The 144,179-nt window shown below is 46.9% G+C and overlaps 1 protein-coding gene and 1 long non-coding RNA gene across 2 annotated transcripts in view; both read left to right on the forward strand.

Moving 5' to 3' along the window:
* Positions 1-15,467, forward strand: part of LOC140402498 (uncharacterized) — a 15,473-nt gene extending 6 nt beyond the window's left edge. The window contains exons 1-3 of the long non-coding RNA XR_011938145.1: positions 1-126; positions 2,915-3,161; positions 15,341-15,467. The exon at positions 1-126 is cut by the window's left edge and continues 6 nt beyond it. This is a non-coding gene — a long non-coding RNA (uncharacterized lncRNA). The remainder of the gene's footprint in view (positions 127-2,914; positions 3,162-15,340) is intronic.
* A 19,125-nt stretch (positions 15,468-34,592) lies between these two features.
* LOC140402497 (equilibrative nucleobase transporter 1-like) lies at positions 34,593-109,391 on the forward strand. The gene is made up of 10 exons (XM_072490340.1): positions 34,593-34,618; positions 42,420-42,496; positions 45,517-45,609; positions 46,210-46,349; positions 62,636-62,895; positions 81,069-81,230; positions 88,412-88,531; positions 89,248-89,440; positions 105,457-105,580; positions 107,165-109,391. The coding sequence occupies exons 1-10, from the start codon at positions 34,597-34,599 to the stop codon at positions 107,309-107,311; spliced, it is 1,338 nt and encodes a 445-aa protein (XP_072346441.1). The 5' UTR covers positions 34,593-34,596; the 3' UTR covers positions 107,312-109,391.
* The last annotated feature ends 34,788 nt before the right edge of the window (positions 109,392-144,179 follow it).

Below are 144,179 nucleotides of genomic sequence, written 5' to 3' on the forward strand. Positions count from 1 at the left end.
TGTCCGATCTGAGTTCCTGCAGAAAAACGAATGGCCACAAAGTTGGTCGTTCAGCGCTGAGACGATGCTGCCCTGCCTGCTGTCAGTACTGCCTTTTTGCTGAACTGGCGCAATGTGAGACCACAGGTTAGTCCGAGGAATGCATGTTCAGCAGTGTGACTGCGCGGGAAAGGCTGGACATCAGGATGAAGGGAGCGCAGCATCTTTTTGGCCCAGTAGATATGTAGTGCTGAATTGACAGAGCGTCTGAACTGAAGGATTGTATTGTCAGTACTGAGGGAACTGTGCATTTTTGTATGGTCAGACCTGAGATGAGGTTGCACTGTTGGAAGTGCTATCTTTGCAATGCAATTAAACGTAGACTTGCCTAACTGGTAAGTTAGTTTGATGTGGAGATGCCGGCGTTGGACTGGGGTGAGCACAGTAAGAAGTTTTACAACACCAGGTTAAAGTCCAACAGGTTTGTTTCGATGTCACTAGCTTTTGGAGCGCTGCTCCTCCCTCAGGTGAATGAAGAGGTCTGTTCCAGAAACATATATATAGACAGATTCAAAGATGCCAGACAATGCTTGGAATGCGAGCATTAGCAGGTGATTAAATCTTTACAGATCCAGAGATGGGGTAACCCCAGGTTAAAGAGGTGTGAATTGTGTCAAGCCAGGACAATTGGTAGGATTTCGCAGGCCAGATGGTGGGGGATGAATGTAATGCAACATGAATCCCAGGTCCCGGTTGAGGCCGCACTCATGTGTGCGGAACTTGGCTATAGGTTTCTGCTCGGCGATTCTGCGCTGTCGCGCGTCCTGAAGGCCGCCTTGGAGAACGCTTACCCGGGGATCAGAGGCTGAATGCCCTTGACTGCTGAAGTGTTCCCCGACTGGAAGGGAACATTCCTGCCTGGTGATTGTTGCGCGATGTCCGTTCATCCGTTGTCGCAGCGTCTGCATGGTCTCGCCAATGTACCGCGCTTCGGGACATCCTTTCCTGCAGCGTATGAGGTAGACAACGTCGGCCGAGTCGCACGAGTACGTACCGCGTACCTGGTGGGTGGTGTTCTCACGTGTAATAGTGGTATCCATGTCAATGATCTGGCACGTCTTGCAGAGATTGCCATGGCAGGGTTGTGTGGTGTCATGGCCACTGTTCTGAAGGCTGGGTAGTTTGCTGCAAACAATGGTTCGTTTGAGGTTGCGCGGTTGTTTGAAGGCAAGTAGTGGGGGTTTGGGGATGACCTTGGCAAGATGTTCATCTTCATCAATGACGTGTTGAAGGCTGTGAAGAAGATGACGTAGTTTCTCCGCTCCGGGAAAGTACTGGACGACGAAGGGTATTCTGTCGGTTGTGTTCCATGTTTGTCTTCTGAGGAGGTCGGTGCGGTTTTTTGCTGTAGCGCGTTGGAACTGTGGATCGATGAGTCGAGCGCCATACCCCGTTCGTACAAGGGCATCTTTCAACGTCTGTAGATGTCTGTTAAGCTCCTCCTCGTCTGAGCAGATCCTGTGTATACGGAGAGCTTGTCCATAGGGGATGGCTTCTTTAATGTGTTTAGGGTGGATGCTGGAGAAGTGGAGCATCGTGAGGTTATCCGTGGGTTTGCGGTAAAGCGAAGTGCTGAGGTGACCGTCTTTGATGGAGACGAGTGTGTCCAAGAATGCAACTGAATTTGGAGAGTAGTCCATGGTGAGTCTGATGGTTGGATGGAACTTATTGATGTAATCGTGTAGTCGTTTCAGTGATTCTTCGCCGTGGGTCTTGCAATCTCTGCAAGACATGCCAGATCATCGACATGAATACCATCATTACACGTGAGAACACCACCCACCAGGTACGCGGTACATACTCGTGCGACTCGGCCAACGTTGTCTACCTCATACACTGCAGGAAAGGATGTCCCGAAGCGTGGCACATTGGCGAGACCATGCAGACGCTGCGACAACGGATGAACGGACATCGTGCGACAATCACCAGGCAGGAATGTTCCCTTCCAGTCGGGGAACACTTCAGCAGTCAAGGGCATTCAGCCTCTGATCTCCGGGTAAGCGTTCTCCAAGGCGGCCTTCAGGACGCGCGACAACGCAGAATCGCCGAGCAGAAACTTATAGCCAAGTTCCGCACACATGAGTGCGGCCTCAACCGGGACCTGGGATTCATGTCGCATTACATTCATCCCCCACCATCTGGCCTGCGAAATCCTACCAACTGTCCTGGCTTGACACAATTCACACCTCTTTAACCTGGGGTTGCCCCATCTCTGGATCTGTAAAGATTTAATCACCTGCTAATGCTCGCATTCCAAGCATTGTCTGGCATCTTTGAATCTGTCTATATATATGTTTATGGAACATACCTCTTCATTCACCTGAGGAAGGAGCAGCGCTCCGAAAGCTAGTGACATCGAAACAAACCTGTTGGACTTTAACCTGGTGTTGTAAAACTTCTGACTGTGGTAAGTTAGTAGTACGATTCCTCTTCGTCTACTGGAAGATGAACACATGATCACTTTTTGAGAAAAAAAACAATTCGAATACTCAATTATTTGTTTCCCATTAAGGGGCAATTTAGCGTGGCCAATCCACCTATCCTGCACATCTTTTGGGTTTGAGACACGAGGAGAATGTAAAAACTCCAGATGGGCAGCGACCTGGGGCCGCGATCGAACCTGGGTCCTTGGCACGGTGAAGCAGCAATACAAAGCACCGCGCCACCCTGCTGCAATTATGATGCACAGCTGATCACGGGTGCAGTTTCTATCTTCCAGTCACATTTCGGGAAAGCAGACATTCTGCATTATAATAATATTGTGGACCTGGGTGTAGTTGCACTCGGTGTTGGGTCTCTATTGTATAATAATTACGGCACTTTATAAAATTATGGTGAAAAATACTGTACCAACGGAATTTATTATTTATTTCAGCCAACGGAAGAGGAAGTCTGCAAGCTTTTAAATACAGTTTTCAAGTAGGCAGCAAGAATGGGACTTGTTTCCAACAAGTTCAAGTTGTATTTGTCCTTCGTCACGGGGCTATTTGAATGTGTGGGCTTCGCCGGTGTGGTGTTCGGATGGGCCTCACTCGTCCTCGTGTTGAAGAAGGAAGATTATTTCCTGGATATCTGTGTGCCCTTGCACAACTCCAGTGATTTCGGGGAGAGGAATGGAACAGGTTAGTGTTTATTTATGTGGAGATAGTGTAGGGTGTCATGTGAGAGTACCTTTAAGAAATGGATGTTGAAGCAATGTACCTTTAAGAAATGGAGCTCATCATATTACTGAAGTGATGTCAGAGGGTGGGGGGAGCTGAGCTCACTTCTGCTTTTTGGTTTCAGTTTGAGAAGGCAGCTGGGAGTGTCTGTGTGTTTTGCTGAGAGCTGCAGGAAGAAACACAGAGCTGGTCTGTTGATTTCTGCAATCCAAAGACTATAAATATATTGAATGTAACCTCATGTCTATTTTTGAAGGTTTGAAGTCTTTTGTGTGTTTAAAGGAGCAGTTTGAAGGATTATTTAGTGTTGTAGTCTTTTGGGGTTATCTTTGAAGTAATGGGTGTTCAGATATTCAATGTTTGTTTTTAAAAGGGTAACTTGAGTTCATAGAATAAACATTGTTTTGTTTTAAAAACCATTTGTCCATAATTGCTGTATCACACCTGGAGAGTACGCCATGTGCTTCCCACACCACAATCTATTAAAAGTTGTGAGTCGGATGAACTCCATGAAACACTTTGGGGTTCTGTAAACCTGGACCCATAACAATTGGGGGCTCGATGGGATAAAAGTCCATCGATTGGATTGGCTTAACAAACTTAAAGACAGTGAGGGGTGATCATATTGTGGTTGCTTTTCAGGTGTGGTATTTTAGTTTAAGTGGGGAGTATGTTGTGGACAATGGCTCTTTCAGAGGCTAAGAAGTTTTTGGTGGTGGACACGGTAACACAAAATACCTTACAGACAGAGTCTAAAAGCAGACTGTTAGATTTGGCAAACGCATTGCAGTTAACATTGCCTGGCAAAATGCGAAAAGATGAGGTACTTACCGCGGTAGCTGAGCATTTAATTTTGCCTGGGATACATTCTGACTCATTAGAAGTGGCAAAGCTCCAGTTGCAGATTGAGCAATTTGAACATGAAAAAGAATTAAAGCAGCTTGAATATGCAATGAGAGAAAAAGAAAATGAGAGAGAAGAAAAAAACAAAGATAGAGATAGAGAGGAAAGGGAAAAAGAGAGAGAGTTTGAACTTCATAAAATGGTTCTGAAACATGAAAATCAGTTAAAATTGGCAATCGCAAAGGGAAGCATACAGTTGGACAGAGATTGGTGAGGATAGTGAGACAGAGCTTCATAGTCGAAGACCTGGTGGGGATCTATTTAAATATGTCCAAGCATTGCCAAGGTTTGACGGGAAGGAGGTAGAAGCCTTTTTCATTTCATTTGAGAAGGTAGCTAAACAAATGTAATGGCCACAGGACATGTGGGTATTACAGATTCAAACAAAGCTGATAGGTAGGGCTAGTGAAGTGTTTGCCTCACTACCGGAGGAGGTATCTGGAACGTATGAGGAGGTGAAAAAATCCATCTTAGGTGCATATGAGCTAGTGCCTGAAACTTACAGACAAAGGTTTAGAAATTTAAGGAAAGAATTAGGTCAAACATACATGGGATTTGAAAGGCTCAAACAGAGTAATTTTGATAGGTGGATAAGGGCTTTGAAAATAGACCAAACGTATGAAGCTCTCAGAGAAATTATACTTTTGGAGGAATTTAAAAATTCAATTCCTGATGTAGTGAGAACTCATGTGGAAGAGCAGAGGGTTAAAACTGCAAGATTAGCAGCAGAAATGGCAGATGATTATGAATTAGTTCATAAATGTAGGCTTGGTTTCCGACATCAGTTTCAGCCGGTGAGAGATAGAAACTGGGGACATGAGAAATACTCAAGTGGTAAATGTAAAGGTGATCTGATGGGAGATAATAAAGAGAGTGTACCTCAGATTAAAAAATAAATCCAGGAGGGTGGAATAGATATAAAATTTTCAAATGTTTTCACTGTAATAAACTAGGCCATGTAAAGTCACAGTGCTGGTGGTTGAAGGCTGGGAAGGCTGATGTGGTAAAACAGAATAAGACAGTGGAGTTTGTTAGAGTGGGAAAGGAAAGCCCAAGGGAAGCGAAGGAGGTGCAAACGATTGTACAGCCTGTTCAAGAAGTAATTGATAAGAAGGTGCCAGATGTATTTAAAGAAATTACTTGTGTGGGTAAAATTTACTCATGTGTATCAGGAGGAGCAGGTAAAGAGGTCACAAGTTAAAGAGATACGGGAGCTAGTCAATCTTTAATGGTAAGTGATGAGGAATTATGTAGTTTGGAAAGAATGTTGCCAGAAAAGGTGGTAATATGTGGAATTCAGGGTGAGAGGAGTAGTGTTCCTTTATATAAGGTAAGGTTGGAAAGTCAAGTGAAGAGTGGTGAAGTGGTAGTAGGAGTAATAGAGAAACAATCTTGTCCAGGAATACAGTTTATCTTGGGAAATTATATAGCTGGATCGCAGGTGGGAGTGATGCCTACTGTGGTTGATAAGCCAGTGGAAAATCAGACAATTGAAATATTGAAGGACGAATATCCTCGGATTTTTCCGGATTATGTAGTAACAAGGCCGCAAAGTCACAGGTTAAGACAAGAGGAGAAATCAAAGAGTGAAGATGAAGTTGAAGTGCAATTATCAGAAACGATTTTTGATCAGATGTTTGAAAAAGAACAAGAACAAGTGGAGGATGAGGTGCATATTTTTAGTTCAGGAAAATTGGCGGAGTTACAACAGAAAGATGTAGAAATAAAACAGATATATCAGAAAGCATATACAGAAGAGGAATCTGAGAGTATACCAGAGTATTATTACCGTAAAAGTGATGTCTTGATAAGAAAATGGAGACCTGTACATATGCAGGCGGATGAAAAATGGGCAGAAGTTCATTAAGTAGTATTGCCATTAGGGTACAGAAAGGAGGTGTTGCGAGTGACACATGAGGTACCAGCGGGAGGTCATTTGGGGATAAGGAAAACTCAAGCTAATTCCAGAAACATTTTTATTGGCCTGGACTACATAAAGATGTAGTTAAATTTGTCAATCATGTCACACATGTCAAGTGATAGGGAAACCTCAAGCAGTGATAAAGCCAGCGACCTTCACACCCATTCCAGCATTTGAGGAACCTTTTACAAGGGTCCTAATCGATTGTGTAGGACCGCTTCCTAAAACAAAAAGTGGGAATCAATATCTTTGGACTATAATGGATGTGTCTACTAGGTTTCCAGAGGCCATTCCAGTACGTAATATTACAGCTAAAAGATTGTGGAGGAGTTACTTCAATTCTTTACGAGATATGGACTACCGACAGAAACTCAATCAGATCAAGGATCAAATTTTACCTCAAAGGTATTCAAAGAAGTTAGGGATAGTTCAGGAATAAAACAATTTAAATCAACTGCGTACCATCCAGAATCGCAGGGAGCGTTAGAAAGGTGGCATCAGACATTAAAGACAATGTTGAGGGCTTATGGTCAAAATTACCCAGAGGAGTGGGATAAAGGAATTCCATTCGTACTGTTTGCAATTAGGGATGCACCTATTGAGTCAACCAAATTTAGTCCTTTTGAACTAATTTGTGGTCATGAGGTAAGAGGACCACTTAAATTGATTAAAGAAAAATTGATGGGTGAGAAATCGAAAATTACACTATTGGATTACGTGTCAAATTTTTGGGAATCATTAAATAGAGCAGGTGAATTGGCTAGACAACATTTGAAAGTTGCACAAAATGTGATGAAACGGGCAGGGACAAGAAATCCAAAGTTCGTAGTTTTACCAGTGGAGATAAAGTTTTAGTATTGTTACCAGTGTTGGTGAACTTTTAAAAGCTAGGTTTTGTGGACCTTATCAGATTGGAAGGAAATTAAGTGAGGTGAATTATGTGGTAAAAGCACCAGATAGGAGGGAGACTCACCGAGTGTGTCATGTGAAGATGCTTAAAAGGTACTTTGAAAGGGAAGGAGAGAAAAAGGAGGTTTTAATGATTCTGACTCCAAGTGACGAACCAAATCCAGATGACTGTGAATTTGGCATACCTCAAATTAAATTGGAAAATGAGGATGTTCTTAAAAATTGGGATAAATTGTTGAGTTATTTTCCAGAGGAAAAACGAACTGACCTGAAAGAGTTATTGATATCACATGGGCAAGTTTGTAGAGATAAATTGGGAAGTACTAAATTGGCTATACTTGATGTAGATGTGGGAATTGCTGTTCCTATCAAACAACAACCATATAGACTTAATCCTTGAAAATTGGCACAGGTTAACAAAGAGATTGAGAGTATGCTTAAAAATGGCATCATTGAAGTGGATTGCCGCCAATGGAGCTCACCCATAGTGATGGTACCTAAACCAGACGGTACCCAATGGTTGTGTGTGGACGATAGAAAGGTTACAAGACCTTGTTACAAGAACGGACTCTTATCCTATCCCACATTTGGAGGATTGCATTGAGAAAGTGGGCAATCCGCTTTTATTTCCAAATTGGATTTACTTAAAGGTTACTGGCAGGTACCTTTATCCGAAAGGGCGAAGGAGATTTCAGCTTTTGTGACTCCAGGTGGTATATACCAATTCAAAGTTATGCAGTTTGGCATGTAAAATGGCCAAGCCACATTTCAACGGTTAGCTAATACAGTCGTTTCAGGATTACCCAATTGTGCGGTATACATCGAGGATCTGGTAATTTTCAGCCAGACATGGAAAGAACATTTAAAACATCTGATGGAGTTATTCGATCGACTTCAGGATGCGGGTTTGATGTTAAACCTAGCCAAAAGTGAATTTGGAGAAGCCCGAATCACTTTCCTTGAGGAGTTTCCGATACCCTCACGACGAAGGGAAATAATGAGATTTCTTGGCATGAGTGGATTTGATCAAACATTTGTGCAAGAGTTTTGTAGCATGATTGCTCCACTGATGGACTTGCTCAAGAAATGTAACAAATTTAATTGGCAGTGGAATTTCAACCTTCATTTGACTGCCTGAAAGCTGTGGTAACTGATGCACCAGTATTGGAGAAATGCAAGGGTCTCTGTGGTCAGATTGAACTGAAGTATCTAACTTTAAAGAGAAATGCTGAGGCATAGAGGAATGGATGGATCGTGTAGAGACTTTCTTGTTCAAAGAGACTGTCAATCGAGAAGGACTGCGGTTGGAGGAAGAAGAACAAAAAAAAAATGGACTGTATTATTATACCTGTTTGCGTGTGTTGTTTTTTTTGAACTGGTAAAGTGTTTTTACTGTGTGCATTTCTTAATTGATGGGGCAAAGGTGAAAAATGAAACCATCTTGAAGTTGATGGTTTATTTTTTTTTTCTTGGGGGGGAGGTGTCATGTGAGAGTACCTTTGAGAAATGGATGTTTAAGCAATGGACCTTTAAGAAATGGAGCTGATCATACTACTGAAGTGATGTCAGAGGGTGGGGGGAGCTGAGCTCTCTTCTGCTTTTTTGAGTTTCAGTTTGAGAAGGCAGCTGGGAGTGTCTGTGTGTTTTGCTGTGAGCTGCAGGAAGAAACACAGAGCTGGTCTGTTGATTTCTGCAAACCAAAGACTATAAATATATTGAATGTAACCTAATGTCTATTTTTGAAGGTTTGAAGTCTTTTGGATGTTTAAAGGAACAGTTTGAAGGGTTATTTAGTGTTGGAGTCTTTTGGGGTTATCTTTGAAGTAATGGGTGTTAAGATATTCAATGTTTGTTTTTAAAAGGGTAACTTAAGTTCATAGAATAAACATTGTTTTGTTTTAAAAACCATTTGTCCATAATTGCTGTATTACACCTGGAGAGTACGCCGTGTGCTTCCCACACCACAATCTATTAAAAGTTGTGGGTCGGTTGAACTCCATGAAACACTTTGGGGTTCTGTAAACCCGGACCCATAACAAGGGGGAGAGGGGGATGGAAAGTCAAAGCCATTGAGAGAGGAAGAGAGGTCTGGAAGCAGTTAGGTGGAGAGCGGAAAGAGAGAATAAAGCAAGATACATAAATGCTGCATGAGTAATGGCACCAGCGATTGGGAAGCGGATACAAACTAAAATGGGACGAAATCATAGAATTTACAGGCCATTGCCCCCATCGACTCTGCACCAGCCCTTGGAAAAAGCACCCAACTTAATCCCAGGCCTCCACCCTATTCCCATAACCCAGTAATCCCAGCTAACCTTCCAGAAACTAAGGGGCAATAGAATATTACCAACGCACCTAACTTGCACATCTTTAGACTGTGGGAGGAAACCAGAGCACCTGGGGGGAGAAAGTACAAGCTCCACATGGACAGTTACCCGAGGCTGGAATTGAACCCGGATGTGGAGCAGCCGTCCTAACCACTCTGCCTCCGTGCCACCCAAAAGGAAGAGAGTTAATCTGATGATTGAAGGAAACAAAGAGGGAGGGATAGAGAGAGAGGGGGAGGGAGGGAGAGAGCGGGGGAGAGAGGAAGTCAATGGGTGAATACGAATAAAGGAGATACAAAGAGAGCGACTGAGAGAATTGAACAGATAAAATGAGGTGGAAGAGACAGGCGAAGGTAGCGTGGCTGAGAAATCTGCGGAGCAAAAGAGGTGGTTAGTGAGATATTTATACCGGGTCAGATATGTGAATAGTTGGAGATGGGAGTACAGGAGCAGTGAGTGATAAGGACGTTCAGAGAGTACGGCTGCGGAGCGTGATGTCGGCCTGTTGTCATTTCACCCGGCGTTGCAGACAGTCACCACCCCAGTGGCCACCTCCCCATCATAAGTAAAGTGCTGGATTGTGGAGAATCCCTTCCTCACCAATAGCCTGTTCATGGTGGCATAGTGATTACAGCTGCTGCCTCACAGCACTAGGGTCCCCCTTCAATTTCCGTCTTACATAGAACATACAGTGCAGAAGGAGGCCATTCGGCCCATCGAGTCTGCACCGACCCAGTTAAGCCCTCACTTCCCCCCTATCCCCGTAACCCAATAACCCCTCCTAACTTTTTTTTGGACACTAAGGACAATTTAGCGTGGCCAATCCACCTAACCTGCACGTCTTTGGACTGTGGGAGGAAACCGGAGCACCGGGAGGAAACCCACGCACACACGGGGAGAACGTGCAGACCCGCACAGATAGTGACCCAGCGGGGAATCCGCTATCCACTTGTGGCTATCCACTTGTTCTACCGTGCTACCAGTTAACTCTTGTTTGACTGTCTGTCCGGTTTCGGTCCACTATCTAAAAGTGGATTGGCCACACTATCCTTCCCCATAGCGTCCAAAGGTTAGGTGGGGTTACGGGAATAGGGTGGTGGAGTGGGACTGTGATGGGTGTTCTTTCGCAGATTCTGTTCAGACTCGATGGCCACTGCAGCGATTTCATGAAAGAGAGTTAGTGTGAGATGGAGAATCAGTGACGAGAAGGGGAAAATGAAGATGGAGAATTGAGAGACGCAGATAGTTGAAGGTCAAGTTAAATATGGATAGGGAGAAACAACAGTAAAGGTCCAAAAGAGAGTTTGGGATAGAGACAGAAACTGAACAATTGGAAGGCCGTGGAGAAGTGGGCGGAAAGTTTGGGATGGAGATTGAAAAAGAGACAGTGAATGGAGAGACAACAGGAAGGATTGACCCGTCTGCAAAAAGGCAAAGGAGTACGACAGAGAAACATTGTGATAGAATGAGCCAGGATGAGAAAGACAGAAGGATCTATTGAGTCATTGACGTCTACATCACGGAAAAAGCCCTTCGGCCCATTGCGTCTCTGCCAGTCAAAGACAACCACCAAAATATACCGATCCCATTTTCCAAAACTTCACAAATAGTCTTGCATATCTTGCACATTGAAACTGAACATCTAAATACATGTGAACTGTTATGTGCGCCTGTATCTCCAGCACCCTTTCAGTTAGCGAGATCCAGACTCCAAAACCCCTCTGTGTGAACAGGTTGTCCTCCACATCTCCTCACAACTTCCTGCCCCTTACCTTAAACAGCTGTTCACTAAACATTGATCAACCCCTTTGCCCATCAAGGGGAAATGTTTATCCCTGTCTACTCTCTCGATGCTCCTCATAATTTTAACCGTTTCAATCCTGTGCCCCTCAGCCTAGTCTAATCCAAGGAAAACAATCCTTGCCTGTCAAATCTCACTTTATAACTCATCCAGTGAGGAAAACCAAATGAGGGTAAGGAGTGAACAGAGCTTGGAAAAGAGATACGGATGAGACAAAATGGAGTGAAAGTATTGAATAGGAAGAAAAGCGAGCGAGGAATTGAACGAGGCTGTGGCATTGAGATAGAGAGTAATTGGAGATTAAATGAGCTAAATGTGTTAAACAAATAATCTCAGGATTGCTACCAGTGGCACGTGATAGTCAGAGTAAGAATGACAGGATAGCTAGGATGAATACGTGGCTTGAGAGATGGTGCAAGAGGGAGGGTTTCAAATTCCTGGGACATTGGGGCCGGTTCTGGGGGAGGTGGGACCTGTACAAATTGGACGGTCTGCATCTGGGTGGGACCGGAACCAATGTTCTCGGGGGTGTGTTTGCTCGTGCAGTTGGGGAGGGTTTAAACTAATGTGGCAGGGGGATGGGAACCGATGTAGGAAGTCAGTGGGGACGGAAGCAAAAGGCAGGAAGGGAGAGTGGGTAAAGCATGACCAGAGAAAGCAGGGCAGAGAGCAAGGAAAGTTTACATTAAACTGCATTTATTTCAATGCAAGGGGCCTGACGGGCAAAGCGGATGAACTCAGGGCATGGATGGGCACATGGGACTGGGATATTATAGCTATGACTGAAACATGGCTAAGGGAGGGGCAGGACTGGCAGCTCAATGTTCCGGGGCTACAGATGCTATAGAAAGGATAGAACAGGAGGTAAGAGAGGAGGGGGAGTGGCGTTTTTGATTAGGGAGAACATTACAGCAGTACTTAGAGGGGATATATCCGAGGGTTCGCCCACTGAGTCTATATGGGTGGAACTGAAAAATAAGAAGGGAGAGATCACCTTGATAGGACTGTACTACAGGCCCCCAAATAGTCAGCGGGAAATTGAGGAGCAAATATGTAAGGCGATTACAGATAGCTGCAAGAAAAATAGGGTGGTAATAGTAGGGGACTTTAACTTTCCCAACATTGACTGGGACAGCCATAGCATTAGGGGCTTGGATGGAGGGAAATTTGTTGAGTGTATTCAGGAGGAATTTCTCATTCAGTATGTGGATGGACCGACTAGAGAGGGGGCAAAACTTGACCTCGTCTTGGGAAATAAGGAAGGGCAAGTGACAGAAGTGTTAGTGAGGGATCACTTTGGGACAAGTGACCATAACTCCATTAGTTTTAAGATAGCTATGGAGAATGATAGGTCTGGCCCAAGAGTAAAAATTCTTAATTGGGGCAAGGCCAATTTAGATGGTATCAGACAGGAACTTTCAGAGGTAGATTGGGGGAGACTGTTGGCAGGCAAAGGGATGGCTGGTAAATGGGAGGCTTTTAAAAATGTGTTAACCAGGGTGCAGGGTAAGCACATTCCCTTTAGAGTGAAGGGCAAGGCTGGTAGAAGTAGGGAACCCTGGATGACTCGAGATATTGAGACTCTGGTCAAAAAGAAGAAGGAGGCATATGACGTACATAAACAACTGGGATCAAGTGGATCCCTTGAAGAGTATAGAGATTGTCGAAATAGAGTTAAGAGGGAAATCAGGAGGGCAAAAAGGGGACATGAAATTGCTTTGGCAAATAATGCAAAGGAGAATCCAAAGAGATTCTACAGATACATAAAGGGGAAAAGAGTAACTAGGGACAGAGTAGGGCCTCTAAAGGATCAACAAGGACATCTATGTGCAGAGCCACAAGAGTTGGGTGAGATCCTGAATGAATATTTCTCATCGATATTCACGGTGGAGAAAGGCATGGATGTTAGGAAACTAAGGGAAATAAATAGTGATGTCTTGAGAAGTGTGCATATTACAGAGGAGGAGGTGCTAGAAGTCTTAAAGCGTATCAAGGTAGATAAATCCCCGGGACCTGATGAAATGTATCCCAGGATGTTGTGGGAGGCTAGGGAGGAAATTGCGGGTCCTCTAACAGAGATATTTGAATCATCGGCAGCCACAGGTGAGGTGCCTGAAGATTGGAGAGTGGTGAATGTTGTGCCCTTGTTTAAGAAGGGCAGCAGGGAAAAGCCTGGGAACTACAGACCGGTGAGCTTAACGTCTGTAGTAGGTAAGTTGCTAGAAGGTATTCTGAGAGACAGGATCTACAAGCATTTAGAGAGACAAGGACTGATTCGGGGCAGTCAGCATGGCTTTGTGCGTGGAAAATCATGTCTCACAAATTTGATTGAGTTTTTTGAGGGGGTGACCAAGAAGGTAGATGAGGGCAGTGCAGTAGACGTTGTCTACATGGACTTTGACAAGGTACCGCATGGTAGGTTGTTGCAGAAGGTTAAAGCTCACGGGATCCAGGGTGAGGTTGCCAATTGGATTCAAAATTGGCTGGACGACAGAAGACAGAGGGTGGTTGTAGAGGGTTGTTTTTCAAACTGGAGGCCTGTGACCAGTGGTGTGCCCCAGGGATCGGTGCTGGGTCCACTGTTATTTGTGATTTATATTAATGATTTGGATGAGAATTTAGGAGGCATGGTTAGTAAGTTTGCAGATGACACCAAGATTGGTGGCACAGTGGATAGTGAAGAAGGTTATCTAGGATTGCAACGGGATCTTGATCAATTAGGCCAGTGGGTCGACGAATGGCAGATGGAGTTTAATTTAGATAAATGTGAGGTGATGCATTTTGGCAGATCGAATCAGGCCAGGACCTACTCAGTTAATGGTATGGCGTTGGGGAGAGTTATAGAACAAAAGGATCTAGGAGTACAGGTTCATAGCTCCTTGAAGGTGGAGTCGCAGGTGGACAGGGTGGTGAAGAAGGCATTCGGCATGCTTGGTTTCATTGGTCAGAACATTGAATACAGGAGTTGGGACGTCTTGTTGAAGTTGTACAAGACATTGGTACGGCCACACTTGGAATACTGTGTGCAGTTCTGGTCACCCTATTATAGAAAGGATATTATTAAACTAGAAAGAGTGCAGAAAAGATTTACTAGGATGTTGCCGGGACTTGATGGTTTGAGTTATAAGGAGAGGCTGGATAGACTGGGACTTTTTTCCCTGGAGCGTAGGTGGCTTAGGGGTGATCTTATAGAGGTCTATAAAATAATGAGGGGCATAGATAAGGTAGATAGTCAACATCTTTTCCCAAAGGTAGGGGAGTCTAAAACTAGAGGGCATAGGTTTAAGGTGAGAGGGGAGAGATTCAGAAGGGCCCAGAGGGGCAATTTGTTCACTCAGAGGGCAGTGAGTGTCTGGAATGGGCTGCCCGAGGTAGTAGTAGAGGCGGGTACAATTGTGTCTTTTAAAAAGTATTTAGATAGTTACATGGGTAAGATGGGTATAGAGGGTTATGGGCCAAGTGCGGGCAACTGGGACTAGCTTAATGGTAAAAACTGGGCGGCATGGACTGGTTGGGCCGAAGGGCCTGTTTCCATGCTGTAAACTTCTATGATTCTATGTGAACATTTGGGAAACAAATTATACGAGAGCAGAGAATATGGAAACTGAGAGGGAGAAGCAACTTAAAAATATCTTGACTGGAAGTGGAGCAGGAACAAAAATGTGAGTAAATAATGAGTTGAGACAAGTTACTGACTTAGAGAGATCTGGATACTAATTGGGAGCAAGATAGATAGGGGAAAATGAAAAGTAACATGTACCAACAGATCAGAGAACCAGAGGGAGAAAGAGGAGTGGGAGCGTGAGAAAGAAACCGCGAGAAAGTAGGAGGACAGGGAGAAGCATAACGAGTTCAATGGGACAGGGAATAGGAAGACATGTCGTGCAGTGGGAGAGTTTTCCACAGGACATCGAGGAAGTGAGACGATATTGTACAAGGCGGAAGGGGCCAGAAACAATGATTAATACATCGGAACGTCATAAAGCAAGTAATCATGAGGCGGAGGGAAGATAGAGGGAGGGAGAAAGAGAAAGGGATTGGATAAATTTGAACATGGGAGGGTGAAAGAGGGTTCAGACAGGACGATACTGAGTGATGAGAGAGAGAAGGAAGGAGAGGGCTGGAGGTAGTTCCTCATCACCAACGATTCGTGAAAAGTGTTGAATATGATGTAAAACAACTGTGGATTTACTGAAGTTGTGAAATGTGCCGAGTGTTTTATTTCCACATTTCTTACTCCCTTATTATCTCCCCCTTGTTCTTACAATTTCATTGGCAGCAGGATGTGATCCACAGGACCAACGTTTCACTCTGGTATTCACTATCGCCTCTTTCGCCTTCAATATTCTGGCCTTCCCCACTGGTGTTCTGCTTGATCGCTTGGGTACGTGGATCACCCGCCTCGTGGCCATGTACGTCCTCCATTTTATTTCTTGACCATTGCCGGTTCGGGTTCGCGTGAGGGACGGAAGGGTAAAGCAGAATGGACAGGATGTGGAGTGAGAACACCAGGAAGATATACAGGAAAAAAACAAGTGCAAGGTGGTGGAACGGTTGGTCGGGGAAAGAGGTAGGATGGGAAAGAGTTGAAGGAGGATGGTGCGAGAGAGTTAGAGCAACGAAAGGGAAAGTGTTAAGATCCAGAGGCTGGAGCTGAAGTATGGGGTGTGCAGTAGGACGGGAAATGCAGACAGAACATGATGCGAAGGTGTGACAAATAATGGGTGATGTACCTGGAGGTATATGGGAGAGCAACGAGTACCCATGGAGGGCAGAGGGAGGATGTAGGGCCAGTCAAGGACAGGGATGGGAAGTTGTGTGTGGAGTCTGAAGAGATAGGCGAGATACTAAATGATGGTCCTGATGGAATTTATCCTAGGATTCTCTGGGAAGCCAGGGAAGAGATTGCTGGACCTTTGGCTTTGATTTTTATGTCATCATTGGCTACAGGAATAGTGCCAGAGGACTGGAGGATAGCAAATGTGGTCCCTTTGTTCAAGAAGGGGAGTAGAGACAACCCCAGCAACTATAGACCGGTGAGCCTCACGTCTGTTGGGGTAAAGTCTTGGAGGGGATTATAAGAGACAAGATTTATAATCATCTAGATAGGAATAATATGATTAGGGATAGTCAGCATGGCTTTGTGAAGGGTAGGTCATGCCTCACAAACCTTATCGAGTTCTTTGAGAAGGTGACTGAACAGGTAGATGAAGGTAGAGTAGTTGATGTGGTGTATATGGATTTCAGTAAAGCGTTTGATAAGGTTCCCCTCGGTAGGCTATTGCAGAGAATACGGAGGCTGGGGATTGAGGGTGATTTAGAGACGTGGATCAGAAATTGGCTAGCTGAAAGAAGACAGAGGGTGGTGGTTGATGGGAAATGTTCAGAATGGAGTTCAGTTACAAGTGGCGTACCACAAGGATCTGTTCTGGGGCCGTTGCTGTTTGTCATTTTTATCAATGACCGAGAGGAGGGCGCAGAAGGGTGGGTGAGTAAATTTGCAGATGACACTAAAGTCGGTGGTGTTGTCGACAGTGCGGAAGGATGTAGCAGGTTACAGAGGGACATAGATAAGCTGCAGAGCTGGGCTGAGAGGTGGCAAATGGAGTTTAATGTAGAGAAGTGTGAGGTGATTCACTTTGGAAGGAATAACAGGAATGCGGAATATTTGGCTAATGGTAAAGTTCTTGGAAGTGTGGATGAGCAGAGGGATCTAGGTGTCCATGTACATAGATCCCTGAAAGTTGCCACCCAGGTTGATAGGGTTGTGAAGAAGGCCTATGGAGTGTTGGCCTTTATTGGTAGAGGGATTGAGTTCCGGAGTCATGAGGTCATGTTGCAGCTGTACAAAACTCTGGTACGGCCGCATTTGGAGTATTGCGTACAGTTCTGGTCACCGCATTATTGGAAGGACGTGGAAGCTTTGGAACGGGTGCAGAGAAGATTTACCAGGATGTTGCCTGGTATGGAGGGAAAATCTTATGAGGAAAGGCTGATGGACTTGAGGTTGTTTTCGTTGGAGAGAAGAAGGTTAAGAGGAGACTTAATAGAGGCATACAAAATGATCAGGGGGTTAGATAGGGTGGACAGTGAGAGCCTTCTCCTGCGGATGGAAATGGCTAGCACGAGGGGACATAGCCTTAAACTGAGGGGTAATAGATATAGGACAGAGGTCAGAGGTAGGTTCTTTACGCAAAGAGTGGTGAGGCCGTGGAATGCCCTACCTGCAACAGTAGTGATCTCGCCAACATTGAGGGCATTTAAAAGTTTATTGGATAAACATATGGATGATAATGGTATAGTGTAGGTTAGATGGCTTTTGTTTTTTGACTTCCAATGTTGGTGCAACATCGTGGGCCGAAGTACCTGTACTGCGCTGTATCGTTCTATGTTCTATGCTCTATGTTCTATGTTCTATGTGGTAGCACATACATAGAGGAAGAGGGAACAGAGGGAGTCGCGTGTGCTGCTGCGGAAAGGCAGGGCCGATAACAAAGGTATCGCCAGCAGAAACAGATGAGACAGACATGTTTGAGGAAGGAAAAGTTTGTAATTAGTTTTGGAGCCCAGTTTGCATGTGAATATCTGAGATAAACTTTATTAAACCTAATTAAGCCATTCCGTATACAGAAAGTCATGAAATAAAATATAGGCTTTGATGTGGGTCCATTATCCGATCCGTGATAGAGGGCTCATGGTAGACAATGAAGATGTGTTGAAAAATGATTTTAGGCGCATTTAATCGAGATATAAATTGCAGATAAGCAGTAGAAAACTTCAGACTGGGAATAACTACAAAGAACTCAGTATGGTAGTGTTGCTCTCTTTGGTATTGTCTCTTAATTTGGCTCTGTTTAATTACGTTTGCTCAAGAGTCACCAGGTATCTTTCGACACCGCCACAAGGTTCAGAACCGAATACTGATCAATAACTCAATACACCAGTTAGTAAGTTCAAAAGCAATGCTCATTTATTTACACACAGTCAAATCTACTCATGCATAAAACTCTACAACCTAAACTAACACTATTACTAAAGCCTATACTTAGCTTCGGGTGCCCACTCAGTCAGAGGAACAATGGCCGTTGCTCGGTTCTGAGGCTGCTGGGTTGAGCTGTTTACAGGGTAGCAACTAGGAGAGTCTATCTCGTAGCGTGCGTTGACTTGGAACTTACTTGGGCTGGCATAGCTGCTCGGCTGGTCTCTGTTCGCTGAGAGCCAAGGCCAAAGAAGAAAGATTTGCTCTTGCGGAATACATTTTATACCTGAAAGGGCTTCGCGCGCTTTTGGGCGGGCCTTGAACTTGGCCTCAATTAATTCGGCCTTTCCCAATCATTCTTATCGCTCTTCCTCCAATAGAGGGGCGGGTTCCCTGGTTGCTGGGCATGTCCTAGGTGGCCGTTGGTTTGCTTTGTTTGTGTCTCCTCTGGCGCCGGGGTGTCTGCCTTAACATTGTTTATCTAAATGTTTCCTTTTTGTCCCCGGAGATGGCTCATTTGTATGTAGATGGCTTAGCAGTTTCTGTCCTGTCTGAGAGCCAAGGCTCTAATCAACAGACAGACCTTGCACCTGTTTGTTTCTCAGTACTGTCCAATTTTCCCTGTATTCTTTGCAAGTGTCCATTTTGTAATCGGGACATGGCCATCCCAGAAGGCTACAAGCCCTCCTTGTGATCCTCAACGCGAAGCATGAAGGATCACATTACTACGTCGTCTTCATCTTCTGACCAAATTGGGCACCCATACTTAGGCTCTACACTGTCCTATCCTATGCAACACAATTTTACATAAACCGTTTTAAATACATTCATTATCATAAAACTCTACGAGGCGCTATGACATTAATACAAGCATTACAGAAAAATTAAAAAACTGGTACCTCTAACTAATCTCAATAAACTGTCCTTATTCAAACAGTTCAAAAATAATCTATACATCTTAACCTGTACAAAATAGCAGCACACAAATTTCTCTGGCCTGGCAGTCAGACACAGAGGTTTACATCTCTTTATTCCACAGGATACATAAAGAAAAATGGATGCACTTTAATCCGTCCCAAGGGGTTCGGGGGTCTGGTGAAATCCGAAAATGGGGGACCTAAACCTGTATACCGGGGTGCGAGAGCGATATGCTCTCTTTCGCCATTTCCTAACTCTAAACGTTTGCACGACACTGCAAAGTATCGCCAGCACTGAGAGTGCTTCGACTACATATGAGAGCGAGTACCAGGTGATAAACCTATCACACCAGGGCGGGGTATTGCTAGCTGTCGCGGGGCTAGTTATCTCGGGGTTCCGTGTATTGCAGGGGTGAGAATCATTTACGGTTTGTGTGGTAGGGGTCAGGGGGGTAGCGCCCACGCGCAACTGAAGGGATCCCGCTAAGATCCATGTGAACACGAAGGCTGTCTTCATCTTTGTCGGTCTACTTCTTTGTCTTCCTCTGGGGTTCCTGTGGTTCCGGAGTTCTGTGAACACAAGCGTAATTTCTGTTATTATCTTGCTTAAAATCTCGAATGTCTGTCTCTCTGTCCTTTATTGCCAATTTCCCTTTATAATTGGTCACCATTTGTGACTCCCTCATTTTTTTTTTAAACCAAATGTTGGGACAGGACATCTAAGAAAAATACTGCCATACTGCCAGCCGTCTCGCAGCCTGTGTGATTTACCATCCCAGTGTTTGAGGATGTAAATTGCATGCGGAAACAACTTAAGGGTTGCCAAAACCAAACAAAAGAATTTTGAACGTAACGAGCCAAAATGGGGTGCGTATGAGCCGTGGCGGATAAGAAATGGGTGGAATCCCCGGGTAGGATGGTGATCAATGCCGTTTCTGCTCTACCCGAGCATAGTTGACCAGAGGGGGGGTCCCCACGCAGGGCGGGACCAATGCCGTTTCTCCACTGCCTGAGCAACCGGCAAGAATGGGTAAGAATGTGATCGTCGTGGGGGCTTCCTCTCGAATCAGGAGAGTAGCTATGAGTCATGTTCTGTCGACAAACTAGTTCCTCTGAACAGTTGTCTGGCGATAAACTTGTTCCATTAACAGGCATTGGGCGCCAAAGGGGGTGGCGACGTGGGGCCGTGAAACTTGCGAGTTTACGAACAACAATTAACATTAACACTAACGAACAAACATACAACGAAAATGCTGCAGGTTCCATCAGAAAGGACACCGTATCTGTCCATCGGTTCCTTTTGTCTCCATCATCTGGACACCTCACTGCTCAATAGCGAACAGGGTCGCAAAGGGATTCGTTTGGTGGGAGTCAGACTCTAAGTCATCATCTTCTCCCGGCTGCCAAACCCTTGTCTGTAGTAACCGTGCTAAAGCTGCTTGGGACGAATTGGGGTCCATCTCATCATTCCGGATGAGCCTGAACGAATTGTCTCGGTGCCAGAATCGTGTGTCGAGGTTGGAGCTACTATGCTTCAATCCGTAATCGTCGGGCGGTGGGCCTGGGTCAGGGGCTTTGATATATGTAATCTCAAAGGGGTCAGTGGAATCATGCTTGGATTTGCTGGGAGTTGGGCCTGGTACAGAGGTATAATTGGAACGTGGTGTGCTGTGGCTATCGTCATTGTTATCGCTATCACTGTCACTGCTGGTTGACGGAAGGGAGAGGCGGAGTCGTGCCTCTGGAGGCAGAGTTGGAGTCGTGTCTGAGGGCGGGCGGGACTGGTTGGGGGAGGGTAGGAATACGTCATCTGTGGGTGGGGCGTGATCGTCTGCTGCTGCGAGCAGGATGTGGTGTGTGTGGTTATTCTGCGAGCCATAAGCCTTGAGCTGGTTTATATGAAACCACACACACTTACCATTGGGATAGGTTATTTTGTATACTGAGGGGCTGACTTTGTCCGAAATGGTGTACGGTCCGGAAAATTTTGGGGAAAGGAATGAACTGGGGTTGTAAAGGGAAAGCATAACTTGTTGCCCTCCTGCAAACTCAGTGGCGTGTACTGTTTTGTCGAAACAAGCCTTGCTCTGTTTCTTCCTGGTTCCAAGTCTCTCAGCTGCTGCGGATTGGGCTGCCTTTATGTTCTCTGACAATTGTTTAACCGCATTTTCATGGTGGGGGCTGTAAATGCGGGGCTGGCCAAATCCAGTCCTAATACATACTCTGTGCCTTTCATGGGGCGTCCGGTCATGAGGGTGTGGGGAGTGTATCCTGGGGACATGGATACCGTGTTTCTTATAAACATTAAAGCAAATGGGAGAACTGAATCCCAGGTACTGTCATTCTGCTGCACCATCTTCCTGAGGGTGGCTTTTAATGTCCTGTTCATCCTCTCCACAATACCACTTGACTGGGGGTGGTATGCAATGTGAAACCTTTGTCGAATGCCAAAAATCGTGAGGACGTTTTTCATTACACGTCCTGTGAAACGGGAGGCTTGATCGGACTCTATACTGCGGGGGAGGCCCCATCTTGTAAAGATGTGGTGTGTTAATATTTTAGCCATCGTCTTGGCCATATTAGTTCGCGATGGAAATGCTTCCAACCATTTTGTGAAGGTGTCGATGACCACCAACACATACTTATAACCATTTGTGCACGGCGGTAGGGGTCCGATATAATCTATCTGGAGATTTGTCAAGGGTCCATTAACCGGGCGGGTATGACTAAGTTGAGCCTTTTTCGCATATCTGTCCAGATTGTTCTGGGCACAGATTAAGCAATTCTCTATGTAGTGGGTAACATCGGTTTTTAAATCAGGCCACCAGCAGAGTGGTCTGAGGTGGGCTAGGGTGGGTTCAATTCCTTAGTGTCCGTGATTGTCATGGAACTGACAAATGATCTGGTTCCTGTCCTGGCTGGGGACTATATAAATGCCATCCTTTAAAATCACACCGTCATGGGTGGTTATTGCATTCTTGTATTTATCTTACGGGGCTGCGAAGGTTCCCTTTAAAAATTCCCTGAGTTTCTCGTCCTCTTTCTGTGCCTTCGCTAGATCCTGAATATTGGTCTGTGAGATTTGAACTGCGTGTACTGGGGTGCTTTCGGGGGTTTCCAAAAATAACCATGCCTGGAGCCTGCCTTCGCTAGGGCGTCTGCTCTAATGTTACCGGGGGGGAAGAACGGTGATGACTGCGAACCTTAATTATTCCGTATTTTCTATCCTTCGCTGTCTCCAAGATATGGCGAAGTAATGGGGCTGAGGGTAGGGGTTTACCATCCGCGGAAACAAATCCTCTTGTTTCCCAGAGGGGAACAAACTCTGTCAAACTATTACAGACATACAAGCTGTCCGAATAGATGTCTGCTGGGCTCGGGAATGAGTCGGGATGGTCGACAATGTATGCAATTGCTGCCAGTACTGCTGCCAGCGAGCCTAAGTGATCTGGCAACTTTTATGAAATCTCATCTAGGGCGTGTCCTCTATGTAAATACCGCAACCGGTAATTCTCTTTCCATTTATCACTGTGGAGGAGCCATCCACATAAATCTTCAGGGGTGCGCACGTGTCTGTGGGCTGGGGTCTCTGGGGTGTACTACCTGTTTTTCTGGGAGGTGTCTTGGGAATAAATGGGCCTGTGTTGTGTTTTGTGGTGACGGTCTCACATTCATGAGGGGTGCCTGCATACTGCAAATTATCGGCAAGGAAGGTATGGGTCTTGGTTCATTTTACTGTAATGTCCCGTCCCTGTAAAAGAAGGGTCCAACGGGCTGCGCGGATTTGGCTGACTGTGCCATCCTTAAGTCGTCCGTCTAACAATAGCTGTGTCGGTGTGTGTTCTGTGAGGATGGTGATGGGGTTGAGTCCTGTAATGTTGGCGAAGTACTGTACTGCCCAAAAAACGGCGAGCAGGTGCCTTTCACAGGCAGAAAATCCTTGCTCTACATGCGTGAGGCGTATGCTGCGGGGCGTAACTGGTCATGGCGTTCCTGGAAGAGCACAGCCGAAAGGGTTCGGTCAGTGCTTGCTACTTTGATAGCGTATGGGGAAAGTGGATCTGGGACTTGTAGTGCGGGGGCTGTGCTGAGTGCTCTTTTTAAAGCATCCACGGCATCTGTATGCTGTGGAAGCCATTCCCAAGGGGCCTGCTTCTTGAGAAGGTCGGAAAGGGGCGCTGCTTTAGTGGCGAAACTGTCAATATGGTTTTGGCAGTAACCAACCAGTCCTAAAAATGTCCGGAGGGCTGAGACATTGTGGGGAAGGGGCAATTTGACGATCGAGTCAATTCTCTTTTGCTCGATCTCGCGTTTAGCATGTGTGATCACTGCTCCCAAGTAAATCACTTTTTCTTTCAAAATCTGGGCCTTCTTGGGGTTGACTTTACAACCAATTTCTTTCAGGAGTCCTAGTAGTTCCGCGAGAAGCAAAATGTGCTCTCCCTTTGTGTCTGTCTGTAGTAACAAGTCGTCTACGCACTGGACCAGACAATCGGGGCGAGAAAAGTTTGCTAATCCATTTGCCAACTGTTGGTGGAAAATGGAGGTGGAGTTGTGGAAGCCTTGTGGAAGGCACATCCACGTGTATTGTTGCCCTTGGAATGTAAAGGCGAATTTGTACTGGCACGCTTTAGCCAATGGAATGGACCAAAAGCCGTTACTAATGCCCAAAACCAAAATTATTTTTGACTCGAGTCCCTGTTGAGCATGGTCTCGGGACCCATGGCTACGGTGGGGGCTGCTGCTGGGGTTACTTTGTTCAGTTCCCGGTAATCAATGGTCAGTCGCCATGATCCATCCGGTTTCCTGACGGGCCAAATTGGTGAGTTGTTTGTGGAGGCTACTGATCTGAGTACGCCTTGATTCAACAATCTCTCTATTATTTTGGAGATTTCTCCCTCTGCTTCCTGGGGAATTCCGTACTGCTTCTGGGGTTTGGGGCCGGGACCTGTAATGTTCACAAAGCCAGCCAATTTGCCACAGTCGTGCTTGTGGTGTGCAAATGCTGCTTTATGTTCCTGCAGGACTGCCCTAACCTGTGTGTCCTGACTAATGGTTCGAGGGTCAAACCAGAAGTCTCCTACTGAGCTAATCCTGTTTACAAACTCTCCTACTGTGAGCGTGGCGGGGGCTCGAGCTGCCTTTGCCATTTTCCATACACACTTGTTAACTGGGTCAAAAGAAAGGTTATGGGAGCTCATGAAATCGATCCCAAGGATATGTTCTGCTGTCTGGGGCAGATCATCCAAAACTACGGGGTGCTTAGCTGTGATGTTCCCTATTTGTATCGCTACAGGGGCTGTGATGTGTCCCTGTTGTAAATGGCCTGTAAAGCCGCTGAGTGTGATGGTGTCTGTTGTGGGCTACGTGTCTCGCTGGAACATCGTGGAGGAATTGAGTGTGGTGCGAGACCCTCCTGTGTCCCAAAGAAATTCTACGAGGTGTCCCTGAACTTTGCCTGCCACTACCGGTCTACCGGACTTGTCCCAAAGGATGTCGCAGACCCAGGTTGGGGAGCCTGAACACCGTCAGTCGGTGCCGTTCATGTCTGCATTCTCTGAACGGGCGCTAACGCTATGGATCGACTTTGCCATATTTCTGTTTAGGGTGCCTGTCTGTTGGTTTCTCTGCTGCTTTTGGGACGTGTTGCACTCTCGTGCAAAGTTTCCTAATTGTCCACAGTTGTAACATTCCTGAGCTTTGGGCTGGGGTGGGCTGTTCCTGCCCTCATTTACCCATGCGGGGTTCTGGTGTGCTTTAACTGGATTCATGTCTGCCTGCTCTTTATCGGGTGTTATGATTGCGGTTTTGCCTGCAATTGATTGCTCCCAGGCGCGGGGCAATCCCTTCAAAACCCATTTTTCATTGTGGGCCTCATCTGAGGGGTCATAATTTGTGCAAGCTTTTCGTCCTGCTTCTGTGGCGTGGGCGACTAGAATTCGGGTCCATTTGGCCATATTATCTGGGGACGGGCTAACTCTCCAAAAACTGCGGTGAAGTGAATCCACAAGCGTCCAGCAAACGCTGTGGGGTGCTCTGTCTTCTTTTGACTACACTTATTTAGGCCTTCTACGGGGTCTCCGCTGATAAAGCCGATCGCATCAAGGATCGCTGTGTGCATCTCTTGGAGTGTGCCTCCTCCTACATTCTGTGGGTCGGGAAGGGCTGCCACGACTGAAGGGTCGAGGCTTAAAACTGTGAGCTTCACTTGCTCCTTTTTGTCCAGGCCGTACATGGTAGCCTGCTGTTTGACTTTCACGAAAAATTGATGGGGGTCTGATGTGGGGAGGAACGGTGTAATTTTTCCACACGCGTCCCGTAATTGGGTCACGGTTAACAGGGTTGTATATAGGAAATCTGCTTCTCCTTCTCCTGTGGTCCTGCGGTGTGTGGTTACAGGATTCATGGGGGTGTGTTCTGCCTGCTCGGTTGTGGGTTGGGGCGCTTTCCTTTTCTGGGTTTTTTCCAGCGTACATGTCCCATGTACGTATCTATGGGCAGTCTTGTTTAATTCCTGCGAATCGGGGCCGTTTTCCGGATCTAATTGTGGTCCAAATGTGATTTGAAACCCATTTTGAACGGAAAGCAGAGATTGCAATTCTGCAATTTGCTTCCGGCACTTTGCGTGGTCTACGGAGCTCTGCCTTTGTTCCGTCGTGGAAGTATGGAGTGCTCGTATGGCTGCTTTCAGATCATTGCACTGTTTCTGCAACTTCTCCATTTGTTGCTCGGTCTCTTGTCTTACCAAGACCGCACGTTGCGTGTCCTGGAGGCCTTATCATATTGCGTCTGAAAACGGTTCAAATGCGTGAGACAAGACTGATGTGCCCACTTGGCATCATCCACCTCTCTGTCCCTTGCTGCTAACTGCTCTTTTAAATCTCGATTCTCCTTCTCTACCTCACTCACGTCTAGCTCACTGGTTCTGTCTCTTTCCTCTGTCTCTCTACGGAGCGTCCTAATTACCTCCTCTCTGCCTCACAATTGTGCCAAACAGGACACCATTGCCATCGGCTTGCGAGCTTTCCCTAAGCTCTTCTTGTGGATCTCTGACAGGTTCTCCCACCAAGTATGTCCTATCCTCCGGGGACCTGTTTCCTCATTAGCGCAGAATTCACTCCAAAGGGGCCATCCTTTCCCTTTGAGATATATCCTGATCTCATCTTCCCAAATGGGATACTGTCCTACTCAACTGGTCGCTGCGACCTCGAATTCCTGGGGGTTCATAAGGCATTCCATTGCCTTCATTGCCATTCTCTCTATCTGGGTTCCCTACTGAATTTGGAACAGGGGGTGATGAAGTGGTGATGTAAACACGGGTACAGCTTACACTAATTTCCAGCCTACAAAACTCCCGACAATTACACGCAACAAAATCTCTCAGGTTTACCTTATATCCCTGTTAGTATGCATGCATTAACACACTTCCGAATCTCAGAGACTTGATCAGTACTGTTCTTACACGGGTGGTTTTTCTGTTTCCAATTGGATTCTCAATTCAAATTTTGGGTTCTCTCGGAGTGGTTAGGCCACTTCTAAATCGAGTCCCACCAGAGTCGCCAGTGAATGTTGCTCTCTTTGGTGTTGTCTCTTAATTTGGCTGTTTAATTACGTTTGCTCTAGACTTGCCAGGTATCTTTCGACACTGCCACAAGGTTCAGAACCGAATACTGATCAAAGACTCGATGCACCAGTTAGTAAGTTCAAAAGTAATGCTCATTTATTTACACACAGTCAAATCTACTCGTGCATAAAACTCTACAACCTAAACTAACACTATTACTAAAGCCTATACTTAGCTTCGGGTGCCCACTCAGTCAGAGGAACAATGGCCATTGCTCGGTTCTGAGGCTGCTGGGTTGAGCTGTTTACAGGGTAGCAACTAGGAGCGTCTATCTCGTAGCGTGCGTTGACTTGGAACTTACTTGGTCTGGTGTAGCCGCTAGGCTGCTCTCTCTCTTCGCTGAGAGCCAAGGCCAAAGAAGGAAGATTCTCTCTTGGGGAATACCTTTTATACCTAAAAGGGCTTTGCACGCTTTTGTGCGGGCCTTGAACTTGGCCTCAATTAATTGGGCCTTTCCCAATCATTCTTATCGATATTCCTCCAATAGAGGGGCGGGTTCCCTGGTTGCTGAGCGTGTCCTAGGTGGCCATTGGTTTGCTTTGTTTGAGTCTCCTCTGGCGCCGGGGTGTCTGCCTTAACATTGTTTATTTAAATGTTTCCCTTTTGTCCCCGGAGATGGCTCATTTGTATGTAGATGGTTTAGCAGTTTCTGTCCTGTCTGAGAGCCAAGGCTCTAATCAACAGACAGACCTTGCACCTGCTTGTTTCTCAGTGTTGTCCAATTTTCCCTGCATTCTTTGCAAGTGTCCATTTTGTAATCGGGACGTGACCATCCCAGGTGGCCACAGTAGACAGTGTGTAGGTCAGTAGTAGATTTGGGAGGAGGGACAATGTAGTTTGCTGAAATCAACGCATATGGCGCTTGTGGAACTTAATGTGATTAAGTGTGAAATGTGTTGTGACGATTCACAGGGAGAAGCAGGGACTTTAGGAAGAATTGTTTGCAGGAGTTTGTGGTAGCATGGCGACGTGGGCAGCTGATCACAATTTAGGAAAATTTCGGTTTGGCACCTAAGGAATTGTGTGAAATAAAATGTAAGAATACAGCAATAGAAGTATATTGGAAAACAAACTATGAAGTAACAGGATAACTGCGATACATATCTGTTATGGCTTCTACTCGGTGCTGCCAATGGATACAATGTTGACAAATGTGAGGTTATCCATTTTGGTAGGAATAACAGCAAAAGGGATTATTATTTAAATGATAAAATATTAAAACATGCTGCTGTGCAGAGAGACCTGGGTGTGCTAGTGCATGAGTCGCAGAAAGTTGGTTTTCAGGTGCAACAGGTGATTAAGAAGGCAAATGGAATTTGGTCCTTCATTGCTAGAGGGATGGAGTTTAAGACTAGGGAGGTTCTGCTGCAATTGTATAAGGTGTTAGTGAGGCCACACCTGGAGTATTGTGTTCAGTTTTGGTCTCCTTACTTGAGAAAGGACGTACTGGCACTGGAGGGTGTGCAGAGGAGATTCACTAGGTTAATCCCAGAGCTGAAGGGGTTGGATTATGAGGAGAGGTTGAGTAGACTGGGACTGTACTCGTTGGAATTTAGAAGGATGCGGGGGATCTTATTGAAACATATCAGATTATGAAGGGAATAGATAGGATAGATGCGGGCAGGTTGTTTCCACTGGCGGGTGAAAGCAGAACTAGGGGGCTCAGCCTCAAAATAAGGGGAAGTAGATTTAGGACTGAGTTTAGGAGGAACTTCTTCACCCAAAGGGTTGTGAATCTATGGAATTCCTTGCGCAGTGAAGCAGTAGAGGCTCCTTCATTAAATGTTTTTAAGATAAAGATAGATAGTTTTTTGAAGAATAAAGGGATTAAGGGTTATGGTGTTCAGGCCGGAAAGTGGAGCTGAGTCCACAAAAGATCAGCCATGATCTCATTGAATGGTGGAGCAGGCTCGAGGGGCCAGATGGCCTACTCCTGCTCCTAGTTCTTATGTTCTTATGATATGACCAGTTCTCTGCTTTGAGAGAGAGCTTACTGGTGGCGATTTAACATCAGGGTCACCACACGTCACGTTATGGTAACCTCAGTATGTACGGGAAGTGAACTTATGCGGTTGACATTCCGATGCATCACAAATCAACCGTTCAGCTAACCGACCGTCCCGCCACAGGATACACACTGTGTGTGTGCGTCTATATGTTGTGTTTGTGAATGGCTGTGCGTAGGGCCGAGGGTGGTCGTCTTCGGGGACACATTCAGAGCAATTCCATTGTGTTCTACATTGCATCTAACTGGCACCATGACTTCCTTAGGAACGTTCTACGCTGAAACATGGTAACAGGAGAAATATACTCTTCGGTTCTTGCAAAGACTTCGTCAGATCTAACGAACCCACATCACACTCTGAAAATGATTTAAAAAAGTTATTCCTCCAACTCAGTGTTTCTGTAGAAAGTTCATTCCTCATTTTTTTATGCATTAGGTTCCAAATCTTCACAATAATCTCCACACAGTCAATCTTGGTTTGCTTCCAATTATTTGTCTCTGGGTGCTCCTGTTTCCTCCCACAACTGTGTTGGTTAGGTGGATTGGATATGCTAAATATCCCCTTAGCATGCAAAGCTGAGATCGAGTGACTGGGTTGCGGGGAAACGGTGGGGGACTGATGGTGCAGATTCGATGGGCCAAATGGCGTCCTTCTGCATAGTAGGGGTTCCATGATTCTATTTTTGACAATTATTATACATTTCTGTCAACTGCCTTACTCCAGCCTGCCACTCAACAAAGAACAAAGAAATGTACAGCACAGGAACAGGTCCTTCGGCCCTTCAAGCCCGTGCCGACCATACTGCCCGACTCAACTACAATCTTCTACACTTCCTGAGTCCGTATCCTTCTATTCCCATCCTATTCATATATTTGTCAAGATGCCCCTTAAATGTCCCTATCGTCCCTGCTTCCACTACCTCCTCTGGTAGCGAGTTCCAGGCACCCACTACCCTCTGCGTAAAAAACTTGCCTCGTACATCTACTCTAAACCTTGCCCCTCTCACCTTAAACCTATGCCCCCTAGTAATTGACCCCTCTACCCTGGGGAAAAGCCTCTGACTATCCACTCTGTCTGTGCCCCTCATAATTTTGTATACCTCTATCAGGTCGCCCCTCAACCTCATTCGTTCCAGTGAGAACAAACCGAGTTTATTCAATCGCGCCTCATAGCTTATGCCCTCCATACCAGGCAACATTCTGGTAAATCTCTTCTGCACCCTCTCTAAAGCCTCCACATCCTTCTGGTAGTGTGGCGACCAGAATTGAACACTATACTCCAAGTGTGGCCTAACTAAGGTTCTATACAGCTGCAACATGACTTGCCAATTCTATACTCAATGCCCCGGCCAATGAAGGCAAGCATGCCGTATGCCTTCTTGACTACCTTCTCCACCTGTGTTGCCCCTTTCAATGACCTGTGGATCTGTACTCCTCGATCTCTTTGACTTTCAATACTCTTGAGGGTTCTACCATTCACTGTATATTCCCTACCTGCATTAGCCCTTCCAAAATGCATTACCTCACATTTGTCCGGATTAAACTCCATCTGCCATCTCTCCGCCCAAGTCTCCAGACAATCTAAATCCTGCTGTATCCTCAGACAGTCCTCATCGCTATCCGCAATTCCACCAACCTTTGTGTCGTCTGCAAACTTACTAATCAGACCAGTTACATTTTCCTCCAAATCATTTATATATACTACAAATAGCAAAGGTCCCAGCACTGATCCCTGTGGAACACCACTGGTCACAGCCCTCCAATTAGAAAAGCATCCCTCCATTGCTACCCTCTGCCTTCTATGGCCTAGCCAGTTCTGTATCCACCTTGCCAGTTCACCCCTGATCCCGTGTGACTTCACCTTTTGTACTAGTCTACCATGAAGGACCTTGTCAAAGGCCTTACTGAAGCCCATATAGACAACATCTACTGCCCTACCTGCATCAATCATCTTAGTGACCTCCTCGAAAAACTCTATCAAGTTAGTGAGACACGACCTCCCCTTCACAAAACCGTGCTGCCTCTCACTAATACGTCCATTTGCTTCCAAATGGGAGTAGATCCTGTCTCGAAGAATTCTCTCCAGTAATTTCCCTACCACTGAAGTAAGGCTCACCGGCCTGTAGTTCCCGGGATTATCCTTGCTACCCTTCTGAAACAGAGGAACAACATTGGCTATTCTCCAGTCCTCCGGGACATCCCCTGAAGACAGCGAGGATCCAAAGATTTCTGTCAAGGCCTCAGCAATTTCCTCTCCAGCCTCCTTCAGTATTCTGGGGTAGATCCCATCAGGCCCTGGGGACTTATCTACCTTAATATTTTTTAAGACACCCAACACCTCTTCTTTTTGGATCTCAATGTGACCCAGGCTATCTACACACACTTCTCCAGACTCAACATCTACCAATTCCTTCTCTTTGGTGAATACTGATGCAAAGTATTCATTTAGTACCTCGCCCATTTCCTCTGGCTCCACACATAGATTCCCTTGCCTATCCTTCAGTGGGCCAACCCTTTCCCTGGCTACCCTCTTGCTTTTTATGTACGTGTAAAAAGCCTTGGGATTTTCCTTAACCCTATTTGCCAATGACTTTTCATGACCCCTTCTAGCCCTCCTGACTCCTTGCTTAAGTTCCTTCCTACTTTCCTTATATGCCACACAGGCTTCGTCTGTTCCCAGCCTTTTAGCCCTGACAAATGCCTCCTTTTTCTTTTTGACGAGGCCTACAATATCACTCGTCATCCAAGGTTCCCGAAAATTGCCGTATTTATCCTTCTTCCTCACAGGAACATGCCTGTCCTGTATTCATTTCAACTGACACTTGAAAGCCTCCCACATGTCAGATGTTGATTTGCCCTCAAACATCCGCCCCCAATCTATGTTCTTCAGTTCCCGCCTAATATTGTTATAATTAGCCTTCCCCCAATTTAGCACATTCATCCTCGGACCACTCTTATCCTTGTCCACCAGTACTTTAAAACTTACTGAATTGTGGTCACTGTTACCGAAATGCTCCCCTACTGAAACATCTACCACCTGGCCGGGCTCATTCCCCAATACCAGGTCCAGTACCGCCCCTTCCCTAGTTGGACTGTTTACATATTGTTTTAAGAAGCCCTCCTGGATGCTCCTTACAAACTCCGCCCCGTCTAAGCCCCTGGCACTAAGTGAGTCCCAGTCAATATTGGGGAAGTTGAAGTCTCCCATCACCACAACCCTGTTGTTTTTACTCTTTTCCAAAATCTGTCTACCTATCTGCTCCTCTATCTGCCGCTGGCTGTTGGGAGGCCTGTAGTATACCCCCAACATTGTGACTGCACCCTTCTTATTCCTGATCTCTACCCATATAGCCTCACTGCCCTCTGAGGTGTCCTCTCGCAGTATAGCTGTGATATTCTCCCGAACAAGTAGCGCAACTCCGCCTCCCCTTTTACATCCCCCTCTATCCCGCCTGAAACATCTAAATCCTGGAACGTTTAGCTGCCAATCCTGCCCTTCCCTCAACCAGGTCTCTGTAATGGCAACAACATCATAGTTCCAAGTAGTAATCCAAGCTCTAAGTTCATCTGCCTTACCCGTAATGCTCCTTGCATTAAAACATATGCACTTCAGGCCACCAGACCCGCTGTGTTCAGCAACTTTTCCCCGTCTGCTCTGCCCCTATTCCCTAGTTCTCCCTCAATGCCCTCACCTTCTGACCTATTGCTCCCATGCCCACCCCCCTGCCATACTAGTTTAAACCCTCCCGTGTGACACTAGCAAACCTCGCGGCCAGGATATTTATGCCTCTCCGGTTTAGATGCAACCCGTCCATCTTATACAGGTCACACCTGCCCCGGAAGAGCTCCCAGTGGTCCAGATAACGGAAACCCTCCCTCCTACACCAGCTGTTTAGCCACGTGTTTGTCTGCTCTATCTTCCTATTTCTAGCCTCACTGGTACGTGGCACAGGGAGTAATCCCGAGATTACAACCCTCGAGGTCCTGTCTTTTAACTTTCTGCCTAGCTCCCTGAACTCCTGCTGCAGGACCTCATGCCCCTTCCTGCCTATGTCGTTAGTACCAATATGTACAACGACCTCTGCCTGTTTGCCCTCCCCCTTCAGGATTCCCTCTACCCGTTCGGAGACATCCTGGACCCTGGCACCAGGGAGGCAACATACCATCCTGGAGACTCTTTCACGTCCACAGAAGCGCCTATCTGTGCCCCTGACTATAGAGTCCCCTATTACTATTACTCTTCTGCGCTTTGACCCTCCCTTCTGAACATCAGAGCCAGCTGTGGTGCCACTGCTCTGGCTGCTGCTGTTTTCCCCTGATAGGCTATCCCCCCCGACAGTATCCAAAGGGGTATATCTGTTCGAGAGGGGGAGAACCACAGGGGATTCCTGCACTGACTGCCTGCCCTTTCTGGTGGTCACCCATTTCTCTGCCTGCACCTTGGGTGTGACCACATTTACATAACTGCGATCTATGACGCTTTCCGCCACCTGCATGCTCCTAAGTGCATCCAATTGCTGCTCCAACCGAACCATGCGGTGTGTGAGGAGCTGCAGTTGGGTGCACTTTCTGCAGATGAAGCCATCCGGGACGCTGGAAGCCTCCCGGACCTGCCACATCTCACAGTCAGAGCACAGCACCCCTCTAACTGACATTGCGTCAATTAATTAAAATTAAAATTTGTCTTTTTTTTTTTTAAATACTTTTTTTTTAAATTGCAAAGTTACTGTCAACTATCTGTTTCCTAGCACTAGATTTCTAATAGAAATGCGATAGCTAACTATAATACCCTCCGATCTCTGGCTTAGATATCCTCTAAATTATAATTAAGTTATTATGTTTAATTAGTTCCCAAATACTCAATTTTTTTTAAAATTTAGGTTAGAATCCCAACCAGCCACTCTGGCCACAGCTTTTCTGTGATGTCACTTCAGTTTCCCCCCGACACACACAATTTGAAAAAAGGTATAAAAGTAAAAATCACTTACTTACCTTCTTACCTTTTGAGTGTCTGAGATGTTCTCAGGTTCTCTCGCTGACAGAGACTGCTCCTCCACCTCCGATCCTTGACCTCCAAGAAGGCCCCTGCGCACCGCTGCCGCCGAAATCCAAAGGGAGTTGCAATTAGCAACTCTTTTCTTAGGCCGTCTGTTCCAAATCTTTCCACTTGGGAGGGATAGCTTGTTCTGTGTGATATGCTCTGCGTTAAGATCATTTGATGTAGTTGGACAGCCAGTCTCTCTTGGACAGTCTCTGTCATATTTGTTACAGTGGGGGCAAAACGGTGGCGCAATGGTTGGCACTGGTACTGCGGCGCTGAGGACCCGGATACGAATCCCGGCCCTGGGTCACTGTCCATGTGGAGATTGCACATTCTCCCCGTGTCTGCGTGGGTTTCGCCCCCACAACCCAAAGAGTGTGCAGGTTAGGTGGATTGGCCATGCTACATTGTCCCTTAATTAGCAAACAAAATTGATGGGTACTCTAAATTTATGAAAAAAAGTTTAAAATGTTCTGTGAAAGAACGTTGCGTTTGGATGCTGCCTTCCATCAAAGAACCTCCACAATTTGAACACCACTGTGAAGTATATCATTCCTCTTCCATGCTCCAAAACATCCAACCCCCACTCCCTGAATAGAAGTCCGTCATGTGTTTTTTTAATAAGGGCAAACCCTCCCATGTGTCCTCCCGGAGGCAGTGATACTATTCCAAGAATGTGTTGCTCAAAATTGGAAACAACTCCGAAGTACCACACATATTAGTACTGAACATAGCGACTATGCCCCTTCTATTAATTGTCTGGACTGTGAGGATTTTTGGAAGTTCCGGTTCCTTAAATTGCTCTGGATAACTTAATTGACTTCACGGATGGGAGCGAAGGAGTGTGTGTGTGTTTGCGGGGCGGGGGGGGGGGGGGGGGGGGGGGCGGGGGGGGGATGACAAAGGACAGTAAGTTTAAAATAAGTTTTATTTTATCTTCACAGCTTAATGTATACCACAGCCACGCTGATGATCGCCTTCTCAACTGCCGGTGAGTTAAATTCACTCCAAAATATCTTATGAACAAATGGTAGATGGATCATAGAACATGGAACATAGTACATAGAACATAGAACGATACAGCGCAGTACAGGCCCTTCGGCCCACGATGTTGCACCGACATGGGAAGTCAAAAAACAAAAGCCATCTAACCTACACTATGCCATTATCATCCATATGCTTATCCAATAAACTTTTAAATGCCCTCAATGTTGGCGAGTTCACTACTGTTGCAGGTAGGGCATTCCACGGCCTCACCACTCTTTGCGTAAAGAACCTACCTCTGACCTCTGTCCTATATCTATTACCCCTCAGTTTAAGGCTATGTCCCCTCGTGCCAGCCATTTCCATCCGCGGGAGAAGGCTCTCACTGTCCACCCTATCTAACCCCCTGATCATTTTGTATGCCTCTATTAAGTCTCCTCTTAACCTTCTTCTCTCTAACGAAAACAACCTCAAGTCCATCAGCCTTTCCTCATAAGATTTTCCCTCCATACCAGGCAACATCCTGGTAAATCTCCTCTGCACCCGCTCCAAAGCTTCCACGTCCTTCCTATAATGCGGTGACCAGAACTGTACGCAATACTCCAAATGTGGCCGTACCAGAGTATTGTACAGCTGCCAGAGGGCCAGTACTGAGGGAGTGCCGCACGGTCAGAGGGTCAGTACTGAGGGAGTACTGACCTCATGACTCCGGAACTCAATCCCTCTACCAATAAAGGCCAACACTCCATAGGCCTTCTTCACAACCCTATCAACCTGGGTGGCAACTTTCAGGGATCTATGTACATGGACACCTAGATCCCTCTGCTCATCCACACTTCCAAGAACTTTACCATTGGCCAAATATTCCGCATTCCTGTCATTCCTTCCAAAGTGAATCACTTCACACTTCTCTACATTAAACTCCATTTGCCACCTCTCAGCCCAGCTCTGCAGCTTATCTATGTCCCTCTGTAACCTGCTACATCCTTCCACACTATCGACAACACCACCGACTTTAGTGTCATCTGCAAATTTACTCACCCACCCTTCTGCGCCCTCCTCTAGGTCATTGATAAAAATGACAAACAGCAACGGCCCCAGAACAGATCCTTGTGGTACGCCACTTGTAACTGAACTCCATTCTGAACATTTCCCATCAACCACCACCCTCTGTCTTCTTTCAGCTAGCCAATTTCTGATCCACATCTCTAAATCACCCTCAATCCCCAGCCTCCGTATTTTATGCAATAGCCTACCGTGGGGAACCTTATCAAACGCTTTACTGAAATCCATATACACCACATCAACTGCTCTACCCTCGTCTACCTGTTCAGTCACCTTCTCAAAGAACTCGATAAGGTTTGTGAGGCATGACCTACCCTACACAAAGCCATGCTGACTATCCCTAATCATATTATTCCTATCTAGATGATTATAAATCTTGTCTCTTATAATCCCCTCCAAGACTTTACCCACAACAGACGTGAGGCTCACCGGTCTATAGTTGCCGGGGTTGTCTCTACTCCCCTTCTTGAACAAAGGGACCACATTTGCTATCCTCCAGTCCTCTGGCACTATTCCTGTATCCAATGATGACATAAAAATCAAAGCCCAGCAATCTCTTCCCTGGCTTCCCAGAGAATCCTAGGATAAATCCCATCAGGCCCAGGGGACTTATCTATTTTCAGCCTGTCCAGAATTGCCAACACCTCTTCCCTACGTACCTCAATGCCATCTATTCTAATAGCCTGGGTCTCAGCATTCTCCTCCACAACATTATCTTTTTCCTGAGTGAATACTGACGAAAAATATTCATTTAGTATCTCGCCTATCTCTTCAGACTCCACATACAACTTCCCCTCCCTGTCCTTGACTGGCCCCACTCTTACCCTAGTCATACTTTTATTCCTGACATACCGATAGAAAGCTTTTGGGTTTTCCTTGATCCTACCTGCCAAATACTTCTCATGTCCCCTCCTTGCTCGTCTTAGCTCTCTCTTTAGATCCTTCCTCGCTACCTTGTAACTATCAAGTGCCCCAACTGAAACTTCACTCCTCATCTTCACATAGGCCTCCTTCTTCCTCTTAACAAGAGTGTCCACTTCTTTGGTAAACCACGGTTCCCTCGCTCGACGCCTTCCTCCCTGCCTGACCGGTACGTACTTATCAAGAACACGCAGTAGCTGTTCCTTAAACAAGCTCCACATATCCAGTGTGCCCAACACTTGCAGCCTACTTCTCCAACCTATCCCCCCCAAGTCATGTCTAATGGCATCATAATTGCCCTTCCCCCAGCTATAACTCTTGCCCTGCGGGGTATACTTATCCCTTTCCATCACTAACGTAAATGTCACCGAATTGTGGTCACTATCCCCAAAGTGCTCACCTACCTCCAAATCTAACACCTGGCCTGGTTCATTACCCAAAACCAAATCCAATGTGGCCTCTCCTCTTGTTGACCCTCAGTACTGACCCTCTGACAGTGCGGCACTCTCTCAGTACTGACCCTCTGACAGTGCAGCACTCCCTCAGTACTTACCCTCCCACAGAGCGGCGCTCCCTCAGTACTGACCCTCTGACCGTGCGGCACTCCTTCAGTACTGACCCTCTGACAGTGCAGCACTCCCTGAGTACTGACCCTCCCACAGAGAGGCACTCCCTCATTACTGACCCTCTAACAGTGTAGCACTCCCTCAGTACTGACCCTCTGACAGTGCGGCACTCCCTCAGTACTGACCATCTGACAGTGCAGAACTCCCTCAGTACTGACCCTCTGACAGGGCGGCACTCCCTCAGTACTGACCCTCTGACAGTGCAGCACTCCCTCAGTACTGACCCTCTGACAGTGTGGAGCTCCCTCAGTACTGACGCACTGACCGTGCGGCACTCCCTCAGTACTGACCCTCTGACAGTGCAGCACTCCCTCAGGACTGACACTCTGACAATGCGGCACTCCTTCAGTACTGACACTCTGACAGTGCAGCACTCCCTCAGTACTGACCCTCTGACAGTGCAGCACTCCCTCAGGACTGACCCTCTGACAGTGCAGCAGTCCCTCAGGACTGACCCTCTGACAGTGCAGCACTCCCTCTAAACTGACCCTCTGTCAGTGCGGCACTCCCTCAGTACTGACCCTCTGACAGTGTGGAGCTGCCTCAGTACTGACCCTCTGACCGTGCGGCACTCCCTCAGTACTGACCCTCTGACAGTGCAGCACTCCCTCAGGACTGACACTCTGACAATGCGGCACTCCCTCAGTACTGACCCTCTGACAGTGCAGCACTCCCTCAGGACTGATCCTCTGACAGTACAGCTCTCCCTCTAAACTGACCCTCTGACAGTGCGGCACTCCCTCAGTCCTGACCCTCTGACAGTGCGGCACTCCCTCAGTACTGACATTCTGACAGTGCTGCACTCCCTCAGTACTTACCCTCTGACAGTGCAGCACTCCCTCAGTACTGACCCTCTGTCAGTGCGGCACTCGCTCAGTACTGACCTTCTGTCAGTGCGGCACTCCCTCAGTACTGACCCTCTGACAGTGTGGTACTCCTTCAGTACTGACCCTCTGACAGTGCTGCACTCCCTCAGTACTGACCCTCTGACAGTGCAGCACTCCCTCAGTACAGACCCTCTGACAGTGCGGCACTCCCTCAGTACTGACCCTCTGACAGTGCAGCACTCCCTCAGTACTGACCCTCTGACAGTGCGGCATTCCCTCAGTACTGACCCTCTGACAGTGCAGCACTCCTTCAGTACTGACCCTCTGACACTGCGGCATTCCCTCAGTACTGACCCTCTGACAGTGCGGCACTCCCTCAGTAATGACCCTCTGACAGTGCGGCACTCCCTCAGTACTGACCCTCTGACAGTGTGGCACTCCCTCTGTACTGACCCTCTGACAGTGCGGGACTCCCTCAGTACTGACCCTCTGACAGTGCGGCACTCCCTCAGTAATGACCCTCTGACAGTGCGGCACTCCCTCAGTACTGACCCTCTGACAGTGTGGCACTCCCTCTGTACTGACCCTCTGACAGTGCGGGACTCCCTCAGTACTGACCCTCTGACAGTGCGGCACTCCCTCAGTACTGACCCTCTGACAGTGCGGGACTCCCTCAGTACTGACCCTCTGACAGTGCGGCATTCCCTCAGTACTGACCCTCTGACACCACGGCATTCCCTCAGTACTGACCCTCTGACAGTGCAGCACTCCCTCAGTACTGACCCTCTGACAGTGCGGCACTCCCTCAGTACTGACCCTCTGACAGTGCGGCACTCCCTCAGTACTGACCCTCTGACAGTGTGGCACTCCCTCTGTACTGACCCTCTGACAGTGCGGGACTCCCTCAGTACTGACCCTCTGACAGTGCGGCACTCCCTCAGTAATGACCCTCTGACAGTGCGGCATTCCCTCAGTACTGACCCTCTGACAGTGCAGCACTCCTTCAGTACTGACCCTCTGACAGTGCGGCATTCCCTCAGTACTGACCCTCTGACAGTGCGGCACTCCCTCAGTAATGACCCTCTGACAGTGCGGCATTCCCTCAGTACTGACCCTCTGACAGTGTGGCACTCCCTCTGTACTGACCCTCTGACAGTGCGGGACTCCCTCAGTACTGACCCTCTGACAGTGCGGCACTCCCTCAGTAATGACCCTCTGACAGTGCGGCACTCCCTCAGTACTGACCCTCTGACAGTGTGGCACTCCCTCTGTACTGACCCTCTGACAGTGCGGGACTCCCTCAGTACTGACCCTCTGACAGTGCGGCACTCCCTCAGTACTGACCCTCTGACAGTGCGGGACTCCCTCAGTACTGACCCTCTGACAGTGCGGCATTCCCTCAGTACTGACCCTCTGACACCACGGCATTCCCTCAGTACTGACCCTCTGACAGTGCAGCACTCCCTCAGTACTGACCCTCTGACAGTGCGACACTCCCTCAGTACTGACCCTCTGACAGTGCAGCACTCCCTCAGTACTGACCCTCTGACAGTGTGGCACTCCCTCAGTACTGACCCTCTGACAGTGCAGCACTCCCTCAGTACTGACCCTATGACAGTGCGGCATTCCCTCAGTACTGACCCTCTGACAGTGCAGCACTCCCTCAGTACTGACCCTCTGACAGTGCGGCACTCCCTCAGTACTGACCCCCTGACAGTGCGGCACTCCCTCAGTACTGACCCCCTGACAGTGCGGCACTCCCTCAGTACTGACCCTCTGACAGTGCGGCACTCCCTCAGTACTGACCCTCTGACAGTACAGCACTCCCTCAGTACTGACCCTCTGACAGTGCGGCATTCCCTCAGTACTGACCCTCTGACACTGCAGCACTCCCTCAGTACTGACCCCCTGACAGTGCGGCACTCCCTCAGTACTGACCCCCTGACAGTGCGGCACTCCCTCAGTACTGACCCCCTGACAGTGCAGCACTCCCTCAGTACTGACCCCCTGACAGTGCGGCACTCCCTCAGTACTGACCCCCTGACAGTGCAGCACTCCCTCAGTACTGACCCTCTGACAGTGCAGCACTCCCTCAGTACTGACCCCCTGACAGTGCAGCACTCCCTCAGTACTGACCCTCTGACAGTGCAGCACTCCCTCAGTACTGACCCCCTGACAGTGCAGCACTCCCTCAGTACTGACCCCCTGACAGTGCGGCACTCCCTCAGTACTGAACCCCTGACAGTGCAGCACTCCCTCAGTACTGACCCTCTGACAGTGCAGCACTCCCTCTGTACTGACCCTCTGACAGTGCGGCACTCCCTCAGTACTGACCCCCTGACAGTGCAGCACTCCCTCAGTACTGACCCCCTGACAGTGCGGCACTCCCTCAGTACTGACCCTCTGACAGTGCGGCACTCCCTCAGTACTGACCCCCTGACAGTGCAGCACTCCCTCAGTACTGACCCCCTGACAGTGCGGCACTCCCTCAGTACTGAACCCCTGACTGTGCAGCACTCCCTCAGTACTGACCCTCTGACAGTGCAGCACTCCCTCTGTACTGACCCTCTGACAGTGCGGCACTCCCTCAGTACTGACCCTCTGACAGTGCGGCACTCCCTCAGTACTGACCCTCTGACAGTGCAGCACTCCCTCAGTACTGACCCTCTGACAGTGCAGCACTCCCTCAGTACTGACCCTCTGACAGTGCGGCACTCCCTCAGTACTGACCCCCTGACAGTGCGGCATTCCCTCAGTACTGACCCTGTGATGGTGCGGCACCCTCTTGGCTGTGATCCTCTGGCAATGGTTATCTTACAGTTCAGGAATCCCTCAGTACTTACCCTGACAATGCAGCACTCTGTCAGTACTTTCCCTCTTATGGTACAGAATTCTCTCCGTTCTGGCCCGATTATGGTCCAGCACTCCATCAGCACTGACACACCATCAATGCAGCACTCCCTCATTATTCACCCTGTGTCGGCGCACCATTCTTCAGATCTTACCCTGTGAAGGTGCAGCAGTTCCTCAGTACTGACCATGTGACTGCAACACTCCCTCAGTACTGTTCCTCTCATGATACGGCACTCCTTCAGTATTGACCCACTGACAGTGCAGCACTCCCCCAGTAATGACCCTCTGACAATGCCAGCACCCCCTAGTGATAACCCTGTGATAGTGCAGTACTCACTCAGTAGTGACACTCTGACAGGGCACCTTTCACTCAGCACTCAACATCTGACAATGGAACACTTCATTATATACGGTCCCGATTTCAATTTGTATTCATCTATTCCACTCACCTAACCTCAGCACAGCTCAAACACAAGTCCCTACACGTCCTATGTGCTCAACCCGATCCCAGAATTGCTTCCTCCGTGGGCAACATCCCTCCATGGCTCCACCACTGCCCACAGCCAATAAACACCAACAAAGCACATTCGCCATTCAGCCAATGTTTACAGCCGCCTGACTGTACCCTTCATAACTCTCACCACACCTCACCTCGCCTGGAAAATTAAAAGACCAGCACAACATCCATTATCCCTCCTTCCTTTCATCCAGGCCCAAGAACCATGAAGTCTTCTGCACAATCTCACAGCAGAATTTCCAATTCTCAAACAGCCGAAGCAGTTAACAATAAAACTTTAGATTGAAGAAAAGGAAGAAACAAAATGGTGTTTTTTGAGTCTGGAGAAGGGGGTGCAGATTGCCTGGGTCACATTGAGATCCAAAAAGAAGAGGCGTTGAGCGTCTTGAACAAAATTAAGGTAGATAAGTCCCCAGGGCCTGATGGGATCTACCCCAGAATACTGAAGGAGGCAAGAGAGGAAATTTCTGAGGCCTAGACAGAAATCTTTGGATCATCAATGTATTCAGGTGATGTCCCGGAGAACTGGTGAATATCCAATGTTGTTCCTTTGTTGAAGAAGGGTAGCAAGGATAATCTAGGGAACTACAGGCCGGTGAGCCTTCCGTCAGTGGTCGGGAAATTACTGGAGAGAATTCTTCGAGACAGGATCCACTCCCATTTGGAAGCAAATGGACGTATTAGTGAGAGGCAGCACAGTTTTGTGAGGGGGAGGTCGTGTCTCACTAACTTGCTGGAGTTTTTCGAGGAGGTCACAAAGATGACTGATGCCTGATATGTTCTGCGGCGACCGGAGTGGAGCCATGGCTGCTGGGAAGAACTGGTCCATTGGATTTCTGACAGCGTCTGTTTGTGGAAATTCCATTACCATCGTTCTGACATTACAGTACTGAATACGGTTCAAAGAAGTAACTTAAGTGGCTGCAAATATACTTGTATGAGCTTGATAAATGTAAGATACATCAACTTTTTCACACTGATTTTCTCCTAATGCTACAGCTTCTGCGGGTCTGTTGTTCCCGGCGCTTTCTCTGCTGGCCGTGGGAGGGAACATCCTGGTCATTACAAACATCCAGGTAATGTAATAAGGAGTGTGATACAGTCAGAACGATACTGAGGCGGGCTGATCTGTCAGAGGCTTTGTTCACTGGGTAATTTGCACTATTAAGGTGGATGGCGGGCAGGGAAGGGGGACAGTGCTTGCGGGTGGTGGGGTGCGTCATTAAGTGATGACTCCTCTGCCAGAGTTTCAGAATTACCTTCTGCTCATTGAAACGTTAAAATGAATTGAATTATCCAAAGATCATCGCTGACCTCTACAATTGTACGAAGTGTCCAGTGGTTTACATTAAATGTATACTCAGAACCGAGAAAATGCACAGTGGTCACTTATAAATTATTTGTTGGTACAAATTTAATGCGTGCCAATTGGCTAGTGAATTTTCAACATGACGACGATCACAACATTCCCAATGTACCTCATTTGGATATAAAGCACTTCGGGAAGTCCTGAGATGGTGAAACGAAGTCTTAGAATACCATATTATTTTGTTAATATCATTATAATGCAGAAACTATCTGTTTTAGATACATCCGACGTTTATCTTACCTCGGTGGAATTCCGTGGTGATGTGTGTCATGTGAGAGTACCTTTAAGACATGGATGTTTAAGCAATGTACCTTTAAGAAAACAGTGATGTCAGAGAGTGGGTGGAGCTGAGCTCAGGTCAGCCATTTTGAAGTTTCAGTTTGGAAGAAAAGAGCTTGGGGAGTGTTTGTGTTTTGCAGTGAGCTGGATTTGCTGTGTTCTCTGCCATGAAAGACTATCTCTGGATCATTTGGGTGATTTTAACTCATAATAATAAAGCCTTTAACCTGATGTGATTCTGTTTAAAGGTGTTAAGTCTCTTGGAAGTTTGAAGGAACATTTTGAGGAATTATTTACTGTTGTAATATTTTCGGAGTTATCTTTGAAGTAAGGGGTGTTAAGAGATCCAATGTGTATTTAAGATGTTAAGTTGTGTTCATGGAATGAACATTGTTTTGTGTTTAAAAACCCACGTGTCCATAATTGTAACCCCACACCTAGGGAACGAGCCGTGTGCTGGGAAAAGCAACAAATACATTAAAGGGGGAGGTTGGTTGAACTCCATGATACATTTTGGGGTTCTGAAAACGCCTCGCGAATTACTTGTGGAACGAATAGAAAAAGATATTCCCTTTTATGCCTAAGGCTAGTTTGCCCCGTCCCTGTGTAACGTGGTGCCATATCGGTTCAATCAGGTGAACGCAGTGCTGGCCAGGACCGCTGCCTCGCCCTATCTCGATCTGCGCCCTATTTACCTTCGGTTCGACACTGTGTCTGTGGGCGAGCTCACTCAGAACAGTCCAGAGCAGAAGCTGGACTTGCCTTACCCTTTGTGTTGAACTTCACGCCACACAGTATTCCATCAGGTTATCGCAACACGTGTCTTCTATTACGACATGTGTCATGAAATTATCACAATGCAATAAAATGCAGAGGACGTAATTTGAACAGTGCAAGTGTTACAACAATAGGCGCTATGGTTGCCAACGAGGAAGCAGGCGTTCGTCTTCAGGAAAATACTGGAAATAGAATACAATACCAGAGGTGAACTTCTGAGGCTGTTTAAGGCTCTGGTGAGACCCCAGTTGGAGTATTGTGAGCAGTTTTCTGACCTGTATCTAAGAAGGAAATGATGGCCTTGGAAAGGGTCCAGGGGTGGTTCACAAGAATGATCCCTGGAATGAAGAGCTTGTTGTATGAGCAGCTGTTGAGGACTCTGGGTCTGTACTCGTTAGTGCTTAAAACGATGAGGGGAGATATTGTTGAAACTGGCAGGATACTGCGAGGCCTGGATAGAGTGGACGTGGAGAGGATGTTTCCACTTGTGAGAAATCCAGAACCAGAGAACACAATCTCAGACGAAAGGGACGATCCTTTAAAACAGAGAAGAGCAGGAATTTCTTCAGCCAGAGGGTGGTGAATCAGTGGAACCCTTTGCCGCAGAAGGCTGTGGAGGCCAAATCGCTGAGTGTCTGAAAGACATATACAGCTAGCTTACTAATTCAGGATCCGGGGTTATGGGGAGAAGGCATGAGAATGGGGATGAGAAAAATATCAGCCATGATTGAATGACGGAGCAGACTCGATGGGCCGAATGGCCTAATTTCTGCTCCGATGTTTTCTGGTTTTCTTGTCTTATGTTCAGTTGAGCAAACATTTTGCACATGGAATTCATTACTGAAGGTGTATTTTGGTCGATGTGGGGAAATGCCGCAAGATATAAGGGCAAATTACATTTTTTATCATCCCAACCTTTATTTTTCTCCAGTCTTTGTGGCAAAAGCTTTCAACCGTCTGATGTGGGCCGCACGGACGCACAGTGGGTAGCACTGTTGCTTCACAGCTCCAGGATCCTAGGTTCGATGGGTTGGCTTAATGGGAGCATCATTGACAAGAAGATCAACAAGGCCATGCGGGAACAGTGTGCTGCAGTAGTCGGACCAGGTCTAAAGTATTCCATACAGTTCCGCACATCACATTGAAAGAAAAGCGTAGTTTCACTGGACATTGTGCAGTAAAGGTTAACTGGGTTATTGCCAGGAGTTAAACCAATGCATTTTCCCTGAGGAGAGGCTGAGAAAGTGCCAGTTTATTTGCTTTAAGCAGAGTAATCTGATAAGCAACTTAATGGAGGCAATACCGGGCCCAGATAGACCTAAATAGCAAAGTGTTACTTGCATATGAAGAGCCGTCAGAATTCTGGGGCACAGATGCCAAGTTATAAGGAGATAGATTTGAAGAGGCAAATATTTGTCCACTCAAAGCGTCGTACAGACTTGAAAATCAGTGGATGAGTGATTGTTATTGTCAGAAACTGTCACCACATTAAATAATTATAGTATTAATGAAATCCTGATACCGACTAGAAAAGGTGCAGAACTACAGAGTAAGTGCAGTGATGTAAGTTTGGGCTAGACAGCTCTCCGTTCACATAAAAGATGGTTCAAATTCTATTTTTCTGTCTCCTCAACTTCTCATGCAGCGACAATTTTCTCATCTAATCCCCAGATTGGAAACTTGTTTGGAAACCGACGTTCCACAGTCATCACTCTGTACTATGGAGCCTTTGCTACATCATCAGCCATCTTGCTGCTGGTTAAGGTAAAGGTCGGAACGTTGGGAGATGTGGGAAGGGTTAGAGGTAGTGCACAAAGCCAGTGTGGTGGTATGTATTAGGGGTAATATGGTACCTGTGAAGCCGAGAGGCTATTGGCTGACAGGTCCCGGGTCCTGGTTGGATCTGCCGACTTCTGGCTCCGCCCTGAAGGCGGAGTATAAGAGCTCGAGTTCTCCCAGCAGCCTCATTCTGTTGCTGAGCTGCTGGGGGACAAGGCTCGCTTAATAAAGCCCAGATAGACTTCATCGCTTCTCGTCTCGCGTACGTTATTGTGCGCGACAATTTATTAAGCGAGACTTGGCCAGGTAGTGACCAAGTAAAGGGAGAATAGATTGATACTTTGCCGTTAGCTTGAGGAACAGCTATAGCAGAGGAGGGTGATTGACTGCACAAAGAATGAGTGCAGAGAGACGGTGGGGAGAGAGCAATAAATGACTGTGGCGGATCAAGATTGAGGATTTAAGAGGGAGGGGAGTTGTTCGGGCAGGAAGCGGAGATAAAATGATTCAAAACTGCGACAGAAGCGACCATTTTATTTTTAATATATCTTTTCATTTAATTCTTTCGCCAATCCGTCACATTAGGTTTTATACGAGGCTGGTTTTTCGCTGAAGTCCATGTTCCTGTTCATCAGTTCCCTCAGCTCCATACATGTGCTGCGGACCTTCTTTCTCCTTCCCCGGACACACATTCCCTACCCTCTGCCAGAAGGGTACAAATATGGGTAAGTGGAAGAGAAGAGATGCTTGTTAAATCTGATCTCGGTGCCTGGGTATATTTTGTTGCAGAGAAGAAAAGCTTTTCGATATTGAATTAACACAACCACAATTAACACGGCTTTCGTTGGACTAAGCATGGAATAAGGAACATTGAGAATCCAGAGTAGATTGGACCATAATCAAGTGTATCGAGTGATATTCAATTTGGAAGGTAATCGAACAATTCAGAGTGTTTTTTCTTTTTCGAATAACGCAGATTTTGGGGGATCTTTCAGCGTATCTTTAATAGAATGATTTCGGGATGGAAGTCGCTTACTGTCAGATGTTCGACCATTTGGAGTCATTTATCGGTTGCAATTGTGCCAAAATATTCTCGGGCTTTATACATTAAATAATGGACATCAGTATGCACCAGCGGTATATTTAGCGGAAAGACAGCTTGGAATAAGTTCCAAACTGGAATTTACCCCCTCACTGCTGGAAGATTAATGCATAATAATCTAGTAACAAAGTGTGCAGGCTGGGATCTAACTGACGGATGTGCGTGTCTCATGCAGGCTGTCAGTAAAAAAGCAGAAACATTCCAAACCTGTCATCCAAGCCATTTTTGCAAGTGAGTGCCCAGACTGTCACCGATAAGCTTGACTGAAATAGACGTCATTATCCTTTGGAGGATATCGCTTTGGCTGGTGTGTTCCGATATGGGTGTTTCTCTGGTTGGCAATTGGTAGCTAGTGGTGTCCCTCAGGGATCAGTGTTGGACTCACAACTGTTCACAATTTACATAGATGATTTGGAGTTGGGGACCAAGGGCAATGTGTCCAAGTTTGCAGACGACACTAAGATAAGTGGTGAAGCAAAAAGTGCAGAGGATACTGGAAGTCTGCAGAGGGATTTGGATAGGCTAAGTGAATGGGCTAGGGTCTGGCAGATGGAATACAATGTTGACGAATGTGAGGTTATCCATTTTGGTAGGAATAACAGCAAAAGGGATTATTATTTAAATGATAAAATATTAAAACATGCTGCTGTGCAGAGAGACATGGGTGTGCTAGTGCATGAGTCGCAAAAAGTTGGTTAACAGGTGATTAAGAAGGCAAATGGAATTTTGTCCTTCATTGCTAGAGGGATGGAGTTTAAGACTAGGGAGGTTATGCTGCAATTGTATAAGGTGTTAGTGAGGCCACACCTGGAGTATTGTGTTCAGTTTTGGTCTCCTTGAGAAAGGACATACCGGCACTGGAGGGTGTGCAGAGGAGATTCACTAGGATAATCCCAGAGATGAAGGGGTTGGATTACGAGGAGAGGTTGAGTAGACTGGGACTGTACTCGTTGGAATTTAGAAGGATGAGGGGGGATCTTATAGAAACATATAAGATTATGAAGGGAATAGATAGGATAGATGCGGGCAGGTTGTTTCCACTGACGGGTGAAAGCAGAACTAGGGGGCATAGCCTCAAAATAAAGGGAAGTAGATTTAGGACTGAGTTTAGGAGGAACTTCTTCACCCAAAGGGTTGTGAATCTATGGAATTCCTTGCCCAGTGAAGCAGTAGAGACTCCTTCATTAAATGTTTTTAAGATAAAGATAGATAGTTTTTTGAAGAATAAAGGGATTAAGGTGTTCGGGCCGGAAAGTGGAGCTGAGTCCACAAACGATCAGCCATGATCTCATTGAATGGTGGAGCAGGCTCGAGGGGCCAGATGGCCTACTCCTGCTCCTAGTTCTTATGTTCTTATATTCCCGCACCAGCCTCCCAGAACAGGCGCCGGAATGTGGCGACTAGGGGCTTTTCACAGTAACTTAATTTGAAGCCTACTTGTGACAATAAGCGATTTTCATTTTCATTTCATTATTATGTGGGCAAAAAAAGTGGCAGATGGAATACAACGTGGAAAGGTGTGAGGTTATGCATTTTGGAAGGAGACATCGAGGCATAGACTATTTTATAAACACGGAAATGCTGAGGAAATCAAAAGCACAATGGGACTTGGGAGTCCTTGTTCACGATTCTCTGAAGGTTAAAGTGAGGTTCAGTCAGCAGTTAGGAAGGGAAATGCATTCACGCCGAGAGGGCTAGAGTACAATGCAAGGGATGTACTTCTGAGGTTATGTAAGGCTCTGGTCAGGCACCATTTGGAGTATTGTGAGCAGTTTTGGGCCCGTATCTAAGGAAGGCTGTGCTGGCCTTGGAAAGGGTCCAGAGGAGGTTCACAGGAATGATCTCTGGAATGGAAAGCTTATCGTTTGAGGAACTGTTGAGGCATCTGGGTCTGTACTCGGAGTTTAGAAGGATGAGGAGGGATCTTATTGAAACGTACAAGATACTGCGAGGCCTGGATAGAGTGGACGTGGACACAACATGTCCACTTTCTCAAAGAACTAGAATCAGAGAACACAATCTCAGACTGAAGGGACGATGCTTTAAAACTGAGATGAGGAGCAATTTCTTCAGCCAGATGAACAAAGAACAAAGAAATGTACAGCACAGGAACAGGCCCTTCGGCCCTCCAAGCCCGCGCCGACCATACTGCCCGACTAAACTACAATCTTCTACACAAGGTGGAAGGAGCAGCGCTCCGAAAGCTAGTGATATTGAAACAAACCTGTTGGACTTTAACCTGGTGTTGTGAGACTTCTTACTGTGCCCACCCCAATCCAACGCCGGCATCTCCACATCAATAAGAAGAGGAAGAGGGCAACTTCTCGCCGATCCCCCTTGCGCCATTAGGTGCGTTTGGCTGACAAACTAATCATTTGTTGCATAGCTGCTCGAACCTACTTCAGCTTGTCCGTAAGTTTCGGACAAAGAGGAAGGTACAGACTAAAATGCAATGCAAATTTCAGGGTTGCTTAATCTACAGAACAAACTGGACAGATTTCGAGTCAGGAATTGAACAGCGGAGTTATCTTGGTTTTTATGTGGAGTAACAAAATATTGAGGAATAATATACGAAATTGAGTCTACTCGCAGAATTAAAACGTTCGTTACGTACACAAAACGTTCTTCTTCTTGATGTTCATTATCTTGTCCTCTTACTGGTCATAATCCTCATCCTCCTCTTCATCCTTTTCCATCTCCTCCTTCATCTTCTCCTGATCCTCCTGATTTTTCTTTGTCTTCTTCCACATCATCTTATTATTACTTGCTTTATTATAGTTATTAGTAGTATGCGGGTGAACGCCCCATTCCTGGGACACCACTTATTGCCCAGCTCTTATTAATCCAGAGACGGTCATGGTGAGCTGCCTTCTTGATCCTTTACAGTGCGCAAGGCTGGATTCCCCACTCCGCCCGCCGCATGTTCCTCGGCGGGAGCCCAGGCCGACAGCGGGATTTTCCATTCCTGACACCAACCAATGGGATTTCCCATTGTGGCCACCCCAGGTCGCCGGGAAACCCACGGTAGTGGCTGCGCTGCTGGGAAAATAGGAAATACCGCCGGCGGAATATGTTTACCCAGGTGCTTATACAGACGGGTTCCACAATTCTTACATAAGGCCAATGGCTGGACGGCCGTGTAGTATGTAGGTGGTAAAGTCCGCGCATTTGGAAAGTGACTGTCAAATGAGCATTGCTGAGTTCCTTAGGTGCAGTTTCTGGAAGGTACACATTGCTCACATGTATGTTTGTGGTTGTCGTTGTGTACGTGAGTAGTTGTGTATGTTAATGGTTGTTGTTGCTAAAATGCGATGCAGATTTGTGATATATGGATCGCCAATCACTTGGACAGCTTAGTAGATTGAATGTAGCACCCGTTGTTTTGCGGGAGGAGCACCCATTGAAACAAGTGAAGTCCATTCAATCATCTTCTGGACATTTACATTTTAGATGGTGCAGCTATTTTGGGGAGTCAATACCAGCTGCACAATTTCCTTCGGATGCCTGTTATTGTCGCCAGAATGAATGGCCAGTTGAGATTCTGGTAAATTGTAAACATCAGGACGTTGATGGAGTGATATGCATTCACTGTTATGGTATTGAATATTAAAGCAACATGGCTTAGCGAGTGCCATAAAAACGGGGTGACTCTTTCCTCCGTGCGCCCCAGTTACTCCACGTCGACTGTTGTGCACACATTGTCAGCACGCAACAATGACCAGGAGGTTGGAGCAGATGTCATAATAATGCTTTAAGGTGTGATGTGGTGTGGAACGATAGATTTGTTCTTGGAGTGATAATATACAAAACAGGCCTTGGTTATTTTTGATACAAACTTTACTAAAAAAAATCAATTCGTAAACGTTTAATTCAGCTCTTACACTGACAGATTAAATGACGTTTCTTAACCTGAACAAACTAGTTCCCATTAGGCAACATTACAACAGAACATGCAGCTCTATTGCCACTTTCGCAGCCAGTCAATGGCAATACTTACATTTAGAAAGCAACTTTCCTTCGAGTGGAGACCTTTATTCTGATCCCTTTTTTAAAGCCACCATTGGTGGGATCTCTCATGACCTTTCCCTGGACGTTTTGTACAGCCTCTCATCTGTAACTGTTCAAAACAGCATTTCTTCCTCTCTCTTTCTCTGAGCTCCGCCCATCCCCTCAAACAAGGTTTCTTCCATGGGATGGCCAGACTGGAATACCTTACGGTTATCCTGGCTGATTGCCCATACCCTTTTAGACAAAAGAACAGAGAAATGCCATTCAAGAATAACTAACCTTCCCTTGACAGAAACCATAAGTCATCAGACTCTGAGATGGGATAATATATGGTCATCCATGGTTGTCCCGAATGACAATCAATCTCAAGTTGATCATTCTGGCCGACCTGGGGCATTCCGTGTATTCCCACTAACGAAGATAAGTCTGAATAGGACAAGATAACTCAGGCAGTGGTCGTATTCCTCTGACTCTGTTGCTGGGAGTCTTTTTAACTCCTAAATTGCCTGCGACTTATTGGACCCCATTAATGGAGAGGCGTTCTGCTATCGTGCGACCCCCATTAAAAAAGAAATTTCCCAAGATTACACACAGATTACATTCTACATGGTCCATACCGTTTTCAATGTTAAGCAATAATCACCACATTATAAAGTCTGTTGTAGTCTTTTCCAAGATCACAGTCAAGATAGGACATCAGCAATCACATTATCGTTTCACCACTATTGCATTAGTTCTGCAAAAGTAGTACGGGTATTGTCAAACCTACCAGTGACATTGACGACAGTCTCCATGCACGAGGAGGCACGGTGGCACAGTGGTTATCACTGCTGTCTCACGGCGCCGTGGACCAGGGTTCGACACTGGACTCGGGTTATTGCTTGTGTGGAGTTTGCACATTCTCCCGGTGGTCTGCGTGGGGCTCGTCCCACAACCCAAATTTATTTAGGATAGATGGATTTTACACACTAAATTGCCCCTGAATTGTAAAGTATTAATAATAATTCAGTTCGGTGCAATTATCGGAGTTGACCAGCAAGGTTTTTCTTTTGATTGTTCGACACATTGTTGCATCATTCATGCTTTGTTCGTCACATTTATCTGGAGTTTTGTATTGGGCTTCTTTTGCTGTCTGGTGAAGATTACCAAAATAATTGGGAACAGATTGTGTATTTGGACCGTCTCAGTCATCATTGCATGTTGAATATGGCTGGCTACTCTGGTTACATTTTTACCAACCCTTCAGCCTCCAAATTCCGTATTCCGTCAAGGCCGATGCGCTCTGTGACCAGAGCCTAGTGTCATCACTTCCTGTGTAAATATTATGACAAGAGTTTTACTGCTCTTGGAGCCCCACAGTGCCCACTGTTTATTTACTAACTATCTGCTGCCTTGTGAACATCTCTCTCCCTTGTTGATGTTGCTGTCGTTCCTCTTTGATCCCATGCAGATGATTGCGTATGTGCTGGAGTTACTGTGCAATCTAATGCCAGATCTCTGCTTTCTTCCCAATCTGTTTTTCAGGACCAGCTTTCTCTTCTGTGTAACAATCGTGTCTGACTTATTCTGAATGAAGTTCCCATGCCAGCTGCTTCTGCACCTTCACTTCTCCATTCACTCTGCCATGTAGTTCTATTTTTTGATCACGTAAATTAACCATCTCTGTTTGTGCCTGTACCATTCTCAGTACATTGAGTTTGCAGTAGTGTTGTTCATGGGAACATCTTTATGATAACTATACAAGACATGGATAGAGCAGGGACAGGAATGGTTGTGGAAGGTGCCGGAGTTTAGATATTTCAGTAAGCTCAGGGAAGGTGGTAAAAGAGGGGGAGGGGTGGCATTGTTAGTCAAGGACAGGGTTACGGTGGCAGAAAGGACGTTTGATGAGGACTCGTCTACTGAGGTAGTATGGGCTGAGGTTAGAAATAGGAGAGGAGAGGTCACGCTGTTAGGGGTTTTCTATACGCCTCCGAAAAGTTCCAGGGATGTAGAGGAAAGGATTGCAAAGACGATTCTGAGATTCAGGCTACTAGACTGGAAGGGCTTGAGGTTCATAAAGAGGAGGTGTTAGCAATTCTGGAAAGTGTGAAAATAGGTAAGTCCCCTGGGCCGGATGGGATTTATCTTAGGATTCTCTGGGAAGCTAGGGAGGAGATTGCTGAGCCTTTGGCTTTGATCTTTAAGTCATCTTTGTCTACAGGAATAGTGCCAGAAGACTGGAGGATAGCAAATGTTGTCCCCTTGTTCAAGAGGGGGAATAGAGACAACCCCAGTAACTATAGACCAGCGAGCCTTACTTCTGTTGTGGGCAAAGTCTTGGAAAGGTTTATAAGAGATAGGATGTATAATCATCTGGATAGGAATAATTTGATTAGAGATAGTCAACACGGTTTTGTGAAGGGTAGGTCGTGCCTCACAAACCTTACTGAGTTCTTTGAGAAGATGACCAAACAGGTGGATGAGGGTAAAGCAGTTGATGTGGTGTATATGGATTTCAGTAAAGCGTTTGATAAGTTTCCCCACGGTAGGCTCCTGCAGAAAATACGGAGGCATGTGATTCAGGGTGATTTAGCAGTTTGGATCAGAAATTGGCTAGCTGGAAGAAGACAAAGGGTGGTGGTTGATGGGAAATGTTCAGACTGGACACCAATTACTAGTGGTGTACCACAAGGATCTGTTTTGGGGCCACTGCTGCTTGTCATTTTTAAAATGAATGAAAATCGTTTATTGTCACAAGTAGTCTTCAAATGAAGTTACTGTGAAAATCCCCTAGTCACCACATTCTGTCGCCTGTTCGGGGAGGCTGTTACGGAAATGACCTGGAGGAGGGCGGAGAAGGATGGGTGAGTAAATTTGCAGATGACACTAAAGTCGGTGGAGTTGTGGACAGTGCGGAAGGATGTTACAAGTTACAGAGGGACATAGATAAGCTGCAGCGCTGGGCTGAGAGGTGGCAAATGGAGTTTAATGCAGGAAAGTGCGAGGTGATTCATTTTGGAAGGAATAACAGGAAGACAGAGTACTGGGCCAATGGTAAGATTCTTGGCAGTGTGGATGAGCAGAGAGATCTCGGTGTCCATGTACATAGATCCCTGAAAGTTGCCATTCAGGTTGAGAGGGTTGTTAAGAAGGTGTATGGTGTGTTAGCTTTTATTGGTAGAGGGATTGAGTTTCGGAGCCATGAGGTCATGTTGCAGCTGTACAAAACTCTGGTGCGGCCGCATTTGGAGTATTGCGTGCAATTCTGGTCGCCACATTATAGGAAGGATGTGGAAGCATTGGAAAGGGTGCAGAGGAGATTTACCAGAATGTTGCCTGGTATGGAGGGAAGATCTTATGAGGAAAGGCTGAGGGACTTGAGGCTGTTTTCGTTAGAGAGAAGAAGGTTAAGAGGTGACTTAATTGAGGCATACAAGATGATCCGAGGATTGGATAGGGTGGACAGTGAGAGCCTTTTTCCTCGAATGGTGATGTCTACCACGAGGGGACATAGCTTTAAATTGAGGGGAGATAGATATAGGACAGATGTCAGAGGTAGGTTCTTTAGTCAGAGAGTAGCAAGGGTGTGGAATGCCCTGCCTGCAACAGTAGTGGACTCGCCAACACTAAGGGCATTCAAATGGTCATTGGATCGACATATGGACGATAAGGGAATAGTGTAGATGAGCTTTAGATGGTTTCACAGGTCGGCGCAGCATTGAGGGCCGAAGGGCCTGTACTGCGCTGTAATGTTCTGTGTTCTATATTCTATATCTTGCTTAAATACTTTTGTGCCTTCCAAGTAATGACACTTTCAATTCATTTTGATTTTCCTCTGAAAGTTTGCTCAATATTCTATCTCAATTTTGTAATTTGTCGTTTACGTCCAATTTACTTTGAGCTGTGCCAGATTCAGAATTGTCTTGATGTACCTATTCTCCCGAAGTTACAGCGACCAACACTTCTCATTCTTCCCATCTGTGTCAAAATACATGTTTTGCATCGTAACCTGACTCACTAAGTAAGTCCATCTTCGATCTGGCATTGTTAGCAATCAATTGCTTCGCTCTGTTTGCTTTCTATCTGATACGGTCCACTAATGGTTCCTCGAAAACGGGAATGTGTAACACAGGTGCTGGTTTGATTACCACCTGTGGTTTACCTATCACTTCACCTGTGCAGTCTATTTCAATTGTATCCTTATGTATTCTCGGTCAATAAGAAGGTCAATGTCGTTTTTATTGAGCTGCTCTCACCCTCAAATCCCCCCCCCCCCCGCCTGGAACCTCATGCATTACCCGCAAAGTGTCTTTGCTGCTATCCACCGGTAATAATATGTGATGAACTTCTGCCCATTTGCTATAAGCTTGAATATGTAAAAATCCCCATTTTCTCATTAATGAATTATTTCTAATGTAATGGCATTCTGATATTCATCCAAAGAACAAATAAAAAAAAGGAAATTGCAGCACCGGAACAGGCCCATTGGCACTCCAAGCCTGCACTGACCATGTTGCCCACCTGTATTGAAACCCGCTACCTTCCGTGGACATATCCCTGTATTCGCATCCTATTCTAGTATTTGTGAAGACGCCCATAAACGTCACTCGCGTATCTGTTTCCACTCCCTCTCCAGGCAGAGAGTTCCAGGCTCCCACCACTCTCTGTGTAACAAACATTACTCGTACATCTTCTTGAAATCTGCCCCTCGTACCTTCAACCCATGCCCCCCCTAGAAATTGACTGTTCCACCCTGGGAAAATGCTTCTGACTATCCGCTCTGTCCATGCATCCCATAATCGTGTAAACTTCTATCACGTCGCCTCTCAACCTCTCTCATTTCACTGAAAATAAACCAAGTTTCTCCAAACTCTCCTCACAGCTGATGCTCTCCATACCAGGCAACGTCGGGTAATATTTTCTGTAACCTCTGCAAAGTCTCCACATTTTTCTGGTTGTGAGGCGACCAGTATCCACGCAATATTCCAAGTGTGGCCAAACTAAGGTTCAATAAAGCTGCAACATGATTTGTCAACTTTTAAACTCAATTTCCTGGTCGATGAAGGCCAGCATGCCGTATGCCTTCTGGACTTCCTTCTCCACCCGCGTTTCCATTTTCAGGGACCTGTGCAACTGTACAGCCAGATTCTTCTGACTATCAACATCTTAAGGTTCTGCCATTTGCTGTATATTTCCGATCTCTATTTGACCTTCCAAAATGCATTACCTCACTTTCATTCTGATTAAAATCTATTTGCCATCTCTCTGCCAAAGTCTCTAACCGATCTACATTCTTCTCTATCCTCTGGCGGTCCTCATCGCTATCCACAATTCCACCAGCCTTTGAGTCATCCGCAAAGTTACTAAGCAGACCAGTTACATTTTCTTCCAAATCATTTAGATATATTACAAACAGGAAGGGCCCCAGCACTGAACCCTGAGGAACCCCACTGGGCATAGCCTGCCATTTAGAAACGCACCCTTCCACTGCCACCCTCTGCCTACTAGATCCATCTTGCCAGCTCATCTCTGATCCAGTGTGACTTCACCTCCTGTACCAGAATGCCGTGAGGGACCTTGTGAATGGTCTTACTTAAGTCCATGTAGAGAACATCCACTGCCCTATCCTCATCAATCGTCTTTGTCACTTCCTCGAAAACCTCGATGACGTTTTTGACACACGACCTCCCCTTCACAAAACCATGCTGCCTCTCGCCAATATGTCCATTTAGTTCCAAGTGGGAGTAAATCCTGTCTGGAAGAATCCTCACCATTTTTTCCTCCAGCACTGATGTCAGGCTCACCGGCCTGTAATTAGCTGCATTATACTTGCTACTCTTCTTAAACAAAGGAACAACATTGGCAATTCTCCAATCCTCTTGGACCTCTCCTGCAGCCAGTGAAGATAAAAAGATTTTTCTCAAAGGCCCAGCAATTTCTTCCCTTGCCTCTCTCAGTATTCTATGGTATGTCCCATCAGGCCCTGGGGACGTGTCTACCTTCATGTTTTTCAACACCCGAATACCTCCTCCAACTTGACCTCAACATGACCCATACTATCTACACACAGACCCCAGACTCATCATCGAAAGATTCCTTCTCTTTTGTAAATACTGACACAAAGTACTAATTTGATACATCACCCATTTCCTGTGGCTTCAGGCATGGATTCCATCCGCTATCAGTGAGTGGGCCAACCCTCTCACTGGCTACCCTCTTGCTCTTTATATATGTATGACCAGCCTTCGTATTTTCCTTGACACTGCTGGCCGATGACTTTTCGTGACCCTTTTTAGTGTTCCTGACTCATTGCGTAAGTTTCTTTCCACTTTCCTTGTATTCTGCACTTGCTTTGTACGTTCCCAGCATCCAGCCGTGACAAGTTCTTCCTTTTTCATTTTGACTCAGCAAACAATATCTCTCATTATCCAAAGTTTCCAAACTTGCCAAACTTATCCTTCATCCTTAAAGGAACTTGCTGGTCTTGAATTCCAATCATTTGAGTTCATTCTTTATTGTACAACGTCTTTAGTTCTGAATCTCTTTGTTGTAATTCAACTTGCTCGAACTGAAGGCGACGTCTGCTTCATCTGATGTCTCCCGAATGGCACTTTAAGTGTACCGAGTTCACATGGACTGTCATGGTTCAAAAATACAGACCATTATCATCTTCTTAGGGGCAGTTGGAATGAGCAACAAATCGTGTCGAGCCAGCCTTGCCCACATGCCACAAAAATTAATATTAATTATGAATGATCAAAACTGTAAAGGATGAGGTATCCACACTTCAATTTGGCAACTGAACAAATCAGAATTAGTTGCCTCCACGTAGTGAGAGAAGTGCGAGTTCCAGAGGCACAGATAATATTGGGTTCAGTCTTCCATGGACTTAGATGTGGTGCCCTTGCTTTGAAATAGCAACATTATCTTACCCCCGCCATTTCAGACAATATACAAAGCTAAGCGTAGCAATGATACACCAGTCAGTTCAATTTGACGTGCAAACTTCTAGAATCAAGAAGTCGAGGCGGAATTAGTCCCATGGACACATGTGGTTGACTTATGCAGGCATGGAATTCATTCGGGAAGACAGGTTTTACAAGCTGGCTAAAGTTTTTCCAAGACTTATACCAGAGATGATATAATAAAACAATGCTCTTGCTGTCCTTGTCGGCCAACGTAAACAGTACTGTTTTACATTCTCACCACTAGTCCAGCATCAGAAAGGTGTTATCGATTTTACTTCCTTCCTTTGCAGCGGTGGCTTATATCCCAGTTACACAATTATGACGCAATGCAATTTTCATTAAAAGCCTCAGACGAGACTAAAAATACACAAAGTGAGAATGCTGGTTGTTTTGCACGGTCTGAATGCGGAAAGCAGGTTGGCAAGTCCCTTGCCAAAGTCCAATTGTGTATTTATTCAGGGTTGGCAGCCTGCAGACTGATGTTAGATAGTTCAGTTGCCAAGTAGAGGTGACTTCCACAATGCGATGGGCAGGAATTGATCACATATTGCTACCAGCGCGGGTCAGTACGTTCAGAAATTCCCGGTGCACAAGTGTGGAGGAGCCTTGTGCGAGCGTGTAGGAGGGGGTGGGGGCAAGCAATCCCCTGGAGCCAATCCTGGCGCTTTGTTGATGAAAGGTGGGAGACTAAGCGGTGCAGCAACATTACAAGTTGTATGTTGCTGGTTTCAAGCCAGGGTGGAGGGGAGGGGGGGGGGGGAGGGGCTGTAAAGCAAGTTACTCCCACTTCTCCAACCTGGATTGGAGAAAGGATGCTCATTTCACAACCTGCAATGTTGTATTTGATATACTTTCAATCGGAAATAAGTTCAAAATGGGTTTCATGTTCCTTTGCTTTTGTAGACAGGTTGTCTGCGGTACCCGAGTTCGGCCTTAGTAATGGTCGCAGCATTTGTACAATTCCTTTCAATTGATCTCTGCAGTCACACGGTTAATTATACATTTCCGAGAGTTAATTGTGGTGCATGTATCTCTGAGCACGCTCCACACTATATGGATGTGAAGTTGGAGACAGGCGAGGCTCAGCGCCCCCCGTGGAGGCTGGACACCGACCTCCTGGCCGACAACGCCTTCTGTCAAAAAACATCGCGGGCCGTAGGCGACTACGTTAGTAACAACCAAAACGGGGAGGTCTCACCCTCCACGTCCTGGCAGGCACTGAAGTCCGTGATTAGAGGAGAGATCATAGCCTACAAGGCAAGCAAAGATAGGGAAGAGAGGGTGGCCAGGCAACAACTGGTGAACTCCATCCTGGAAGTCGACAGAAAATACTCCGAGGCCCCGACTGTTGAGATGCTGGCGGAGACAAAAAAGCTGCAAATGGACTTTAACCCGCTATCCACTAGGAAAGCAGTGTACCAACTCCGCCAGACATGGGGGACCTTCTACGAACACAGAGCCGCCTATTGGCTCACCAGCTGAGAAAGCAGGCAGCCACAAGGGAAATAGTGCAGGTAAAGGATAACCGACGCAGACTGGTAACAGAGCCAAAGGAGGTCAATCGGACATTTGAGACCTTCTACCGGGTACTGCACGCCTCCGAGCCCCCCAACGGGGGCGCGGGGATCAAACAGTTCCTAGATGGACTGGAACTACCAGTTGTGGGGGAAGACAGACGGGGGGAGCTGGAGACACCAGTACACCTGGGAGAAATCATGGAGAGCATCAGCTCCATGCAGGCGGGGAAGGCACCGGGACCCGACGGGTTCCCGGCAGACTTCTACAAAAGTCGCAGCAGTCCTGGCCCCACACGTCAGGGACATGTTCGTGGACTCACTGGCAAGGGGCACCCTGCACCCCACGCTAGCGCAAGCCACAATTTCACTGATACCCAAAAAAGATAAAGACCTGACGGAATGCGGATCATACAGACCTATTTCACTGCTGAATGTGGATGCGAAGATACTCGCAAATGTCCTGGCCAAAAGGCTGAAGGGCTGTGTACCAGAGGTGGTCACAGAGGACCAAACCAGCTTTGTCACGGGTAGGCAGCTCACAGCGAACATCAGGAGGCTGCTGAACATAATAATAGAGAACACCAGAGGCGACCGTCTTCCTGGACGCAGGAAAGGCCTTTGACAGAGTCGAATAGAAATACCTCCTCGAGGTACTGGAATGGTTTGGGCTTGGAGCGGCGATCACCGCCTGGGTGAGGTTCCTGTACAACGCTCCCGAAGCGAGCGTCCGAACTAACACTACCAGCTCTGAATACTTCCAGCTGCAGAGAGGAACAAGACAGGGCTGCCCCCTGTCCCCAATCTTGTTCGTGCTAACAACCAAACCCCTGGCGATAGCCTTGCGGGCCGCGAAAAGTTGGAAGGAAATCCGGAAAGGAGACAGAGAGCACAGAATCTCTCTCTATGCACATGACTTGCTCCTCTATGTCTCGAAGCAAGCCTACTACTCCACCTTCAAGGAACTATGAAACTGCACCCCTAAATCTCTTTGTTCGGTACCTCTCCTCATCTCCCTCGCATTTACTGAGTAGGTCCTGCCCTGATTGGATCCACCAAAAGGCATCACCCCACATTTATGCAGATAACTCGCACTTAACTCGTCTCACCAAATATTTGCTCATGCCTGTATTTTTCCGTTTGTGACAGTGTGCTCATAATTTAACTCTGTCCCCTTTCCACTCCTACTTTCAAGTGGAACAAAACCCTTCTGTGATCAGGTTACCATGACTGCATCCAACATTAAGTTGTGACATTAAAAAAACATGTGACATAGCTCCAAGACTATTCCCTTGATCTAATATTGTCTCACCAAGTCTCATCAAGATGGCACTGGAGCTCTCTGCGAGCTCTCCCAAACAGATCCACTTTTTACTTAATGATCTGTTGAGCTGCTCGCAGAAAAATACTTTTCACTGTACCTCGGTACATGTGACAATAAACAAATCCAATCCAATCCAATCCAATATTGTATGCTGCGGTATTATACCCAGAGCGGATGTTATTTTCCGACAAAACAAAATCCAAGAGATAAACTTGACCAACAGCCCGCCACTCCCTGTTTTCGCATTGAAAAACCAGAGGAAACAAGCAGATCTTAGCAGCGTCGACTTACAGTCACACTTTTGGAATTGAAACAAGACAAAGATTTCGTCACAAGAATAAATCATAACCACAGAAGAACACATTTACACAATTAAATAGTCTCATATATAGCAAGTAAAAAAACAGTAACATTCCCACTGCTCAAATACATTACGATTTTAATGGTATGCAAGCCGACTGCAACAGCTTACTTCGCCCTGATGTGCAAATCTAAGAACATCTGCAATATTGATTTCTGAAACCCAATTTTCTTTTCAATTTTTTGGATGGAGATTTCAGACTTTGCATGTTCAAAACAGAAACTGTTTTATATTCACAAAATCATCAACAAGTCAACTCTACTTGGGTATCATATTTCCCAATCATCTTCGATTCCATTGTCTCTGAAGGCTGTTGAACTCAGTATTTCCAAATGAAGGCGATCATCTTTGTTTTCCTATGCCGCCACTTTAGGGTGCAATGAAAGTGAATAAACATTTCATGTTTGACTCTTTCTACACAGAATCATAGAATCCCTACAGTACAGAAGGAAACCAATCGGCCTATCGAATCTGCACCAGCCGCTGGAAAGAACACCCGACTTAAGCCCACTTCTCCACTCTGTCTCCGTCACTATACCAAACATTTTGGACACTGAGGGTAATTTAGCGTGACCAATCCACCCGGCATGCACACATTAGTGGGGCGAAACCGCCGCACCCGGAGGAAACCAATGCAGTCACGGAGAGAAAGTGCAAACTCCACACAGTCACCCGAGGCCGGAATCGAACCTGGGTCCCTGGAGCTGTGAGGTAGCAGTGCTAACGACTGTGTCACTGTGACCCCAAGTTGATTTTCTACGAAATATTTTCAAGTTCACAATAATGTAGCTATCTATCTGTTCAGGCAAATATTTGAACTCCTCTTTATTTCTATACCTGCTCTACGATAGGTTCGTTGCAAATGCATGCAGTTAACACGTCCAATGTTTTGATTTCTTAATTGCCCCCGACAGGATGTCTTAACCAATATTTCTCGAGAATAATTGAAGCACGTATGCACACCAAGCATTCTTCTCTGGATAATAAAATATTCCCCAAACACATAAACTATCCTCATACTAGACTAACAAAGGGAAGGATTCCAAATGTCTCCGAAGCCAAGTCATTGAACTATCCTGCTTTGTATTGTGTACGTGCAACCCACAGACTTCATCTAAATCACACAGGATCCATCTTTTATTCTCTATTCTTTTCCGTTTTTGGCCACAGCAAAGTCATCTTCTCGGGCTGAGCCCTATTAGCTATTTTTCTGCCCATCACACCAGAGCATGGATATCTCTTTGAAGTTTACAGCTGTCCTCCTCTTTCAACTGCTCGTTCATTCATTGGTGTCATTTGCTAACTTTCAGATCATGGCCCTTAGATTTAAGTCCAAGTTTTGAAATTAGAAATCCTTGGTTAAAGGTACTTATTTGGGTTGACACCTCAAGATGGTCCTTACATGTTTGGGTTGCCCCAAATCACTCTTTTTATTGTGCAACCATGCCTCTAATGTCTCTTACGATGGTGAATCAACATCCTGGGGAGTTACCATTGATCAGAAACTAAACTGTCCGAGCTGGTGGCTACCAGGGCAGCTCAAATGCCTGGAATAATAGGGGGAGCAACTCACCCCTTGTCCCCCACAAAAGCCTGTCCATCATCTCCAAGACACACGTCAGATCATAACGAAGCAAAAGCTTAACCGCTGCATTGCTTCGTTCCCCTTCTCAGTTGCTGCATGAACGGTTAGCTCCTGATGTTTCAGTGGCCATTGTGTTTAAAGATGGAAATTGTTGCTTGTTTGGTCAGGGTCAGTTGCGGGAAGTTAGAATTGGTGCCATTCTGCCGTGAGCCGCTCATTGCGAGCCAGGCGCATCCACGATCCGGAGCAGGTGGGACCTCGCGCGAGGAGAACAGGGCGTCGCAAGAGGTGAGAGTAATAAGTGGGGTACGAGAGCAAGAGACCGAAGGAGGCATGGGTGAGAGTAACCAAGAGGAAGAACAAGAGAGAAGCCACGGACAGCACGATGCAGAGACCGAAGATGTGAATCCACAAGCTCTTGGGTCAGGTGAGATTATCTCTCACGTTTCCTTGCTTGTCTCCTTCCACCCCGTGTTGCCTGCTCTTCCTCGTATCACAGCGCATGCTTACCATCGCAGTCCCTCCCCTTATTTGTACCTTATTACTTTAGAATGCCCCTTTTCTCCTCAATTTTCTCCTCAACTTGCCATTATTTTCAATGCCATTTCCTATCTTACACTTTATAACCTTCTGATCAATGCTCCGTTTTCCCACTGTCTCTTTTCAATTACCTCTGCCATTCCCCACGCAATCACTTCAGAATGATCCCTTTGCCTACTGTTTAGTCCCTCTGACTTCCGTTCTCTCTGTTACCTGCTGCTCCCTTGTCTTTCAATTTGGGGCCCGCAGTTCTACGAAGAGAGGCAGCAACTATCAAATAAAGGAGATTGTTGCTGACATTCTCATATCAAAGAAAATGAAATCACTGGTGGGGCTAACCGTAATCAGAAGACACATTTTCATAGATGTCGGGAAGGAGGGACGGATTCGGAAGTGATCAGAAAGCTTATTTGACATTGCAAGATCGTGTATGATGGCCGGACTGTCTCATTCTATGCTTGAATGTGAGATAATAGAATGGTGATAAATCTATTTGACTATTCTGATTGAAATTATTCATTGAATAATCGAAGATGTGCAGGTGAATTACATTGACGTTGTTGAATTGTGCCCTTAGTATCCAGAAATCTGGAGTGGCTATGATCAAAGCACCGCATTTCGGGTTAAGTTGGAGGGGTTGGTCGAGGGAAACTGTTTTTTCAGAGGATCGGTGCAGACCTGATGGGTAGAATTTCCTCATCCTGCGCTCGAGGAATCATAGGGAATCTATGAATTAAGTGTCCATCTATTTTCTTGTTCACAACGAAAAAGAATAAAGAACAGCACAATATAGGAACAGAAACCAAAGATAAAATGCTGGAAAATCTCAGCAGGTCTGGCAGCATCTGTAGGGAGAGAGAATAGCTAGCGTTTCGAGTCCAGATGACCTTTATCAAAGCTCTGGTCATCTGGGCTCGAAAGATTAGCTCTTTTCTCTCCTGACAGATGCTGCCAGACCTGCTGAGATTTTCCAGCATTTTCTCTTGGTCTCAAATTCCAGCATCCGCAGCAATTTGATTTTATACAGTATAGGAACAGGCCCTTTGGCCCTCCAAGCCTGCAACGATTACCATGCCTGCCTAAACTAAAATCCTCTGCACTTCGAGAGCCCGTGCTTCGCTATTCGCATCCTATTCTTGTATTCAAAGATAACTCTTAAAAGTCGCTATTGTACCTGCTTCCACCAACTCCACTGGAAGCGAGTTCCAGGCACTCACCACCCTCTGTGTAAAAGACTGCGCCTCACAACTGAAAGCTATGTTCCCTGGTAATTAGCTTCTCCACCCTGGGAAAAAGCTTCTGACTATCCACTCTGTCCATGCCACTCATCATTTTATAAACTATTATCATGTCGCCCCACCAACTTCGTCGTTCCGGTAAAAATAATCTGAGTGTATCCAACGTCTCTTCATAGCTAATACCTCCAGACCAGGCAACAGACTGATAAACCTCTGCTGCACTCCCGCCAAAGCTTCCACGTTCTTCTGGTATTGTGGCAACCAGAATCGTATGCAATATTCCAAGTATGGACCAACTAAGGTTCTATACAGCTGCAACATGACTTACCAATTTTAATATTCAATGCCCCGGCCGATATAGGCAAGAATGCCGTATGCCTTCTTGACTAACTTCTACAGCTGCGTTTCCAATTTCAGTGATTTGTGGATTTATACACCCAGCTCTCTCTATGCCTGTCAATACTTTTGATCGTCTTGACATTTACTGTATCCTTCCCACCTATATTAGACCTTCCAACATGCATTACATCACGTATCCGGATTAAACGCCATCTGCCATGTCTCCGTCCAAGTCTCCAACCGATCTATATCCTGCTGCATCCTCTGACAATCCTCATCACGATCTGCAATTCCACCAACACGTGTGTCGTCCGCAAACTTACCAATCAGACCTTTTACGTTTCCCTCCAAATATTTTTTTTACTACAAACAGCAAAGGTCCCAGCGGAACACCTGTAGTCCAAGCCGTTCATTCAGAAAAGCTCCCTTCCACTGCTACCCTCTTTTCTCTATGACCTAGGCAGTTCTGTATCCATGTTGCCAGCTCATCTCTGATCCCATGTACCTTCACATTTTGTACCAGTCTGCAATGGGAGATCTTGCGAAATGTTTCACAAGCTCTATGTAGACAATATCCACTTCCGTTCCTGCATGCAGTGCAATGGTTAAGGACCATGACATTACCGCGGAAATAGTACTGAAGACTTGTGCTCCAAAATTTGCGGCTCGCCTAGCCAAGCTGTTCCAATACAGCTACAACACTGGCATCTATCCGGCAATGTGGAAAATTGCCCGAGCGTGTCCTGTACACATGAAACAGGACAAATTGCCAGCCAATTACCGCCCAATCAGTCCTCTCATCACCATCAGCAAAGTGATGGAAGGAGTCATCAACCGTGCAATCAAGCATCACTTTCCCGGCAATCACCTGCGCATGGACGCACAGTTTGGGTTCCGCCAGGGGGATTCAGCTTCTGACCTCATGGCAGCCCTGGGTCAAACATGGACAAAATAGCTGAATGCCAGAGGTGAGGTGCGAGTGACTGGCCTTATCATCGAGGCAGCTTTGACCGAATGTTGCCACGCTCGGTCAAAGCTGCCTCGATGATAAGGGCAGTCACTCGCACCTCAAGGAACCCGAGCTAAACTGGAATCAATGGGAATCAGGGGGAAACTGTCCCCTGGTTGGAGTCATACCCGGCACAAAGGAAGATAGTCGCGGTGATTGGAGTTCAACCAACTCAGTCCCCAACTTCTTCAGTTATTTCATCAATGACCTCTCTTCCATCATAACGTCAGAAGTGAGGATGTTTGCGCATGACTGCACAATGTTTAGCATGATTAGCGACTCTTCAGATAATGAATCAGTCCATGTCGAAATGCAGCAAGACTTGGAAAATATCTAGGCTTGGGATGACAATTGGAAAGTTACATTCGCGCCAACAGGTGCCAGTCAATGACCATCTCCTACAAGAGGGATTTAACCATAAGAGCAAATGCTGGAAAATCTCAGACAGTTTGTAAGCTTCGGTAAGGACAGAAAATAGCTAATGTTTCGAGTGATCCTTTGCGAAAGCGAAAAGGCGCAGAAAGTAAGAGATACTTATACTGTAGGGTGAGGGAACGAAAAATGAGCCATAGTCTCAGAAAGCAAAGGAAAGGCGGTTTGGCCTTTCACATCTTTTATTCTCTCGGTACTACCAGATGTACTCTTTTCCCTTGCTTTATGTGGCTGTGACTGATCGTTCATTCCGTCAACATACAGTATAAATATCTTCCACTTTCTAGGTCTTGTAGCTTTGACAAAGGGTCATCCGGTCTCGAAACGTCAGCTCTTTTCTCTTCTTTCAGATGTTGCCAGACCCGCTGATGTTTTCCTGCATGTTCTCTTTTGGTTTCAGATTTCAGCATCTGCAGTAAATTGCTTTTGTGTAGAGGGATCTAACCAACGCCCCTGTCATGATATACATCAGCGTATCATGGTGCAATCACACACACACTGATGGACATGCAGTAGGACCAACCAGCATCCACAACATCGCAGCCAATCACCAGTGAGAGCACACGCACTGTAAAGACAGGGAACAGGAGAGTTCCTGCTCATCCTAGCAGCAGCCAGCTCAGAGCACAGAGCTCACAGCCTGCAACACAGACATTCACCATGTGCTGAGTGCCTCACCTAGGTAGTGATAGGACAGGGTCCACAGATAAGCTGGTAATGCAGGTACCCAAGCTTACAGTATGTTATTACAGCTGAGTTGTTAATAAAATAGAGTTACACCATCTCCAGCCGTGTTGACCTGTTTGTATACCAGAACACCCAACACGACAGCCCCTTGACATTCAGTGGAATTGCCCTCACTGAATACCCCATAATAAACATCCCGGTGTTTACCATTGATCAGAAACTGGACTGTGATAGCCAGAATAGTAATGTGGCGACAAGGTCTTCTCAAAGGCTTGGAATCCTACGGCGAATAACTCACCTCCTGAAACCTCCCCCTCACCCCCACCAAAACCTATCCACCATCTACAAGGCACAATGTAGGTGTGCAATGGAATACTCTCCACATGCCTGGATGCGTGCAGCTCCAACAACGCTCGACACCATCCAAGACAAAGCAACCCCGCTTGATTGCCTCCCCTTCTGCCAATATTCAAACCCTCTACCACCGACCAACAGTGGCTGACGTATGTAGAATCCAGAAGATGCACTGCAATAACTCACCAAGTTTCCTTTGACAACCCCTTCCAAACCAACGTCCATAACCATCTCCGAGGACACGAGCAGCGGATACTGGGACTCTTACCACCTGGAGGTTCCCGTCCAAGTCACTCACCACCCTGACTTGGAAATATATCACCGTTCCTTCATGGGCTTGGCAAACATCCTGGAAATCCCTCCCTCACAGCACAATTGGTGAACACCTTATGGATTGCAGCATTCAAGAAGGCAACCCACCACCATAATCTGAAGGCCAACTAGGAATCGGCACTATATGTTGCTGTTGCCTTTTTACCCTTCAGGTGAACCACAAGCTGTTTCTTATATTGACCAAATGACCACACAACCAGTATGTTAGCTCAAAAACACAGTTTATTAATAACACAGGACTTGTATCTGTATGCAATAATACACACGGCTCCGTTCTAAACTGCACCTAATAACTAAAATGACCTTTACTTAACTTCGAGTGACCGGCACTGTGCGAGATAAGGCCTTTATCCGGGTCCACGTGGTCGGTTGGAAGTTGTTAGGTTCGTCTCAGCTGGGCTCATCCTTCAGGAAATGACCGTGGTTCCTTGAACTTGGTTGTTCTGCTACAGTTGGTCACGCACAGGCCGGTACCAAACGAGGCTGATCCTGAGTGCGCAGGGCTTTTTATCCTCGTCTCATTCGTGCCCTTTTGGACGGTCCTTACTCTAGGTCCAATGAATCGATAGGGGTTTGATCATCCTTATCGATCTTCGCCAATTCGGGGCGGATACCTCGATGGCTGGGCGGGTCCTTGCTATATTGTCCCAGGCACGTAGGCCTTTCCAAATAAGGGGGGCTGGTACTGGTTAGTCTGCTATCGTTGATGATTCTTAATGTGAATGCTACTGTATTGGGGAAAATGGTGATCGATCTTTAATGAACTAGGAGTTCCTTCCCAGGTCTGGTTTATTTGCACAATGCACAGAGGCTGTATACCTGTCTGTGTACCAAATTGACCACAATTCCCATAGTACTTTGCAGGTGGCCATTTCACATGGCTACATTGTGGTAACCAGCGATGCACACATAAAAAAACAAGCCTTGGGATTCTCCTTAATACATTTTGCCAATTATTTTTCATGACCTCCTTTAGACCTCCTGACTCCTTTTTAAAATTTTCTTCCTACTTTCTTTATATTCCTCAATGAATAAAAAGATCAATCACATTTCACTTGGTCAAGTTAGCGAGGCACGTACACCGCCTCGAAAAGCAATGTTGCCTCTCACTAATAAGTCAATTTGTTTCCAATGGCGGTGAATCCTGTTCCAAAGAAACTGTTCCAATAAGTTCCCTTCCACCAAGGTAAGGTTCACCGGCCTGTATTATCCTGGATCATGCTTGCCACCCATCTCAAGCGGACCACACCTGTAACCAATGGGGATAGAAAGATTTCTGACAAGGCCAGAGAAATATCCTCCCTTAGCAGTTTCACTATTCAGCGGTAAATCCCGTTAGGCCCTAGGGACTTATTTACCTTCATGTTTTTCAAGACACCCAATACCTCCCAGGCTATCTTTATACCCTTCCCCAGACTCATCATTTACCAAGTCCTTCTGTTTGGCAAAAACTGATGCAAAGGCTCATCTGTTACCTCTCCAATTTCCTCTGGATCCACACATAGATTTCTTCCTCTGTCCTTGCGCAGCGCAACCATTTCCCTTGCTACCATCTTGCTCTAAATACACATATAAAAACAACCCTTGGTATTTTCCTTAATCCTGTTTGGCAATTACTTTCCATGACGTCTTTTAGACCTCCTGACTCCTTGTTTAAGTTTCTTCCTACTTTCTTTATATTCCTCATAAGGAATTTGTCTATTCCCAGCCTTCTAGGTCTTACGAGTGCTTCATTTTACGTTTTGACGAGGCTCAGAATTTCTCTCGTTATCCAAGGTTCCCGAAACATCCCATAGTTATCCTTCATCCTCACAGTAACATGCGGTCCAGAACGCTCATCAACTGACATTTGAAAGACTCCAACATGTCAGATTTTGATGTACCCTCAAGCAACCGCCGCTAACTAAATTTTTAGTTCCGATCTAATATTTTATAATTAGCTTTTTCTCTAATTAGCACCTTCACGCGAGGACTATTCTTCTCCTTTTCCACAAGTACCTTCATATTTCATAACTTATTGTCACCGTTCCCAAATGTTCCGCGACTGAAGCCTCGATCACCTGGCATGGCTCATTCCCCAATACGAAGTCCAGAACGCCCCTTCCCTTGTTGTACGATCTACATAATATTTCAAGAAAACCTCCTGGCTTGTCCTTCCAAATTCTGACCTATCCAAGCCCCTATCACTAAGTGAGTCTCAGTAAACATAGTGGAAGCTAAAATCATCAACCACAACAGCCCTGGTGCTTTAGCATCTTTCTTAAATGTGTTTGCATGTCTAACATATCTCCCGCTGGCTGTTGGGAGGCCTGCAGTAAACCCCCAACACAGTGATTGCACCCTTCCTATTGCTGAACTCCACCCATGTGGCTTCGCTCCATGCGCCCTCTGAGGTCTCCTCCCGCAGTACAGCTGTGATATTCTGCTCAACCAATAATGCAACTTCCCCACCCCTTTTACATCCCCCTCTATCCCGCATTACACATCTAAATCCTGGAATGTTTAGCTATCAATCCTGTCCTTCTCTCAACAAGGTCTCAGTAAGAGCAACAATGCCATAGTTCCAAGTACTAATCCAAGCTCTAAGGACATCTGCCTTGCCTATTATACTTCTCGCAAATGCACGCCAGACCACCAGTCCTGTTGTGTTCAGCAACGTCTCCTTACCTGCTCAGTCTAACTGGCCTTGTTTACTAGTTCCCCATCAAATGATTCACCTCCTGACCTACTGCTATGGCTCCAATCTCCCTGCCACACGCCTTTAAACCTGCCAAAGTGACAGCAGCAAGCCACCTGGCCATGATATTTGTGCCCCTCCAGCTTAGTTGCAACCCATCCTTCTTGTACAGCTCCCACCATTCCCGGAGAAAATCCCAATGATCTCCACATCTAACTGAGTGCTGAATTTGGTGCTTTTTGAGTGCTATAGTAGGAGTTTGGTGACCGAGGGAGTATAAGGCTTCATTTTTATCTAAAGTTTAGTCTTTCTTTTATTTAGTTAATTAACTTAAAAGTTGCTGTTTGGTTTAGAAGAAGGTGAATTTTCAATCAGCTTTAAACAGGCTTCTACTTGTAGGCACTTGTAGCTGGAGCTTGTTAATTAGTTAATTGGATTAGGCCAGTTTTCAGAGGCTAGATTCACAGTATAAAAGTGATCCCCTACAGTGCAGACTTTGTTTGCACTGAGTGCTGAATTTGGTGCTTTTTGAGTGCTATAGTAAGAGTTTGGTGACCGAGGGAGTGCTGAATTTGGTGCTTTTTGAGTGCTATAGTAAGAGTTTGGTGACCGAGGGAGTGCTGAATTTGGTGCTTTTTGAGTGCTATAGTAAGTGTTTGGTGACCGAGGGAGTTAGGAGAGGAGGGAGTAAGTTGCTCCTTTCATTTTGTTTCCGACATTTCCGCAAAGAGTGCGAAGAGAGCCAGGAGTTTACAGAAAGTGTAGCTGACTGGGAGCAGAGTCGGAGGACGGACATCTAGTTAGTCCACACGGCAGCTATATTCTGTAAGGTAAGAGGGTTGGAGGCTAGGCCAGTTGCATGCTCCTCCTGTAGGATGTGGGTGGTGAGGGATACCACTGGTGTCCCCGCTGACTATACCGTGGCCGTTCCCCTTCAAAACAAGTATACCGTTTTGGATGCTGTTGGGGGGGATGACCTACTGGGGGAAGGCCTAGCGGCCAGGTCTCTGGGTCTGACTCTGGGGCTCAAAAGGGAAGGGGGGAGAATAGAAAAGCAATAGTTGTAGGAGATTCAATGGTTAGGGGAATAGATAGGAGATTCTGTGGTCGCGAGCGAGACTCCCGGAAGGTATGTTGCCTCCCGGGTGCCAGGGCCAGGGATGTCTCGGATCATGTCTTCAGGATCCTTAAGGGGGGGGTGAGCAACCAGAGCTCGTGGTGCACATTGGTACCAACGACATAGGTAGGAAAAGGGGTGTGGAGGTAATAAACAAGTTTCGGGAGTTAGGCTGGAAGTTAAAAGCCAGGACAGACAGAGTTGTCATCTCTGGTTTGTTGCCGGTGCCACGTGATAGCGAGGCTAGGAATAGGGAGAGAGTGCAGTTGAACACGTGGCTGCAGGAATGGTGTAGGAGGGAGGGCTTCAGGTATTTGGATAATTGAAGCGCATTATGGGGAAGGTGGGACCTGTACAAGCAGGACAGGTTGCATCTGAACCAGAGGGGCACCAATATCCTGGGAGGGAGGTTTTCTAGTACTCTTCGGGAGGGTTTAAACTAATTTGGCAGGGGAATGGGAACTGGATTTGTAGTCCAGCAACTAAGGTAGCCGATATTCAGGACGCCAAAGCATGTAATGAGGCAGTGGGGAAGGGAACACTGACAAAGGAGAGTACTTGCAGGCACGGAGATGGGTTGAAGTGTGTATACTTCAACGCAAGAAGCGTCAGGAATAAGGTGGGTGAACTTAAGGCATGGATCTGTACTTGGGACTACGATGTGGTGGCCATCACGGAAACTTGGATAGAAGAGGGGCAGAAATGGCTGTTGCAGGTCCCTGGTTATAGATGTTTCAATAAGATTAGGGAGGGTGGTAAAAGAGGTGGGGGGTGGCATTATTAATTAGAGATAGTATAACAGCTGCAGAAAGGCAGTTCATAGAACATAGAACATAGAAAATACAGCACAGAACAGGCCCTTTAGCCCACGATGTTGTGCCGAACCTTTGTCCTAGATTAATCATAGATTATCATTGAATTTACAGTGCAGAAGGAGGCCATTCGGCCCTTTGAGTCTGCACCGGCTCTTGGAAAGAGCACCCTACCCAAACTCAACACCTCCACCCAACACCAAGGGCAATTTGGACATTAAGGGCAATTTATCATTGGCCAATTCACCTAACCCGCACATCTTTGGACTGTGGGAGGAAACCGGAGCACCCGGAGAAAAACCACGCAGACACGGGGAGGACGTGCAGACTCCGCACAGACAGTGACCCAAGCCGGAATCGAACCTGGGACCCTGGAGCTGTGAAGCAATTGTGCTATCCACAATGCTACCGTGCTGCCCTTGAGAACAAATAAATCTACACTATATTATTTTACCGTAATCCATGTACCTATCCAATAGCTGCTTGAAGGTCCCTAATGTTTCCGACTCAATTACTTCCACAGGCAGTGCATTCCATGCCCCCACTACTCTCTGGGTAAAGAACCTACCTCTGATATCCCTCCTATATCTTCCACCTTTCACCTTAAATTTATGTCCCCTTGTAATGGTTTGTTCCACCCGGGGAAAAAGTCTCTGACTGTCTACTCTATCTATTCCCCTGATCATCTTATAAACCTCTATCAAGTTGCCCCTCATCCTTCTCCGTTCTAATGAGAAAAGGCCTAGCACCCTCAACCTTTCCTCGTAAGACCTACTCTCCATTCCAGGCAACATCCTGGTAAATCTTCTTTGCACCTTTTCCAAAGCTTCCACATCCTTCCTAAAATGAGGCGACCAAAACTGTACACAATACTCCCAATGTGGCCTTACCAAAGTTTTGTACAGCTGCATCACCTCACGGCTCTTAAATTCAATCCCTCTGTTAATGAACGCGAGCACACAATAGGCCTTCTTCACAGCTCTATCCACTTGAGTGGCAACTTTCAAAGATGTATGAACATAGACCCCAAGATCTCTTTGCTCCTCCACATTGCCAAGAACTCTACCGTTAACCCTGTATTCCGCATTCATATTTGTCCTTCCAAAATGGACAACCTCACACTTTTCAGGGTTAAACTCCATCTGCCACTTCTCAGCCCAGCTCTGCATCCTATCTATGTCTCTTTGCAGCCGACAACAGCCCTCCTTACTATCCACAACTCCACCAATCTTCGTATCTTCTGCAAATTTACTGACCCACCCTTCAACTCCCTCATCCAAGTCATTAATGAAAATTTGCCATCCACCACCACTCTCTGACTTCTATCGGTTAGCCAATTCGTTATCCAACTGGCCAAATTTCCCACTATCCCATGCCTCCTTACTTTCTGCATAAGCCTACCATGGGGAACTTTATCAAATGCCTTACTAAAATCCATGTACACTACATCCACTGCTTTACCTTCATCCACATGCTTGGTCACCTCCTCAAAGAATTCAATAAGATTTGTAAGGCAAGACCTACCCCTCACAAGGAGGTTGGAGGAGTATCACCCTATTGAGGTAGTATGGGTTGAAGTCAGAAATAGGAAAGGAGCAGTCACCTTGTTAGGAGTTTTCTATAGGCCCCCCAATAGTAGCAGAGATGTGGAGGAACAGATTGGGAAACAGATTTTGGAAAGGTGCAGAAGTCATAGGGTAGTAGTCATGGGCGATTTTAACTTCCCAAATATTGAGTGGAAACTCTTTAGATCAAATAGTTTGGATGGGGTGGTGTTTGTGCAGTGTGTCCAGGAAGCTTTTCTAACACAGTATGTAGATAGATTGTCTGACCAGAGGAGGGGCAATATTGGATTTAGTACTTGGTAATGAACCAGGGCAAGTGATAGATTTGTTAGTGGGGGAGCATTTTGGAGATAGTGACCACAATTCTGTGACTTTCACTTTAGTAATGGAGAGGGATAGGTACGTGCAACAGGGCAAGGTTTACAATTGGGGGAAGGGTAAATAAGATGTTGTCAGACAAGAATTGAAGTGCATAAGTTGGGAACATAGGCTGGCAGGGAAGGACACAAGTGAAATGTGGAACTTGTTCAAGGAACAGGTGCTACGTGTCCTTGATATGTATGTCCCTGTCAGGTAGGGAAGAGATGGTCGAGTGAGGGAACCATGGTTGACAAGAGAGGTTGAATGTCTTGTTAAGAGGAAAAAGGAGACTTATGTAAGGCTGAGGAAACAAGGTTCAGACAGGGCATTGGAGGGATACAAGATAGCCAGGAGGGAACTGAAGAAAGGGATTAGGAGAGCTAAGAGAGGGCATGAACAATCTTTGGCGGGTAGGATCAAGGAAAACCCCAAGGCCTTTTACACATATGTGAGAAATATGAGAATGACTAGAGCGAGGGTAGGCCCGATCAAGGACAGTAGCGGGAGATTGTGTATTGAGTCTGAAGAGATAGGAGAGGTCTTGAACGAGTACTTTTCTTCTGTATTTACAAATGAGAGGGGCGATATTGTTGATGAGGACAGTGTGAAGCAGATTGGTAAGCTCGAGGAAATACTTGTTAGGAAGGAAGATGTGTTGGGCATTTTGAAAAACGTGAGGATAGACAAGTCCCCCGGGCCTGACGGGATATATCCAAGGATTCTATGGGAAGCAAGAGATGAAATTGCAGAGCCGTTGGCAATGATCTTTTCGTCCTCACTGTCAACAGGGGTGGTACCAGGGGATTGGAGAGTGGCGAATGTCGTGCCCCTGTCAAAAAAGGGACTAGGGATAACCCTGGGAATTACAGGCCAGTTAGTCTTACTTCGGTGGTAGGCAAAGTAATGGAAAGGGTACTGAAGGATAGGATTTCTGAGCATCTGGAAAGACACTGCTTGATTAGGGATAGTCAGCATGGATTTGTGAGGGGTAGGTCTTGCCTTACAAGTCTTATTGAATTCTTTGAGGAGGTGATCAAGCATGTGGATGAAGCAGTGGATGTAGTGTACATGGATTTTAGTAAGGCATTTGATAAAGTTCCCCATGGTAGGCTTACGCAGAAAGTAAGGAGGCATGGGATAGTGGGAAATTTGGCCAGTTGGATAACGAACTGGCTAACCGATAGAAGTCAGAGAGTGGTGGTGGATGGCAAATATTCAGCCTGGATCCCAGTTACCAGTGGCGTACCGCAGGGATCAGTTCTGGGTCCTCTGCTGTTTGTGATTTTCATTAATGACTTGGATGAGGGAGTTGAAGGGTGGGTCAGTAAATTTGTCGGCGATACGAAGATTGGTGGAGTTGTGGATAGTAAGGAGGGCTGTTGTCGGCTGCAAAGAGACATAGATAGGATGCAGAGCTGGGCTGAGAAGTGGCAGAAGGAGTTTAACCCTGAAAAGTGTGAGGTTGTCCATTTTGGAAGGACAAATATGAATGCGGAATACAGGGTTAACGGTAGAGTTCTTGGCAATGTGGAGGATCAGAGAGATCTTGGGGTCAATGTTCATACATCTTTGAAAGTTGACACTCAAGTGGATAGAGCTGTGAAGAAGGCCTATGGTGTGCTCGCGTTCATTAACAGAGGGATTGAATTTAAGAGCCGTGAGGTGATGATGCAGCTGTACAAAACTTTGGTAAGGCCACATTTGGAGTACTGAGTACAGTTCTGGTCGCCTCATTTTAGGAAGGATGTGGAAGTTTTGGAAAAGGTGCAAAGAAGATTTACCAGGATGTTGCCTGGAATGGAGAGTAGGTCTTACGAGGAAAGGTTGAGGGTGCTAGGTCTTTTCTCATTAGAACGGGAGAACGGAGAAGGATGAGGGGCGACTTGATAGAGGTTTATAAGATGATCAGGGGAATAGGTAGAGTAGACAGTCAGAGACTTTTTCCCCGGGTGGAACAAACCATTACAAGGGGACATAAATTTAAGGTGAAAGGTGGAAGATATAGGAGCGATATCAGAGGTAGGTTCTTTATCCAGAGAGTAGTGGGGGCATGGAATGCACTGCCTGTGGAAGTAGTTGAGTCGGAAACATTAGGTACCTTCAAGCAGCTATTGGATAGGTACATGGATTGCGGTAAAATGATATAGTGTAGATTTATTTGTTCTTAAGGGCAGCACGGTAGCATTGTGGATCGCACAATTGCTTCACAGATCCAGGGTCCCAGGTTCGATTCCGGCTTGGGTCACTGTCTGTGCGGACTCTGCACGTCCTCCCCGTGTCTGCGTGTGTTTCCTCTGGGTGCTCCGGTTTCCTCCCACAGTCCAAAGATGTGCAGGTTAGGTGAATTGGCCAATGATAAATTGCCCTTAATGTCCAAATTGCCCTTGGGGTTGGGTGAGGTGTTGAGTTTGGGTAGGGTGCTCTTTCCAAGAGCCGGTGCAGACTCAAAGGGCCGAATGGCCTCCTTCTGCACTGTAAATTCAATGATAATCTATGATTAATCTAGGACAAAGGTTCGGCACAACATCGTGGGCCGAAGGGCCTGTTCTGTGCTGTATTTTCTATGTTCTATGTTCTAACGCCTTCCCCATACAGAAGCTGTTTAGCCACGAGGTTAGCTGCACTGTCTTCCTATTGATAGCCTCACTGGCACGTGGCACAGGGAGTAACGCCGAGATTACAACCCTGGGGGTTCTGTTTCTCAACGTACAACCTAATTGTAACCTCCCCCTGTAGGAAATCGTCACTCTTCCTGCCTATTTCGTAAATGCTAATGTATGCCAGGACCACTGGCTGTTCACCCTCCCGTTAAGAATACCTCCTGCTGTTCAGAAACGTCCTGCATCCTGGCACTGGGCAGGCAACATACAATCTTGGAATCACTTTCACGCCCACAGAAGTGCCTATATGTGCCCCTAACTTTAGAGTCGCCTGTACCTATTGACATTCTGCTCTTTTCGCTCCCTGCTGAGCAACATAGGCATCCGAGGTGCCATTGCTCTGGCTGCTGACGTTGTTTTCCCCTGCTAGGGCATCCCCACCAACAGTATACAAAACTGTTTCCTTGTTAGTGATGGGGACGGCATTGGGGGATTCCTGCACGGCCTGCCTGCCCCTTCTAGTGGTCACCCATATGTCTGCCTGCACCTGGATGTAACCACGTCTCTAAAACTCCTGTCGATGACGCTTTCCACCACCTGCATGAGCCTCGGTGTATCCAACTGCTGCTGCAACCGATGCAGTTTGTGAGGAGCTGCCTTTGGTAAATTTCCTGCTGAGGTCATTGTCCAGAACGCTGGATACTTCACGGACCCCCCACATCTCCGCCCCTCTCCTCGTGATCTTTTATGCCGTGTTGCGGGTTCTGTCCTCGCGCTCGTCTACTCTGTCTCCACCATTCTCTTCACTTCTTTTTTCTGCCACTGCTGCTCTCCTCGCGCTCATTTACTCTGTGTCCATGCTGCTGTTATCTTGCGTTTTTGCCCTGTGTCTCTCCCGCTCTTTCACCCTCTGGCCCAGCTGCTCTCCTCCTGCTCTTTTACCCGCTGTCTCTGCTGCTCTCCTCGCGCTCCTTTCCCGTGTGTCTCTGCTGCTCTCCTCGCGCTCCTTTACCCTGTGTCTCTGCTGCTCTCCTTGCGCTCCTTTACACTTTTTCTCTGCTGCTCTCCTCGTGCTCCTTTACCCGCTGTCTCTGCTGCTCTCCTCGCGCTCCTTTACCCTGTGTCTCTGCTGCTCTCCTCGCGCTCCTTTACCCTGTGTCTCTGCTGCTCTCCTCGTGCTCCTTTACCCTTTTTCTCTGCTGCTCTCCTTGCGCTCCTTTACCCTGTGTCCCTGCTGCTCTCCTCCTGCGCTTTTACCCGGTGTCTCTGCTGCTCTCCTCGTGCTCCTTTACCCTTTTTCTCTGCTGCTCTCCTCGTGCTCCTTTACCCTGTGTCCGTGCTGCTCTCCTCGCGCTCCTTTACCCTTTTTCTCTGCTGCTCTCCTCGCGCTCCTTTACCCTTTTTCTCTGCTGCTCTCCTCGTGCTCCTTTACCCTTTTTCTCTGCTGCTCTCCTCCTGCCCTTTTACCCGGTGTCTCTGCTGCTCTCCTCGTGCTCTTTTACCCTGCGTCTCTGCTCCTCTCCTCCTGTTCTTTTACCCTGTGTCTCTGCTGCTCTCCTCCTGCTCCTTTACCCTGTGTCTCTGCTGCTCGCCGCGCGCTCCTTTACCCTGTGTCTCTGCTGCTCTCCTCCTGCTCCTTTACCCTGTGTCTCTGCTGCTCGCCGCGCGCTCCTTTATCCTGTGTCTCTGCTGCTCTCCTCCTGCTCCTTTACCCTGTGTCTCTGCTGCTCTCGTCCTCCTTTACCCTTTTTCTCTGCTGCTCTCCTCGCACTCCTTTACCCTTTTTCTCTGCTGCTCTCCTCACGCTCCTTTACCCTTTTTCTCTGCTACTCTCCTCGTGCTCTTTTACCCGGTGTCTCTGCTGCTCTCCTCGTGCTCTTTTCCCCTGTGTCTCTTCTGCTCTCCTCGCGCTCCTTTACCCTGTGTCTCTGCTGCTCTCCTCGTGCTCCTTTACCCTTTTTCTCTGCTACTCTCCTCGTGCTCCTTTACCCTGTGTCTCTGCTGCTTGCCGCGCGCTCCTTTACCCTGTGTCTCTGCTGCTCTCGTCCTCCTTTACCCTTTTTCTCTGCTGCTCTCCTCGCACTCCTTTACCCTTTTTCTCTGCTGCTCTCCTCACGCTCCTTTACCCTTTTTCTCTGCTACTCTCCTCGTGCTCTTTTACCCGGTGTCTCTGCTGCTCTCCTCGTGCTCTTTTCCCCTGTGTCTCTTCTGCTCTCCTCGCGCTCCTTTACCCTGTGTCTCTGCTGCTCTCCTCGTGCTCCTTTACCCTGTGTCCCTGCTGCTCTCCTCCTGCGCTTTTACCCTGTGTCCCTGCTGCTCTCCTCGTGCTCCTTTACCCTTTTTCTCTGCTACTCTCCTCGTGCTCCTTTACCCTGTGTCTCTGCTGCTCGCCGCGCGCTCCTTTACCCTGTATTTCTGCTGCTCTCGTCCTCCTTTACCCTTTTTCTCTGCTGCTCTCCTCGCGCTCCTTTACCCTTTTTCTCTGCTGCTCTCCTCGCGCTCCTTTACCCTTTTTCTCTGCTGCTCTCCTCGCGCTCCTTTACCCTGTGTCTCTGCTGCTCTCCTCGTGCTCCTTTACCCTGTGTCCCTGCTGCTCTCCTCCTGCGCTTTTACCCGGTCTCTCTGCTGCTCTCCTCGTGCTCCTTTACCCTTTTTCTCTGCTGCTCTCCTCCTGCCCTTTTACCCGGCGTCTCTGCTCCTCTCCTCCTGTTCTTTTACCCGGTGTCTCTGCTGCTCTCCTCGTGCTCCTTTACCCGGTGTCTCTGCTGCTCTCCTCCTGCTCTTTTACCTGGCGTCTCTGCTCCTCTCCTCCTGTTCTTTTACCCGGTGTCTCTGCTGCTCTCCTCGTGCTCCTTTACCCTGTGTCTCTGCTGCTCTCCTCGTGCTCCTTTACCCTTTTTCTCTGCTGCTCTCCTCCTGCCCTTTTACCCGGTGTCACTGCTGCTCTCCTCCTGTTCTTTTACCTGGCATCTCTGCTCCTCTCCTCGTGCTCTTTTACCCGGTGTCTCTGCTGCTCTCCTCGTGCTCCTTTACCCTTTTTCTCTGCTGCTCTCCTCCTGCTCCTTTACCCTGTGTCTCTGCTGCTCGCCGCGCGCTCCTTTACCCTGTGTCTCTGCTGCTCTCGTCCTCCTTTACCCTTTTTCTCTGCTGCTCTCCTCGCGCTCCTTTACCCTTTTTCTCTGCTGCTCTCCTCACGCTCCTTTACCCTTTTTCTCTGCTACTCTCCTCGTGCTCTTTTACCCGGTGTCTCTGCTGCTCTCCTCGTGCTCTTTTCCCGTGTCTCTTCTGCTCTCCTCGCGCTCCTTTACCCTGTGTCCCTGCTGCTCTCCTCGCGCTCCTTTACCCTGTGTCACTGCTGCTCTCCTCGCTCTCCTTTACCCTGTGTCCCTGCTGCTCTCCTCCTGCGCTTTTACCCGGTATCTCTGCTGCTCTCCTCGTGCTCCTTTACCCTTTTTCTCTGCTGCTCTCCTCCTGCTCTTTTACCCTGTGTCCCTGCTGCTCTCCTCCTGCTCTTTTACCTGGCGTCTCTGCTCCTCTCCTCCTGTTCTTTTACCCGGTGTCTCTGCTGCTCTCCTCGTGCTCCTTTACCCTTTTTCTCTGCTGCTCTCCTCCTGCTCCTTTACCCTGTGTCTCTGCTGCTCGCCACGCGCTCCTTTACCCTGTGTCTCTGCTGCTCTCGTCCTCCTTTACCCTTTTTCTCTGCTGCTCTCCTCATGCTCCTTTACCCTTTTTCTCTGCTACTCTCCTCGTGCTCCTTTACCCTGTGTCTCTGCTGCTTGCCGCGTGCTCCTTTACCCTGTGTCTCTGCTGCTCTCGTCCTCCTTTACCCTTTTTCTCTGCTGCTCGCCGCGTGCTCCTTTACCCTGTGTCTCTGCTGCTCTCGTCCTCCTTTACCCTTTTTCTCTGCTGCTCTCCTCACGCTCCTTTACCCTTTTTCTCTGCTACTCTCCTCGTGCTCTTTTACCCGGTGTCTCTGCTGCTCTCCTCGCGCTCTTTTACCCGGTGTCTCTGCTGCTCTCCTCGTGCTCTTTTACCCTGTGTCTCTGCTGCTCTCCTCAGGCTCCTTTACCCTGTGTCTCTGCTGCCCTCCTGCTGCTTTTTCACCCGGTGTCTCTGCTGCTCTCCTCCTGCTCTTTTACCGGGTGTCTCTGCTGCTCTCCTCCTGCTCTTTTACCGGGTGTCTCTGCTGCTCTCCTCCTGCTCTTTTACCGGGTGTCTCTGCTGCTCTCCTCCTGCCCTTTTACCCGGTGTCTCTGCTGCTCTCCTCCTGCTCTTTTACCGGGTGTCTCTGCTGCTGTCCTCCTGCTCATTTATCTTGTTTTTCGTCTGCTCTTCTTACGCCCTTTTACCCTGTTTCCGCCTCAGTCCTTGCGCACTTTTATCCTGTGTCTCCGGCGCTGTCGATGCGCTCTTTTACTCTGTGTCTCCGCCGCTTCCCTCGAGTTCTTTTACCCCGTGTCTCCGCCACTGCCCTGGCGCTCAATCACCACCTACTTTGCTAAATTTTTGTTTTTTTGTTCCCTTTCTCTGAACACAGAGAGCAATCAGCAAGAAATTCCCTCCTTCAGAAGCTGCATCTCCTCTAAGATCTTCTTGACACACCTGTACTGGTACTCTGTTATGCTGCTCCGAAACAATCTGTTCATCGGTACCTTGAACCCCATGCTCACACAGCTCACAGGCGGTGACTCTATAAAAGGTAACTGGGTACAGTAACATCAGTGATTGGTGAGGAACGTTTAAGAGCGCGACAGTAGAGGGAGTGTGTCAGAAGGATGTCGGAGAGAAGGGAGAGAGAAGTTACTGTTATTAATGGCTACAAAAGGTGCGTTTAGTGTAAGAAAGTCGTGGATGCACATGTAGGGAAACTCTGGACACTAAAGAAGAAGGAGATTAAGGGAGGGATGAGGTCAGAGATCTGCATGGGGGAAACAGAGGGAAGAGGACGAGATAGATAGTGCAACAGAGAGAGGGAGCTTGGGGAAGATGGTTAGGAGATGGTGGGATAAGAAAGGAGCCAGGGGAAGGGAAAAACAAGAGCTTAATGGAAAGAGATGAAGGGAAAAGTAAAGGGAAAGTCTTAACAAATACAATGAGAGATTAATCAGAGGAGGGAAATGTGGAGAACAGGCTGACTTTAGGCCTCAGATGGAGCAGAAACATGTTGTTCCAAAGTGGAAAGACTGAGGAGGATGCTTGTGTTGGGAGACTTGAGTAGAGAAAACGAGAGTAACTTCAATCAATAAACATGGATGGCGGGAGGGAGTGTGTCTATGTACAGATACTGAGTGGGAAAGCGAATGAAAGAACAGGAAGCCACGGTGGAACAGTGGTTAGCCCCACGCAATCCAGTTCGATTCCTGACTTTGATAACAGTGTGGACTTTTTGCGTTCTTTCGTGTCTGCGAGGCGTTCCTCCGGATGCGCTTGTTTCCTCCCAGAGACCAGATATGTGCAGTTTAGTTGTATCAGCCATGCCGGATTACCAGCCGGTCTCCAAAGATATGCAGGATACATGATTACAGGGACAGGGTGGGGGCGTGACCTTGGTATTTATTCTGAGAGTGGGTGCAGATACGATCAGCCCAATAGCCTCATTCTGCACTGCAGGAGTTCTGTGGGAGTTCTGTGGAACTGATGAGGGTGGTCGGAATTTTGGAGAGCGAGTGAAAAAGTGTGGAATAGATTGACCATAAACATAGCAACAGAAATAGACTCTTCTGTCCCTCGAGACTGCTCAATCATTCAATTGGTCAGGGCTGATGCCGTACTCCTCACGTATACATCTGTGTCCTTTTCCCGTAACCACTCATTTTGTTAATGATCAATTTTGTACCTATCGTAGCCTTAAATATATTCTTCTGCCTGTGTTGAAAATAAATCCAAGACTCACAACTTCCTGAGAGAAGAAATTCCTGCTCATCCTAAAATGACACTGCTTCGAAATGTGTCTATTCCCCCCATCATTCTCCCGTTAAGAGAAACAGACTCTCAGCATTAACCCTTTGGAGCCCCTTGAGAATGAGCTTGGAGAATACCGACACAGTGGGGGTGGGTTGCAACTGGGGACATAAGCCCCTTAAAAGAGAATTTTTAAAAGAGAATGATTACGTGCGGAGAATCATTGGATGTTAAGCCAGAGCTTCTGCCAAAGAGAAAGAATGAGTGTGAGGGCAGAGTGAGATTGGTGGAAGTTTCTGATGAGCAATATTGTCAGTGAGGCGAGATGGATTGAGGGTACGGGACCCTTGTGGAGAGATATTGAATGCAAAAGATGAAGCAGCTGCCGACTGTGGACAAAGAGAGGAAGAGCCAAGGAAGAGAGCGTGTCAGATGACAGGGAAAGAGCAAATGTACATAAATGGCGTGAGGAAAGTGGAAGGCGGGAGCGACAGTCAGTGCAGAAAGAGACGGAATGGCGAGATATCAAGCTGTTGCGAATTAATGATGGGAGAATGACTGAGGAGAGTTTTATACAATGGCAAGTGATAATTGTCGTTCTGCTCAAATGCCAGTGCGAAACGAGGCGAAGATATCACAACAAATTGCATTTTTTGATCACAAGAAGTGTTTGTACTAAAACCAAAAGTGTGAATTCCAATACCACTATTAACGATTAAAAATGTGTATTTACTCCCTGATTAACAAAATAAATTAAGCTTAAACACACGGTTAGATTCCAAATTGTTCTATTTATTTAAACTCACCTATAAACAGTCATTTTTAGGCAACGAATGATATTCTTTTTTATTCAATAAAACGTCCAGCATTAACAATACAAGACATGCACTCTCCCCATTGGGAAGGCTTCTTTCTCTCTGAAATGAACTTTCTGCCTTGGAATGAAGCTTTACTTTATGGAACAAACAAATGGATTCCTCAGGGTGGTTCAATCTGTATGAAGTACGATGTTCCATTTCATCTTTAAACTCATTGCACTTAAGCTCCTTTTGACGTATAGTTTCCTCAAATATAAATACATTTCATGTTGCATTTTCGGTGCAGTTTGGGGTAGAAGTACATTTATCTGTCTGTCTCTCTCTTGCTCTCTCTATCTTTCTCTCTCTCTCTCTCTCTGTCTCCCTCTCTCTCTCTCTCTATATATATATATCACAAACATGCCAAGCACATCACACAACCCGTTTCACAGTGTCCCACAGAGAAATATAATATTTCTTTACAAAGAACAAAGAAAAGAAATGTACAGCACAGGAACAGGCCCTCCGGCCCTCCAAGCCTGCGCCGACCATGCTGCCCGACTAAACTAATATATTCTACACTTCCGGAGTCCGTATCCCTCTATTCCCATCCTATTCATGTGACTGTCAAGATGCCCCTTAAACGTTACTGTCGTCTCTGCTTCCATCACCTCCTCCGGCAGCGAGCTCCAGACGCCCACTGCCCTCTGCGTAAAAAACTTGCCTCGTACATCTACTCTTTCCATTGCCCCTCGCACCTTATACCTATGGCCCTAGTAATTGACCCCTCTACCCTGGGAAAATGTCTCTGACCATCCACTCTGCCTATGCCCCTCATAATTTACGCCTCCATCATATGGAATAAATAAGTCATAAGACTTCATTTTCTCAATCCTCTCTCCTCATTGCATGTTTTACATCTCTATATATCCTAAACTGATATGTTGTACAATGTGTGCAATTTCATGGGAGTAGACACAAGTTTCTTCTATCAATAGATTTCATTTAAGTTCACTCTCCATGTTTCCAAGATCCAATTTCGCATGACTTTTATTGTGTCAGCCTGGCTCGGAAATTACTCAATATTTTCGTTCAGCTCATATCCCTTGCTACATTCCGGACCTTGTCAGACCGGACGACTTCTCGAACCCTACTTATGTTTAAATAACAGAACAGGAAATGCCCGAGATACTTCCCGATATCTCTTTGTATCTGTGGTTCTCTGTGTCTAATGGCCTCTGCATGTAATGTTCGGTGTTCCTTTGTGCCTGCCAATGTGTGGGTATTTCCCTCTTCTGGCCTGTCTGTCTTTGTTTCTGATTGGGGATTTGTGGTTCCACCTTTGTACTGTTCTGCCTGTCTTCGAGTTTACAGATCCAGGTATATTCTTAATTGTCCGTCTGCGGTTTTGCTGTTAACGTGTTTCTCTGACAGTCCTTCTGACAGAGGTGACAGCCTCACCTCTATGACAATGCGTCTGCCTCCATCGTTGTCTGCAAATCTCTATGCCTGTGATTCGTTGCGTATCCTTGTGTGTTTGTTTTCCGTCTTTCCTCCGGTAGACAGTTGGTCTGCTTGATTCATGTTGTTCGTCGATTGATTCTATTGGTGCAAACTCGAAGGGCCAAATGACCTCCTTCTGTACTGTCGAGATTATGTGGTCTTCGTTGCCAGTTGCCTCTCTGCCTCCCTGTCTCGGAGGCTTAAAATCTTCCCTGCGATTTATTTGAGCTTAGAACATAAGAACATAAGAACTAGAAGCAGGAGTAGGCCATCTGGACCCTTGAGCCTGCTCCACCATTCAATGAGATCATGGCTAATCTTTTGTGGACTCAGCTCCACTTTCCGGCCCCAACGCCATAACCCTTAATCCCTTTATTCTTCAAAAAACTATCTATCTTTATCTTAAAACATTTAATGAAGGAGCCTCTACTGCTTCACTGGGCAAGGAATTCCATAGATTCACAACCCTTTGGGTGAAGAAGTTCCTCCTAAACTCAGTCTTAAATCTACTTCCCCTTATTTTGAGGCTATGCCCCCTAGTTCTGCTTTCACCCGCCAGTGGAAACAACCTGCCCGCATCTATCCTATCTATTCCCTTCATAATCTTATATGTTTCTATAAGATCCCCCCTCATCCTTCTAAATTCCAATGAGTACAGTCCCAGTCTACTCAGCCTCTCCTCGTAATCCAACCCTTTCAGCTCTGGGATTAACCTAGTGAATCTCCTCTGCACACCCTCCAGTGCCAATATGTCCTTTCTCAAGTAAGGAGACCAAAACTGAACACAATACTCCAGGTGTGGCCTCACTAACACCTTATACAATTGCAGCAGAACCTCCCTAGTCTTAAACTCTATCCCTCTAGAAATGAAGGACAAAATTCCATTTGCCTTCTTAATCACCTGTTGCACCTGTAAACCAACTTTTTGCGACTCATGCGCTAGCACACCCAGGTCTCTCTGCACAGCAGCATGTTTTAATATTTTATCATTTAAATAATAATCCCTTTTGCTGTTATTCCTACCAAAATGGATAACATCACATTTTTCAACATTGTATTCCATCTGCCAGACCCTAGCCCATTCACTTAGCCTATCCAAATCCCCCTGCAGACTTCCAGTATCCTCTGCACTTTTTGCTTCACCACTTATCTTAGTGTCGTCTGCAAACTTGGACACATTGCCCTTGGTCCCCAACTCCAAATCATCTATGTAAATTGTGAACAGTTGTGGGCCCAACACTGATCCCTGAGGGACACCACTAGCTACTGATTGCCAACCAGAGAAACACCCATTAATTCACACTCTTTGCTTTCTATTAATTAACCAATCCTCTATCCATGCTACTACTTTCCCTTAATGCCATGCATCTTTATCTTATGCAACATCGTTTTGTGTGGCACCTTGTCAAAGGCTTTCTGGAAATCCAGATATACCACATCCATTGGCTCCCCGTTATCTACCGTACTGTTAATGTCCTCAAAAAATTCCACTAAATTCCACGATCTGCCCTTTATGAACCCATGCTGCGTCTGCCCAATGGGACAATTTCCATCCAGATGCCTCGCTATTTCTTCCTTGATGATAGATTCCAGCATCTTCCCTACTACCGAAGTTAAGCTCACTGGCCTATAATTACCCACTTTCTGCCTACCTCCTTTTTTAAACAGTGGTGTCACGTTTGCTAATTTCCAATCCGCCGGGTCTACCCCAGAGTGTAGTGAATTTTGGTAAATTATCACTAGTGCATTTGCAATTTCCCTAGCCATCTCTTTTAGCACTCTGGGATGCATTCCATTAGGTCCAGGAGACTTGTCTACCTTTAGCCCCATTAGCTTGCCCATCACTACCTCCTTGGTGATAACAATCCTCTCAAGGTCCTCACCTGTCATAGCCTCATTTCCATTATTCACTGGCATGTTATTTGTGTCTTCCACTGTGAAGACCGACCCAAAAAACCTGTTCAGTTCCTTAGGCATTTCCTCATCTCCCATTATTAAATCTCCCTTATCATCCTCTAAAGGACCAATATTTACCTTAGCCACTCTTTTTTGTTTTATATATTTGTAGAAACATTTACTATCCGTTTTTATATTCTGAGCAAGTTTACTCTCAGAGTGGCTTACTCAAAGAAGCTATACTCTTCTTTATAGCTTTTTTAGTAGCTTTCTGTTGCCCCCTAAAGATTTCCCAGTCTTCTAGTCTCCCACTGATCTTTGCTACTTTGTATGTTTTTTCCTTCAATTTGATACTCTCCCTTATTTCCTTAGATATCCACGGTCGATTTTCCCTCTTTTTACCGTCCTTCCTTTTTGTTGGTATCAACCTTTGCTGAGCTCTGTGAAAAATCACTTGGAAGGTTCTCCACTGTTCCTCAACTGTTTCACTATAAAGTCTTTGCTCCCAGTCTACCTTAGCTAGTTCTTCTCTCATCCCATTGTAATCTCCTATGTTTAAGCACAAAACACTAGTGCTTGATTTTACCTTCTCACCCTCCATCTGTATTTTAAATTCCACCATATTGTGATCGCTCCTTCCGAGAGGATCCCTAACTATGAGATCCTGAATCAATCCTGTCTCATTACACAGGACCAGATCTAGGACCGCTTGTTCCCTCGTAGGTTCCATTACATACTGTTCTCGGAAACTATCGCGGATACGTTCTACAAACTCCTCCTCAAGGCTGCCTTGACCGCCCTGGTTAAACCAATCGACATGTAGATTAAAATCCCCCATGATAACTACTGTACCATTTCTACATGCATCCATTATTTCTTTGTTTATTGCCTGCCCCACCATAATGTTTCTATTTGGTGGCCTATAGATTACTCCTATCAGTGACTTTTTCGCCTTACTATTCCTGATTTCCACCCAAATGGATTCAACCTTATCCTCCATAGCACCGATGTCATCCCTTACTGTTGCCCGGATGTCATCCTTAAATAACAGAGCTACACCACCTCCCTTACCATCCACTCTGTCCTTCTGAAAAGTTTGATACCCTCGGATATTTAACTCCCAGTCGTGACCATCCTTTAACCATGTTTCAGTAATGGCCACTAAATCATAGTCATTCACGATGATTTGCGCCATCAACTCATTTACCTTATTCCGAATACTACGAGCATTCAGGTAAAGTACACTTATGTTGGCTTTTTTACCTCTGTTCTGAATCTTAACACCTCGATCAGTAACCTCTCCTAAGTTATATTTCCTCTTAACTTTTCTCCTAATATTCCTTCCCCTGGTGAGCCATCTCCCTCAACAGTATCCAAAGCGGTATATCTGTTTTGCAGGGAGATGACCGCAGAGGACACCTGCACTGCCTTCCTAGCTTGCTTGATGAATTATCTTTCTCTTTGCCCATCTGCAGATATCAGCATACGCTTTTTGAGTTATTATTTGTCAGTCTGTCTGTTTGTTTGTGGGACTCCCAAACTTGACCGTGACTCCCAATACAATTTGCCAAACTTTCTATTGAGGTCGTCACAAAGATTCCAAACCCGATGCACACCGAGACCAATATTCCTGTCCCAGTGGAACACTTTAGAGGCAGTCACCAAAACATTTACTTCATGTTTCATGAGAAGCTTGATGAGAAATGAAGACAAGTCATGTGGATACCTGGATGATGCTAATTCTATCACTCTCTCTCCCTCTCTCTCTCTCTCTCTCTATCAGTTAGCAGTCTGACCAATGCCTTTGCCTTCGCCCAGTTGGGTGGCATCTTATGTGCTCCCTGGAATGGTCTGATCATGGACCGACACAAACGCAGAGGAAAATCGTCAGGCGCCTTGTCAGGTAATCCGAATTTTAACAGTCAGCTCCTCTCCAATATCGGTAATCTAATTAACAGCTCCAAGGTCCCAGGTTCGATTCCCGGCTTGGGTCACTGTCTGTGCGGACTCTGCACGTTCTCCCTGTGTCTGCGTGGGTTTCCTCCGGGTGCTCCGGTTTCCTCCTACAGTCCAAAGATGTGCAGATTAGGTGGATTGGCCATGATAAATTGCCCTTAGTGTCCACAAGGTTTAGGTGGTGTTACAAGGATAGTTTGGGGTGTGGGCTTATGTAGAGCTCTCTGTCCAAGGGCCGGTGCAGACTTGATGGGCCGAATGGCCCCCTTCAGCACTGTAAATTCTACGATTCTATGAACAAAGGAACATGCAAACGTACGGATTCGGAAAGAGAGAAAATAAGTCGGAGCATTGAAACTGTTCTGTCACCCACACTGATTTATGATTTGATTATGGCCTCAGTTCCAGATTGAGCCAAACGCCATAACTTTTGACTCCCTTGATACTAAAGAATGTTACTGTGTCTTTCATTACAGAAGGATTGAATGCTGCTGGATTTCACTGAGTACGGAATTGGATGTGTGATTTTGTCCCTGATCATGCTGTGGTGTGGTGTTCCCCTTTGTCTCCATGTATTATTTTTGCGCCCCATGCATTTTGATAGATTCACTCCCTCACGTTGAGAGGTTAAAATGGTTGAATTTCTCTTTGTTTATTTTTCAGACTCGCCCATTTCCCAAAGACTGGCTGATATGGAATCAGCGGTGCTGTCTCTCGCCATCACTGTCATGTTGTGTGTCCTGTACACAATAACCGCCTCGATCCCTGTGACAGAGGTTCAGTACCTGACTTTTGCCCTGCAGGTGATCGATCGCTCATTCCTGTTAGGGGGAAACGCTTCATTCATCGCCATTGCGTAAGTCGACACCCACAGAGGGAACCACATTTCTTGCAGCGAAATTCAGATGCTGAGACTGGGATTGCCACACCATTGAGCCCATTCTGACTCCCATCATATTATATCCTGGAGGTTCAGTGCAGGAATTACGATTCATTCCCCAAAACAGAGCTCGTTTCAGGCAGCACGGTAGCACAAGTGGATAGCACTGTGGCTTCACAGCACCAGGATCCCAGGTTCGATTCCCCGCTGGGTCACTGTCTGTGCGGAGTCTGCACATTCTCCCCGTGTCTGCGTGGGCTTCCTCCGGGTGCTCAGGTTTCCTCCCACAGTTCAATGATGGGCAGGTTAGGTGGATTGGCCATGCTAAATTGCCCTGCAGCCATCTGGGATGGCCACTTCCCGATTACAAAATGGACACTTTGCCAAGATTGCAGGGAAAATGGACAATACTGAGAAAACAAGCAGCTGCAAGGTTTGTCTGTTGATTGGAGCCATAGCTCCCAGACAAGACCGATGCTGCAAACCATTTCCATACTAATGAGCCATCCCCGGGAACAAAAAGGCAACATTTAAGTAAACAATACCAAGACAGACACCCCGGCGCCAGACGAGACCAGAACAAAGCAGCCAACGGTCACCTGGGACACGCCCAGCAATCAGGGCACCCACCCCTCTATTGGAGGAAATCGATGAGAACGATTGGGAAAAGGCCCAATTAATTGGGACCAAGTTCAAGGCCCGCCCAAAAGCGCGTGAAGCCCCTTTTGGGTATAAGAAGAATCTCCCAAGCTCTCTTGCGGCCCCGGCTCTCACCGAGGAGAAACCTGCCCGACAGCAACATCAGAACAAGTAAGTCCAAGGTCAAAGGTCAACGCACGCTACCAGACAGACGCTCCTAGCTGTTATTCCGTACCAACTCGACCCCAGCAGCCTCAGAACCGAACAACGGCCATTGTTCCTCTGACTGAGTGGGCGCCCGAAGCTAAGTATAGGCTTTAGCAGTAGTGACAGTTTAGTCTGTAGAGTTTTCCGCATGAGTATATTTGACTGTGTAAATAAATTAACATTGAGTTTGAACTTACTAACTGGTGTATCGATTCTTTGATCAGTTTTCGGTTTTGAACCTTGTGGCGGTATCGAAAGATACCTCCCACAGTCCAAAGATGTGCAGGGTAGGTGGCTTGGCCATGATAAATTGCCCTTAGTGTCCAAAATTGCCCTTGGTTTCGGTGGAGGTGTTGAGTTTGGGTAGGGTGCTCTTTCCAAGAGCCGGTGCAGACTCAGGGGGCCGAATGGCCTCCTTCTGCACTGTAAAATCAATGATGATCTATGATTAATCTCGGACAAAGGTTCGGCACAACATCGTGGGCCGAAGGGCCTGTTCTGTGCTGTATTTTCTATGTTCTATGTTCATACCTGGCGACTCTAGAGCAAAGGTAATTGTAATTAAGGAAGGCGACCATATTGGCCGCCATCTTCAGAGCCAAATTAAGAAAAACACAATTTACTGGTGACTCTGGTGGGATTTGACTTCGAAGTGGCCTAACCACTCCGAGAGAACCCAAATTTGAATTGGAATCCAATTGGAAACAGAAAAACCACAAGTGTAAGAACAATACTGATCAAACCTCTGAGATTCGGAAGTGTGTTAATGCATGCGTACTAATAGGGATATAAGGTAAACCTGAGAGATTTTGTTGCGGAAAACTGTCGGGTGTTTTGTAGGCCGGAAATTAGCATAAGCCGTACCCGTGTTTACATCACCACTTTATCACCCCCCTGTTCCAAATTCAGTAGAGAACCCAGATAGAGAAAATGGCAATGAAGGCAATGGAACGCCTTATGAACCCCCAGGAATTAAAGGTCGCAGCGACCAGTAGAGTAGGACAGTGTCCCGTTTGGGAAGATGAGATCAGGAAATATCTCAAAGGAAAAGGATGGCCCTTTTGGAGCGAATTCTGTGACAATGAGGAAACAGGATCTGGGAGTATCGGACATACTTGGTGGGAGAACCGGTCAGAGATCCACAACGAGGCACAGAGAAGGTTGTTAGGATGCTCCGTAGAGAGATAGAGGAGAGAGACAGAAATAGTGAGGGAGATGTGAGCGAGTTTGAGAAAGAGAATAAAGATTTGAGAGAACAGTTAGCAGCGAGGGACAGAGAGGTGGATGATGCCAAGTGGGCACACCAGTCTTGTCTCGCCCATTTGAACCGTTTTCAGATGCAATATGATAAGGCCTCCAGGACACGAAACGTGCGGTCTTGGTAAGACAAGAAACCGAGCAACAGGTAGAGAAATTGCAGAAACAGTGCAATGATTTGAAAGCAGCCCTACGAGCGCTCCACACTTCCACGATGGAACAAAGGCAGAGCTCGGGAGATCACGCAAAGTGCCCGAAGCAAATTGCAGAATTGCAATCTCTGCTTTCCGTTCAGAATGTGTTTCAAAATACGTTTGGACCACAATTAGACCAGGAAAACGGCCCCGGTTGGCAGGAGTTAAATGTGACTGCCCACAGATACGTACATGGGACATGTATGCAAGAATAACCCCAAAAGAGGAAAGCACCCCATGAATCCTGTAACCACACACCGCAGGGCCGCAGGAGAAGGAGATTTCCTATATACAACCCCATTAACCGTGACCCAATTACGGGACGCGTGTGGAAACGTTACACCATTCCTTCCCACATCAGACCCCAACCAGTTTTTCGCTAGAGTTAAAGAGCAGGCTGCCATGTACGGCCTGGATGAAAAGGAGCAAGTGAAGCTCACAGTTTTAAGCCTCGACTCTTCAGTTGTGGCAGCCCTTCCCGACCCACAGAATGTAGGAGGAGGCACACTCCAAGAGATGCACACAGCGATCCTTGATGCGATCGGCTACAACAGAGGAGACCCCGTAGAAGGCCTAAACAAGTGGAGGCAAAAGAAGACAGAGCACCCCACAGCGTTTGCTGGACGCTTGTGGATACATTTCACAGCAGTTTTCGGAGAGTTAGCCCACGCCCATTTGTCCGCAGATAACATCGCCAAATGGACTCAAATCCTGGTCTCTCACATGACAGACGCAGGACAGAGAGCTTGCGCAAATTACAATCCCTCAGACAAGGCCCACAACGAGAAATGGGTTTTGAAGCGATTATCCCACGCTTGGGAGCATTCAGTCCAAGGCAAAACCACATTTGCAAAACCTGAGGATGAGCAGGCAGACATAGAACATGAATCCAGTTAAAGTGCACCAGAACCCCGCATGGGTAAATGAGGGCAGGCACAGCCCACCACAGCCAAAACCCCAGGAATGTTACAACTGTGGACAATTAGGACACTTTGCAACTTTGCACGAGAGTGCAACGCGCCCCAAAAGCAGCAGAGAAGCCAACAGGCAGGCACCCTAAATAGGAATAGGGCAAAGCCAATCCATGGCGTTAGCGCCCGTTCAGAGAACATAGACATGAACGACACTGATTGACGGTGATCGGGCTCCCCAACTTGGGTCTGCGACACCCTTTGGGAAAAGTCCGGTAGCCCGGTCGTAGCAGGCAAAGTTCCGGGACACCCTGTAGAATTTCTTTGGGACACAGGAGGGTCCCGCACCACACTCAATTCCTCCAAGTTGTTTCAACAAGACACATAGCCCACAACAGATACCGTCACACTCAGCGGCTTTATAGGTCATTTACAACAAGGACACATCACAGCCCCTGTAGCGATACAAATAGGGAACATTACAACTAAACACCCCGTAGTTTTGGTCGATCTATCCCAGACAGCTGAACATATCCGAGGGATCGATTTTATGAGCTCCCACAACCTTTCTTTTGACCCAGTTAACAAGTGTGTATGGAGAATGGCAAAGGCAGCTCGAGGCCCCGCCACGCTCACAGTTGGATGCTATGAAAACAGGATTAGCTCAGTAGAAGACTTCTGGTTCGACCCTCGAGCCATTAGTGCAGACAAACAGGTTAGGGCAGTCCTGCAGGAACACAAAGCAGCATTTGCACAGCACAAGCACGACTGTGGCAAATTAGCTGGCTTTGTGAACATTACAGGTCCCGACCCCAGACACCAGAAGCAGTATGGTTTTCCCCAAGAGGCAGAGGGAGAAATCTCAAAAGTAATAGAGAGTTTCCTGGATCAAGGCATACTCAGATCTGTAGCCTCCACAAACAACGCACCAATTTGGCCCGTCAGGAAACCCCAATGGAACATGGCGACTGACCATTGATTACCGGAAACTGAACAAAGTAACCCCAGTAGCAGCCCCCACCGTAGCCACGAGTCCCGAGACCATGCTCAAAATTTTTTTCGGTTTTGGGCATTAGTATCGGCTTTTAGTCCATTCCATTGGATAAAGCGTGCCAGTACAAATTTGCCTTTACGTTTCAGGGACAACAGTATACGTGGACGTGCCTTCCACAAGGCTACCACAACTCCCCCTCCATTTTCCACCGCTAACTGGCAAATGGACTCGCAAAATTTTCCCGCCCCGATTGTCTGGTCCAGTATGTAGACGACTTGTTACTACAGACAGACACAAAGGGAGAGCACATATCGCTTCTCGCCAAACTCCTAGCACTCCTAAAAGAAATTTGTTGTAAAGTCGTCCCCAAGAAGGGCAAGATCTTGCAGGAAAAAGTGATTTACTTGGGTACAGTAATCACTCATGATAAACGCGAGATCGAGCAAAAGAGAATTGACTCGATCGTTAAATTCCCCCTTCCCCACAATGTCTCAGCCCTCCGCTCATTTTTAATACTAGTTGGTAACTGCCGAAACCACATCGACGGTTTCGCCACAAAAGCAGCACCCCTATCCGACCGTCTCAAGAAAAAGGCACCTTGGGAATGGCTTCCACAGCACACAGATGCCGTGGATACTTTGAAAAGAGCCCTCAGCACAGCCCCCGCACTACAGGTCCCAGATCCACTTTCCACGTACGCAATCGAAGTTGCAAGCACCGACCGAATCCTATCGGCCGTACTCCTCCAGGAATGCCAGGATCAGTTACGCCCCGTGCCATACGCCTCACGCGTGTTGGATCCTGTCGAGCAAGGAATTTCTGCCAGCGAAAGGCACCTGCCTTTGGGGCAGTACAGTACTGTACATCACCTATATTACAGGACTCAACCCCATCACCATTCTCACTGAACACACCCCAATACAGCTATTATTAGACGGTCGACTTAAAGATGGCACAGTCAGCCAAATCGGCGCAGCCCGTTGGACCCTTCTTTTACAGGGACGGGACATTACAGTCAAAAGAACCAAGATCCACACCATCCTAGCCGATAATTTGCAATATGCAGGAACCCCTCACGAGTGTGAGATCATCACCACAAAACACAACACACCTCCCACGAAAACAGGTAGTACACCCCAGAAACCCCAGCCCACAGACACGTGCGCATCCTTGAAAACTTCTGTGGACGGCTCCTACACATTTTGAACGGAAAGAGAATTACCGTTTGCGGCATTTATGCAGAGGACGCGCAGGGACGCGCCCTAGATGAGATTTCACTAAAGTTGCAGGACACTTAGGCTCGCAGGCAGCAGAACTGGCAGCAATTGCTTATATTGTAGACCACCCCAACTCGTTCCCGACCCCAGCAGACATCTATTCGGACAGCCTGTATGTCTGTAATAGTTTGACGGAATTCATACCCCTGTGGGAAACTAGAGGATTTCTTTCTGCACACGGAAAGCCCCTACCCTGAGCCCCATTACTCCGACATATCCTAGAGACAGCCAAAAATAGAAAATACGGAATAATTAAGGTTCGCAGTCATCACCGTTTCCTCCCCCCCACCCCCCCCCCCCGCCCACCTCCCCATCACATTAAAGCAGACGCCCTAGCGAAGGCAGGTTCCAGGCATGGTTACTTTTGGTAACCCCCGAGAGCACCCCAGTTCACGCGGTTCAGGTCTCACAGACCAACATTCAGGATCTAGCAAAGGCCCAGAAAGAAGATGAAAAATTCAGGGATGTTTTAAAAGGAAGCTTCCCAGCCCCGTTTGACAAGTTTAAAAACGCAATCACCACACATGACGGTGTGATTTTAAAAGAAGGCATTTATGAAGTTCCCAGCCAGGACAGGAACCAGATTATTTGTCAGTTCCATGACAATCATGAACACCGAGACATTGAACCCACCCTAGCCCACCTCAGACCGCTCTGCTGGTGGCCTGATTTAAAAGCCAATGTTACTCACGACATTGAAAATTTCTTAATCTGTGCCCAGGACAGTCCGGACAGATATGCAAAAAAGGCTCAGCTTAGTCACACATGCCCCGTTAATGGCCCCTGGACGAATTTGCAGATAGACTACATAGGACCCCTACCCCTCCACCCCGTACAGAAATGGTTGTAAGTATGTGTTGGTGGCCATCGACACTTTCACAAAATGAGTGGAAGCTTTCCCATCGAGAACGAATACGGCCAAGACAACAACTAAAATACTAACACTGCACAACACAAGAGGGGGCCTCCCACGCAGTATAGAATCTGATCAGGGCTCCCATTTTACAGGACGAGTAATGAAAAACGTCCTCACAATTTTCGGAATCAGACAAAAATTTCACAAAGCATACCACCCCCAGTCAAGTGGCATTGTGGAGAGGATGAACAGAACTCTAAAGCCACCCTCAGGAAAATCGTGCAACAGAACAACAGCATTGTATTAGTGAGAGGCAGCACGGTTTTGTGAAGGGGAGGTCGTGTCTCACTAACTTGATAGAGTTTTGCGAGGAGGTCACTAAGATGATTGATGCAGGTAGGGCAGTAGATGTTGTCTATATGGACTTCAGTAATTCCTTTGACAAGGTCCCTCATGGTAGACTAGTACAAAAGGTGAAGTCACACGGGATCAGGGGTGAGCTGGCAAGGTGGATACAGAACTGGCTAGGCCATAGAAGGCAGAGAGTAGCAATGGAGGGATGCTTTTCTAATTGGAGGGCTGTGACCAGTGGTGTTCCACAGGGATCAGTGCTGGGACCTTTGCTCTTTGTAGTATATATAAATGATTTGGAGGAAAATGTAACTGGTCTGATTAGTAAGTTTGCAGACGACACAAAGGTTGGTGGAATTGCGGATAGCGATGAGGACTGTCGGAGGATACAGCAGGATTTAGATTGTCTGGAGACTTGGGCGGAGAGATGGCAGATGGAGTTTAATCCGGACAAATGTGAGGTAATGAATTTTGGAAGGTCTAATGCAGGTAGGGAATATACAGTAAATGGTAGAACCCTCAAGAGTATTGAAAGTCAAAGAGATCTAGGAGTACAGGTCCACAGGTCATTGAAAGGGGCAACACAGGTGGAGAAGGTAGTCAAGAAGGCGTACGGCATGCTTGCCTTCATTGGCCGGGGCATTGAGTATAAGAATAGGCAAGTCATGTTGCAGCTGTATAGAACCTGAGTTAGGCCACACTTGGAGTATAGTGTTCAATTCTGGTCGCCACACTACCAGAAGGATGTGGAGGCTTTAGAGAGGGTGCAGAAGAGATTTACCAGAATGTTGCCTGGTATGGAGGGCATTAGCTATGAGGAGCGGTTGAATAAACTCGGTTGGTTCCCACTGGAACGAAGGAGGCTGAGGGGAGACCTGATAGAGGTATACAAAATTATGAGGGGCATAGACAGAGTGGATAGTCAGAGGCTTTTCCCCAGGGTAGAGGGGTCAATTACTAGGGGGCATAGGTTTAAGGTGAGAGGGGCAAGTTTTAGAGTAGATGTACGAGGCAAGTTTTTTACGCAGAGGGTAGTGGGTGCCTGGAACTCGCTACCGGAGGAGGTAGTGGAAGCAGGAACGATAGTGACATTTAAGGGGCATCTTGACAAATATATGAATAGGATGGGAATCGAGGGATACGGACCCAGGAAGTGCAGAAGATTGTAGTTTAGTCAGGCAGCATGGTCGGCACGGGCTTGGAGGGCCGAAGGGCCTGTTCCTGTGCTGTACATTTCTTTGTTCTTTGTTCTTTGTTCACCTGGGATTCAGTTCTCCCATTTCTTTAATGTTCCTAAGAAACACGGTATCCACGTCCACAGGACACCCCCCCCAACCCCTCATGACCGGACGCCCCGGGACAGAGTATTTATTAGGACTGGATTTGGCCAGCCCCGCAGTCACCACCCTCACGCAGGAAAATGCGGTACAAGAGTTAATAGAGGACATAAAGGCAGCCCAGCTCGCAGCAGCTGTGAGACTTGGAACCAGGAAGAAACAGAGCAAGGCTTGTTTCGACAAAACAGTACACGCCACTGAGTTTGCAGTAGGGCAGCGAGTGATGCTTTCCCTTTACAACCCCAGTTCATCAGAAGAACTAGGAACAGGAGTAGGCCAACTGGCACCTTGCGCCTGCTCCGCCATTTATTGAGATCATGGCTGATCTTTGTGGACTCAGCTCCACTCTCCGGCCCGTACACCATATCCCCAAATCCCTTTATTCTTTAGAAAGGCATCTATCTTTTTCTTAAAAACGTTTGAAGAAGGAGCCTCAACTGCTTCACTGGGCAAGGAATTCCAGAGATTCACAACCCTTTGGGTGAAGAAGTTCCTCCTAAGCTCAGTCCTAAATCTACTTCCCCTTATTTTGAGGCTATGCCCCCTAGTTCTGCTTTCACCCGCCAGTGGAAACAACCTGCCCGCATCTATCCTGTCTATTCCCGTCATAATTTTATATGTCTCAATAAGATTCCCCCGCATCCTTCTAAACTCCAATGAGTACAGTCCCAGTCTACTCAACGACTCGTCATAATCTAATCCCCTCAACTCTGGGATCAACCTAGTGAAACTCCTCTGCACTCCCTCCAGTGCCAATATGTCCTTTCTCAGGTAAGGAGACCAAAACTGAACACAATACTCCAGATGCGGCCTCACCAACACCCTATACAATTGCAGCATAACCTCACTAGTCTTGAACTCCATCCCTCTAGCAATGAAAGACAAAACTCGATTAGCCTTCTTAATCACCTTTTGCACCTGCACACCAACTTTTTGCGACTCGTGCACCAGCACACCCAGGTCCCTCTGCACAGCAGCATGTTTTAACATCTTACCGTTTAAATAATAATCCATTCTGCTGTTATTCCTCCCAAAATGGATAGCCTCACACTTGGAAACATTGAATTCCATCTGCCAGACCCTAGCCCATTCACCTAACCTATCCAAATCCTTCTGCAGACATCCGGTATCCTCTGCACTTTTTGCTTTACCGCTCATCTTAGTGTCGTCTGCAAACTTTGACACATTCCACTTGGCCCCCAACTCCAAATCGTCTCTGTAAATTGTGAACAACTGCGGGCCCAACACTGATCCTTGAGGGACCCCGCTAGTTACAGGTTGCCAACCAGAGAAACACCCATTTATCCCCACTCTCTGCTTACTGTTAGTGAACTAATCCTCTACCCATGCTACCACTTTACCCTCAATGCCATGCATCTTTAGTTTATGCAGCAAACTTTTGTGTGGCACCTTGTCAAAAGATTTCTGGAAATCCAGATATACCACATCCATTGGCTCCCCATTATCTACTGCACTGGTAACGTCCTCAAATAATTCTACCAAATTAGTCAGACATGACCTACCCTTTGTGAACCCATGCTGCGTCTGCCCAATGGGACAATTTCCCTCCAGGTGCCCCGCTATTTCCTCCTTAATGATAGATTCCAGCATTTTCCCTACAACCGAAGTTAAGCTTACCGGCCTATAATTACCCGCTTTCTGACGACCTCCTTTTTTAAACAGGGGTGTCACGTTTGCTACTTTCCAATCCTCTGGGCCCACCCCAGAGTCTAGTGAATTTTGATAAATTATCACTAGTGCATTTACAATTTCGCTAGCCATCTCTTTTAACACTCTGGGATGCATCCCATTAGGGCCAGGAGACTTGTCTACCTTTAGCCCCATGAGCTTGCCCAATACTGCCTCCTTAGTGATTACAATCATCTCAAGGTCCTCACCTATCATATCCTTATTTCCATCAGTCACTGGCATGTTATTTGTGTCCTCCACTGTGAAGACTGACCCAAAAAACCTGTTCAGCTCCTCAGCCATTTCCCCATCTCCTATTATTAAATCTCCCTTCTCATCTTCCAAAGGACCAATATTTACCTTAGCCACTCTTTTTTGTCTTATATATTTGTAGAAACTTTTACTATCTGCTTTTATGTTCTGAGCCAGTTTACTTTCATAGTCTACCTTACTCTTCTTTATGGCTTTTTTAGTAGCTTTCTGTTGTCCCCTAAAGACTTCCCAGTCCTCTAGTCTCCCACTAATTTTTGCCACTTTGTATGTTTTTTCCTTCAATTTGATACTCTCCCTCACCTCCTTAGATATCCACGGTCGATTTTTCCCCTTTCTATCGTCTTTCTTTTTGTCGGTATGAACCTTTTCTGAACACTGAAAGATCGCTCGGGAGGTTCTCCACTGTTCCTTAACTGCTTCACCAGGAAGTCTTTGCTCCCAGTCTACCTTAGCTAGTTCTTCTCTCATCCCATTGTAATCGCCTTTGTTTAAGCACAAAACACTAGTGTTTGATTTTACCTTGTCATCCTCCAACTGTATATTAAATTCCACCATATTGTGGTCGCTCCTTCCAAGAGCATCCCGAACTATGAGATCATTAATCAATCCTGCCTCATTACACAGGACCAGATCTAGGACCGTTTGTTCCCTTGTAGGTTCCATTACAAACTGTTCCAGGAAATTATCCCGGGCACATTCTATAAACTCCTCCTCAAGGCTGCCTTTACCAACCTAGTTAAACCAATCGATATACAGATTAAAATCTCCCATGATAACGGCTGTACCATTTCTACATGTATCCATTATTTCTTTGCTTATTGCCTGCCCTACCATCCTGTTACTATTTGGTGGCCTGTAGACTACTCCTATCAGTGACCTTTTCGCCTTACTATTCCTGATTTCCACCCAAATTGATTTAACCTTGTCCTCCATAGCACCAATATCATCCCTTACTATTGCGCGGATGCCATCCTTAAACAACAAAGCTACACCACCGCCCTTACCGTCCATTCTATCCTTTCGTATAGTCTGATACCCTTGGATATTTAACTCCCAGTCGTGAGCATCTTTTAACCATGTTTCAGTAATGGCCACTAAATCATAGTCATTCACGATGATTTGCGCCATCAACTCATTTACCTTATTTCATATACTACGAGCATTCAGGTAAAGTACACTTATGCTGTTTTTTATGTCTTTGTTATGAATCCTAACACCTTGATCAGTAACTTTTCGCAATTTATTTTCCTCTTACCCTTCCTCCTAATTTTCCTTGTCTTTGAACCCATATCTCTACATAATAACCTGTCACGAAACCTGCTGCCTTGATCTCCATTAACCATTATACTGTTCATTGCTTTACATTTCCCTTCCCCCCCAACTTGCTAGTTTAAAGTCCTTGTGACCAACCTATTTATCCTATTCGCTAGAACACTGGTCCCAGAATAGTTCAGGTGAAGACCGTCCCAACGGTACAGGTCCCTGCTGCCCCAGTACTGATGCCAATGCCCCATGAAATGGAATCCCTCTTTCCCGCACCACTCCTTTGGCCACGTGTTAACTTCCCTAATTTTCTCAACCCTATGCCAATTGGCACGTGGCTCGGGTAGTAATCCAGAGATTATAACCCTGGAGGATCTGTTCTTTAATTTGGTCCCTAGTGTTTGATAATCCCCAAACAGGTCCTCTTTCCTAGTCGTACCTATGTTGTTAGTCCCAACGTGGACCACAACAACTGGATCCTCCCCCTCCCTCTCCAAAATCCTTTCAAGCCGATCAGAGATGTCCCTCACCCTGGCACCGGGTAGGCAACATACCATGTGGGACTCTCGATCTGGCTTACAAAGGATGCCATCAATCCCCCTAATTATAGAATGCCCTACAACTACCACTTGTCTTTTTGCTCTCCCCTCTTGAATGGCTTCCTGTACCACGGTGCAGTGGTCAGTCAACGCATCCTCCCTACAGCCCTCTTCCTCATCCACACAGGGAGCAAGTACCTCATACCTGTTGGACAAGGTCAAGGGCTGAGGCTCCTCAACTTCTAAACTCAGGATCCCCCTACCTGCCTCCCTTGCAGTCACACCACTCTGTCCCTGACCACTGTCCGAATTAACAGTACTTATTCTACCGGGTGTGACTGCCTCCTGAAATATAGCGTCCAGGTAATGTTCCCCCTCCCTGATGTGCCGCAGTGTGTGCAGCTCAGTCTCCAGCTCATCAATTCTGAGCCGAAGTTCCTCGAGCAGCCAACACTTGCTGCAGATGTGGTCACTGACGGTCTCAATGGGATCCACCAGTTCCATCATCATACAGCAACAGCACATCACCTGTCCAGCCATATTCAACTAGTTAATTAATTTTAATTTATTTTTAAAAACATTTCTTTATAGAACCCCAAGGATAAACCCGAACACAGCCCTCTCTCGCCACTCACCCAAACTCAGTCACTCACCTAAACTCAGATGCACTCTGTTCCAATCAGCACTCCATGACTAAAGGCATTCCTGCCACAGCTTTTGTGCACTCACCTCTCCCAGCTCTGTCCCGGCTCTCTCCTCCGGCGCGGTTTTCGCTGTCCCGGCTCTCTCCTCCCGCGCTGCTTTCGCTGTCCCGGCTCTCTCCTCCTGCGCTTTTTAAATCTCCCTGCCCTCTCCTCCGGCGCTGTTTTCGCTGTTCATTCCTTTCCCCCAAATTTTCCGGACCATTCTCCATTTCGGACAAAGTCAGCCCCTCGGTCGACAACATCACATATCCCAATGGCAAGTCTGCGTGGTTTCACATAAACCAGCTTCAGGCTTATGGCTCGCAGGACAACCATTCACACCACACCTTGCTCGCAGCAGCAGGCGGGCACACCCCACCCACAGATGACGTATTCCTACCCTCCCCCAGCCCATCCTCAGACACAACTTCAACTCCACCTCCAGAGGCACAACTCCGCCTCTGCCTTCCTTCAACCAGCAGCGACAGCGACAGTGATAGCGATAGCAATCACAACAGTCACAGCACACCACCTTATAATTATACCCCTGTACCAGGCCCCACTCCCAGCGAATCCGAGCATGATTCCAGTGACCCCTTCAAGGTCACATACATCAAAGCCCCTGACCCGGACCCACCACCCGACGATTACGGATTACAACCTAACAGCTCCAAACTCGACACACGATTCTGGCACCGAGACAGTTCGTTCAGGCTCATCCGGAATGATGAGATGGACCCCAATTCACCCCAAGCAGCTTTAGCCAAACTATTCCAGTCAAGAGTATGGCAGCCGGGAGAAGGTGATGACATAGAGGCGTACTCCCACCAATCGAATCCCTTTGCCACCCTGTTTGCTATTGATCAATGAGGTGTCCAGATGATGGGGGGGAAAAAGGAACCGATGGACAGATACGGTGTCCTTTCTGATGGAACCTGCAGCATGTTTGTTTTATGTTTGTTCGTTTAATGTACATGTTTGTTGTTTGTGAAATTGAAAGTTTTTCATGGCCCACGCCACCACCCTTTTGACGCCCAATGCCTGTTAATGGAACAGGTTTGTCGACAAACAACCGTTCAGAGGAACTAGTTTGTAGACAGACACTCATAGCTACTCTCCTGATTCGATCACGAGAGGCAGCCCCCACGACGACAACATTCTTACCCGTTCTTGCCGGTCGCTCAGGCAGTGGAGAAACGGCATTGGTCACCGCCCTGCCTGAGGACCCCCCTCTGGTCAGCTACGCTCGGGTAGAGCACATATGGCACTGATCACCATCCTACCCGGGGATTCCACCCATTTCTTGCCCGCGCGGCCCATACGCACCCCATTTTGGCTCTTTCAGTTCGAAATTATTTTGTTTGGTTTTGGCAACCCTTAGGTTGCTCCCATATGATATTTACATCCTCGAACACTAGGATGGTCGATCGCAAAGGCTGCAAAACAGCTCGCACTATGTCAGTATTTATCTCGGATGTCTTGTCCCAAATATCTGGTTTAAACATTTTTTTTAAATGAGGGAGTCACAGATGGTGACCAATCATAATGGGTAATTGGCAACCAAGGACAGACAGACAGACATACGAGATCTTAAGCAAGATAATAACAGATATTATGCTTGTGTCCATAGAACTCTGGAACCTCAGGAACCCCAGAGGAAGACAAATAAGAAGACGGAAAGATGAAGATGATCTCCATCTTTTGCACCTGGATCTTAGCGGGATCCCTTCAGTTGCACGCGGACGATACCCCCCTGACCCCTACCACACAAACCGTGAATGATTCCCACCCATGCCCTACACAGAACCCCGAGACAGTTAGTCCTGAGACAGTTAACGATACCCCGATCCGGTGTGATAAGTTTATCACCTGGTACTCACTATCCTACATAGTAGAAGCCCTCTTAGTGCTGGCGATACTTTGCAGTGTCGTGCAGACACTTAGAATCAGGAAATGGCAAAGGAGAGCCTACCTCTCTCGTGCCCCAGTATACACATTTAGGTCCCCTATTTTCAGACTTCACCAAACCCTGAACCCCTTGACATGAAGTAAAGTGCACCCGCTTCTCTTTATGTGTGTTTTGTTCAATAAAGAAATGTAAACCTCTGTGTCTGACTGCCAGGCCAGAGAAACTTGTGTTGCTGTTGTTTGTACATTTAAAGTGTTCGGACATAGAACAGTACAGCACAGAACAGGCCCTTCAGCCCTCGATGTTGTGCCGAGCATTGTCTGAAACCAAGATCAAGCTATCCCACTCCCTGTCATTCTGGTGTGCTCCATGTGCCTATCCAATAACTGCTTGAAAGTTCCTAAAGTGTCCGACTCCACTATCACAGCAGGCAGTCCATTCCACACCCTGACCACTCTCTGAGTAAAGTACATACCTCGAACATTTTGTAGATTATTTTTGATTGTTTGAGTGAGGATAGTTTATTGAGGATAGTTAGAGGTTCCAGTTTTTTAAAATTTTGCAATGCATGCCTGAATATCGTAGCGCCCCGTAGAGTTTTATACTGATGTATGTAAGTAAAATGATTTTAGATAAAGAATTGCATTTCATAGGATAGGGCAGTGTAGAGCCAATGGCCACCTCGGACACGCCCAGCAATCAGGGCACCCACCCCTCTGTTGGAGGAAATCGATGAGAATGATTGGGAAACGGCCCAATTAATTGGGGCCAAGTTCAAGGCCCGCCCAAAAGCACGCGAAGCTCCTTTAGTGTATAAGAAGAATCTCCCAAGATAGAATCGCTCTCTTGTGGCCCCGGCTCTCACCGAGGAGAAACCTGCCCGACAGCAACATCAGAAGAAGTAAGTCCAAGGTCAACACACGCTACGAGACAGACGCTCCCAGCTGTTATTCTGTACCAACTCGACCCCAGCAGCCTCAGAACCGAACAACGGCCATTGTTCCTCTGACTGAGTGGGCGCCCGAAGCTAAGTATAGGCTTTAGCAGTAGTGACAGTTTAGTTTGTAGAGTTTTACGCATGAGTATATTTGACTGTAAATAAATGAACATTGAGTTTGAACTTACTAACTGGAGTATCGAGTCTTTGATCTGTATTCAGTTTTGAACCTTGTGGCGGTATCGAAAGATACCCGGCGACTCTCGAGCAAATGTAATTGTAATTAAGGAAGGCGAACATATTGGCCGCCATCTTCAGAGCCAAATTAAGAGAAACACAATTAGCAACAGCCCTTAGTGTCCAAAAAGATTAGGAGGGGTTATTGGGTTGCGGGGACAGGTCGGAAATGAGGGTTGAAGTGGGTGCAGACTGGATGGGCCGAATGCTCTTCTGCATTGGATGTTCCATGTTCTACAATGTGGGGCCGAATACTTTGCGCAAAGTAGTAATTCAGAACAGGATGAGTTCTGAAAGTTATTCGGAATATTGGATGACTATTTGAGGTCGAATATATTTGGTCGGGATGTTAATAAGTGACATTGAATCAGTTTCTGAAACAATGACCCAATGCAATTCACTAAAACTCCTGCTTTTTGGGCCGGGTTATTTCCTGCAGGTTTCCGCGCTGCCACTTTGGGAAAATCTTTGGTCTGGACCTGGCTATCGCAGCAATTGTCAATTTGTTGCAGTATGCCTGTTTCGCTCTTCTTCAGGGACCTCTGCAACATGATCCTCTGTATGTGAGTATCAGCTGATATTGATTATTTACCATCGATCAGATAAATATACCCAGAAATCATAGGTTCAGTGAGAGGAGTTTCAAGAGCATTCATCAGATTTCCAGCTATATTTTTGGATGGAGGGATATATGAACTGAGCAATGAGCAGGTGGTTCAGCGGGTATGAGGTAGGCGATGGTGTAGTGGTGTGGTCACTAGACTAGTAATGGTGACATTTTGATTCGATTTTTAAAAATCTGCAATTTAATTAAGTCTAATGACGACACAAAACCATTGTCGATTGTCAAAAACCCATCAGATTCACTAATGTCCTTCAGGGAAGGAAATCTGAGAACCTTATCTGGCCTGGCCTACATGTGACTCCCCACCCAGAGCAATGTGGTTGACTCTTAAATGCACTTAGGGATGGGAAGTACATGCCAGCCAGCCTGTGACATCCACATCCCACGAAGTAATAACGGAAAAAAGGCAGCAAGCATTTATTCCTGATACCTACACAAATGCCGACTCAATGGTTAAGTATGTGTTCAATATCGCCAGCCCGCAACTGGGATGAATTTGAAAGTCTTTTGAATCACAGAGAAACTGGGCTAGCCCCTGTGAAGAACGATTACCGTTGGCCGTTATTACTCTCCGTGGGTCACAGAGACTGAAACAAGCATTTTTCATGGATGTGTTCAAAATTAGGCTGTTTTATTTAGGCAAACTAATCATATGCTGTTTTGTCTGGCAGAAGTGACACTAGAATGGGTGGACGTGGATAGAATGTTTCCACCAGTAGGAGAGACTAGAACCCAAAGGCACCACCTCAGACTCAAGGGACGATTCCTTAAAACAGACAAGAGGAGAAATGTCTTTAGCCAGGTTTCGTGATTCCATAAAACCCATTGCCGCAGACGGCCGGGGAGGACAAGTCACCGAATGTCTTTACATAGAAAATAGAAGCAGGAGGAGGCCATTCGGCCCTTCGAGCCTGCTCCGTCATTCATTGTGATCATACCTGATCATCAAGTTCAATATTGTGATCCCGCCTTCCCCACATATCCGTAGATTCTTTTCGGCCCAAGAGTGACATATAATTTGGCTATTTCTAGTTAAGAGGGGCATGTCTAGGTTCTTGATGAATAAGTAGATCGGGGATTATGGGAGAAGACAGAAGAATGGGGATGAGAAACATATCCGCCATGATCGAATAGCGGAGCAGACTCAGTGGGCCGAAACGCCTAATTCTGCTCCTATTTCTTCTGTTATCATTGTCTGTATAAGAAGATACCACAATTTACTTTGTAGGAAATAGATATCGAGTTGAAATTAGGAAACCCTCATGCAACGAATGCTTGGGATTTAGAACTTACTACCTGATTGGGATTCCAATAAGGCAATATAATTGCAAAGCAAAATTGGTTCAAAAATTACGATGCAAGAGTGTGAGCATAGAGCTGGAGCGCGGGACCAATTGCATTTCTCCTCCCCAGATATCACACAAACACGACGGACTGAATGGTTACATTCTACACTGTATGAATCTATGAATCGATCAGAAAATATTCATTTTCTGAATATAAACTATTTGAAATTGTGCAGCTGAACATTGGCTTCATCATCCTTGTATCTCTGGCCTGCATCCATCCCATCAACGTTTACCTCTATTGCCGACAAGAAAAACAGAAGAAAAGTGAGCTCATGACATCCCTCGGCGCAGTTGCCGTTCCAGAGAAGCAGGACGAATGAATAAATGACTCTACGCAAGGTATTAGCTGAAGTGGGAGTCTACTGAGCTGGGTTTGTGAAGGGTGTGTTTTGGGTTAGACTATGCAGGGTTGGCGCATTTTTCATTTACTGAACAAACTAATTCAACAAATCAAGGGGTGGAATATACAAGGCAGACCCGTAATTAGATATTGCATCAAAGGTACCGGTATAACTTGGGCTGGTTTAGCACAGTGGGCTAAATCAGCAGCGCGGTTCAATTCCTGTTCCAGCCTTACTGAACAGGCGCCGGAATGTGGCGACTAGGGGCTCTTCACAGTAACTTCATTGAAGCCTACTTGTGACAATTAGCAATTATTATTATTATCTGAGCAAACTTAAAACATCAACACCAATGTGATCCATGCAGTAGATAAAACTATCCAGTTCCAGCGGTGTCCGCTGCCAGGCCAAAGGCATCCATCGTGCCGACGAAGCCCATATTCTCCCTTTCCAGGGATACCCGGCAGCAAACAAAGCTACAAAGGAGTGTCACAGAAGACTAGGGCGATGGCTGACTCTCCCAGTATAAATATCCTGGTGGTTACCACTGACCAGAACCCTAACTAGACCCGTCGTCACAATACTTTGTCTATAAGAGCAGGTTAATAGACGGCCGTCTCCGGCGAACAACTCACGTCTAGACTCCAGGAGCTTGTCCATCATCTAACCGGCTCAAGTCAAGAATGTTACGGTATACTCTCTCCCATATACTCTTCCCTTGCCTGGGAACTATCAACAGTCAAGAAGCTCTAAACCTGCCAGGACAAATCATCCCTCTGAATTGCTGTTCCTTCAACAACCATGCAGCCCTTCCACCACTGGCACACAGTGGTAACTGTTATTAGTATATCCAATGTGCACTGCAGGAACTTACCAAGGCTCCTGAGGCATAACCTTCCAATGGAACTAAAGCTTTGCTCCGACATGCCTTGACTCCTTTACCTCAGATGTTTCAACCCGACCCCCACCCCCACGTTCTCCAATCTCACTCCGTCTCCACACTCCGGTTCTGATATCGGCTGTTACATAAGAACGTAAGAACTAGGAGCAGGAGTAGGCCATCTGGCCCCTCGAGCCTGCTCCACCATTCAATGAGATCATGGCTGATCTTTTGTGGACTCAGCTCCACTTTCCGGCCCGAACACCATAACCCTTAATCCCTTTATTCTTCAAAACTGTTGCTCCCTATCCTCCCCTTTTCAGTTTCCCTCACTTCCCATGCGATCGCTTCTTCCTTACCTCTCTCGCCCTTTGGCCTTTTTCTGCTTTATATCGTTTATTTCCCCTCCTAACCTCCTGTCGTACCCCTTTTCTGATTTCCCCCTTTCTCATTGTATCCGCTATTCCATTCATTGCCTCCTATTGACTCCTTCACATTCATTATTTAAAATTCAAGTCTGTTTCTCTTCCTCGCTCTCCCTTTTCCCTTTCCCCTCTCTTCTGCTTTCATTGTCCACCAGTGTTTTTTCTGCTATGTGCTTCTGCCTTCTATTACAGCTCCTGAAGTTAAAACTCTTTAGAATAGACTCCCTGCAGGGCAGAATGAAGCCTTTCGGCCAATCTAATCCGTGCCGCATCCAGAGGAAACCCACACAGACTCGGGGAGAACATTTAAACTCCACACGGCGACCTCAGCCGGAATTGAACCTGGTGATGTGAGGAAGTATTGGTAACCACAGTGCCACTATACTCTGCTTCTTGAAAGTATTTCCCTTTTAATGAGTATAAATTTGCAGAGCCCGACTCTATCGCCGTTTGGCGGGAGTATATTTCCACTCGAAGGCTGCCACACTGGGCATTCTCGCTGGAAAATGGTGCAATATTTAGGTATGAATTGTATTTTATTTGGGGATATCGATTTGCAGTCCATTACATCAATTGTAATCTTCAGGGACAAAATGTTAGAAAACTGAAATCCCTGTCGGAGCGACCGAATGAAAATGTGTTGGTTTGGGTTTTCTAAATTAATTTTTAGTTATTTTGTGTGTTTAAAAATAATGTTTGTTTTCTTAGCGTATTGAAATGAAATGATTTTTTTGCTTCTGGTCATCAAAATAAATAATATTTTGGCAGGAATGTTATTTCAAAATTCTTCTTTGTGGTTAAGAAATAATGAGAGCTATGAAACATATTGCACTCTGTAATAAAAGCCTGAAATTCAGGAAAACTCGGCATTTCTGGCAGCATCTGAGGAGAGGGTAGCGCAGGTAACGTTTTGAGTTCCTTTGACTCGTCTTGAGTGCTGAAGAGAGGGCAAGGTCGATTGGTTGTGTGGTTGAGGTTTGGTGGGTTGTATGCGGCAGAGCTGCGATTGATTATATATGTTTAAATTGTGATGGGCTTTATGCGTTTTAAATGTGATGGTGGAATGTAGTTGAGACGCGGTCAGTTGTATGCAATTGGACGGTGAGCTGTTATATACTATTGAGCTGCCATCGGTTGCATGCGGTTGCACTGAGATGGACTATACAAGGTTGAATGCGAGTGAACTGTGGCGGGTTATATACACTTGATCTCCAATGAGTTGTATGAGACAGAACTATGATGCGCTTTCGACACTTGCGTTGTGACGGGTTTACTAAGGGTGAAGTCTGATAGGTTTTATACAGTTCAACTCTGTCGGGTGATCACGGTAGAGTTGTGAGAGATTGTATGTGGTTGAACTCTGAAGGATTGTGGTGGGATGCCGGGTGAGAACTCTACTATATGGAATTGCTGAAACTGTGAGGGAGGTTGAATGCACCACAGGAGTGATATCAATGACCTATGGGAATATTTTCTGATAAAATAACATTAATCGAAACACAGAATTGACATCATTAACAACAAAAAAATAGCTTTACAGTTAACAGTTCTTAAATGAAAGAAGGAAATCGAGCGTATGTCCTAATTGTGCCAATTTTACAAATTAAACAAACAAATATAGTTCAATTGCCACTGATCAAAAAAGTTAGCAATCACGTTTAATTCATTTTCTCTGTGCAGGGATGTTGGCGAGAACTTTTCAAGAGGCATCTGAAAGACTCTTATTGCATTTAAAATCTCATGGCATTCTGAAAATTGCAGACAAACCTGGCTCCTCCCTTTAATTATCCCAGAATAAGACCTTATTCTGTCTTCTCACACAAGATGTCCCAAGATTAGCCGGAACAACATAAAATATATGTCTTATAAATAATCTGCACCCTTGGGAACTCCAGACTAAAACAACCGTCCATTAGCCACCTATCTACAAACAAGTAGATGCTTCCCAAATCGATCCAGAAAACTCTTCCTGCAAAATCAAGGAGGCCCTCACTGTTAGAACACAATATACACAGTTTTGGCAGATATACTTGATGCATGCATCTTAAATTTGTTTGAATGACATTAGTGCAACATGTATACAACATAAATACAATCACACATTAATAAGCAATTTAAAAATCTGGCTTATTTTCCATTGGCTTTTCAACTTTAAATGCTAAATGCTAATAAACATTACTATTACCGTATGAAACATACCTCCTCATATACATGGATGCGCATTTAAACACCAGTGGTGGGTGAAAATGTTCGCAAGTAGACCTTAACATGAGCAAAATAATTTATTGTTTACAGAGTTCTGGGAGAAAGTCCTGGATCCCTCGGCCCTGCAGGTACACTTTCCCATTGAGCTGTGGCTTAAAGTGGGTTAATATACCCTTTCAAAAGCAGAAATAGTTGGCATTCTCATTTACATAGAGCCAATCAATTCTCTTAGTACCGCAGTTCATTCCATATACAACTATAAATTCTTATTCTCTTAATATCGCAGTCCATTCCATATATAGCTATCAATTCTTTGCACAGTAGCTTGCATTTCTCCAATCCATATGTTGCATGCGTGATTACAGAAGGTCATTAGGTCATGAGTTGCCTGTCATAAGGTTGTGGGTTGCCAGTCCGAGATGTGGATTTAGAGGCCACCCTTCCTCTCGCAGCTGTCTTGACAGCTTAGAATGGCAGCGCCTGCAGTCCGTGGAGCACTGGTCCTAACTTGACCGATTGTCTTTAGAGGATACATCTGTCAGAGTCACTCTTAGTGCAAAGGTCACTGTCTCAGCAGAAAATAAGCAGACATTAATTCATATCCCAGCATATTATCAAAGCAGAAAGTTTACACCAACACCAGTATAGTCCATTTCAGTGTTACTTTCCCACATTTAAACGTTCCATTCTTCTCACATCTCAAAGCCGTCATAAAATATCTGCAATCAGGTTTTCTCTTCCGGCGAGATGTACAATTTTCAAGTTAAATTATTATCGGAATAAATTCCATCTGAACAGTCTTGAATTCCGAAGTAAAAATTTCTCTGGATTTCAATAATTTCAATATGTTTCAACGTCAATACGAAACTCAATCTCTTCTTTTCGATGGCTGAATGCTTATTTGACAAAATTTAGATAAATTCAACCAACACGTATTTTACTCCATTGTCATTTTCTTGTAATAGTACAGCACCACCGCCCACATCGCTGGCATCACTGACCACCTTAAATTTCTTGTCATAATTCGGGGTTACCAGAACTGGTGCAGTGGTCAACACAGCTTTCAGATAATCAAATGCCTCCTTACATTCTGTCGTCCAATGAGATTTCCTGTCGTTCTTCAACAGTTCAGTCAGTGTAGCAAACCACAATGCAGTCATTTGGCACGAATTTTCAACGTAAACCATTCACCCACAAATAATCCCTTTTCTCGTTGAAGTTATTGGTTTCTCCCAAATGACATTTGTGTTATCGTTCCCTCTGGCCACCAGACCATGTCCAAATAGTACAGCCGCAGAACCGACTCGGGCTTTCAGAGTCACTTTTTGTCAAGATTGCACCAACTTAGCCTCTTGGATTCGATCGAACAATAGCTTCAAATGTTCCAAATGCTACTTCCACATTTGAATGAATACCACCAGAACGTGCATGTACACCGGACAATTTGTTCATCAAAAAACCTTGTTGGTTAGTCGTTGGAATGTCACTGGCACATTTCGCATTCTAAATTGCATAATTGTAAACTGGAATTGACGATTTGGCGTTACGAAAGTCAAAGCTTCCGTCACCCTTCCTGATAAAGGCGTCTGACAGCATTCACTAAGTATGTCAATCATAGTAATGCAATTTTATTGCCCAAACATTTTAATACCGCTTTCTAAAGCAGGAATGCTACGTGAACATGAGTTTGTTGCTGCATCGACTTTTCTATGATCTACACAAAAGTTGCGTTCTATGTGGCTTTGTTACCATCACGATTGGTGAGCTCCAACCATTGAAAATCATTTCAATGATATAATTCGGAAGCATGCTTTTCGTCTCCTTTTACACCTGTGCCAACTTCAGTGGCTTTAGTCTGTATGGATCTGACTCATTTGGAACAAAACCTCGTACATCAATATCATGAAATGATATTGTCGTGGGCAGCACTGTGGCACAGTGGGCAGCACTGTTGCTACAGCTCCAGGATACCTGGTTAGGTTCTCCGCTTGGGTCACTGTCTGAGCGGAGTCCACACATTCTCCCCGTGTCTGCGTGGGTTTCCTCCGGGTGCTCCGGTTTCCTCCCACAAGTCCCGAAGGACGTGCTTGTTCGGTGAATTGGACATTCTGATTTCTCCCTCTGTGTACCCGAACAGGCGTCGGAATGTGACGACTACAGGCTTTTCACAGTAACTTAATTGCAGTGTTAATTTAAGCCTACTTGTGACAATAAAGATTATTATTTTTCTGAATAATCCACTTTGTGCTTCGCAATTTGCTCCACCATGGACAGCTGTGTAACTGCAACAACTATTTCATGTTACTGTGAACTTTCCCCTGATGATAACTCACTAATTGAACTGAATTTGATATTACTTCATCATTGTATAATATAATTTGAGGAATGTCAAATTCAGATCCTGATTTAATATTCTCCCTGATTTGTAACAAAGAACACATCCTCCTGCTTTCCTTCCCCATGAAAATAACTTTTGACCATATTATGTGAGGTTATCTATTTTGGTCGGAATAACAGCAAAAGGGATTATTATTTAAATGATAAAATATTAAAACATGCTGCTGTGCAGAGAGACCTGGGTGTGCTAGTGCATGAGTCACAAAAAGTTGGTTGACAGGTGCAACAGGCGATTAAGAAGGCGAATGGAATTTTGTCCTTCATTGCTAGAGGGATGGAGTTTAAGACTAGGGAGGTTATGCTGCAATCGTATAAGGTGTTAGTGAGGCCACACCTGGAGTATTGTGTTCAGTTTTGGTCTCCTTACTTGAGAAAGGATGTACTGGCACTGGAGGGTGTGCAGAGGAGTTCACTAGGTTAATCCCAGAACTGAAGGGGTTGGATTACGAGGAGAGGTTGAGTAGACTGGGACTGTACTCGTTGGAATTTAGAAGGATGAGGGGGGCTCTTATAGAAACATATAACATTATGAAGGGAATAGATAGGATAGATGCGGGCAGGTTGTTTCCACTGGTGTGTGAAAGCAGAATGAGGGGGCATAGCCTCAAAATAAAGGGAAGTAGATTTAGGACTGAGTTTGGGAGGAACTTCTTCACCCAAAGGGTTGTGAATCTATGGAATTCCTTGCTCAGTGAAGCAGTAGAGGCACCTTCATTAAATGTTTTGAAGATAACGATAGATAGTTTTTTGAAGAATAAAGGGATTAAAGGTTATGGTGTTCGGGCCAGAAAGTGGAGCTGAGTCCACAAAAGATCAGCCATGATCTCATTGAATGGTGGAGCAGGCTCGAGGGGCCAGATGGCCTACTCCTGCTCCTAGTTCTTATGTTCTTATGTTATCATGACACACAGTAGGATTGTGGATAGCACAATTGCTTCACAGCTCCAGGGTCCCAGGTTCGATTCCGGCTTGGGTCACTGTCTGTGCGGAGTCTGCACGTCCTCCCCGTGTCTGCGTGGGTTTCCTCCGGGTGCTCCGTTTTCCTCCCACAGTCCAAAGATGTGCAGGTTAGGTGGATTGGCCATGCTGGATTGCCCTTAGTGTCCAAAATTGCCCTTAGTGTTGATTGGAGGTGTTGACCTTGGTTAGGGTGCGCTTTCCAAGAGCCGGTGCAGACTCCCTGGGCCGAATGGCCTCCTTTTCCACTGTAAATTCAATGATAATCTATGATTAATCCAGAACAAAGGTTCGGCACAACATCGTGTGCCGAAGGGCCTGTTCTGTGCTGTATTTTTCTATGTTCTATGTTCTATGAAACACCCGCTTAACCGATCAGCCCACATGTCGTAGTGAGGGATTCGAACATCTTACACTTCTCAGCTGAATATTCAGTGAAAAAAACTCCCCACAATCCCAATCCTCGGGACAGTCGACTGCTTCATTCGAGACCTTTCTGACCACAGGTTTGTGGCTGTGAGAGTCCATTAATGGGAAGCTCACAGACCTGATTGTGTAATAGAAACAAGAGACAAACCAGTGAGCTGTAAATGCTGAGGCAGTCAGGCAGTAACTGTGGAGAGAATCCCAGTTACTGTTTCAGGGTCAGGAGCCAAAGCATTGCGCTCAAACAGGAAACTGGGGTTTTCTCCACAGCCGCTGCCTGACTGGCTGAGAGTTCAGTGTCTGCAGGAGTTTTCCGGGATATTAGTCCTGATCATGGCTCCCTCACACGAGCAGGTTCCAGCTTCACGCTGCACAGTTGTGACCAACAGGACATTTCCACCGGGTCTATTGGTTGACATGAGTGAAGGTGGGAACACATTGCTCTCTGCTCCATCAGGAATATCGCTCCTCCAGATAAGGAGGATCTGATTGGACCCATATCGGAAAAGCTGATCCCCTCCCTTGTTTCATTGGGCTCCTGGGATCAGTTATCAAATATTTCACTTTGATCAACAGAATGTGTTTCTGTGAAGGAAACAAGAATCCTGGATTTTATTCTGTCCCAACAACACCATTGTCGAGGAACCCTGAGGGAAAGGATGATCTCTACCCAGAGGTTGTGCTGGGATTCACTGTTGTCTGGACACCCATTCTCGCTGCTGACAAATCTCTGAATTCAGCAACTGGACACAGATCTTTATAAAATCCTCTCATTCAGCAGACGGTTAAAAAGGGTCATTTGGGGTCAGTCTCTGTCCCACAGCCCAGTGGTCAGGAGTTCCGAATGGAGGTTATACTTCCCTATTCCACAAAGCAAAAACTAAAAGCTCCCACATTCCCCAACATGAAGAAGAATCAATCGCAATGTAACATTAACACAGCGAGCGATTAACCCTTTGCTCGCTGCTGAACATTGGAAAGCTATTACTGAGCGAAGCTGTGAACACACAGGTCACTAGGTGCTCACTGGTACAATTCATCACCCTCAATCTTCTGGAGCAGCCACAGCCCAGAGCTAATCATCTCCGACACTCAAATGAAGGTCCAGATCCGGGAATCGATTCCTGAGCGACAGCTTCAGCTACATCAGACAGGAGAAATGGTTAATATTGCAGTGAGGGTGGGGGGAATGTGGGGTAGTGTTTGGGGACAAAAAGCCACCTTCACTGCCAATCACTGGCTGGAACGGCACAGTCTGCAAGGAACGGGGCAAATTGCTGCCAATATTTGTAATGGAAAGATCCGAGGGAGAAATGAATTCAGGGACAGACAGTGTGGGAGAGGCTGTGAGAGTAACAGAGAAATTGGGAGACAGGATGAGGCAGAGAGAGAGAGAGAGACTGGAGTGGAAAGAAGGAAGGAGAGAGAGAGCGGGGCAGACAGGAGCAGAGAGAGAGAGAGAGAGAGAAGGTGATATATTCTCTGTTGTAGCCCCACCTCCAGATCACTGCTTGATCACCTTGTGGTCAAAGGTATTTTTTTCAACAAATGTTTCCACGAGGGACAGGTGATACGGCACTGTCCAACCAGTTGGAGCGTTCCCCGGCAACAAGGCCAGACCATAACACCGGGGGCAGGTAGAACCTCAGTACGTAGTGACACTTGGTGTTTGTGTACCGGGGGTCCATGCACAGCTTGATGCAGCCGCTCACAAAGGTGGCCATCAGGCTGAGGGGGGCATTGGGACTATTTCACCCTCATTATCCAGAGATTTGCACCTGGTGTTGTAGTGATCTGCACGTACACCAGGGACTGCAGCACAGATGTAACAGTCACAGCACCACTAGAGGGCAGCATCAGAGACGGGTATAAATGGTCGAGCCCAAGGTAGGATCCGCCTCTTTGAGAAGCACAGAGCTAGGGAGCAGCAGCACACAGAGACAGCTCAGCATAGGCAGTTTACCTTAGTTTCACTGGTCATACCTCTGACTGTTTTACATCTAGTTGAGCTCTGGAAGCAGAAAAAACCTTTGAATAAAGAGCTTGCATTAACTGTAAGTCTTCAGTCTTCATTCAGACTTAGAGAATAACATATGGTACCAGGTGTGATTTCAGCAAGCTAGCTAGACACCAGCAAGAGCTGAGGACTTAAACCAGACATTCGACCACGGAAGGCCTCGCAGCATTCGGAGCCTTCAGACACCAATCGGCACAATGGTCCCAATCCAACCTCCATGCCTGCTCCAGACCACTGGTAATATGCATTCCAATTGGAACCTTTTTATACAACAGTTCAAAATATATCTAGAAGCGAAGGATCTAACCTCAGCGTCTAACCTGATGCCAGGAAGATAGCCTTGCTCTTATCCCTGGCTAGGCCGCAGGCACTAGAAATATATAATTCCTTTACCTACCTGGAAGGGGAGGACAAGGGCAAGCTGGAAATAATCATCAAAAAGTTTGAGACCCACTGTCAATCTGAAGTCAATGAGATATTTGAAAGGTTCAAGTTCCCCAGGCGCTTGCAACAACCGGGAGAACCTATCAGCAGTTTTGTAACTGATTTAAAATTACTAAATCAATCCTGCAACTTTGAAAACCTCCGTGGCTCCCTCATCAGAGACCAGATAGTCAAGGGTATATCTGATGAGGGACTTTGAAAATCCTTACTTAAACGGAAAGACCTAACCCTGGAAACAGCCATGCAAAGATGCACCACTTATGAAAAAAGTAAAGAAGGTTATGAGGAGTTTACTTACCGGGACCAAGGCCTTCACCACGAGGTCGAGCCCGTTAAAATGTTGGCCCAGGCGTCCAGAAGGCGCTCCTCTAGCGGCAATCCCGCGCGCGCGAACCTGGATGCAGGCCACACGCATGTGCAGTTCTCCCGAAGGTTTGACACGGATGAAAGGCCTACTGCACATGCGCGAGCGTGGAGGGACAGCGTCATGATGTGTTCCCGCTGCGGACACGCCCACTTAAAAGGGCAATGTCCAGCTTCTGGAAAACAATGTTTAAAGTGTGGCAAATACAACTACTTTGCCTCACAGTGCAGAGCTGCTCTGCTAATGAAGACAACCAGACAGAAACACATGAACTTCAATGTAAAAAGCATAGATTCAACGGAGCACAAAAAACCCAATGATGAGTATTCCTCGGACGAGGACAACCTCGCTTGTGATAACTCGCTTGTCGTGGACACGATCGAGACAATCGAGGAACGTGACGCAACAATGGCCACGCCTCCCCCGGTCAACTGCATTGATTCCAGCAGTGAGGGGACAATCTCCTCACTAGTAAGGATCTCCATTCGATTCCAGGAGACCATGAAATAATACTCGCTGCATGTTGGCTGAAGGACTACAACGGCAATCAGATCGCCTCAAAGGGATTGTGCCATCTCCAGGTGGACAACAAGACGATACTGGAGCAAATGACCGAGGGCATCGAGGGTGCCAGAGTCTATGTGGATGACATCATCGTCTGGTCCACCACTGAAGAAGAACCCCTCTGTCGTCTGAAGAAGGTGTTTCAGAGGATTCATAAATACGGTTTGAATCTGAACCAGGCAAAATGCACATTTGCGAAGGAGTCTGTCACCTCTCTGGGTGACACCGTATCATCTCAGGGTGTCAGCCCTGATGAGGTGAAAATCGCTGGAATCGGGACCATGAAGACGCCACACGACAAGAAGGCGGTGCTACGATTTCTGGGCTTCGTCAACTTCCTCGGCAGGTTCATCCCAAACCTGTCCGCACGGACGGCAGCTTTACGCAATCTCCTACGAAAGACCACTGCGTTTGAGTGGATACAACGTCACCAAAATGAATGGGTGAATCTCAAACAGCAACTAACGAGGGCACCGACCCTTGCTTTCTTTGACGCAACAAGACCCACCAAGATCTCCAGTGACGCCAGCCAGGACGGGATTGGCGCCGTTCTCCTCCAACAGGCCGACCAGTCTGACTGGGTCCCGGTGGCATTCGCGTCCAGGGCCATGACCCCAACTGAGCGCAGATATGCACAGATCGAAAAAGAATGTCTCGGACTCCTCACTGGGATTCTGAAGTTCCATGACTATGTATACGGCCTACACACTTTTATAGTGGAAACCGACCACAGACCATTGGTCCATTTCATAGATAAGGATCTAAATGACATGACACCTCGTCTGCAGCGTGTCATGATGAAGCTGCGAAGGTATGATTTCACCCTAATATACACCCCGGGACGAGACCTTGCCATTGCCGACGCATTGTCCCGATCCATTGGCACTGACAACGCACCATCAGCCCCTATCGGAGAAATCGAGGCACAAACACAGTTATGCATGGAGAATTTGCCTGCTCCGGATGAGAAGCTTTGCCTAATCCGACAGGAGACGCAACCTTACGGGGGGTGCTGCACCTACTCCAGCACGGTTGGACGAGGGAACAATGTCCACAATTTCAGAATGTCAAGTCAGAACTGATTGGAGTTGCCGGCCAGCTGCTCCGCAATGCGCAGATTGTGATTCCGGCCACACTCCGCGCCGAGATGCTGCGTAAGATTCATAAAGGCACCTAGGCATTGAGAAATGCAAAAGGCAAGCATGACAGGCTGTGTACTGGCCCGGCATGAATCAAGACATAATGGACATGGTCATGACATGTGACCCTGTCAAAGACACCAACCCGCACAGTGTAAAGAACCTGCAGCAACACAAACTCACACCGTCGCCGTGGACAAAAGTGGGCCTTGACCTGTTTCATGCCACAGGGCGTGATTACGTCTTGATCATGGAGTATTACTCAAACTATCCGGAGGTAATGAAACTCCATGATCTCACGTCTTCATCTGTCATCAAGGCGTGCCAGGAGACATCCACGCGACATGGAATCCCGCGTGTGGTGGTGTCAGATAATGGTCCCTGCTTCGCGAGCTGGGAGTGGAAAGAGTTCTCATCCGTTACAGCTTTCGGCGTGTAACATCCAGTCCGCGCAACCCACAGTCAAATGGGAAAGTGGAAAAAGGTGTCCACATTGTTAAACGGCTTATTAGCAAGGCAACAGATTCACGCACGGACATCAACCCAGCGCTGTTATCCTACCGAGCAACCCCATTGAGCTCAGGAATGTCGCCAGGACAGATGCTCTTCGACAGGGACATCCGGACAACCCTACCGGCAATTCAATTCCGAGACCCCGATAACGCTCTGGTACTCGACAAAATGCGGGTACCACGGTCCAAACAAAAACAATACTACGATCAACATGTGATCCCACTCACGCCACTGAACATGGGCGACATCGTCAGGTTCAGGGACCCAAAAAGCGGATGGTCTGAGCCAGCCACGGTGATCAGGCAGGAGGCACCGCGGTCCGACATCGTCAAGTTGTCGGCGGGAGTTCTCTTTCGCCGCAACCGCCGGCATCTGTTAATGCTTCGGCCGACAATGCCGGTGATTCCCACACTGGACTTGACCAAGTCCATTTGTCCACAGGACGTTCCTCACCACACAACGCCAGACAGTACTCTTGATGACATCAAACCGTCATCCCCACCTCCACCGTTACGATGCTGCAGCAGAAGTCGTAAGGCACCCGACCGGCTGGATTTGTACCAACACTTCAACACACCCACAAGACCAATATGGACATTTCTCACGATGGATACACAGCACAGTGAATTGTTTCTGTATTACTTTATCATTTTCAGTGTGCAGATTTGCTTATTCTCACCACTTGTTCTGTACAGTTTTCTTGCGGTCAGTTTAGGAAACATACTGTTGCTAACTTTTGGTTGGTTCAATTGGCTCTGTTTTATAACCTTTGCTCTAGAGTCGCCAGGTATCTTTATGATACCGCCACGAGGTTCAAGTTCAAGTACTGATCAATAACTCAACACACCAATTAGAAAGATTCAAATCAAAACACATTTATTATACACAGTAAATCGCTACTCATGCTTAAACTCTACTTTCTAGACTATTTCTATCACTAACAGGCCTATACTTAGCTTCGGACTGGCCCACCAGGTCAGGGGAACAAATGGCTTTTGGTTCAGGTCCTGAGTCTGCGGGATTCAAAAGCTGGCATGGACTGGTAGCTAGGAGCGCCTATCTCGTAGCGAGCGTTGACTTGAGACTTACTTGGTTGATGCGGCAATAAATGAATGAAATGAATGAAAACCGCTTATTGTCACAAGTAGGCTTCAAATGAAGTTACTGTGAAAAGCCCCTAGTCGCCACATTCCGGCACCTGTTCGGGGAGACTGGTACGGGAATTGAACCGTGCTGCTGGCCTGCCTTGGTCAGCTTTCAAAGCCAGCGATTTAGCCCAGTGTGCTAAACCAGCCCAGAGTGCTAAACCAGCTAAACCAATAAGACAGGTCACTGTCAAGGGTTGGTTCAAGTTGCTGAGTGACGCTGCCAAAGAAGGATGATTTGAACTTGGGGGATTTGCTTTATAGTCCCCAGAGGCTTCCCGCCCTTCAGGGCGGACCCCGTACCTGGTTCCAAGTGATTGGACTGCTTTCCGATCACTTGGATCGATTTCTCCAATGCTGGAGCGGTTCCCTGATCGTTGGGCGGTCCCTAAATGTCCGTTGGCCTTCCTTTGTCTTGGCTCCTGCTGGCGCCGAGGAGTCTGGCTTGGCTTTGTTTACCTTAACTGCTGCCATTGTGCCTGGGAATCGCACATTACTATGTAGATGGCTGCTACATTACTATGCAGATGGCTGCTGTTTCGGTGATGTCTGGTTGTTTTGCGGGTTCCAATATACATGATTTCTGTATTTGCTAGTCTTTGCCTGTGTTGGCTGAATTTCCCTTCAGCCTTTGCGGTTCTCCATTTTATGTCGGGAAGTGGCCAACCCAGGTGGCTACAACCCCTCCTTGTGATCCTAACGCGAAGCGTGAAGGATCACATAACTGCGTTGTCTTCATTCCCTGACCCGGTGAGCACTCTTCTATGGCCTCTACACTGACCATAACTATGCAAGAAAAATTTTAACTAACATCCTCAGTGGCGCTATGTCAAAACATGCATTACAAAATAAAAAACAGTACCTCTAACTGTCCTCACTAAACTACACTCACTCAAACATTCAATCATATTAACTTCTTAAACAATACACACAAAATCATGGCAGCATTATTCACATTTTTCCTGGCTTGGCAATCAAGCTCAGGATTGTACAATCGCTCATGAAACACATTTCTTTATTCACAAGAAGAACGCAAACGAATGTTCTTTATTATAGATCGTGGGGGTCGGGGGTCTGGTCATAACTGAAAATAGGGGATCTTATCCTATATACCGGGGTGCGAGCGCGGTCGGCTCTCCTTCTCCATTTCCTCATGCGGATAGTCTGCACGATGCAGCAGAGTATCGCCAATACCAATAGGAATTCGACTACGTAGGACAGGGAGTACCAGGTTATAAACCTGTCACACCAAGATGGTGTGGTGTCGCTTGTGACTGGGCTCTGGGTGCTATGGGGAAGTGAATCATTAACGGCTGGGGGGGGGTTGGGGTCAGGGGGTTCGCGTTCGCGCGCAACCAAATGTTCATTAGGGTGATGAGCAACACGGAGGATGTCCTCATGGTTCTTCTTCTTTCTCTTCTCTTCTCTTTGCTGGAGCTTTTGGACTTCTGTGGGATCAAGCATAGTGTCTGTTACTATCTTGGTTTAATACCTCGTCTGTTAGTATGTCTGTCCTTCAGTGCCAATTCTCCCTTTACAATTTATCACCAAATGTGACTCCCTCATTTTTTTTTTTTTTAAACCGAATATTCAGGACAAGACACACTTAAAAATACTGAAACAGTGTGAGCCGTCTCGCAGGCTGTGCGATTTACCATCCAAATGTTTGAGGATGTAAATAGCATAGGGTTGGCAACCTCAGGGTTGCCGGAAAACAAAACAAAACTTTTTTTGAACAAAAGTGCCAAAATGAGGTGCGTATGGTCCGCGACGGGTAAGAGTTGGATGGAGTCCCCGGGTAGGATGGCGACCAATGCCGTGTGTGCTCTACCCGAGCGTTGCTGACCAGAGGGGGGGTCCTCAGGCAGGGTGGGTCCCAATGCTGTTTCTCCACAGCCTGAGCAACCGACAAGAACGGGCAAAAATGTAGTCATCGTGGGGGGGGGGGGGGGGGGGGGGCTGCCGTATTGGATTTACCTTTAAACCTGAAGGGCAGTTATGAACGGTTTGTTTTTCTGTCGACAGACGAGTTCCTCTGAACTGGCGTCTGGGACATTAGCAAGTCTCTGTGGACAAACTAGTTGCTCTGAACTAGCGTCCGGGACAAACTAGTTTCTCTGACTGCCAGTGGGCGTCAGAAGGGTGGTGGCGTGGGGCCGTGCAAAAAATTTCCGATCTTACAAACAACATTTAACAATACCAGGACAAACAACATTAAACATGCTGCAGGTTCCATCAGAAAGGACACCGTTTTCTCCCAAGTGGTTCCTTTTTAAAACATCATCTGGACACCTCAGTTATCAGTTGCAAACAGGGTCGCAAAGGGGTTCTCGCTTGGGAAGTCAGACTCAATCATCATAGATTATCATAGAATTTACAGTGCAGAAGGAGGCCATTCGGCCCATCGAGTCTGCACCGGCTCTTGGAAAGAGCACCCTACCCAAGGTCAACACCTCTACCCTATCCCCATAACCCAGTAACCCCACCCAACGCTAAGGGCAATTTTGGACACTAAGGGCAATTTATCATGGCCAATCCACCTAACCTGCACATCTTTGGACTGTGGGAGGAAACCGGAGCACCCGGAGGAAACCCACGCGCACACGGGGAGGATGTGCAGACTCCGCACAGACAGTGACCCAAGCCGGAATCGAACCTGGGACCCTGGAGCTGTGAAGCAATTGTAATATCCACAATGCTACCGTGCTGCCTCAAAGTCGTCATCTTCTCCCAGATGCCCAACTGTCGAGTGTATAAGGGCGGATAGGGCTGCATGGTGCGATTTGGGATCCATCTTGTCATTCCGGACGTGTCTGTATGAATTGTCGCGGTGCAAAAAGGTGGTGTCTAGTTCGGTGGGGACGGAGTCGGGGTCGTAATCGTAGGTCGGTGGTCGGTGTTGGGGTTTGTTTAGGGAAGTAATCATGAAGGGATCACTCGAATCGTGTTCAGATTCGCTGGGTGTGGGGCCTGATGTATGGGGATAGTAGGGAGGCGTGCTGGGGCTATTGTCAGTGTCACAGTCGCTGCTGCTGCAGTCTGTGGGCATTCCGGGGCGGAGTGTATAGCTCGGGGGTGGAGTCGAGGTTGAGTCCGTGGCTGGGCTGGACGTGTTGGAGGAGGGTAGTGTTACGTTGGCTGTGGGCGGGGCGTGGTCTGCTACGTTGAGCATGACGTGGTGTGTGTGGTTCGACTGTGCTCCATATGCCTTAAGCTGGTTTATATGGAACCACGCAGTCTTTCCATTGGGGTACTTTATTTTGTAGACGGAAGGACTTACTTTGTTCGCAATGGAGTACGGACCCGAATATTTAGGTGACAGGAATGTGCTGGGGTTGTATACGGAGAGGATGACTTGCTGTCCTACACTGAACTCAGTCGCATGTACTGTCTTGTCGAAACAGGCCTTTCGTGTGCCTAATCGTACCGCGACTGCTAGCTGAGCCGCTTCAACATTCTCTACCAGTTGTTCTACTGCTTTCTCGTGTGTGAGGGCCGTCACTTCGGGGCTGGTCAAATCTAATCCCAATAAAAATTCTGTGCCTTTCATGGGACGTCCGGTCTTGAGAGTGTGTGGGGTGTAACCTGTAGATGTTGAAATAGTATTTCTCAAAAACATCAGCGCAAAAGGGAGGACTGAATCCCAAGTGGTGTTGTTTTGTTGGACCATTTTTCTGAAGGTGGCTTTTAGGGTCCGATTCATGCGCTCCACGATACCACTCGACTGGGGGTGGTATGCGATGTGGAATTTTTGGGTAACGCAAAATATCGTGACAACGTTCTTCATGACACGTCCCGTAAAATGGGAACCTTGGTCGGAATCAAGGCTGCATCTATGCCCCTCATAATTTTGTAGACCTCTATCAGGTCGCCCCTCAACCTCCGTCGTTCCAGTGAGAACAAACCGAGTTTATTCAACCGCTCCTCATAGCCAATGCCCTCCATACCAGGCAACATCCTGGTAAATCTCTTCTGCACCCTCTCTAAAGCCTCCACATCCTTCTGGTAGTGTGGCGACCAGAATTGAACACTATACTCCAAGTGTGGCCGAACTAAGGTTCTATACAGCTGCAACATGACTTGCCAATTCTTATACTCAATGCCCCGGCCAATGAAGGCAAGCATGCCGTATGGCTTCTTGACTACCTTCTCCACCTTTGTTGTCCCTTTCAGTGACCTGTAGACCTGTACACCTAGATCTCTCTGACTTTCAATACGCTTGAGAGTTCTACCGTTCACTGTATATTCCCTATCTGCATTAGACCTTCCAAAATGCATTACCTCACATTTGTCTGGATTAAACTCCATCTGCCATCTCTCCACCCAAGTCTCCAAACAATCTAAATCCTGCTGTATCCTCTGACAGTCCTCGTCGCTATCCGCAATTCCACTAACCTTTGTGTCGTCTGCAAACTTGCTAATCAGACCAGTTACATTTTCCTCCAAATCACTAATATATATTACGAACAGCAAAGGTCTCAGCACTGATCCCTGCGGAACACCACTGGTCACAGTCCACCAATTAGAAAAGCATCCTTCCATTGCTACTCTCTGCCTTCTATGACCTAGCCAATTCTGCATCCACCCTGCCAGCTCACCCCTGATCCCGTGTGACTTCACCTTTTGTCCTAGGTACCATGAGGGACCTTGTCAAAGGCCTTACTGAAGTCCATATAGACAACATCCACTGCCCTACCTGCATCAATCATCTTTGTGACCTCCTCGAAAAACTCTATCAAGTTAGTGAGACACGACCTCCCCTTCACAAAACCATGCTGCCTCTCACTAATACGTCCATTTGCTTCCAAATGGGAGTAGATCCTGCCTCGAAGAATTCTCTCCAGTAATTTTCCTACCACTGAAGTAAGGCTCACCGGCCTATACTTCCGTGGATTATCCTTGCTACCCTTCTTAAACAGAGGAACAACATTGGCTATTCTCCAGTCCTCCGGGACATCACCTGAAGACAGTGAGTATCCAAAGATTTCTGTCAAGGCCTCAGCAATTTCCTCTCTAGCCTCCTTCAGTATTCTGGGGTAGATCCCATCAGGCCCTGGGGACTTATCTACCTTAATATTTTTCAAGACGCCCAGCACCTCGTCTTTTTGGATCTCAATGTGACCCAGGCTATCTACACACCCTTCTCCAGACACAACATCCACCAATTCCTTCTCTTTGATGAATACTGATGCAAAGTATTCATTTAGTACCTCGCCCATTTCCTCTGGCTCCACACATAGATTCCCTTGCCTATCCTTCAGTGGGCCAACCCTTTCCCTGGCTACCCCCTTGTTTTTTATGTACCTGTAAAAAGTCTTGGGATTTTCCTTAACCCTATTTGCCAATGACTTTTTGTGACCCCTTCTAGCCCTCCTGACTCCTTGCTTAAGTTCCTTCCTACTTTCCTTATATTCCACGCAGGCTTTGTCTGTTCCCAGCCTTTTAGCCCTGACAAATGCCGCCTTTTTCTTTTTGACGAGGCCTACAATATCTCTTGTTATCCAAGGTTCCCGAAAATTGCCGTATTTATCCTTCTTCCTCACAGGAACATGCCGGTCCTGAATTCCTTTCAACTGACTCTTGAAAGCCTCCCACATGTCAGATGTTGATTTGCCCTCAAACATCCGCCCCCAATCTAGGTTCTTCAGTTCCCACCTAATATTGTTATAATTAGCCTTCCCCCAATTTAGCACATTCACCCTAGGACCACTCTTTTCCTTGTCCACCAGCACTTTAAAACTTACTGAATTGTGGTCACTGTTCCCGAAATGCTCCCCTACTGAAACTTCTACCACCTGGCCGGGCTCATTCCCCAATACCAGGTCCATTACCGCCCCTTCCCTAGTTGGACTGTCTACATATTGTTTTAAGAAGCCCTCCTGGATGCTCCTTACAAACTCTGCCCCGCCTAAGCCCCTGGCACTAAGTGAGTCCCAGTCAATATTGGGGAAGTTGAAGTCTCCCATCACCACAACCCTGTTGTTTTTACTCTTTTCCAAAATCTGTCTACCTATCTGCTCCTCTATCTCCCGCTGGCTGTTGGGAGGCCTGTAGTAAACCCCCAACATTGTGACTGCACCCTTCTTATTCCTGATCTCTACCCATATAGCCTCACTGCCCTCTGAGGTGTCCTCCCGTAGTACAGCTGTGATCTCCTCCCTAACCAGTAGCGCAACTCCGCCACCCCTTTTACATCCCCCTCTATCCCGCCTGAAACATCTAAATCCTGGAACGTTTAGCTGCCAATCCTGCCCTTCCCTCAACCAGGTCTCTGTAATGGCAACAACATCATAGTTCCAAGTACTAATCCAAGCTCTAAATCCATCTTCCTTACCCGTAATACTTCTTGCATTAAAACATATGCACTTCAGGCCACCAGACCCGCTGTGTTCAGCAGCCTTTCCCTGTCTGCTCTGCCTCAGAGCCACACTGTCCCTATTCCCTAGTTCTCCCTCAATGCTCTCACCTTCTGACCTATTGCTCCCGTGCCCACCCCCCTGCCATACCAGTTTAAACCCTCCCGTGTGACACTAGCAAACCTCGCGGCCAGGATATTTATGCCTCTCCAGTTTAGATGCAACCCGTCCTTATATAGGTCACACCTGCCCCAGAAGAGCTCCCAGTGGTCCAGATAATGGAAACCCTCCCTCCTACACCAGCTGTTTAGCCACGCGTTTAGCTGCTCTATCTTCCTATTTCTAGCCTCACTGGCACGTGGCACAGGGAGTAATCCCAAGATTACAACCCTAGAGGTCCTGTCTTTTAACTTTCTGCCTAGCTCCCTGAACTCCTGCTGCAGGACCTCATGCCCCTTCCTGCCTATGTCATTAGTACCAATATGTACAACGACCTCTGCCTGTTTTCTCTCCCCCTTCAGGATGCCCTCTACCTGTTCGGATACATCCTGGACCCTGGCACCAGGGAGGCAACATACCATCCTGGAGTCTCTTTCACGTCCACAGAAGCGCCTATCTGTGCCCCTGACTATAGAGTCCCCTATTACTATTGCTCTTCTGCGCTTTGACCCTCCCTTCTGAACATCAGAGCCAGCCGTGGTGCCACTGCTCTGGCTGCTGCTGTTTTCCCCTGATAGGCTATCCCCCCCAACAGTATCCAAAGGGGTATAACTGTTCGAGAGGGGGACAACCACAGGGGATTCCTGCACTGACTGCCTGCCCTTTCTGGTGGTCACCCATTTCTCTGCCTGCACCTTGGGTGTGACCACATTTACATAACTGCGATCTATGACGCTTTCCGCCACCTGCATGCTCCTAAGTGCATCCAATTGCTGCTCCAACCGAACTATGCGGTCTGTGAGGAGCTCCAGTTGGGTGCACTTTTTGCAGATGAAGCCATCCGGGAAGCTGGAAGCCTCCCGGACCTGCCACATCTCCCAGTCAGAGCATTGCACCCCTCTAACTGACATTGCATCAATTAATTAGTAAATTAAAGTTAAAAGTTTTTTTTAAACTTTAAAAGTTACTGTAAACTATCTGTTTCCTAGCACTAGATTTCGACTAGAAATGTGAAAGCTAAATATAGTCCTCTCCGATCTCTGGCTTAGATACCCCTCAAAATTATAATTAAGTAATTATGTTTAATTAGTTACCAATGCTTAATTTTTTTAATTTAGTGTAGATTCCCAACCAGCCACTCCGGTCACAGCTTTTCTGTGATGTCACTTCAGTCCCCCCCCCCCCCTCCCGCTCCCCCACACACAATTTGAAAAGGTAATAAAAGTAAAAATGAGTAAAAATCACTTACTTACCTTCTGAATGCCTCTACCCATTTTGTAAACATGTCTATCACAATAAGTACATACTCATAACCATTCCTGCAAGGGGACAATGGTCCTATCAAATCAATCTGGAGGTTAGTCCAGGGGCCATTAACGGGTCGGGTGTGACTAAGTTGAGCTTTCTTGGCTTATCTGTCTGGATTGTTCTGGGCACAGATAAGGCAATTCTCAACGTGCTGCGTTACGTCTTCTTTTAAACTTCGCCACCAACAGAGCTGCCTGAGGTGGGCTGTAGTGGGATCAATTCCCTGATGCCCATGACCGTCATGGAACAAACAAATGAGCTGATTCCTGTCCTGTTCAGGAACCACATAAAGGGTGTCTTTTAACACCACACCATCATGTGTGGTCAGAGCATTTTTAAATCTATCATAGGGTGCTGTAAATTGTCCTTTCAAAATCTCCCTGAGATTGTTATCCTGCTTCTGCACTAAATCCTCGATATTAGTCTGTGAGACCTGAACGGCATTCACTGGTGCCCTCTCGGGTGGTATCCAAAAGTATCCGTGCCTGGAACCTGCTTTTGCCAGTGCGTCGGCTTTTACATTTCCAGGGGGGGAGGAACGATGGTGACTACGAACTTTAACTATTCCAAAAGTCCTGCCCTGTGCTTTTTCTAAAATGTGAGGGAGCAATGGGGCTGAGGGGAGGGGTTTTCCGTCTGCGGAAACAAATCCTCTTGCTTTCCACAGGGGTAGGAACGCTGTAAGGCTGTTGCAGACATCGAGGCTGTCCTAGTATATGTCTGCTGGGCTGGGGAAGGAATCTGGGTGATCTACAATGTACGCCACGGCTGCTAGTTCTGCCGCCTGCGCGCCTAAGTGTCCTGGAAGTTTTATTGCGATTTCTTCTCGGGCGCGTTCCTGCGCGTCCTCGACATAATTGCCGCAACCTGTTATGCGCTTCCCATCCAAGACTGTGGAAGATCCATCCACATAGATCCTTATGGGTTCGCACGTGTCTGTGTGCTTGGGGCTCTGGGTTGGATTACCTATCTTTCTGGGGGTTGTTTTCGCAATAAGTGCAGTGAGATGATTTCACATTCGTGGGGGGTGCCTGGGTACTGTAGGTTATCTACTAAGAAAGTGTGGGTCTTGGTCCTTTTATCAGTGATGCCCCATCCCTGCAAAAGAAGGGTCCATCTGGCTGCTCTTATTTGACTGACTGTACCGTCCTTAAGTCGTCCGTCCAGTGAACGTTGGGTGGGGGTGTGTTCCGTCAGGATTGTGATGGGGTTTAGTCCGGTTATGTATGAAAAATATTGTACTGCCCACAAAACTGAGAGCAGGTGCCTTTCACAGGCTGAAAATCCCTGCTCCACAGTATCTAAGACTCTGGAGGCGTAAGCCACGGGCCTTAAATGTTCGTGTCGTTCCTGCAGGAGCACGGCCGAAAGGGTGCGGTCGGTGCTCGCTACCTCGATAGCGTAAGGGGAAAGCGGGTCTGGAACTTGTAGTGCGGGGGCTGCTATGAGGGCTCTTTTCAAAGAGTCCACAGCATCCGTATGCTGCGGAAGCCATTCCCAGGGGGCTCCTTTCTTTCGGAGGTCTGAGAGGGGCGCTGCCTTGCTGGCGAAACCGTCAATGTGGTTTCGGCAATAGCCAACAAGTCCTAAAAACGACCGGAGGGCTGAAACGTTCTGGGGAAGGGGCAATTGGGCAATCCAAATCGGGGCATTATTAGTGGAGGCGACTGATCTGAGTACGCCCTGCTCTAATCAGCTGTCGATCACTTTTGCGATTTCTCCCTCTGCGTCTTGGGGAATTCCGTATTGCTTTTGGGGTCTAGAGTCAGGTCCTGTGATTTGAACGGAACCAGTCATCCGGCCACAGTCGTGTTTGAGGGTCGCGAATGCTGTCCTGTGCTTCTGCAGAACTGCCCTAACCTGCTTGTCTGTGCTAATTGTGGTCGGGTCAAACCAAAATTCGCCGACTGCGCTAATCCTGTTGGCGTATTCACCTATTGTGAGCGTTGCGGGGGCTCTTGCGGATTTTGCCATTTTCCAAACACATTGATTGACTGGATCAAAGGACAGATTGTGGGAATTCAGAAAATCTTTGCCTAAAATGTGTTCTGCTGTGTGGGGTAGATCGACTAAAACTATGGGGTGCCTGGTGGTGATGTTACCGATTTGAATGGGTACAGGGGCTGTGACGTGTCCCTGCTGTGAATGGCCTGTCAAGCCGCTGAGGGTGATGGTGGCTGCAGTGGGCCACGTGTTCTTTTGAAACATGGTGGAGGAATTGATTGTGGTGCGGGACCCTCCTGTGTCCCAGAGAAACTCGATGGGCTGTCCCCGAATCTTTGCTGCAACTACTGGTCGGCCAGACCTATCCCAAAGGGTGTCACAGACCCAACTGGGGGAGCCCGAACACCGTCAGTCCGTTCCCTTCAGGTCCGTCTGATCTGAACGGGTGCCCACACTATGTATGGGCTCTGTCTTATTCTTATTCAGGGTGCCTGCCTGCTGGGCTCTCTGTGGCTTTCGTGGGGCATTGCATTCTCGTGCAAAGTGTCCTAAATGTCCACAGTTGTAACACTCCTGTGGCTTTTGTGGGGGGCTGTTCCTGCCTTCATTTACCCATGCGGGGTTCTGGTGTGCCTTAACTGCTTGTTTGTCTGCTTCTGCCTGCTGTTCTTCAGGATTTTTATTTGTGGGTTTGTTTTGAACAGATTGCTCCCAGGTGCGGGACAATCTTTTTACAACCCATTTCTCATTATGAGCCTCCTCTGAGGGATCATAATTCGTACAGGCTTTTTGTCCTGCCTCTGTGGCATGGGAGATAAGGGTGCGGGTCCATTTGGCCATACCGTCTTGGGACAAATGGGCACGGTCTAAATTACCAAAAACTGCTGTGAAATGAATCCACAGGCGTCCAGCAAACGCTGTGGGGTGTTCCGTCTTTTTCTGCCTGCACTTATTCAGGCCATCTACGGGGTCACCTCTGTTGTAGCCGATCGCATCTAGGATCACTGCGTGCATTTCCTAAAGGGTGCCTCCTCCTACATTCTGTGGGTCAGGAAGGGCTGCTACGACCGAAGGGTCTAAGCTCAAAACTGTGAGCTTCACGTGCTCACGCTCGTCCAGGCCGTACATGATCGCCTGCTGCTTTACTCTGGCAAAGAAGTGGTGGGGGTCTGAGGTGGGGAGGAACGGTATGATTTTCTCACACGCGTCCCGTAATTGGGTCACCGTTAGGGGGGTCATGTACAGGAATTCCGTGTCTCCTTCCGAGGTGACTGTGCGGTGGGTGGTTACTGGATTCATTGGTGCCTGACCTATCTGCTCTGTGGGGGGTTGGGGTGCTTTTCTCTTCTGGGGCTTTCCTTGCGCACATGTTCCCTGAACATACCTATGCGCGGTCTCATTTAATTCTTCACAATCCGGGCCGTCTTCCTCATCTAACTGGGAACCAAAGGCGCTCTGGAATCCTTCCTGAACTGGAAGCAAAGACTGCAGTTCTGCAATCTGCTTCCGGCACTTTGAGTGTTCTAGTGAGCTTTGTCTGTGCTCCGTGGTGGTAGCATGGAGCGCTCGTAATGCTGCTTTCAGGTCGCTACACTGCCTTTGCAATGCGTCTACCTGTTTCTCTGTTTCCTATCTTACCAGGACTGCACATTGCATGTCCTGATAGGCCTTTTCGTACTGTGTCTGGAAGCTGCTTAGGTGCGCCAGACAAGACTGGTGTGCCCACTTGGCATCATCCACCTCTCCGTCTTTTGCTGCTAACTTCCTTCTTAATTCTAGGTTCTCTTTCTCTATCTCTCCCACATCGACCTTACTCATTCAATGTGTCTCCTCTATCTCTTTACGGAGCGTCTGAATGACCCCCTCTGTGCCTCGCAATTGTGCCAAACAGGACACGATTGCCATCGGCTTGCGAGCTTTTCCCAAGCTTTTCTTATGGATTTTGCTCAGGTTCTCCCACCAAGTATGTCCTATACTCCCGGGACCTGTTTCCTAATTTTCACAGAATTCGCTCCAAAGGGGCCATCCTTTCCCTTTGAGGTATTTCCTGATTTCCTCTTCCCAAACGGGACACTGTCCTACTCTGCTGCTGGTTGCTGCGACCACAAATTCTTCGCGGTTCTTGAGACGTTGCATTGCCTGCATTGCCATCTTTCCTCTCGAAATACTTCTCTTAATATTTGGAACAAGGGGTATTGAGGCGGTGCTGTAATTACGGGAACGGCTTTCGCTATTTTCCGGAATACAAACTCCCGACAGTTTTGTCGTGCCAAAAATCTATCAGTTTTACCTTATCACCGTGTTAGTTACGCATGCATTAACACACTTCCGAATTATGAGGATTGATCAGAACTGCTTGAACACTTTCTTATTCAAGGGCCTGTTAGTTATAGAAATAGATTAGAAAGTAGAGTTTATGCATGAGTAGCGATTTACTGTGTATAATAAATGTGTTTTGATTTGAATCTTACTAATTGGTGTGTTGAGTTATTGATCATAACTTGAACTTGAACCTCGTGGTGGTATCATAAAGATACCTGGCGACTCGAGAGCAAAGGTTATAAAACAGAGCCAATTGAACCAACCAAAAGTTAGCAACACTTCGGACTGGCCCACCAGGTCAGGGGAACAAACGGCCTTTTGTTCAGGTCCTGAGTCTGCGGGATTCAAAAGCTGGTATGGACTGGTAGCTAGGAGCGCCTATCTCGTAGCGAGCGTTGGCTTACGACTTGCTTGGTTGATGCAGCAACAAGACAGGTGACTGTCAAGGGTTGGTTCAAGTTGCTGAGTGACCCTGCCAAAGACGGACAATTTGAATTTGGGGGCTTTACTTTATAGTCCCCAGGGGCTTCCCGCCTCGGGGCGGACCCCGTACCTGGTTCCAAGTGATTGGACTGCTTTCCGATCACTTGGATCGATTTCTCCAAAGCTGGAGCGGTTCCCTGATCACTGGACGGTCCTAAGTGTCCGTTGGCCTTCCTGTGTCTTGGCTCCTGCTGGCGCCGAGGAGTCTGGCTTGGCTTTGTTTACCTTAACTGCTGCCATTGTGCCTGGGAATCGCACATTACTATGTAGATGGCTGCTACATTACTATGCAGATGGCTGCTGGTTTCAGTGCTGTCTGGTTGTTTTGCAGGTTCCAATATACATGATTTCTGTATTTGCTAGTCTTTGCCTGTGTTGGCTGAATTTCCCTTCAGCCTTTGCGGTTCTCCATTTTAAGTCGGGAAGTGGCCAACCCAGTTGGCTACAATATCAACTCAAAAGGGGGGAATGTAGTGATCTGTACATCTGTACATACATCTGCACATACACCAGGGACTGCAGCACAGATGTAACTGTCACAGAACCACTAGAGGGCAGCATCAGAGACGTGTATAAAGGGTCCAGCCCAAGGTAGGATCCGCCTCTTTGAGAAGCACAGAGCTAGGGAGCAGCAGCACACAGAGACAGCTCAGCACAGGCAGTTTACTTTAGTTTCACTGGTCATACCTCTTGACTGTTTTACATCTAGTTGAGCTCTGGCAGCAGAATGAACCCTTTGAATAAAGAGCTTGTGTTAACTGTCATTCTTTAGTCTTCATTCAGACTTAGAGAAAAACATCGGCGTCTCTTCGAACATGGTCCATCTTTGATCTCCAGATTAATTTGAAGATGAAGCTCGGGTGATTGCTGCAACGTAGGATCGGTGAGAGGGCCAGACCTGCGCCACGTCCAGCAACACCGAGGGAACCGGAAATCAGAGTTGGCGAATAGTCATGTCGGTCAATCTGCTTGGTATTGTGTCCAGTAAGATAATCGGACTCGGGGCCCAGTGTTCCTCTATCTAATGGTGGGTTTAATTACCCAAACTAGCATTGTACTTCAGTGCTGATTAGCAATGTGACCAACCTGAGGAGAGGGGCTTCGAGGTGTGGGAAGTCTTTATTAGCAACATCACATTGATGTCAAACCTGGCGACGGTCTTCATTCTGGGTCAATTTCCATCTTACAAAATACAGCTTGTGTAGGGTTTGCTGAAAAGTTATTGTTGAAAAAATTTCTTGTATTTCTCTTACATTACGGCCATTATTACTTTCAGCTGAAGAATGTTATCATCGCTCAGACAGCATCACGTCTGTCAGTGAATTAATGTACAATTCTGCGCTTGATATTGATACAATTCAGGAAACTGACCCCGGGGACAGAGCAGACTGACCCCACTGTGTCTGTGTCACTGACCCCGGGGAGAGAGCAGACTGACCCCACTGTGTCTGTGTCACTGACCCCGGGGACAGAGCACTGACCCCACTGTGTCTGTGTCACTGACCCCGGGGACAGAGCACTGACCCCACTGTGTCTGTGTCACTGGCCCCGGGGAGAGAGCACTGACCCCACTGTGTCTGTGTCACTGACCCCGGGGAGAGAGCACTGACCCCACTGTGTCTGTGTCACTGACCCCGGGGAGAGAGCACTGACCCCACTGTGTCTGTGTCACTGACCCCGGGGACAGAGCAACCTGACCCCACTGTGTCTGTGTCACTGACCCCGGGGAGAGAGCACTGACCCCACTGTGTCTGTGTCACTGACCCCGGGGAGAGAGCACTGACCCCACTGTGTCTGTGTCACTGACCCCGGGGAGAGAGCACTGACCCCACTGTGTCTGTGTCACTGACCCCGGGGAGAGAGCACTGACCCCACTGTGTCTGTGTCACTGACCCCGGGGAGAGAGCAGACTGACCCCACTGTGTCTGTGTCACTGACCCCGGGGACAGAGCAGAGTGACCCCACTGTGTCTGTATCACTGACCCCGGGGACAGAGCAGACTGACCCCACTGTGTCTGTGTCACTGACCCCGGGGACAGAGCAGACTGACCCCACTGTGTCTGTGTCACTGACCCCGGGGACAGAGCACTGACCCCACTGTGTCTGTGTCACTGACCCCGGGGAGAGAGCACTGACCCCACTGTGTCTGTGTCACTGACCCCGGGGAGAGAGCAGACTGACCCCACTGTGTCTGTATCACTGACCCCGGGGACAGAGCAGACTGACCCCACTGTGTCTGTGTCACTGACCCCGGGGACAGAGCACTGACCCCACTGTGTCTGTGTCACTGACCCCGGGGACAGAGCAGACTGACCCCACTGTGTCTGTGTCACTGACCCCGGGGAGAGAGCAGACTGACCCCACTGTGCCTGTGTCACTGACCCCGGGGAGAGAGCACTGACCCCACTGTGCCTGTGTCACTGACCCCGGGGAGAGAGCAGACTGACCCCACTGTGCCTGTGTCACTGACCCCGGGGAGAGAGCACTGACCCCACTGTGTCTGTGTCACTGACCCCGGAGAGAGAGCACTGACCCCACTGTGTCTGTGTCACTGACCCCGGAGAGAGAGCACTGACCCCACTGTGTCTGTGTCACTGACCCCGGGGACAGAGCAGACTGACCCCACTGTGTCTGTATCACTGACCCCGGGGACAGAGCAGACTGACCCCACTGTGTCTGTGTCACTGACCCCGGGGACAGAGCAGACTGACCCTGTTGATTCCCAAATTTCTTTATCAGTCAGTCTGGCCTCAATAAAAGTCGAGAGGGATTTGCAAGTATAACAAAAGTTATTTTATTCAGCTTGCAAGCTACCTAGTCCACAGTGATACAGATAACATGTTGCTTTCTGCAGCCCCGGGAACTAAGTGAATGTCCCAGACAAAGAGATCAGTACTGATACATTCAAATGGCATCAAGTTTCACATACTCGACACCCATAGGTCATCCTATGTCCCTCCTGACTTGTTTGATCTATTCTGATTGGCTCACTTCCAATCCCTTTCTCCGGCCCCTATCAATTCAGCATCACTCTCATAGACACACCTCTTCCTGCTTTTCCCCATGCGGTCTAAAATCCTTTGTCTCTACTTGCCAGAATCAAAGTGGCTTATTTCTACATTACATTAACTAGTATCTCTAAAGTAACTATTTTATATCACATTCGTCATTCCCTCCTTTTATCATTCCATGATAACCGAACTATCCAATCCATAGCTACGGTTCCTCATCTAAAAAGATCCGTCGCTGCATTTCCAATTCCTGTCTTAGCCCCCCTTCATCTGCTTCACCCTCATGGATTTTAACAGTTAAATTTTTTGGGGGGTTAAATTTTACCCATCACACATTTAAGGATGGCCAGGCCCACAAAGATGCAGCCGATAGCTACCACTAGATACATGGCCATATTTATCAACCAGTCCTTCCAACCTTCAAATCCCCAGTTACCCCAAGAGCCAGGATCCTGCATTCTGTCCAGGTGATCCCGTATGTGATCCATAAATTTAGTGATATTATCCTGAACTCCCATGATACACTTGCCCTGCACTATGGCGCATACCCCACCCTCACGGGCCAGAAGATAGTCAAGAGCATACCGGTTCTGCATTGCAAACAACCGTAGCTGAGACAATTCCTTGGTTACTGCCCCGAGGGCTCCCAAGGTTTACTACCCGGGTTTTCCTCAGTTTGGCCTTTAACTAACTTAAGTGTATCTCCCGGTAACCTACGTTCTAGCTGTACTTCCCTTCTCATACGCCCCATCCTCTCTCTAGTCCCTTTCACTTCCTCATAGCCTCTTCCTACGCTCTCCTGACAGCCTGATATTACCTTTATTGTACCACTCTTAACACATCCAAAATCGAATTTACATGTATTCCAAAAACAAGGCAATGTCCATATAATGTTCCCTTCCCATCGCCGGGACCGGTGCAACTGCTTCATGACTCCTGCATTCTCCTTAACTTTGATGACCTTCCATGAGTCGATACCATGTCCTCGTATATGGGGGCAGCGAAGAACATCACCTTTGCAGAAGTGATGTAACCTTGTAGATTGGTTGGGGCTACACAGATACATAATATTCCCCTTTTCCATGTCCATCGGCAATAACACGCCAAGCGAAGTGAGGCCAAATATCATACAGACGATGCGTAGCCACTCCATCATGCTCCACACCTGTAAAATAGTACTGGAGAAGGGAGGCAGGTTAGTATCCGACCTTTTACAGTAGTGGAGATGGACTCAATTTACAGTGATGTAGGTGGACCCAAGCACTTCGCCCCTCCACTTTAACTGCTGTGGGGGTGGTAAGGAGAACTTGGAAGGGCCCGTCCCATCGCGGCTCCGACCCCTTCCTAGTCCAAGTTTTGACCATGACATAACTACCGGGCTGGACTGAAAGTGAGCTAGGTACTGGGGGCGATGGCTGGTGAGCCGTGCGGACCTGGCCATGGAGTTCCTTGAGCACTTGCGTGAGGGCTAGAACATAGGTGGTCATCTCTTCAGTCATCTGATGAAACTGAACCAGTCTGGGAACCTGCAGGCTCCAGGGAGTTCTAAGAGGCCTGCCATAAAGAATCTCGGCGGGAGAGAGTCGGGCCGGTCCCGCAGGTGTAACCCGCAGCTGGAAGAGGGCAACGGGGAGCAACTTAAGCCATGTCAGTCCCGTGTCTGCTCTTAATTTAGCCAATTTAGTTTTGAGGGTCTGATTGTGTCTCTCAACCAACCCGGCCGCCTGCGGTCTGTAAGCACAGTGTAACTGCTGGCGTATGCCCAACTGGGAGCAAAACCCCTTGTTAATTTGTCCAATAAAATGAGGCCCGTTATCAGAACTTAACTGAGCTGGTATACCGTACCGGGGAATGATTTCCCTCATCAAGACTTTAACCACAGTAGCAGCTTTATTATCGATAGTCGGATACGCCTCAACCCATCTGCTGAACACATCCACAATGACCAAAACATATTTGTAACATTGACACCTTTCCAACTCAATGTAATCCATTTGGAGCGTCTCAAAGGGACCACTGGGCAATGGGGTTTGCCCCATCCCACAAGGGATACCTTTTCCGGTGTTATATTGCTGACAAATCAAACACCGATTACTGATACTTTGGGCCAACCCCTGCATTTTAGGGTGCCACCAAGTGTCCAGCAACAAATCACTAGTCCCTCGAGCCCCACAAAGAGTTGCAAAGTGTACACATTCAATGACCCATAAAGCCAGCACATCAGACATACAAGTCTGATGTGCAGGCGTGGTCCATAAAGAGGAAACAGAATCATATGTACAACCTAACCGTTTCCACATTTGTTTATCACTCTCAGGAGCGTCCTCCTGTAACCTTATGACGTCTTGGATGGTTGGCATTGACTTGCCAGAAGCAGACATATTTATAGTAGATCGTTTAGTCTGACTTAACATCTTAGGCACCATCACTTGCTGAATTTGCGCGGCTGTTCGCGCTGCACAATCTGCTCGTTCATTACCAACGTCAACTGGGGTTGTACCATTCGTGTGGGCAGCGCATTTAATAACGGAAATCTGCGCGGGCATAAGGAGGGCCTGCAGTAGGTCATTAACTAAACCCCGGTGGGATATTTGACCACACATAATCATGTCAGGTTGTTCTGACGAAATGTCACTCAAATCGCCCCTTATTGTGGTAGTTTCCTGAATCAAGGCTAAACAGTCGTGGCCAGGTGCGTCTTCATGGACAGGGGGACCACTAAGAAAACAGGCTGGATTGATAGTGGTACAGTATTTAAATGTCAGACGTGGATTGTTCAAAAGGTATATCTCATACCTATTCTGACGAGCTGCGGTATGATGCTGAGTCTGCAGTTGCCTCAGTAGTGCGATGACCGAGTGGGAGCTATACACCGTAATATCCTGTTGGAGGGTGAGAGCATGTAACGGCTATGCGATGGCATTGATTGAACGTAAATCCTGTACTAATCGGTACTGGTCTGGTTTGGCTGGTTTAGGCACAGCAAGTATGGGGGTGTTACATTCTGATTGGCAAGGGACCAAAATACCCTGTTTCAACAGCTCTTGAATTAATTTATCTATTGATGGAGCAGCTTGAGATTTCAGGGGGTATTGTCGAATGGAAGGTAGCTTTACATGATCCTTAATCATCACCTTAATAGGTGTAACATTTGTCTTTCCCACTTGTGATGGGTATTCCGCCCAGACCTGTGGATTGACATATTCCAACACATCATGTCCCCTGTGATGCTGCAGTCGAGTGTTAATCGTTTCAGGGACCTCAAAATATTTTATGGTAGTGCCGTCCGGCATGACTTGAAGTGCGTAGTCTGTTGGATCCGAATGATCCACTGCCCTCCTGACCATTCGCCCCATATCCCTGGCATGGTACTGGTCATGGACCTGACGTGTAATATGAGGGCTTACCGAAGCTGACTGTGGCCATAAATGTGGTGATATTGTAACAAAATCGGCTGTACCTTCTTTTCCCGTGACTGTGGCTGTAACCTTGACTGCCCATTCGGTCTCAAGTAATGGCCGGTATTTGTCCTCCAACTCCCTGTTTCGTCCAGTTCTGTCATAGGCCAGGGTAACGTGATGCAGTGACTGTTCAACGTCTAACGTCCACCACTGGGGGGTGATAGAAATATAGCACTGTTGTCTCATCCTCCATGATGTAACCGTTACCCCGTCATCTCCGCATTCTAGCTGTAGCTGGAAGATACACAGTAAATCTTGGGCCAACAAGTTACAGTCCAATCCAGTAGTCACTACAACCTGATGCTCTGCAGACTTATTCTCGTAAGTGACTGTCACAGGTTCAGAAATAGGATACTCACACACCTGTCCTTGGAACCCTGACAATTGCTGCGTGTGGTCGGATAATGGTAATTTAAGTGCTGATTGCACAGAAGACATGGCTGCCCCTTCCTCTTCTTTCAGTAGGCCAATGGCCCCTCAGAGGGGGCTGCGGTTGTAGAGCTATTGATTCGTTCGGTGGGCCATAAAAAGGGGGTGAGGGTCCCTGTGGGTGGGTTTGGTATCCTCCTCTTCGCTGATCCACCCACCCAAAGTCACTATATTGGGGCTCCTGCTGGTAAACTACCATTTCTGCCGCTTGTTGGGGTCGCAGATCATCCTTTTTCATTACATACTCAGTCTTAACCTTTGTAACTGAGCCTCCTTCTTGGCCTACACCCTCCTTCCAATAAAATCTGACTGCCCTTGCCATCTGGGAAGGGTCGTTCTCTGTCCAATTCATGTTATTACATTTCACAGCAGTAACCACAGAAGGTGGTAGGCAATGCATTAACATAGCACAATATTGAGGGGAATTCTGACCATTTTGTTATAGCAAATCGCCTGACTGCCCCCAGTAGATTTCATTAAAACGCTCCAGAAATTCCTCTGGCTCTTCAGTCTTCTTAGGTTTTAGATCTAAGATAACAGAAAGATTTATGGGCCTTTGAAATGTGCTATTCAACGCATTCAAGATCTGTGTCCTTCTATCGTCGTCTAACGCATAGGCCTGCTGAAGTGCGGCATCATAATTCAGGTGGTTAAGATAATTGCGGTACTCTGCTGGGGTTAAAATCTGCTGGACTAGGGCCCAGAGGTTCCTTAAATCAGCTTGATAAATTGAGATGGTAGTTCTCAAGGAATCCATGAAGGCAGCAGGAGATTTTTTCGATCTGGGATTGTAGACATAATAGCCATCATCTCACTGGGTGTCCATGGGAAGTAAACGTCTATCGTGGGGTTTGCTCCCACAGTCACTGCATCGGGGTTTCGCATCTTCCTAATCGGTAACTGACTCCGAATGTCACCAGGGGGCACTCTAGCTATTTCCCCTGGTTGTTCCAGGACTTCAACATCTCTCCCTGTCACTAGGGGGAGTTCTTTCTCTTCAAAATAATCTGTTTCAGCTTCCTTTGTTCCCGAACCTTGTGGTTTCTGCTTAGTTTGGAGAGACTTAGGTGATATGCTTACTTTTCCAAATTATTGAATTTTTCTTTTTCTGTCAATTCAAGGCCAGCCATTGAACTACGTAGCTCTTCTCTTGTTTGACCCGCGTCTTTCCTCTACTTGCGCTTTTTTTTTTAAACTTAAAAATGTTTGAAAATTCAAATTGAATTACTGCAACTTGCAAGCTTAACTCTGATCTCAACTCAGAACTAAATTTACAATTTGCTTAACACAAACTTGTATAACATTTACAACTTAATTATTTCTTTATCTTAACAATTTTTCTTTTAACAAGTTTTTTTTTCTTTTACATACACATAAGTATTAGCAAAATCAACTATCATCTCCAGATTTACACTTTTTAAAATGGTGTCCATGATCTTCTTTAAGTTTCTATTAATCTCCAGATAAAATGAGATAAACCTTATTTCAAGTAAGTAAAACTTAAGATTCTGGCAATTTCAATCAATTGCTTTCGAAAATAATAACTTTTATCAAAGAGGTGGAGAAACCCACTGGTTTCCTTTAATTAATTCAAAACGTAACTTTGCTGGTATTCACTGACTCAAAGGAAAGGTATCCGATTACACTACAGACTGGTGCTGTTATCTCAAGGCCTGAGTGAGAAGCACTGTCTGTCTTTAACTTTGCCTGCTGCTGTTAACCCTTTGAGAGACTTCTGGTTCAACCAATATGCAGCATTCCCCACAATCTCAACTAGTCCTCGGAACTGCGTTTTTCGCCAATACAGTCCAAGGAGACAATTTTAGCTTAATCAACTATATATTTAAAACACTCACACAGAGAGTTGAACCATCTTCAGATTTAAAAACAGTTATACTGGACTGAACCTTCAGTACTGAAGTCCCATCAGCCCCTGAACCCATATAATAGACTGAAGCTTCATTACTGAAGTCCCATCAGCCTCTGAACCCTTATACTTGGAATTGAATCATCACTTGAGATGTCACATCAACCCAAAACCCTAACCCAAGCCGAAACAACAATATGAAATCCCATCAATTAAATTGCTAATCCCCAGACTGACCTGTGATTTCGTTGAGGCGGTCTTTCTGTGCCAACCGCGAGTGACCAGACTAATCAGACGATAAGAAGAGGGGAACAATCAATGCGCGGTCATTTTCCAGTTATAAATTGAGGGCCCTCGTTCTCCATCCTCCTGTACATAATCAGTCTAATTCTGATTTCGCAGTTGGACCAGGATCGCCCTGAGAAATCCCGGTTTTCGGCACCAAATGTTGATTCCCAAATTTCTTTATCCGTCAGTCTGGCCTCAATAAAAGTCGAGAGGGATTTGCAAGTATAACAAAAGTTATTTTATTCAGCTTGCAAGCTACCTAGTCCACAGTGATACAGATAACATGTTGCTTTCTGCATCCCCGGGAACTAAGTGAATGTCCCAGACAAAGAGATCAGTACTGATACATTCAAATGGCATCAAGTTTCACATACTCGACACCCATAGGTCATCCTATCTCCCTCCTGACTTGTTTGATCTATTCTGATTGGCTCACTTCCAATCCCTTTCTCCGGCCCCTATCAATTCAGCATCACTCTCATAGACACACCTCTTCCTGCTTTTTCCATGCGGTCTAAAATCCTTTGTCTCTACTTGCCAGAATCAAAGTGGCTTATTTCTACATTACATTAACTAATATCTCTAAAGTAACTATTTTATATCACATTCGTCAACCCCACTGTGTCTGTGTCACTGACCCCAGGGAGAGAGCACTGACCCCACTGTGTCTGTGTCACTGACCCCGGGGACAGAGCACTGACCCCACTGTGTCTGTGTCACTGACCCCGGGGACAGAGCACTGACCCCACTGTGTCTGTGTCACTGACCCCGGGGACAGAGCACTGACCCAACTGTGTCTGTGTCACTGAACCCTGGGAGAGAGCAGACTGACCCCACTGTGTCTGTGTCACTGACCCCGGGGACAGAGCAACCTGACGCCACTGTGTCTGTGTCACTGACCCCGGGGACAGAGCACTGACCCCACTGTGTCTGTGTCACTGACCCCGGGGACAGAGCAGACTGACCCCACTGTGTCTGTGTCACTGACCCCGGGGAGAGAGCAGACTGACCCAACTGTGTCTGTGTCACTGACCCTGGGGAGAGAGCACTGACCCAACTGTGTCTGTGTCACTGACCCCGGGGAGAGAGCACTGACCCCACTGTGTCTGTGTCACTGACCCCGGGGACAGAGCAACCTGACCCCACTGTGTCTGTGTCACTGACCCCGGGGACAGAGCAGACTGACCCCACTGTGTCTGTGTCACTGACCCCGGGGAGAGAGCACTGACCCCACTGTGTCTGTGTCACTGACCCCGGGGACAGAGCACTGACCCCACTGTGTCTGTGTCACTGACCCCGGGGAGAGAGCACTGACCCCACTGTGTCTGTGTCACTGAACCCTGGGAGAGAGCACTGACCCCACTGTGTCTGTGTCACTGACCCCGGGGAGAGAGCAGACTGACCCCACTGTGTCTGTGTCACTGACCCCGGGGAGAGAGCACTGACCCCACTGTGCCTGTGTCACTGACCCCGGGGAGAGAGTAGACTGACCTCACTGTGTCTGTGTCACTGACCCCGGGGACAGAGCAGACTGACCCCACTGTGTCTGTGTCACTGACCCCGGGGAGAGAGCAGACTGACCCCACTGTGTCTGTGTCACTGACCCCGGGGACAGAGCACTGACCCCACTGTGTCTGTATCAGTGACCCCGGGGACAGAGCAGACTGACCCCACTGTGTCTGTGTCACTGACCCCGGGGAGAGAGCACTGACCCCACTGTGTCTGTGTCACTGGCCCCGGGGA

Source organism: Scyliorhinus torazame, chromosome 25 (genome assembly GCF_047496885.1).
Source record: "Scyliorhinus torazame isolate Kashiwa2021f chromosome 25, sScyTor2.1, whole genome shotgun sequence".
In the NCBI taxonomy this organism is placed as follows: Eukaryota; Metazoa; Chordata; class Chondrichthyes; order Carcharhiniformes; family Scyliorhinidae; genus Scyliorhinus; species Scyliorhinus torazame.

What these genes read in the sequence shown, in the direction of transcription:
- LOC140402497 (XM_072490340.1), top strand. Translation starts at nt 34,597, where the DNA reads ATGATCGCCTTCTCAACTGCCG. An exon ending in TGGTCATTACAAACATCCAG is followed by an intron (nt 42,497 to 45,516) that starts GTAATGTAATAA and finishes TCTAATCCCCAG; the next exon opens with ATTGGAAACTTGTTTGGAAA. An exon ending in CCAGAAGGGTACAAATATGG is followed by an intron (nt 46,350 to 62,635) that starts GTAAGTGGAAGA and finishes TTGTTTGGTCAG; the next exon opens with GGTCAGTTGCGGGAAGTTAG.